We start from the raw sequence: 144,179 nt of genomic DNA on the forward strand, positions 1-144,179 counted from the left end.
TGTAAAGGTGATGTGTACCACATAGTGCCCCATCACACATGACATGTGTCAATACACATCGATTGTGCAACAAGATCAGATGCCCAGTTCTATATCACTGCCTGCCACACCTAGGACCTGCACATGACAAGAACTTGATAGACATCCTTGTTTGAACCGTACCCCTACATCCCTACATCCCTGCTGTGTGCGTGCCTCTTATCACTATTGTAATGGTGCCATACGTGAGTGTGTGAAACACACCGTACCCTTGCATTCACAACAGCATGTGAAACGCACCGTGTGAAACACACCGTACCCCTGCATTCACTACAGCGTGTGAAACGCACCATGTGAAACGCACCATGCCCCTACATTCACTCCAGCGTGTGAAATGCACCGTACCCCTACATTCACTACAGCGTGTGAAACACACCGTGTGAAATGCACGGTACCCCTGCATTCACTACAGCATGTGAAATGCACCGTACCCCTACATTCCGTGCGTGTGTGCGCATCGTCTCACTATTGCAATCGTGCCATACGCGAGTGCACCGTACCCCTAGATTCCGTGCGTGTGTGTGCATCATCTCATTATTGCAATTGTGCATACGCGAGTGCACCGTACCTCTACATTCCGGGCGTGTGTGCACATCGTCTCACTATTGTAATCGTGCCATACCCGAGCGCATCGTACTCTTATGTTACAGGCGTGTGTGCATCGTCTCACTATTGTAATCGTGCCATACGCGAGCGCACCGTACCCCTACTTTCCGTGCGTGTGTGTGCATCGTCTCACTATTGCAATTGTGCCATTCGCGAGCGCACCGTACCCCTACTTTCCGTGCATGTGCGCATCGTCTCACTATTGCAATTGCGCCATACGCGAGCGCATCGTACCCCTAAATTCCGGGCGTGTGCGCATCATCTCACTATTGTAATCATGCCATACGGGAGCACACATATCCCCTACTTTCTGTGCGTGTGTGCGCATCGTCTCACTATTGTAATCGTGCCATACACACACTGTACACATGTGTAGATATCAAAAAAAGTTATGGGACAGCTAGGGGATGAAAATTAGGCCCTGAATGTATCCTGGTTTCCATGGATACTGAGATTTGAATGTGTGCTACAGGTGTCCTGCAAAAGTCAGTTGGGCAAAAATATACAATGTTGCAAAATGATTGTGGACCTGGAGCTCAAATTTTAAACAATGTAAATGTGTGTCAGAGTTGTATGTTTAAAGGGATGGATGAAACGTATGATGCGAACTAATCTGACCTATCACTCTGTACTCCTCGAGCCGAAAGCCCATCAGCAGCACTGGTTTAAGGCTGCATGAAGCCCTGGGCGAGCACTTGCCTGCACAAAATTGGAGTGGACCACACTGCTGCTGTCTCTGCAACCTCTGGCACTTCATGGCTCGTACTATGGAGAGGGCAACAGCCTTCAGTGAGGAGGAAAATCAGGCCCTGCTGGATGCCCTTCTACCACAGTACAGCAAGCTGTATGGGAGACCAGAGGAGCAGGTGACTGCTGACTGCACTACCTTTGAGTGTGCACCTGTTGTATGAGTGTCTCAAAAGGCATTGTGTATTGGTGAGACAGACATGCAATGTGGTTGTGAGTGAGTCCCGGGGGTGTAAATGGTGGTGTCCCTCATGCAGAGCATGATGTAGTTCATGTGTATTCACTCTTCACTTGCATTGTGCTTACTGTGACCTTCACTGCATAGTGAATGACACTTTCAGCCATGCCAGACCTTGGTGGCTTTATTCTCAAATGTCCTGAGGTGGAACAGTGTTCCCCCAGGGGTGACAGGTGTCTGTACTCACAGGTGTTTATGACTTGAGGGGACCTGTGGTGAGATAGTCCAAATGATGTGTTTGACCTCATGGACATTGAAGTGTGTGAATGTTCCTTGCCATCTGGGTGAGTGTGTATGTGATATGTTGCACCACTGCTGCATGGCGTATGCAGCAGCTCTGCCATCTGATGTGACAAGTAACCAGTGCTGTGTGCCTGACTTGCAAAGCTAGCATGACACCTGTAACACCCCATTGTCAAATGGCACATGTGCAAATTGAGGGTTGTATCCGCTGTTGTCAGTGACAGGCGAGTGATCTGTGCCAGGGTGTGTCTGTCTGGTCTGCGGAGGGTTCCTAAGTTGAGTGGGATATGTGACTGCTTGGCACGTGCTGTCCCAAACCCTGCAATTGCATGTGTTGCCCAGTGTGTGCCATGATATGTGAGTCTGTTGCACCAGTTACGCCATCTGTTGCCTTTCAATGTCATGTAGTGCATTGGGGCTTTCCCACAGGCCTAGTTCACATGGACAATGATGCAAGTCCTGTCACCATCCTATGCCCTGTTCACATTATCAATGGTGTGCAAGTGTGTGTGTCTGGGACATGGAGCAGGTGTAGTGATTTTGTTTCACTTGGTCTTCCTGACAGGTAACTGCCCACGAGAAGGGGGAAATATGGTTGAAGATTGTCAGGGCAGTTAGGTCTGGGGGTGCCATCGCCGGCAGCTGCTCAACATCCAAGGTGTCAACTAAGAATGAGCAACCCAATATACCCTTGAGGGCTTGGGCGATAGGTATGAAAGGGTAATTGTGCCGTCAAGGGTTTTTGTTAAACTGTTGAATATTCAGAATTATATATTATTTTGTGGTCCTAAACATTTGACACCACTGATGCACAATTTGTGTCAGACAAAGTTTTTAGACAAATAGAGCTAATACCAGACGGTAATAAAAAGAGAGAGCAATAGCAGGGTGTATGGAAAAGTTCTGTTTGTTTTAATTATTCACAAAACAAGAATAAAATATACATGGGTATACCATTTGTTGCAAAAGCTACAATAGGAAAAATATCAATAAAACAGCCTATTTGCAGCAATTGTTGTAGCTTATCCACCTATTTACAGATTCTATCATTACAAGCGGTGGAACAAGCGCAGTCGACGTTTCGGTCTCTAGACTTGCGTTATGGAGACCATCCTCAGGACAAACAAATCAAATCATGAATACCCTTTCTTATAGATTAATGAAGATCATGCAGTTTAAATGGGCCTCAAATTCAAGTAGATGGTAGCGCTGAGTGCAATCATCTGTAAAGACAGGAATCGACTGATTTTATCTCTCCCAATCGTTTAAATATACAGAGAACTGAAGTACAGACTAGATGTACATGTTTATCAGCAGTGCCACCTCTAAAGTTACACAGGGAGAGATACTTGTTAAAAGTTGTTCGAGTTTTGAAAAGTGTTACTATGATGAATTGTGTAAAGGCCACTTGTGTGCCTGCATGATAGTTGTCTCACAAGGTAGTGCACACAAAACAACATTTCCAATTTTTTGAAAGAAACAGGCAGCTTTTGAACTCCATATACATGTCCCCACAGTGGTCTTGAGGTCTTGAAACTCCTTGGTTGTCAATTGTACAAACTAATTAGTGTCAAGACATCCAGACCTCCGTTGGACCATGTATTTGGCAAATCTGCAATGCCATTTGTTTCTAACAGTGTTTTATCTTAAATGGTGCCAGCTGTGTGAAAGAATGTGTAAATCTTTTTTGTGTGCATTTCATTGTGAGATATCTTTCAGGCAGGCACATACGTGTTGTCTTCACAAGATGGCGGATTACCATATTCAAACTCCACCCTCCAAATCAAAAGCCAACTCCACCCTCCAACTTCACCCTCCAAATCAAAAGCCAACTCCACCCTTCAACTCCACCCTCCAAATCAAAATCCTACATACAAATCCAAATCCACCATCTAACTCTACCCTCCAAATCCACCCCCAACTCCACCCTCCATCTCCACCCTCCAACTCCACCCTCCAAGTCTGCTGCTCTCTTCCACCTCACCTCCTTCTCTAACTCCCTGTTCTCTTATCTTCTCCTGTGCTGATCTGATGCTCTCTTCCACGCACCTCCTTCTCTAATTCCCTGTTCTCTTCTATTCTCCTGTGCCGATCTGCTGTTCTCTTCCACCCGCCTCCTTCTTTAACTACCTGTTCTCTTCTCCTGTGCTGATCTGCTGCTCTCTTCCACCCCACCTCCTTCTTTAACTCCGTGTTTGCTTCTCCTGTGCTGATCTGCTGTTTCTTCCACCCACCTCCTTCTTTAACTACCTGTTCTCTTCTCCTGTGCTTATCTGCTGCTCTCTTCCACCCCACCTCCTTCTTTAACTCCCTGTTTTCTTTTCCTGTTCTGATCTGCTGTTCTCTTCCACCCACCTCCTTCTTTAACTCCCTGTTCTCTTTTCCCTTTGCTGTTCGGCTGCTCTCTTCCTCCCAGCCTCCTTCTTTAACTCCCTGTTCATTTCTCCTGTGCTGATCTGCTCCTCTCTTCCACCCGCCTCCTTCTTTAACTCCCTGTTCTCTTCTCCTGTGATAATACTTAAGCTATCTTCCATCTGCCTCCTTATCTAACTCCCTTTTCTCTTCTCCTGTGCTGATCTGCTGTTCTTTCAACCGCCTCCTTCTCTAACTTCCTTTTCTTTTTTCCTGTGCTAAACTGCTGTTCTCTTTCACCCCGCCCCCTTATCTTACTCACTGTTCTCTTCTCCTGTGCTAATATGTTGTTCTCTTCCACCCGCTTCCTTCCTTCCTTAACTCCCTGTTCTCTTCTCATGTGCTGACCTGCTCCTCTTTTCCACCCACCTCCTTATTTAACTACATGTTCTCTTCTCCTGTGGTGATCTGCTGCTCTCTTCTACCCCGCCTCTTTCTTTAACTCCATGTTCTCTTCTTTTACTGTGCTGATCTGCTGCTCTCTTCCACCCCGCATCCTTATTTAACTTCATGTTTTCTTCTCCTGTGCTGATCTACTGCTCTCTAAAACCCGCCTCCTTCTTTAACTCCATGTTCTCTTCTCCTGTGCTGATCTGCTGCTCTCTTCCACCCGTTTCCTTATTTAACTCCATATTCTCTTCACCTGAGCTGATCCACTGCTCCCTTCCACCGCCTACTTCTCTGACTCCCTGTTCTCTTCTCTTCTCCTGTGCTGATCTGCTGCTCTCTTCCACCCGCCTCCTTCTTTAACTCCCTGTTCTGTTCTCCCATCCTGATCTGCTGCTCTCTTCCACCCACCCCCTTCTCCAAAACCCTGTTATCTTCCCCTGTGCTGATCTGCTGTTCCCTTCCACAGCCTACTTCTCTAACTCCCTGTTCTCTTCTCTACTCCTGTGCTGATCTGCTGCTCTCTTCCACCCGCCTCCTTGTTTAACTCCCTGTTCTGTTCTCCCATCCTGATCTGTTGCTCTCTTCCACCCCGCCCCTTCTCCAAAACCCTGTTCTCTTCTCCCGTACTGATCTGCTGTTCCCTTCCACCGCCTACTTCTCTAACTCCCTGTTCTATTCTCCTGTGCTGATCTGCTGATCTCTTCAACACGCATCCTTCTTTAACTCCCTGTTCTCTTATAATATGCTGATCTGAGGCTCTCTTCCACATACATCCTTCTGTAACCGCACACTCACATACATACAACCATGCACGCACACACATACAACACACATAAACCACACACACACAACCACACACATCTATCCATCGTACTCACTCTATCGCCCTCACTCTATCTATCGCCCTCACTCTATCTATCGCCCTCACTCCATCTATCGCCCTCACTCCATCTATTGCCCTCACTCCATTTATTTATTTATTTATTTTTAAGATTTGTAGAGCGCAACAAATACCACGTGTGGTGTCTCGGCGCTGAGTTAGCCGAAAAAAGAAAAAAAAAGGCGGCACTCCCTGTAAGTTATTGAGTAAATAGCCATGTCTTCAGTTTCTTTCTGAAAATCATCAAAGATGGACTGCTTTTTATGTGGGTAGGCAAAGAGTTCCAGAGTTTAGATGCGGCCACAAGGAAGCGTCTGTCTCCCCATGTGACCGTTCTCACCCGTTGAATACATAGAGCGGCAGAAGAGGCTGATCTTAAGACTCTGTTAGGGACATATCTACACAGAGATTCCCTGAAAAACTCAGGTCCCAGGCTGTTTAATGCTTTGTAGGTTATGCATAAAGCTTTAAATTTAGTTCTCTTTCTGATCGGGAGCCAATGAAGTTGGTGTATAATAGGGGAAATGGAAGCAAACCTTGGGGTTTTGGTCAAAAATCATGCGGCTGCGTTCTGTACCATTTGTAGTTTGTTGAAAACCTGCTCCTGGGCATTCAACAGAAGCCCATTACAGTAGTCCACCTTGGACAACACCAAGGAGGACATGAGGGTTTTTCCAGCCGACAGAGGAAGGAATGGTAACAACTTTTTTACCTTACAAAGCGTAAAAAAGAATGAAGATACCACCGCGTTGGTGTGACTGGTAAAGTTTAACTTGTTATCAAACAACACTCCCAGATTTCTGACCTTCGGAACCGGGATAGGTGGATTACCCATCTCCGAAGGCCACCAAGTTGGAGATCAAGATGGCTGTAGATCTCCAAACACCATTACCTCAGTCTTATCAGTGTTTAGTTTTAGGCAGTTCCTATCCATCCATTGACTAATTGCTCTCATGTCTGACTGGAAGTTAGCTGCGACCTCACTCCCGTTTTTTTTCACTGCCAGCACCAGTTGAGTGTCGTCTGCATACGAAGTCACTCCTATCCCAAAGGTTTTAATGACCCTCGCCAAGTCCGACACATAGATGTTAAAGAGTGTCGGAATTAGCGAGGATCCCTGGGGGACTCCGCAGGGCAACATAAAGGTCGGAGAATAGAACCTTCCAATCTTTACCAAATGCTCCCTGTTCGACAGAAAGGAAGCCAGGAGTTCGACAGCTTTGCCCTGTATGCCCATGGCGGTGACACATTCGATCAGAGTGTTATGATCGACCATGTCAAAGGCCGCTGAGAGACCCAGCAGAATCAGGACTGCCGTGCCACCCTGGTCCATGATCTGTCTGATCTCCTCAGAGGCCTTTATAAGCGCTGTCTCCGTGCCATGGCCTCCTCTGAACCCAAACTGGGTGTTGTCAAGCATGTTGTTCTGGTCAATGTAGCTCGCTAGCTGTTTATTTATTACCTTTTTAAGTATTTTAGCAGGGAAAGGCAACGCTGCTATCGGACAATAGCTTTTTAGTTCTGAGGTATCAAGAGTAGGTTTCTTCAAAAGTGGCTTTATTATAGCTGATTTCCAGCTTTGAGGGTAGTTCCCTGATTTACAGGTAGTATTGAAAATATTTCCCAATATTGGGGCCACCACGTCGGCGGATAATTTTATAATGGCCGGTGGACAGGGGTCCAGAGGAGAACCTGAAATGGTGGCTTTGATGAGATCCTTTATTTCTAGCAGGGATGGAGGGTTAAATTCAACCAAAGAGGGAGTAGTGGGTGATATGTTGTTCAGTGAGCTCGAGGGTTCCACTTCTGTAATGTTATTGAATTTGTCAAAGATTTCTGTGACCTTGGTCCTAAAAAAATCAGCCATTTTGTTACAGAATTCTTGATTCGTATCTATGGTTGTGGGAGTTGGAGTGTTTGATAGTGTTGCCACTACCTGGTATAGTTGTTTGCTGGAGTTCTGGGCCAACTCTATTTGTTCGCAGAAGTATCTGCTTTTTTCCGTTCTTAATGTCTTTCGATAGCCTGACCATGCTAGTTTATATCTTTCTTTATCATTGTTGTCATAGCTGACTCGCCAGCGTCTTTCAAGGTTGCGGCATTTCTGCCTCTCCAGTCTTAAAGATTCTGAGAACCAAGGGGCCGATGGTGTTACGCGATTCAGGCACAGTTTCTTTAAGGGCGCTACTTGGTTAATAGTGTCTGTGAGCCATTGATTGTAGTTATTGACTGCTAGATGAGAATCTGACACTATAGGTGGTTTGTTGTTTTCAAGCTTCTCAACTAAAGCTTTGGTATTTATGTTTTTCCAGTCCCTACATAGCCTATGATTACTTTTAGCCGTCTGTAAATTTTTGTGTTGTTTAACGGGGATGTAGAAGACCACTACTGCATGGTCTGACCACACAACTGGGACAACCGTGGGGGGATGATATCTGGATTGCTCGTAAATAGGCCACCCTTGTGGAATCACTGGATATAGCCCCTTCCAGCTCTCTTTCTGATTTTCCACCTTTGTCTCTGGAGGGGTTGAATCTTCTTTTAGATAAGACCAAATCCTCCTCCCCACTTGACCCACTGCCTCTTAAAAAGCTAAAGGAGTGTAGGAACAGTCTCCTTCCCCCTCTACTTGAGGTGATGAATAAGGCAATTGCCCAAGGCACTTTTCCATTAGTTTGGAAGAAGGCCATTGTGAAGCCGCTTCTCAAGAAGCCCTCACTTGACCCAGGTCAATTGAAAAATTTTAGACCCATTTCCTTGCTCCCTGCACCTGCTAAAATCTTAGAAGCACACTTGAATCGCCACCTATCTTCCTTCCTCGAAGCTTCAGAGTACCTGGACATTACCCAGCATGGATTCCGAAAACATCACAGCACAGAATCTGCCCTCACCTATGTTGTCGATAACATCCGACGCAAGGTTGATGCTGGACAAACAACTGTTCTGGTGCTATTGGACCTCACGGCCGCATTCGACACCTTGTCTCCTGCCATCTTAACATCTCGGCTTAGGGAGGCAGGTGTCTCTGGTCCAGCCCTGAGTCTCCTCAACTCCTTTCTCCTAGATAGGGAACAGAGAGTGATGCTCGGCAACCACCTCTCCCCAGCAAAGTCTTTGCAATGTGGGGTACCACAGGGGTCGGCATTAAGTCCGACCCTATTCAACATCTACGTGGCCCCCCTTGCTAGACTTGTGAGATCGCTGGGGATGGAGGTGGTATCATACGCCGACGACACCCAGATCATGATTTCACTCACCCGGTCCACTGTCATAACATCTGCCTCCTGCTTCAGGACCTGTATGCAACATGTTGCAGATTGGATGGTTACCAACTCCCTGAAGCTAAATGGCGACAAGACTGAGGTTCTGGTTTTTGGGAAGGACCAAGATATCTGGTCGAGTGAGTGGTGGCCTTCCTCTCTTGGAACTTGCCCCACTCCCTCACAATCCGCCAAAAATCTGGGTGTGGTGTTTGATACATCACTCTCGATGTCTCTACAGGTGAGTCGGACTGTCGCGACCTGCTGGGGCGTGATCAGGACACTCAACAAAATTCGCAGCTACCTGTCCCCTCAAGCACGCAAGCAGATTGCAGTCGCCCTTGTTGGTTCCAGGTTAGACTACTGCAACTCTCTCTACATGGAAACCAACAAGGGCCTCATACATCGACTGCAAGTAGTGCAGAACGCTGCTGCACGCTTTGTCCTGGATCTTCCCAGGTCTTCCTCTGCTACTGCTGCGAGGAGAGACCTTCACTGGCTGCCTATCCAGCACAGAATTTATTTTAAAATTCTGTGTCTGACCTATAGAGCTCTCGAGGACGGACCCAAAGACGCTATCAGCTCCCTACTTACTCGCTATCACCCTCCAAGGTGTCTGCGCTCCTCGGTACAACTTCAACTTGTCATCCCTCGCTTTAAGCTCACCAGATGGGGAGCCAGGGCCTTCTCCGTCGTTGCCCCACAGCTTTGGAACATCCTGCCGATGGAGATGAAGACGCTACCTTCTCTGGTGTTGTTTAAAAAGGCCCTAAAAACATGGTGCTTCTCTAGAGCCTATACAGGTTGAGTTGCAGAGTTCTTTGTTATGAGCTGGATTTGGAATTAGGCGCCTTGATGCCCACTGGGCTAAGTCTGCGCACGATAAGATCCCTTTATTATTATTATTATCAAGAATGTGGCCTGCTCTATGCGTGGCTGAGGTGACTAGCTGATTTAGCCCAGCTGTCTTAAAATCATCAATGAGAATTGATGTATCTTTATCTGCTGTGTTTTCCAAATGAAAATTAAAATCTCTGAGTACTGTAAAATCTGGGGCTACTAATGCCAATTCCTGTAGCGTGCTTATCGATTGGAGAAAAGGCGCTCTGGCTGCCGGGGGGCGGTATAGCAGAATACCGTTAAACGTTTGAATAGGGGATGGAGTGATAGCAAAGCCTAATACTTCTGCAGAAATGTTGTCTGGTATTACTGTTTTCAATGCTAGCTCTAGCCGTATGATTATAGCGAGGCCACCCCCCTTTTTTCCTTTCCTTTTTTCCATCTATCTATTGCCCTCAATCCAACTATCTATCACCCTCACTCCATCTATCTATCGCCCTCACTCTATCTATCTATCGCCCTCACTCTATCTATCGCAAAACAACAGCAAAACTCAGGGGCACCACAGCATCAATTATTTAAAAAAAAATAACATTGTTATTTGTAAAATCAATACTTCTAAGTCACGTAAATACAAAACATGTTGCATTAAAAATGCTATAGGTATCACATTGTCAAAAAATAAAAGTATTAGCATTGTAAATGACAAAGCTATTAATTTCGCAATTTAAAAAAAACCCCATAAATAACAAATTTGTCGTTATCATCATACTTCATTCGACAATTCATACTTCATTCGACAATTAAGTAAACCGGCGCCCAGAAACCGGCGTGCTAAACGCTAGTCAGCGCCTCGGCCGATCGACAGGCCACGCCCACATCGGAGGCCACGCCCACCGCCCACAGCTTAAAAGAGACGCTGCTCACAGCCTCTCCACCTTGACAAAACGCTGCTCCTGAGGCGGAAAGCCGGGAGAGCGCACCGTTTTTAAAAATTGATCTTTGTGATTCTTGTGCTTTTTAAAATTGAAATTTCACTCACCCAAGCCTCTCTCACTTCAAGCGGCCCCTCCGCTGCCCAGAAACCGGCGTGCTAAACGCTAGCCAGCGCCTCGGCCGATCGACAGGCCACGCCCACATCGGAGGCCACGCCCACCGCCCATCTACCCATCAACCTATAAGTATGTGCCTCCCCTGGAAGCGCAGCGGACGCGCCGATTGAGCGCCGATTGCGCCCCGAAGGTGCGCATAAGGCAAGCCCGTCTGCGCCCGTCCGCGACCGACCGGGACCAGGGGCCATATCCCCTACAGGTTCCAGTACACCTGAGGCAGTCATCATTCGCTACAATCGTAGCGATTTACTAGCCCTGCGTAAACCTATCGAAACAACAAACTGCATCCAAACCGGCCCAGGTCTATCCTACGGACCCATCTCATGCCGTTCATGTCAATGGACCAGTTTGGGTCAACTTTCAACGGATCCTCACATAATCCCTACTAACCCCCAGCATGAACTAAAATGTCTATATTTTAACGCCAGATCACTACCCAAGCATGCATAAGACATATGGGACATCTTAACCTCAAAAACGCCAGATTTGGTTTTTGTCACCGAAACGTGGCTATCCGATGCCAGTGCCCCAGACCTAGCCAACGCCCTCCCCCCCAATTATAAAATAACAACACAACACAGACAAAGCAAGAAAAAAGGAGGCGGAGTCGCCGTGATTTTCAGGGACCACCTAACTTGTCTAACGGATACAATTAATGCGGATCCCGAACATGAGCTACTACCATTTAAAATTCTCGCTGAGAATTATGTTATGCTAGCGGGCGCAGTTGTCTATAATCCACCAGGACAACAAATCAACCTCAGCGCTAAACTCCTGAATCAAGTACTCCCTCTGTGCCTAAAGCACAAAAACTACATGATCATTGGAGACTTTAATGTCCATTACGAAAACCCCAATGCCCCTGGAGTCGCACAGCTCAAATACGACATGGAAATCCTCCAACTGAAACAATTGGCCGATGGCCCTACGCACATAGCAGGGCACACCCTGGATCTCCTTTTTACGAACATCGAGTCGACCACCCTTAAGGAAACTCTCCCTCTGTCATGGTCAGACCATTTCATGCTCTCATTCTCACTTGAACTTCCCGGCAAACCCGTTAAGACCAGATCCACCCCCCTCACCTCCAATAGAGCCTGGAGACTAATCAAAGACTCCAACTTCAAAAACCATTTTCATGAGACAGATGTCTCCCTACCAGACAATGAACCTATCGGTAATAATGTCATCCGGCTAGAAACCAGAATCCGCCAAACATTGGACAAAATAGCACCCTTGCGAGAAGTTAGGAAAAAAACAGCCATTAACGAAAAATGGTACACCCCCACCCTCAAGAGCCTTAAAAGGGAATGCCAAAAAACAGAACACCAATGGAGACAAGCGAAAGACCCTACAACCAGAGCCAACTATACTGCCAAAAGGAAACAATATATCCTTGCCATCCGAGAGGCAAAAAAGCATTTTTTGTGCAACGAATTAACGAAAACCACAACTCTGCAAAAGAGTTATTTAAAATCGTGAAAGAGCTCAGCAATCCATCCTGCACTTCGCAAATCCTCACCCCTTCAACAGAAGCATGCGAACGGATTAGCACCTTCTTCTCTGAAAAAATTAATATTCAACCTTCACTCCCTCCCATCCCATCTCCCCTTATGATAACTTTGACGTACGCCCATCTACATCCGACAATGACAACGATCGCCTAGACTTGGGCAACTCCCCTCGCCTATCCAACTTCCAACCACTCTCCGAAGAAGAAGTGTTAACAGTCCTTAGAGCAATAAAATCCGGCTCTCCTGCAGACCCCTGCCCGCACTTTGTATTCTCTGAAATTGAACCGACTCTATGCCCACTCATTACCAAACTTTTCAACCAGTCCCTCGCCTCCGCGTCCTTTCCAGATTGCTGGAAACACGCATCTGTAACCCCCCTCCTGAAGAAAGCTGGTTCCGATATTCTCAACCCTGAGAACTATAGGCCAATTTCACAACTCCCCTACCTCTCCGAAGCATTGGAGAAAATGGTTAACTCACAGTTATCCAAATATTTGGAGGACAACTCGCTTCTGGACCCCACCCAAACCGGATTCAGATCCAACAACAGCACCGAGGCTACGTTGCTGGCAGTGTCGGACAGTGTCAGATGCATCACCAACCAAGGGGGCTCGGTGGCTCTGATACTGTTAGACCTGTCGGCAGCGTTCGACACGGTGTCGCACAAATGCCTACTGAACATTCTCCGGAGCAAAGGAATACAAGACACAGCGTTGCAATGGATTGAATCCTTCCTGAGCAACCGCACCCAAGCAGTGCACATGGGCCAATTCCATTCAGAACCCCGTCCCATTGGCTGTGGAGTCCCACAAGGGGCTTCCCTAAGCCCCACTCTCTTTAATGCCTATGTATCATCTCTGGCCGACATCGGAAGAAAGTGGGGCATCGGCATCTGCTCATATGCCGACGACACGCAGCTGATGGTGACCATGGACCAAAGATCGGAAAGATTAGAAACAACTAAAAATAAACTCCACAGCTGCCTCTCCGAAATGGCGGATTGGATGCGTAACCACTGCCTTAAGCTCAATGCCGGAAAATCCGAAATTCTATTGTTCGGAGGAGCCAAACTATCGTGGAACGATTCATGGTGGCCACCGTCACTGGGAACAGCCCCCACCCCGAAACAATATGCCAGAAACCTAGGCATTATGATGGATGACGCACTATCTATGAAAGATCATGTGCGCACACTTTGGGGTAAGGGATTTGCAATCCTGAAACTCCTCGCTAAGATCTTCACCTGGATCCCACTCGACTGTCGTCGTACGATTACCCAGGCCCTCCTAGTCAGCCGCCTGGATTATGGCAATGCTCTATTCGTAGGAATGAACGAGCAGCTGTTCTCCCGCCTACAGGTTCTGCAAAACCAGGCTGCCAAACTGGTATGCAACAAAGGCAAACGAGACTCGGCATCAGCATGTCTAAAACAACTCCATTGGCTGCCGATGCGCCAGCGTGCCACATTCAAACTACTTTGTCATGCGCACAAAGCCCTCCACAAAACAGGCCCTACAATCCTGCAAGGGAAAATTGAATTTTATATTCCAAACAGGAACTTAAGATCCACTAACTCAGCCCTAGCAAAACCTAAGCGTATCTATAAAACAAGGACAGGAAGACGAGCCTTCTCTCACCTGGCGGCCAAACGATGGAATGAATTACCGATGGATCTGAGACATACTGTAAACCTTCTTTCATTCCGGCAAAAACTCAAAACACACCTCTTCCCCAAAAACTAACCCCTCCCGCATAAACCTCAGCAGTCCCTTCTCTTTTAGCGCCTTGATATCCCTTGGGATGAATGCTGCGCTCTACAAATACCAGAAATAAATAAATAATAAATTAAGTCATAAAAGCATTTAATAAAACATTCATTATTTACAAATCAATTTGCATAAAATAGCATCGCAAATAACATTAATACAAATATTTTTAAAATGGAATTAAACTTTCAATTGACTACCATCGAATATACATATTTACATAAAAACCTTAAAATCACGAAGTTATAAATTTAAAATCAACTAATCTATTTTATGATAATCAAAAATTCATTATCTAGGTATCCTCGCATTCAGCTTTGCTAGGCCAGGGAAGTCAAGAGGGGCGCTATTATCTTTACTGGATTACTGCTTTGATCGAATGACCTAAGTCCATTTCAAGAACTTTGCAACAGCTATAGCAATAGGTGGACTCGAATCTGTACATAAGCTTCTCAATGCCTCCCTATATCTACGAGTTCCAATCAGTTGACATATAGTTTTGACCCACTTTTGGCGAGGTGCAGCATAAAGGGGACAGAAAAACAAGATATGACTTTCAGATTCTTGCTGGTCCCTGCACCACGGGCATTTATCATCACCAGTTATTCCAACCCATTTAGCTGTAAATACCTTAATAGGGAGGGTTCCTACCCTAAATTGAAAATAGAGCTTACGGTCAATTGGATTCTCTATGGCGTCCCAATACAATTCCAACATTGGTCGTGCCTTAAATTCGAGGAATCTACCTATGAGATGAGTTGAGAGACCTTTCATGCATGTTATAGAATTAATCATCTTCCAGTATCTGGCTTTCAAAATCTCCTTAGAGGGAAAAACTGCATTTGCGGGATTGTCCCACAATTCTCTCATTCCCAATCTCACTAGCAGGGATCTAATTTCCTTCAGCCAGGTTATTTTTTGAAAGGAATCCTTTTCCATAATATCTTTTAGGCCCTGAGTGTAATGCACAAGTTCCTCGGTAGTCCATATTATGCACCAATACAATAATGGGCGTAAAGTAGCCAAATCTTTAACTGCTTCTCTCCCGAGGTCCCACAACAGTGGTATTAATGGAGTACTTTGTGGGACGCCTACAGCTTTTCTCAAAAACTCATTTTCCGCCATTGTTAAACTTTTTAAGTTTTTGAACCCCCATAGTTCTCATCCATAAAGGACTGAACTTAACACCGTTGTCCCATATATTTCAAGAAATTGGCTTATCGGCTTGGTTGTTGTCTTCTTAAACAATTTTAGGCGAAGTCCAGACTGATGCTGGTACTTTAATATGGCCAAATCAAGTTGGCTACTCCAGCGCATGTCCCTCTGCAGGGTCACTCCCAAATAAGTGAATGCATCTACCTGCTCTAATGGGCAATTATCCGTATATATACCTCCTCTGAATATTTTATAAGACTTAAATGGTTTACGATCATTAAGGGACATAAACTTTGTTTTAGTGGTATCTATCTCTAATCCGTGCGAGCGACAGAAATCTCCGAACCGCCAGAGTGCTTGCTGAAGGCCACTCGGGGTCTTGGAGACTATTAGAGTGTCGTCCGCAAACATAGGAATTGGGATACGATTACCTGCCATCACAGTGGCGTCAGTGGGGGCCAAGGAGAGATAGTCCGCCACTCCATTCACAAAGAGTGAGAACAGGGTAGGCGCCATTATGCATCCCTGCCGCACTCCTCGCTCGACTGGGAAGGTTTCCGTAACCTCTCCCCTTTGCCCCCACCGGACCCGAGCGAAATTGTCCTCGTGTAGGCGCATAACCAAAGTCAGCAACTCTGGGCCCATCCCCAACCCCTCCAAGACTCTCCAAAGTTTTTGGCGCGGCACTAGATCAAAGGCTGCCCTCAGATCGACGAACACTGCATACAGTGTCCCTTTCCCCAAAACCACCGTCCTCCAATATAGGATAGCAAACCGAAAAAGACTTGATCAATCGTGCTTGTTTGGGGCGAAAACCGGCCTGGAGAGGGCTCAAGATGGTATTGTCCTCCATCCAAGTCCGTATTTTCCCCAAAACAAGACAGCACATAATTTTTTGGATACAGTCTATAAGGCTAATGGGCCTATAGTTGCCAGCTAAAGACTTATCCCCTTTTTTGTACACAGGTACAATTTATGCTCCTTTCCAGGAGCGGGGCACAGCCAACCCTTGTGCGATAGCATTCGCTCAGTATACAATATATTGTCGCCAACGTTGCTTATCATTTAAAAACACGTCGGCTGGAACGCAATCCATACCCGGGGCTCGTCCCTCGGTTACAGAATCAAGCGCCCTATCTACGTCCCCTATGGTAAAAGCGGCATCTTATAGAGCGTAAAAGTGGGTATACCTTCACTTTCATCACTGCTACTACAAGCATATTATGGCCCAAAATATTTTATCCATGCCTCTTTAGCAACATAATTCTGCGGGCAATCTGGGCCCCCTTCCCTGTCCCATTTGAAAATGTCCCAAAGGGATTTTTTATTTTTGGTCGCACACGCCTCTGTCAGATCCCGCCATGTACCCTCTTCCCAGGCTTTTTTTGCGCTAGGCAGTATTTTCCTGTAAGATCTTCGTGCTGCTCTTACTTTATTAGAGTCCCTAGTTTTAAGTGTTAAACCCACTTCAGTGCGTGCTTGCCTGCAGGCAACATTATACCAACTCTCTGGTTTTTCCTTTGTTTATTCCTAGCTGGGCCAGATATACAAAAGTATTTTCTGAGCTGGGCAAATAAATTATCATGGGTTTCCAAAAAGGAATGATGTATTTCCCCCTCAATCACACCAGACCCCAGAATTTTGAATGCCCTGTCTACTTCACTCTTAATGGCAGTCAAGGCATCGGGGGTTCTTGATTACATTACACCACTTAAGGTGGCATTCATCATTTGTTAATGCAATTTCTGGACCCAATGTGCCCTTGGTTGCTACTCCACCTTCATCTAGTCCAAGTTTAAACACTGAGGTCGGGGGATTATGGTCCCTCTCTATACGGGTTATTACCTCCATGTCCATAAGTGAATGCCACATTTTTAGGTGGACGAACGGATAATCTATACGACTAGATCTTAAGCCATTGTTGTAAGTTCTTGCACCCTTCCTATCTAACGGTGTTCGGCCGTTAGCTGCCCTCAACTGGTTCCCCGGACATAGCCCTTTCAGTTGTAGAGCAGATTCTGTCCATCTATTTATGGGTTCCAACTCAAGTTCAGGCATCCCCCATCTGGAGTCTTCCTCCTCCGTTAGGCTCAAGTCGTCATTCCCTAGCGGCTCAAATGTTGTATTAAAATCTCCTGCTATCAGGGGCAGCATATTACTTGGTAGGTCCTCAACTAGGACTTCTAAAGCTGTTATTACTTCAGATCTTTTCCCACCAGGTAAGCCCCTAGCATAAACATTGAATATAACAATATTCTGGGTGGAGGAAAGGGTACGGCACACTGCAAGAATATCACAGTTCAGGACAGGAAAAGGCTGAATTTTGTAATTTAAATTTTGTTTAACTCAAATCACCAGTCCTCCTACAGTGCGACTCTTATGTCTTTTTTACAGAAGGGACATAGAAATTAAGATAGCCCCGCTTAAATACTGGCTCAACGGTGCAGGTCTCTTGAAAGAGACAGATGTCAAACTTGTCAACGAAACCTGCCCAGTCTGAAGAGGTCATTTTTGACCCCATTCCAGCCAGATTCCATGGTATCAATGATGTCACGCTTGGTTTGTTGGAAAGATTGGCAATATACTCTGCCCCCTCAATAGGAGGATCTTGACGGGGCAATGTATTAGATGCAGAGATGTAGCCCTGGGAGGGGAGGAGATGGATGCCCAAGGTGGGTGGGGTCCTGCAGAAATGCCCCTTATCTCATTAGGAGACATTGGGATGGTCCCAAAAACTCAGCTGCCTGCTAACACTAAAAAGTACAGGCAGTGGGTGACCATCAATGGCCATAGAGTGGAGGCTCTTAGAAACACCGGAGCCAGTGTGACAGCTGTCAAGTGTCACTTGGTGTCTGAAGAGCAGGTGGGCCCCAATGCATTCTTCCCAGTTGTTGCTGCTGACAACACAGAGAGCCATTGCAAAGTGGCTCAAGTTCCCTTTGAGTGGGGGGGTCTCTGGTACTCTTCAAGCAGCTGTGAGGCCAGCCATGTCTGTTGATTGTTTGTTAGGCAATGATTTGGAAATCTCCCCTTGGGCTAAGGTGTAGAAGAAGGCTCATTTAGACATGTTGGGTCTGCCTGAGTGGACGTGTGTGACCACTCAGTCTATGGCAGTCAAGGGTGTTCAAGAGATCCTGGAGCCTGAAAGTATGGCCCTGGAACCTGCCTTAAAGAGAAGAAGTAGGCGGCGCAGGAAACCAGCCCCCATTGTTCCCACGGTCCAGGAGGAGGCAAACCTTGAGGGGGATGCCCTGGAACTTACAGGGGAGCAAGTTTCTGAACTGGGGAACCTACCTGAGCTGACCCATTGGCAGCAAGAAGGGGGCCCCTCCAGGGAGGAATTTTGTACAGAGGAAAAGAAGTGCCCTTCTCTTGAGGGTTTAAGGCAACAGGCCACAAACCAGGCAGCAGGTGATCAGTCTGAATCACATTGGATCTACTGGGAGAAGGGCCTCCTGTATAGCGAGCCTAAGGTTGCTGAGCCTGGGTCAGCCCGTGTGCTGGTGGTACCCCAGTGCTTCATAGCCTTCCTACTGGGGTTGGCTCATGACGTACCTTTAACTGGACATCTGGAACAGAAAAAGACCTTTGAAATGCTTGTCTCTCACTTTTATTGGCCCCAGATGCTGAAGAGGTCCGATACTCATTGCAGGACTTGTCAAACTTGCCAGGCAAGTGGAAAAGTGGAAAGAAGCACAAGGATCCTCTCCAACCTTTCCCTGTAGTCAGTACCCCCTTTGAACAGGTGGGCATTGACATTGTGGGGCCACTGGACCAAAAGACAGCCATAGGCAACAGGTTTATCCTGGTCTTGGTGAACCATGCAAGCCGGTATCCGGAAGCCATCCCGCTCAGGGCAGTGACAGCCCCTGTGGTGGGACGTGCAATGATGAGGATTTTCTCCCATGTCAAGTTCCTCAGAGAGGTGGTGTCTGACTGAGGTACAAACTTCATTTCCAGTTATATGATGTCTCTGTGGTGGAAGGAGTGTGGTGTTACCTATAAGTTCACCACTCCTTACCACTCACAAGGTAATGGGCTGGTTGAAAGATTCAACCAGACCCTTAAAGGCATGATCATGAGTCTTGAGGAACAGATGAGGCGTAAGTGGGAAGTCCTCTTGCCATCCCTTCTGTTTGCTTACCGTGAGGTGCCACAAAAGTCCCTAGGGTTCAGCCCCGTTGAACTGTTGTATGGACACCCGGCAAGAGGACCTTTGAGTCTGGTCACTGAAGGCTGGGAGCAATCTCCCAGGAAACCTCCCCAGGATGTATACATTTACATGCTGGCCTTCAGGAACCAGACTCGGTGATTCAGAGATCTCGCTCAGGCGAATCTGTAAGACAGCCAGGAATAGATGAAGCAGTGGTACGATCAGAATGCCACTCTGATTGAGCTTCATCCTGGACAGAAAATTTGGGTTGTGGCCGCTGTGGAGCCTTGTGCACTCCAGGTCAGGTGGGCCGGTCCATTTGAGGTGGTGGAGCACAAGAGTGATGTCATCTACCTGGTGAACTTGCGGTCTCCAAGGAACCCTTTGCGGGTCCTACATGTTAACCGTCTGAAGCCCCACTTAGAAAGGTCCAACGTGGACATGTTCCTAGCAACGGATGATAGAATGGATGAGGAGACCGAGCCTCTTCCTGACCTCCTGACTGCAACAGAGCAAGATGGGGCAGTGGATGGTGTCAGCCTCTCTGCCACACTGGGCCCTGATCAGCAGCAAGATTGTCACCAACTGTTGGGACATTTCTCTAATTTGTTTTCCTTGGTTCCTTGTGTCACTGAGTGATGCATTCATGTTGTGGGCACTGGGGACAGTCCTCCTGTGAAGCACAAGTCTTACAGAGTGACTGACAAGGTCAGGGCTTACATCAAGGAGGAAGTCTCTAAGAAGTTTGCTTTAGGGGTGATTGAGTCCTCAAACAGTCCTTGGGCCAGCCCAGTGGTTTTGGTCCTAAAGGCTGCCACGCCTGTGCGACACCTGAACTCCAGTTCTGTGTGGACTACCGAGGACTCAATTCATTCACCAGGACTGACTCGCTCCCCATCCCCAGAGCAGATGAGCTCATTAATCGGTTAGGGGCTGCAGGGTACCTAAGCATGTTTGATTTGACGTCTGGGTACTGGCAGATCGCCTTGACTGATGGGGCCAAAGAGAGGTCAGCATTCTCCATACCAGATGGGCACTACCATTTCAGGGTTATGCCCTTTGGGATGAAGAATGCCCCTGTCACCTTTCAGAGGTTGGTCAATCAGGTGTTGTCTGGACTGGAGGATTTCAGTGCCGCCTACCTGGGTGACATTGCAGTGTTCAGCGCCAGTTGGAACATCTGCGCCACCACTGGGAAGTGTTGATGGCACTGTGAAAGGCAGGCCTCACAATCAAGGCGAGTAAGTGCCAGATCAGTCGGGGTTCCGTGGTGTACTTGGGTCACCAGGTAGGGAGCGGCTAGGTGGCGCCCCTACAACCCAACATTGATACCATCCTGGCAGAGGAATGCCCAAAGACTCAGACACAGGTGAGAGCCTTTTTAGGACTCACGCGGTACTACAGGAGGTTTGTCAAGGTGTATGGCAACATTGTTGCACCCTTGACTGAGCTGACTTCTAGGAAGCAGCTCAAGAAAGTGAACTAGACTTACACCTGTTAGAAGGCTTTTGACACCCTAAGGACTGCCATGTGCACAGCACCTGTGCTTCAGGTGCCCAACTTCTCAAAACAATTTGTCGTTCAAACAGTCGCTTCAGAGCATGGTGTGGGGGCTGCTCTATCACAGAATAATGAAGAGGGTGTAGACCAACCTGTAGCCTTCATCAGTAGGAGGTTATTTCCACGGGAACAGAGGTGGAGTGTAATTGAGCATGAGGCATTTGCTGTGGTCCAGGCTCTGAAGAAGTTGACACCATACTTGTTTGGGACTCACTTCCTGGTTCAGACCGACCACAGGCCCCTCAGATGGCTAATGCAGATGAGGGGTGAGAACCCAAAGTTGTTGAGGTGGTCCATTTCCCTACAGGGTATGGACTTTACGGTGGAACACTGCCCTGGTACAGAACACACCAACGCTGATGGTCTGTCCAGATTTTTCAACCTTAGTGAAGAAAACTCCCAATGGGAAGAGTAGTTCCCCCACATTTCAGCTGCGGGGGCCAAGTGTTAGACCTGGCATCATTGGCGTGAGTCCCCCTTTCATTTTTGTCAGATTGCCTCCTGTTTCTGATATGCTTCTGCTGGTTATATGCTTTGGGCACTATGCCACTGCTTTTCAGTGTCACAGTGCAAGTGCTCCCTATGTTGAATTGACGTACTAATTAATAAGCGTGGGCGCAAAATCAGTTCCGCTTACGGATTTTACGGATTTTTGTCAATTTTGCGATCTGCGAATCTCGCGAAGTTGCCGAAAATTCGCTCGCGGGCGTACTTTTTTTTTTTGCAGCATCTTCGTGGATAATGCAGGCAGGATTCATTCTGGCACGATGCGCCTGTCACAAAAACCTCAACACGATCAGGAAGCACTTACAGATAATAATAAAGCAGGTGCCCGATGGGTGGTCAGTAAACGGTACGGTAAAAATGCACTCAAGGGCACAGCACTTGTGTTCAAGACGAGAGGTTCACTGAAGGGTGAGGTACAGCTATGCACTCAAGTGCGTGCAGCAAAGAGTACAAGGAGTCAATACCATTTCAGGGTGGAATACAGCAGTGCACTCAAGTGCACAGATCTAGTATGCAAGGAGTGAGGAGCATTGAGAAGGGTGAGGTACAGCAGTGAACTCACGTGCATGCACACAGGGCAGGAGGATCACGTACAGAAATGTACTGAAACCATACATACAGGGGACGCTACGGTATATGGTGGAATCACACAGGGAGAGAAGGGATCGCAATCACATACATTGGCTTACATTACAGTGTTCACGAAAGAACATTACTCAGAGAAGCGCCATGTATTGTATTGTGACAGGTGGATGGCGCTGTACACAGCCACCCGGAGGGGGTGGCTTCTGCAGAAGCCACGCAGAGCAAGGCGGCTAGCAGCATGCCCAGGGAGGCTGGTGGCATGCTGAAGACCAGGAGCCTTGACGATGATTCCTCCTTCCACCCCAACCACCCAGCAAACCTTCCCTTTGCTGAGCAAGACCAGCAGTAAGTTACTGCACTGCTGGCCCGGGTGGTTAGGGGGGCAATAAAAAAAACACACACACAAGCAACAACAGCACTACTTAATACTACGTATGCACGTGAATGTTGGAGACCAGCATGCAAGTTGGGGGGTTAGAGGGCACACAAGGCAATGATGGAGCAATAAGGGAGGATGGTGAGACAATGGCACGCAGACAGTTTGCACTAAGTAAGAGATGGTGCCAAGCGATGTCAAAACAGAAACGGAGCCGGTCTGGTGGCAGAGTAGGAGGGGTGATAACATGAGCTAAGGGAGAAGTGCAGGAGGATGGCAGAAGTAGGCGACGGCACATTGGTCAGGGGTAGACAAGTTCAAGGTGATGGCTTTGCGGGCGTGATGTGACAAAAAGGCTGACTGATGCCAGTTGTCAGCTGGTGGGGCTGGCATTGTTTGCAAAGGCAGTCGATGGCACACTGGTGGGCGAGGGTGGATGGGTACAAGATGATGGTTTTGGAAAGGTGATGTCACAAGAAGTGATGGCACACTAATGAAGGTGGCAGCTCCGGTGTTGTTGGCAAAGGCAGATGATGGCACATTGGCGGGGGCAGATAGCTACAAAAAGATGGCTTTGGAGAGGTGATTGGCATACTAAAAAAGGTGGCAGGTGGTGGCTGTGGGGACATGTAGTAGGAGATGCCACAGAAGAGCATGACGTGATGACAGACTGGATGTCAGGTGATGGCACAGGTGTATGTGGTGGTAAGGCGTGTGTGTAGTTACTGGCAGCAGGCAGTAGCCCCGGGTTGGGCACTGTGGCCAGGGGATCCCCAGCAGCGGACGGGGGAGCCCGTGCTCCACACACTGCTACAGTGCTTCTCTCTACGGTCCCGGGCTCAAGGCCCATAGAGCTCCTGCGGCCCCCACTCCCCAGAACCTCTGGGGCCATGCTTCTCCCCCTCACACTCAGCCATTGCACCTGCACGGCTCCCGGCCCTGCCGCCACCCACCATGCTCGGGGCACGAGTACAGCCAGTGCAGCAACTTATCAACTACGCAGTGACAAATTCTCAGGGTGAGGACCCACCAAACATGTCCATGCCGGGGGCGTGGGCATCTGGCCCTGGCACAAGGGGGAGGCAAACTTGTGCTAGACCTCAGGCAACCTCAGTCCAGGGATGGGGGCGTCAACCTGCCACTGAGTCCTAACCTGTCGCCTCCAGGGGAGGGCAGCTGGCATCCTCTCAGGAGCAGTGCTCAGCGCTCCCCAAGGCCCCAGCAGACACCCTGCCAGACAGGAGGGGCAGTACCCGCCCCAGGGACAGCACCCCGGACCCTGCAGCCAGCACAGCTCATGCTCCAGCAGCCGCCCCATCCTGCAGGAGCCTCTCCACTGCCCCTGTGTGAGTTGGACTGGCTGAGGCGGCGGGCACTGCCTCCTCCGAGTAGGTGCCCGAGTTGAAGCTCAAATTCAGTCACGCATTACAATCAGCCCAAACAACTAGTGAGCGCGGTCGAGGCTAGGCAGGTGTGCTTCCTCCCCATATCTACCGCCTACAGTTAGATGTAATCCTTTATGGAGGACTTTTCATCCACGATTTTCTGGAGCGCAATACTGTGTACTTACTGTGACCAGGAGGCTGCTTCATTCTCATCTGATGCTCTGATCGGTCTCTGACCCTTTATAAACAAGAGGCATGTGAACTTGCATAGAAGCCCCGCCCATTTGGCTCCACACCACACGCACTAGGGTACACGTGTCACATTATTACAAATGGCAAAAAAATCAGCGAATTTGCGGACCGCGGATCTGCAAAATTTGCCCATACTTACTAATTAGTGATTCCATGATTGGGTTGTTTGATTTACTTGTCAGACCCTAGTACAGTGCACCATGTATGCTCAGGGCTTGAAAATCAAAAGCTGCTGGTGGGCTTGCAGCACTGGTTGTGCCACCCACAGAAGCAGCTTATAAAGTGTGTCTCAGGCCTGCCATTGCAAGGTCTGTGTGCAGTCTATGACTGCCATGTTGACTTGGGAAGTGCACCCACTTGCCAGTCCCAAAATGTTCCCTTTTCTTCATATCAGACCCCCTATGGTAGGCCCAAGGGCAGGGTGCATGTAAGTATAAGGTAGGACATGCCCTGGTTTGTGTAGCATGTCCTAATAGTGAATTACAGCCATTTTCGTTTTTCACTATTCAAAGGCCAGAATGGGCAGTTAGAATATTACATGTTATAATCTTAACTGACTCAGGGAACATGGTAACAATTCGACTTTAGTATGCAAGAACTCAGAATGATAAAATATATCTTCTAGTAAAGATGGTTTTAACATCTGTGCTTGAAAATACCACTTTTAGAAAGTAGGTATTTTCTTGTCTATCCAGGCCTGCCTCTGCTAGGTTGTATATTCCTGATCTGGAGTTTGAGTGAAAGGGCTGGGGGATTCCAACAGAAGGAATAAGTCAGCCCAGTGGTGAATAGGGAGATCGGCATCTAGATGGGAGGGAGGAGTTGCACCTGGGACCTGAAAAGGGCTGGGCCTTCCCTCCAAAATGCTGGCTCCACCCCCTGGGGTACGGCTGATGTCTCTGCCCTGCACTGTGAAAGAAGAGAAGGAATCATGTCAACAAATTACTCCAGGGTTGCGCTCCTGCTCCACAATGCCGGCTCCACCTCCTGTGGGGCGTATGATGTTTTGGCCCTGCACTGTGAAAGGAAAGAAGGAGTCCTGTAAACAGAGTGGTCAGGAACTGGTTTGTACCAGGAAAAGGCCCCTCTGCCTTCAGAGAACAAAGAAAAGCAGTATAAATATTAGGACTCAAGAATTTTAGATCACTTCTGGGAACAAGACTAACCTTTTGCCAAGGAGAAGAACCAAGGAAGCTGAAGGAGTTTGGACTGCCCCTCTACCAGTGTGCTGTTTGCTGGGTTGGCCTGCAGCGGTTTCTTTATTGCCAAGGAAAAGGAGAAGGAACTTTTTAAGGACATTCATCATCTTACAGAATATTCTCCAAGGGCTTGAATTTGTGCTTGCCTCCTGTTGAAGTCTCAGGGACAAAAGACTTAATCTCAAGCACCCCTCTGAATTTCCTTCCTGGGAATTCTAACTGCAGAAGCCTGCGTGTTGTTGGAAGCTGGAAGCGCGTCGCAACGAAAACAAGCGTGATGCTGCCGCAGCTGAGATCGTCGCATCACCAGAGAAGCGCGCCGACACTGCATCTCCCAGAAAGCATTTCTTCGTCAAAGCTGTCTGTTGTCGCATTACTGGAGAATCGTGACTCCATAGAGAGAGTTGCCATCGCATCACCAGAGAAGCGTGTTGCAGGGCCTGTCGCGGCTCCAAAGTGCAGAGTCGTTGCAAGGCTGCCAGGGCGTCTATGCATCATCGTCGTATCATCGCATCAAGGGCGCCATCTTCCAGCATCGCACCAGGATTGTCGCATCGCATCGAGGCACCATCTTGCGTATCGCAACTGGACTGCAAGCCAAGCGCCTACGCATCATCCCCACACCGGTAAGGATCACGATGCATCCTCTACTCTGCGCAAGCATTGAGGCACGACGCATCATCTCCCCCGGATCACGTAACCAACGCATCTCCACTTTTGCGAGTCTTTTGTTAATTTTGCGTTACACATCCAGGTACTTTGTTGAGAACTTTGTCGCATTTATCACCAACTTGAACTAGGTAACTTTTACCATCTTTAAGTCAATATTAAGTACAGTATTGTGGATTTTTGTCATTTGTGGCCTTGTGTTAAGTCTATATAAATAGTACTTATTTTTATAACACCTGTGTGGTGTCCATCTGTTGTGTTTTCACTGTATTACTGTCTATATTCAAAAATGCTTAACACACTGCCTCTGAGATAAGCCTGTCTGCTTGTGCCAAGCTACCAAGGGGGTGAGCAGGGGTTATCTAGGAGAGTAATCCCCTTATCCTGACTTAGAAGTAAGGGTATCTATTTGGACAAAGGTGAATACCATTGCCAACTAGAGACCCCTAGATCTAACAACCTGGAAGCAGAGGTTCTTGAGGGAGCCCTTCCGACTGCAGAGGGTCTTGGGAGTTGTAGTAACACCATGACGGATCATGGGACATGAAGTCACCGTGATCCCAATAAGACCAAACCAAAATGAAAACTGCAACAATTAACCGAAGCAGTAACACTCTGGATTTGGACGTAAAAAAGGGATTTGAAATAATTAAAAATGCACGCAAATGATCGCACACAATAAACCACCTAATGCACTCTAGCGGTACGTCAGGCTATCTGGGTGCCTAATAGGAAGGAAAGTCTGTTTAAAGGATCAAGACTGCAATAGGATAAACATAGCATGTCAAATTTAATGTACATACAATGACAGCCTATGGAACATACCATGTCTGGCGTGCCAGATGTGGTCAATATGAAATAGCATTGATAGGGGAAAATTATAATAGATATACAGAGTAGAATCCCGGGAGGTATTCAAGGAACACAGGTGCAGCAATCAGTATAATATTTGAGCTCTTCCGATTCTTTAGTCAAGAATATCTGCACTAAAGGAATGCAGCATAAAAGTCTTGGTTTAGAGAAGATGCTCATGTCAGTGATAACAAAGGGATACCATCGTTGAGTCCCACCCTGGACGTGCCCAACCTGAACACCCATTGTTGTTCCATGAGTAAACGCTTGAGTGTGATGTCAGGTGTGGTGGCGAAGAGATTTGGTTTGTCAATGACCGTCCAGGTCAGGGAGTCTGCCTGGTTTTGTAGTTCTGAGAAAAGTTTCAATAGTCTTGTGTTCTGTTTCCCAGACCTAACAGTGTTTTTATGTTCTTGTATCTGCTTCGTGCTACTGCTAGCAAAGATGGAGGACTGTATTTCTACACAAAAAAAGTGGATTTACTCAGGACCTCGCACTTATAACAAATACAATTATTATGTGTAATTTCAGCACGACTGTGCGTGAGCAGGTGTGAAACCTTTTGCTGCCTCTCCTTGGTTCATGCAGACTTCCTTTTAACCTGATGTGATATTGAAGACTGTTTTTTGGGGTTTCAATCTGATGCTGCATATTTAGTGCAATGAAACAATGAGGTGTCAGGTTTTAGGGTTGGGGCAGTCTGCTACCCAATTCCAATGGTTTCAAAGTTTGTCATCCTCTTTTTGCTGTGCTGTCATCTATTGTACTACAAATATCATCTAATAAATTCAAATGTTAACAAAATATCCTCTTTTTAATTTGAAAGAGTATTTGTCATATTTTTTAAATGTCACTTGCTAATTCATTTCATGTGGTGCATTCTAAAGAATTGTATCTGCCTCATCCCTCCTGTCGTGACCTGGGCACAAGGGCACTAGGACACTAGGACCCTGTACTCAACTGGTGGGGAGGGGATGAGAACCGGACACCACTTCCAGTCAGGGGAGTGGGGAGGAACTTATTACTGCGAGGGGAGGGAATTATACCAGATGTGGGACACGGAGCAGCGATCAAGAGTGTAGTGAGTAAAGAGTAAATATAAACCCTCATACCGGACTCCTGTATATCCTGTATATCCATCCAAAGAAGAACACAACAACACGAGTGCGGGATTAAGAGGACAACTCGTGTGCCACCAGGTCCCTCGTGTTCAAGAAACAGAGCCAGGAGCCCACCCTGGTCTCCCGGCGATAACAAAAAGGATCATCACTGCCATCTGCTGGAAAGAAGAAATGGAGTCAGGAGCCCATCCTGGTCTGAGTGGGGAGTTAGGAAAAAATGATGCAGGAGCCCTCCCCAGCCGCAGTAGACAAGTTGTAAGAGGCCCGGCCTGCCCTGAGCGGTGCACCCATCTGAGCGCATAGGCCTTGTGCGCAAGAAAAATCCAAAGAGGTGCACCCGGTATCCGATTCAAGCCGCCCGCAGCATTAAAGTAAACGTGCGGCATCTGATTCAAGCCACCCGCCGCATTTTAGTCAGCGCTCGTGCAAAAGAAACGAAGTCTCGCGTGAGGACGTGGCCATTTTGGGGCCAGACGGGAACAACCAATAAGCATCCATAAAGGACCCGCAGCCATCTTAGGGTCAGGCGAAGTCCCAAGAAGACCGGCAATTGCGCAAGACTTGGGCGGCCATCTTAGGATCAGGCATATTGAGCCATAAGCTGCTCGGGAGGCCTAGCGGCCATTTTTATCTCAGGCATTATTACGAAAATGGAAGAAAGACTTCAAATAAAAGGAATTAGAAGTAATTAAGAAAAAAATATATAAAAAGTAAAATGTACAGCAAAAGAAGGAAACAAAGCAGGAATAGAAGTAAATAAGACAGAAGCAAGAAGAACAGAAAAACTAAAGTGTCAAATCAATAAGTCAAATCAATTTGACTCCACAAATGACAAGAACGGCACACAAGCAGTATTCCAGAGGCCCCTTCCATTCAACTTATCTGAGCCACAGATAGGTATCAGATGGAAACAATAGATTTGCAAGTTCAAAAGATACATGCGCGCCACAGACGTCCCAGAGGCCAAACATAGAGATCTATTTTAAAACCTCATAGAGGATGAAGTGGAAGACTTGCTAGTAGCATTCCCTCAAGAAAAAAAGCAACATACATGGGACTGATCAAGTGCCTCACAGACAAGTTTGACCCACAAAGAAACATTGATTTCGAAAGATACACCTTCACCATCGCGTACCAACAAGCAGCGGAGTTCCTCGATGACTTTGTCACACAACTGCGAAAATTAGTCACGCACTGCGAATTCGGCTGTCTGACCATGGAGTTCCGCACACAAATTCTGTTGGAAAAAATTCTGACCATGGCCCAGGCAGAAACGAGACCAACCACGCACGCAAAGCAGATGGAAATGGGAAAGGAAAAAAGAAAAGAACAAGCTAACCGCCTGGTCGTAAGTTGCCGCATGACTGGAAGCAACCGGAAGAAAGAAAACACTGAGCATCCTGCCAAGAAAACCACATGAAAGAACGTGCTACAGATGGGGACTATAGTTTCCATTCATAGGCGCCTGCCCAGCAATGGGTCAGAGAAAATGCAACAGGGACAACCATTTTGCAAGAGCCTGCATGGGCGCACAATTCAAAAGAGAGAGAGTGCGACTCATAGGACCAAGAACAGCAACGAACAGATATGCCAGACACATGGAAACTGCAAATCGCAGTTCATCAGCTGAGTCAGACGGGGAGGCAGTACAAGAGAACGTGGAACGACTGTACCTGATGTCCGATGCCCCTGCGGAAGACAGAGAGAGCGAGAGCACATTCATCTATTGGAGAAACATCAAGTAAAGACAACGGTGACCATAGATATTGATGTGGGAAGACACAGCACACGATTCGTGCTGGACAGCGGTGCCACCTGTAAAAATGATGTGCGAATCAGAATACGAGAATATGAAAATAAAACCAACACTATCACCATCCACTGTTGATGTATTCACCTGGGGCTCGCAGAAACCAGTGATCAACATGGGAAAGTTCACAGAGACACTGATGTACAAAGATCGAACTAGCAAAGAAGAAATACATGTACTACGGGGCGACATCCCAGCACCATGTCTGCTGAGCCACGGCTCAGGTGATGGGTCTCTTCGCAATGACATACCACATGTCAGAAAAAAAGAACATCTTGCAAGGCTATCCAGCAATACTACAAGGACTGGGAAAACTAAAAGGAGGGCAAATAACACTGCACATCAATGAAGCAGTAAAACCTGTGGCTCAGCATCATCGATGAGTGCTGATACACCTGCAGCCACAGGTAGAAGAGGAAATACAAAGTCTGTTGAGCCAAGACATTATAGAGCCGGTGGACGGGCAGACCCCATTGATGTCACCAATAGTGGCAGTTGCAAAGAAGAACACATCCAAGGTATATGTGTAGACATGAGGATACCAAACACAGCAATTGAAAGGGAAAGACACCCTGGACCGCACCTAAATTATATGATCAGCTGCCTCACTGGTGCCTGCCGGTTTTCGAAGCTGGACCTGTGTAAAGGATACCATCAGCTGGAGCTTGACCCACAATCAAGGTAAATTACCACATTCTCCACATACATGGGTCTGTTTTGCTACAAACGACTGAGTTTCGGCATTTCATCAGCAGCCGAGATATTTCAGGAAACAATACGGCAGGTCATAAGGCCAGTAAAGAACAACCAAAATTACAGTGACGACATTCTGGTGTTTGGTCGCTCAGATGAGGAGCATGTGGGAAATATGTTCGCATCTGGAACAAGCAGGCCTAACACTAAATGAAGACAAGTGCGAAATAGGGAGAAATTAACTGGTATTCTTCTGACACATCTTCTTCAGAAAAGAAATGGGCCCGGACCACAGCAAGGTGGAGACGCTGGAAAAAGCGAGTCCTCCGGCAGACGTTGTAGAAGTGAGGTCATTTCTTGGGCTCGCCAGCTACTGTGCTTGATACATAAAAGTCTTTGCCTCAGTGAGCACACCACTCAGGGAACTAATGAAGCAGGTTCAAAAATTCATCTGGACGCAAAAATGTAACAAGGTGTTTGAGGCCATCAGACATGCGGCCTATTTCGATCCACTGCTATGTACAAAACTGATGGTGGACGTCAACCCGGTGGGACAAGGAGCGATTTTAGCACAACACATGCCAGGCAAAGATTCTCCAAGGAAGATCATGGGCTATTCAAGCAAAAGCCTGTCCAACATTGAGAGGGCATACTCGCAGCCAGAAAAAGAAAGCTTAGCAGTTGTATGGGCGTGTGAACACTATCACATGTTCATCTACGGAAAACCATTCACTATCGTCACAGATCATCAGGCCCTAGTGACAATCTATGGTAATCCAAATTAAAAAATACCGCCTCGCATCGAGCGATGGGGCATAAGACTGATGGACTATAACTTCAAGATTGTGCACAAACCGGGAAAAGAACACAACCTGGCGGATTACATGTCACAGCATCCCTTAACGCAGACATCTCAGGACACATCAATAGCGGAGGAATATCTAAACTTTGTGCTAAAACAAAACACTCTGGCTTCAATATTGATAGCAGAGCTTGAGCAAGAAACAGCGAGGGATGCCACGATTCAAACAGTAAAAATGATGACGAGACAGCAGAGATGGAGACATGTCAACAACAACAGCATCATGGTGGAAGGAGTCACAAAGGAGGAGGTGCTTGCGTTCAAAAAGTTCATTAGGAGACTGTGAACTGAATAGTAATGAGAGGAACAAGAATAAATATGCCAAGGGCCTTACGCCGACAAACTGTAAACTTGGCACACAAATCACACAGAGGCATGGTTGCTACAAAGAAGCTGGTACAGGAGAATGTGTGGTTCCCTGGTTAGGACAATATGGTGGAAGACATCATCATAAATTGTCACATCTGCCAAACGAGAGGGCTGCCAGCAAATCCTAAACCACTACAGATGTCTGAACTCCCACGGACAGTATGGACAGAACTTGCAGCAGACTTCTATGGACCTCTAGACATGGGCAACTATTTGCTCATGATCATTGACAAATACTCAAGATTTCCCATCATGCACCAAGTCTGGTCCACATCAGCAAGTGAGACACTGCCAATACTGGATGACATATTCGCAGCCTGGGGCTCCCCACAAACACTCAAATCAGATAATGGTCTGCCATTCTCACAGGAGGAGTTTTGAAAGTTTATGGACTACCTAGGCATTCACCTCCGAAAGATAACACCTCTGTGGCTATTGTAATTTAGCAGCGATTAGGTTAAACATTAGCAGAAGACATCTTGTAATTAGAGACTATCTTGTCCGTTGTGTGGAATCCATTTTGTATTTATGGCATCCGTTTTGTTTGCCATGTGCTCACCATGTGCTCTCTCCTACCTTCCTGTTAACTGCTCTTGAAATCTGCCTAGAGACTAGATATATTTAGCCTCTTCTGCTTCGCAAATGCTCTGTTGAGCTTACAGCTGTCCCCAACTTGTAACGGTCAGGATGTGTCCACTAGAATTAGCTAACTGTCAGCCCCTCCCACTTGTTGCCAGCACACTCTCTGTATGACCTTGTATGTATTTAAAACCAGCATTCTGTGATTGTACTGCCTTCATTTGAGCCCCTGTGTGGGTATTAAAGGACCAAGCTCCTTTCAGTCAGTGTGCTACTTCATGCATTACCGAAGGGTACTGTGTGAATGTAGTTCCACCTCATGAGGTTTAATATTCCAGTTTCTGTGCCAACTTCTTCCTATTGGTCTGAGGACTCTCTGCAAAGAAGGAAGAACCCCTAGCACTGGTTGGCCTTGCTGAGGCTCACCACCACATGGTCACAAGCAAATGGCATGGTGGGAAGATTCATGAGGAATATAAAAAAGGCTGTCCAAAGAGCAAAGCTGGCACAGATATCAATTGGACAGGCCCTTTGTCAAGTACTAAGAGATTATCAAAACACCCCTCACAGTTCCCCTGGACAATGCCCCGCCGAGCTGGTGCTAAGTAGAACAAGCAGGACCAGGCAAACACAGCTAGAAGCAACGGCGCCACCATAGCATGACAGCATTGCTTTCAGAGACCATGAGGCGAAGGAAAAAATGAAGGCGTATGCCGATGCCAGGAAACACGCAACTCCATCGCCCCTCAAGCAAGGGGATGCAGTGGTGGTGCGACAGCGGCAGCTGAGGAAATCGGACAGTCCATTTTCAAAGGAACCATTAACGGTGACACATGTGAAAGGGCCTATGATAACAGCGAAAGCCAGCCCTTACTGAATAACAAGATAAAGCCTTTACTTTAAGGGATTAAAGAGCATGGAGGAAGATGGAGGAGACATGGCCACAGGAGACACACGCACAGATGAGAGACAGTACGAGGAATGGCAGAAAGACAAGGGAGAGCCACATCCAAGAAGAAAATGCAACTAACCAAAAAGACTGATCGAAGAAATGTGATGATGGGAACAATGAAACGTCTTTTTCTATATCTATCTTCTCCCTCTTTTTGTCTCTGTTCTCTTTCTATCTTTCTTTCTATACCTCGATACCTCTCACCACTTTCTCTTGTCATTTTCCTGCAACAAAAAGGGAGATGTCGTGACCTGGGCACAAGGGCACTAGAACCTGGTGGGAAGGAGATGAGAACCGGACATCACTTCCGGTCAAGGGAGTGGGGAGGAACTTATTACTGCGAGGGAAGGGGATGAGACCAGATGTGGGACACGGAGCAGTGATCACGAGTGTAGCGAATAAAGAGGAAATATAAACCCTTATACCTGACTCCTGTGTATCCATCCAAAGAAGAACATGACACCTCCTTATGAATTTCCATTTTTGTATTGCTCTACCTCTCATGCAGCATGAATGCCAGGGTAAAGCTGCATCACAGAAGGACTAACATACAATGCAGAACCTGTTTAGTCAAACAAATGCTAATAAAGAAACAGGTGAGTACATGCCTGTTTGACCTAAATAGGAAATCAAGGTAACTCCTGCATGCATGGCCAGTTTCTTGGCAAACACACCCTTGGCTGCAGTGCACAGAGACGTTACATTACTGCACAGTTAGGAAATAAAGTAGAGGAACCATTGATCAGGACCTCATTTTTTCTCTCAGTCCTGGTCCACAGTACTGTAGAAGACCAGGGTTGGGAAATTCAGTAGCCAAACAAGGCAGAACTACCACCATTGTGATCCAATAGCCACTTGGAAAATGGGAATTAAGGGTTTCTGATGGTGATGCTGGTTGAGGCTCCGTTGTCGAAACCCATCAGTTTCTTTTCATCTAGAGTTTGCTCAGATTTGAGACTCATGCTCACTGTGCCATACAACTCAGACTGCACCCTGCTGACGAACGCCTCAAAACGACCTAAGTCAGTATGAAGTTGCTAGTGTCCTAGCTCAGTGGGCATCTCGTCTGGCATTTCAGGCTGAACTGTTCCTATTGAAGCAGACATCAGGGATGATTTGTATGTGGCCATTTCCTGACTAAGGTGGCATACTGGACATAAATCAATGTACTTGATTGTGTCCTGATTGATTACAAGTAGCGGCTGAGAATAATTCAAACAATTCACCCATTACTTTTATTTTTCTTTATATTTTTTATCCCAAGATTTAAAAAGTGGAAACACTGGCTCAGTGGGGCTGATGCAGAGCCAATTAATGGTTCCATCAAACATTATTGCGTGTTCCCATTCCATGAAACTCTAAATGAACAACTCATTTACAATCTTTACAGAAACTAGGCAAGAATATGTATTACAACAATAATAAGGTACTTAAACAATAACAAAATGCCTATTTAGCTATAAAATCCGAAGAGTCATCAACTGATAAGATCGTGGAAAAGTGGGAGGGTTTTACATATGTTGGCCATTGCTAGTTCCACAGGGTTGAGGAGATCAGTACATCTTAAGGCAAGCAGTTTGCCCTCAGTCAATGCTAATGTAATATCTAGAGAGTGCAGTTTCTCAATTTGAACACACCTCAGAAATGTCAGATTCCCTTGGTTCCCATGGTGTAATTTTCCTTTATCCAAAATAGGATGTTGTTTTATAGTGCCTCCCATTTTACTTTTGACATGCTATTAGAGGTATTCATAAGTATGATATTACTCTTATCACAAATTAGGTTTTTAATTAGGCCATGTTTCTGAATGGAAATTCCTTTTTCAATCTCACAGTTTGGTCACTCTAAGACCTAGTCTATATTTTTCCTCTGCCACATGTGTTGACTACTGAATCTGCCATATTCGCCTCACTATAAATCATGGTAATTTTCTCTTGTAAGCAAGTCGCTATTGATTAGGTTGAAGAGATTAACTGAATGCAAAAAGTTTGGACATTGACTTTGGAAAGGAATTTGCCTTGGGTTCCGATATTGCTGGGGTATATACTAACCAAAATTCTGGTCCCTTGTACATTTATTGGTCCTCATCAATTCCAAACTCTATGCTTGGAATTTTGGGAACTGACATGAGTTCATGGAAGCTATTATTGGATCTACTTCATTTCTTTAATTTTGACGTCTGCAATGACCACTAAATCATCATATGTCCATATAGATAAACTACTCAAGGAGGCCCTGGCCACATTCACACAATACAATCTACCTGTGGCATATTGCTGACTCTCCTGCATAACTGGAACGCCTACTAGATTAATATCTTGTGTACCACATTTCTACACTAGCTCCATCTTGAGTCACGCTAAATCAGAGGTCTTCAAACTTTTTGATGCTGAGACCCCCTTGTAAAACCTTTTTAGGCGTAAGGACCCCCTTCCGACAAAAGATTCTAGAAACTGGTACTCCTCCTCATAAACAACTATGGACAACCATAAATGCGCCTGTTAGACCTCGTCACATCCATCCATCCATCATTCATCCACCCACACTTCCACACATCCATCCATCCTTCATCCATCCACCCTTTCATCCTTCCATCCATACATCCATCCTTTACCTATCCACCCGTCCATCCATCCACCCATCATTCTTCCACCCACCTTTTCACACATCCATCCATCATTCATCCATGCAACCTTTTATCCATCCATCCATCCATCCATCCATCCATCCTTCATCCATCCAACCTTTCATTAATCCATCCACCCTTTCATTATTCCATCCATATATCCATCCACCCTTTCATCTATACATCCATCCTTCATCCACCCACCCATCCATCATTCATCCCCCACCTTTTCACATATCCATCCATGCATCCATCATTCATCCATGCAAACTTTTATCCATCCATGTACCATCCTTCATCCATCCATCCACACTTTCATCCTTCCATCCTTCCATCCATCCACCCTTACATCCATCCATTCACCCATCACTCATCCACCCACCTTTTCACAAATCCATCCATTATTCATCCATGCAACCTTTTATCCATCCATACATCCATCCCTCATCCATCTACCCTTTCATCCTTCCATCCACCCTTTCATCCATCCATCCTCCATCCACCCACCTTTTCACGCATCCATCCATCCACCCTTTCAACTTTACATCCATCCACTCATCATTCATCCACCCACCTTTTTCACACATCCGTCTACCCTTTCATCCTTCCTTCCATCCGTCCATCCATACAGCCATCCACCCTTTCATCCATCCATCCACCCATCATTCATTCACCCACCTTGTCTGTGCCTCTCTCATGGGGGGTCAGTATCTCTCTGCTTCATCTTCCTCTCTCATGGGAGGGCATCTCTGTGCCTCCCTGCTTGGGGGGGGGGGGGAGGGGGAGGGAGGGGATTGGCAGCCGGCTGTGAAAACATCTCACCGTGAAGAACAGACTCGCAGCCACATTTCTCCTGCACATGAGGGCTCGTGGGACTTGAACCAATGATATGATTGTAATGTCCTTCTGCTGTCCTTCTGCTGTTTACTGTGTATTTGTAAAGGGCTCTTATACCTACAGGTTAAACTAGCGCTATATAAAACGTTAAAAGTAAAAATAAACCCACAGCTAAGTCCATTGAACTCAAAGGGCTACAGCCTCCTCCCCCACCCCCCTACCCCCCCCAGCTCCTGTATGTCAGCCTGGCGGAAACAGCTTGGACACACACAAAGGCACACCAGAGTACTATCACAGGTCTTTAAAAGACCTTTACTTGTTAACGAGGCTTTGATGTTTTTCACACCTCGGTGTGAATTAGGCGGCCTCCGCCTTGAGCACCCTCGATCAGCCCGACGCCAGGAACTGCACTCTGGCAGAATCTGCGACCCCCTTCCCAGGACTCCACAACCCCCCTGGGGGTCGCGCCCCACAGATTGAAGACCTCTGCGCTAAATTCTTCCAGTAGTAAAATAAAGGGTGTAACACAGAGATGGAGCATGAATCAAAGGAGTACCATTTGATGAGAATCTCTGTATTATTAGCTCTCTCATATTTTGACACAATAGAGTTTGCATTTTTACCTCACAATTTTCCAAGTAGGAAATGTATTCTTCCAGGAAAGTTCTTTTGCTCCTGCTGCCAATCCTGCTCTCCTCTTTTCAACTTCACTTATGCATGTCGAGATTAAGGAGACACTCAAATTTAGGACTTCTGTTAAATTCAATGTTGTACTTTGTAAAACATATCCCAAGTTGTGCTCTCCTTGGTTTCTTAGTGTTCCAGTTGTTTAAATCTCCTATGCACTGGACCACTTGATGCCTCAGGGACAAAGTTGCAGCATTGGGTACAAATCTGTTTTGGGTCTATGTCCTATTATGTGGCGTTGATTAGGGTTTCATATCTCCTCACACTTCTGCTTTCTTCTCAAATCTTGCATTGTGATATTCTTAGCAACTACGGTCATCTTGTCCACAGGCTTAAGTTTTGGCTTGAGTTATATTCGTGAGTTGTATTCAGGAGGTGATTTTCAGGTGGACATCACCTTTTGAGTACCCTTGTCATCGAAGATGCAATCTTATATACCTCACAAGACAAGTTAAACTGGATGTCCCAAGGTATTGCTATATATTTTTTGCCATAGAACAATAAATACAATAATTACCAATGAGCTGGAGGATTTGTCATGCTGATCTCACGGAGAGTGGATCTCAAAGGCATTGCCAGATGGCAGCTGGAAGGGGTTTCAGCACTGAAGGGGAGCGCTTACGTAGCCTGATGACAACGATGATGATGAATATGTATGAATTGAATACTGATTACCATGGAGGAGGTCTGCTTCTGTAGTAAAAAGAGAGTAAAAGACCAAGCGTAGCAAATTAAAAAGGCTTTCAGGTGTAGAGGTAGAGCATTCCTATGTTTTTGTGCGAGAAAGGAAAAGACCCGACTACCCAAGCAGGTGTCATTGATTTGAAGAACAGTGGCCATAGAGGCCCCAAAAGAACACACTGTTTGTGATCCAGCACTGCTCCAAACCAAACCTCCAAACCATCACTATAAATCCTAGGAGCTATCACCCTTTACTCGTCGGTAGGGCCCATAACACGATGAGTCATTCAATCACGCAAATCACCTTGTTCCCAGGATCAGTGAAAAACCAGAGGATGTGACGCTGGACTTTTAGCGGAGTGTCATCTATTTAAACTAAATTTTATACACTATATACATCTGCAGTTATTACGTCTTACCGTGATTTTACCCTCAAGAAACATTAAACACTCCACTATTTGGTCAAAGGATCAGCTAGTAAAAGTTAACTAATGGACAACAAGGCCAGCTTAATTCTCCATTTATTTAATTTTTATTTAAAGATGTATTCTTCTAGCATGACCTATTTCATTTTACCTTAATTTGAACACCAATAAAACATTTAATTCACCTAAAGAAAAAGAAATTTAAATTGAAACAGTTAGCAGAATAGTTCAGAAAATAAGTAAAAACCATATTACCAATGTTATTCGCAATGGAATTCAGCATTAGCAAAGAATAGTTCCCAAATACAGCCTCTCTATTCTTTCTCGATGTTCACCCCCCATCAAGACTCCGTCCCTATCAAAAGTTAAAGTCAGGAAAATTTCAAAGTCTTGCACCATGGAAAAATCAATCCGTCCGACAGCATGTCAACGTGCGGAAAATAATTCAAAAGCAAGCTTACTTCTCTTCACTAAACGACCTCTTTTATACACACTTTCCCTAACTATCTATCTAAAATTTGAAACTTTTAGGGTCCTCGCTCGGTTTTCATTGGTTCATTCAAGGGGTGGATGACAATCACCTCATCTCCTCATTGTCCATATTTCCGCCAAGATATCATTATGTTCATCTGAAAGTTCTGATTGTTTAATATAATTTTTTTACACTCGTGTACTTTACCTCGTCACTTCACCAAATGTTCTCAAGCTCATAACTCAAACATCTCAATCTTGGCACCATCCTGCTTTTCAGGTCTCGCTGACCTTGACCCACGCTGCACAGGCACAGACTGCTTGCATATCTCTCAACCATAATCCCGCATGCGTAGAAAACCAATATTTCGGTGTCCCGCAAAGCTTCCATTTTAACTAGGCCGCATTGGCCATAACTGGAACTATTATAAAAACAAATACAATTAAATGTTAGATTTCGAAGTATAGCCCTTCTGTTTACCTCCCCCCATTCTAAGGTAACCCTGTTAGTTATTACCTAGCATTTAAGCTACATATACGCTTTGTTTTCTTACCATTCTCTCTCCTTTCCGCCACCATGATACATCTAGAAAGCTCACATGCATAGTTTTCATTAGATTATGCATTTCCGCACTATTTTAGTGAAACGACTTCACATAATTAATGGATTGAATTTGCAACACAAGCATATTAGTATCCCACGTGTATTTGTGTGTGTGCTTTCTATTCTACGTTCGTTAATTTTAAAACCATACGATTAATACATATTACAGTTATGGAAAGTCAACTTCACGAGGGGTATACACAAATTTTTGTTTTCACCCTCGTTCCATCATTTGGAAGCAGATTATGTAATGTCAGCACTAATTAAGGCAGCTCCACGATTAGGAAGAAGACCGTGGCAGATGAACTTAGATTTAAACTCAGCAGTTTTTCCTGTGGAAGCCATGGAATGGATTTACACGGAACAGAAATAGGACAGTGCGGAAAAAGCTTTAGTAACTGTCTAATGGCAAGGTTATGGATCATTTGGATATTCTGAATCAGACATTTTCAGAGACGCAAGTAAAATGCCTTATAGTGATCAAGCAAAGAGAGACTGATGGCTGAACCACAAATTTAAGGATATCAGGCAGTAGACGTGGAACAATTTTGCACCGAATTCATAAACTAACAGCAGGATGAAGGTAGAGCATTCATTTGGTTAATGGTGGAGAGGGGGGCATCAACAATGCAATGATGCTGAGGCAGTCTGAGGGAATAGGTGATAATCCCAACTATGAAGGCCACCACAGAGGGGATCAGATTGAAGAGGTGCCACCAAATAGCAGCACGCTGATCTTCTCTCAGTTCAATTTCTGTATGTTGTTCTTCATCCAAGCTGCAACAGTAGCAAGACGTGAGGCAGTTTGTAAAAGTTTAGGGATAGTCTGGTCTTCCAAAGAAACAGCTGTCTTTGTATTATTCATGTAGTAGATTAAAGATACGCTGTTGGCGCATATGAGTTTGGCTTGCAGGGTGAGGTATCTATTAAAAAGAGTAAGACTCATAAAACATCCCTTAGGTTTTGGAGACCATTAATAGAAAGAGAGAACAATACTCTGAATGCAGCGTTCAGTAAAAGAGGAAAACCAAGCAAGTACAAGGTCAAGGACATCAAGTGCATACAAAGAAGTAAACATATTAATGGGGAAATGGTTTTGAGCATGGCACTTATATCCACCAGGATCAGTGCCATGCTCCCTCACGTATTCAGCATCATCCTAGTACAGTCAGACATTACTAGAAGAGCCATCTCTGCTTGAGTCAGGCCAATACTCTTTCTATAAAAATAGATAGCTGATTATTCCCTTCCCTTTCAAACATTTAAGGAAACACCTTACATCCTTCATATCTAGTACTCCGCAAGGGGTAAAAAAGGACTAGTGACAATCCTCAGTTTCACTTGAAGGTGGCAATTTGACACTCACTGCTCCTAGCGAACGAACAGGGAAATCTACACTTTGCAGGCTTCTACTCACAGAGTCTCACCATCTCAGAGCCAGTACATACATGCATGGAGTCACCATTCATGGCTCCTACTGCCCCCACCAACTACACCCACCGCTGTCCTTCATATTCTGGACAAAGCGACCCAGAACCTATGACTGGAGCATTCCTGGAGCACCACCAGCAGTCATAGGCGTCACCAGGCGTCACCAGGCACCTTTCAGCAAAATAGATGTCCAAGGATTAGGATGAACAACAGCTGTGTGTCCGACGCTGTTGCTGCTGTCTGCCCTCTTTCTAGTTTCACAACCATCAGCCCTCTAAGTATGGGTATAAGTGATGTACGAGAACTGACCTTCGCAACAATATTGTGTGATTATTCTTATGAAGCGGCTGCAGGTCAGAAAAAGTTACATATACTCTAGTGAAAAAAATGTTAGAACTGTCATTTGCACAGAAGAAAAAAGAGGAAAGGAAATATGAGCTCTACTGCATCAATTAACCTACTAAATGTAACCTATGCATACATTTTTACCTCTATAACCACGACTTAGTTGGTGAATTTCTCAGACCATCACACTTGACAATTTGTCGAATTTGTAGTTACCCATAGACTTTCAAGAAACGACGTCCCACAGCTTCACACATTGGTACTTTTTACCTGACTGCATGCTGCCAGTGGCAGTCTTGATGCCTCATTGTTTGCATCCGAGGGTAGCCTTTTCATCTAGCTTCACGATGCGAGAGGGGGGGCCTGATGCCTAATTGCAGTTTCACAGCGGCAGCCTTGCACTTAGCTGCATGCTGTGATTTGTATGTGTTCTTCTGAGATATATTTGATGCTATTATATATGCTTCCAAATTTAGATTTGTCATCTTGAATTTCAGTTTTGTATCACAGCTTCAATGTGCATTTTATTTGTTTATATAGTCAATTATTTTTACCTTTATATGTGGTATAATAGGTTGGTTGTGCGTCGCTTGGAGTGCTTCGGGGAATCGTTGTTTTCTCAAGTTAAATGCTCCAAATTGAGCCATTAGGTTTTTTTTATAATGATCGTGGCACCTGCGTAGGAGCCTTGAGCAAGAAAATTGTCATTGCATAAATGTCTTAGATATAAGTGAATGCAGCTTGCTTTTGTTTTGTTACACCCTTAATTTCTAATTCTTATTATTATAATTTTTTGCCTGCCAGTTTAAAGTTTTAAGAACCAGTATATGTTGCGTTCTTTCCTTTTCTTTTTAAGTTTATCTGCAGACAGCTTTAGCTGTTTAGCACACATCATATCGTTACAAAACATAACACATACCAAAGATGGAGAAAGGAACTTTAAGTAATTATTCTTCACCCATTGGCTTGTTTGGTTGGATCTCATTTAGGCACAGACTTCCTGGAGTGTCTGTCACGGTTCTGACATCAACTAAATGCATTTCATATTTGAGTATATTATCAGCAGTCCTTTCCTAGCTTCAATTGGAGATGAGTATGGTGTATCCTTGCTTTTTTTTCTTACAGTATGAATTATTTCTTTTATTTGTGCAAAGAAAGTTGCTTGTTAATATGGTGTGCTCCATGTTCTTAGCATTGTACGTGATGGTGCGTTGATATTTACACCTTAATCTTATAGAAAAGTCATTATAGATTTTTCTCCCTTGGTTATATAATCCTTTGTTCGTTGACTTGAAGCACTGTAAGGGAGAAGATTGCAGACCATAAACTTGAGTAACCCTCCATCCGGCTACCTGATAAACAGAATGCCTCCTGTGACCATTATTTTACCAAGTTTGTTGCTAGGTTCATCCCTCACTATTGACAGTAAAATACAAACAATAAGCCATTCTCTAGCTAACGGGAAGCACGATAACATGTCTGCAAATTAATAAACAGCACACCATGCATGGCTAAACACATTTTTAATTGAGCCCTGTAGTCAGGTCAAATTAACTTAAAGAAGAATATTTTAAGATTACATAATTTTACATACATGTATAAAGAAAACAAATGTTAAACATGGATACGCAAACATGATTACATAGATCAATTAATCAATCCAAATATGTTTATGCAGGGATTCCCAATATCTATAATAATCACATTCTGTCAGTTGATGTAAATATATCACACATGTTAATTAAATTGAGTCACACATATGAATATTTATATGTATAATTATAATGCATAAAGGTTGCAGCTTAAATTATGCTGCTCCAATCCGCCCTCTGATGGCTATGATGGCCATTACAGTATTACATGACTTATCTCATGAGACCCACTCGAAACCTTGATGTTTTCACATTTTACATCTAGTGTTTTCAGGATGTTTAATCTCATCATAAAACCTACATTGAATCTCTTCTAACTCTTCATCCCTTCTCCTCATTCCCCTTTTGTGTTGCTTTTCCCTTTTTGTTTTTATACACTAGTGACCCTTACAGATGACAAAAAAAACAGATTGCACAAATGACTATAAGAGATCTCGCCATGGTGGCTAGCATTCCGCTCCCTATTTTCCCAAACCACTTGCCTACAGCAGAAAACTCATTTCCAATCACCTTCCAAGCACCAGTAGCTTCCAACTCCTCCAAATCTTCCTTTAAATCTGCAAAGTTCTTAATGTTTTTCCTTATCTCCTCACTCTCGTCAGGAATATAGGTACAACATTGTTGGGCTTTCAACATCTTACAGACTCTGCTCTTCTTTATGAGAAGGATATTTAATGCAAGTCGTTTCTGCATCATCATAGACTTTATAGCTATAATTTCAGTGTTCATGGCCAGCAATGAATTTGCTATTTGTGTGTCTAGCTTATCAATTATGGTGGACAACTTTCTAATCTTCAGATCATTCAAAACCACTCCAGCAGAAGGAATCATTGCACCAAATATATCTCCCACTGTTTCAGAAGCACTATCGTTCCATTTCGGCCTTGCATATGACCCCCTACCCCGGTTCCTCCAGATGATCTACATGATAAATCTTCTGGAAGACTATAGCTACACAGCATTTGCCATACCAATGAAAAATATGCATGCTCTACACAAACATAATAGACTCCTGGAATAACAGTATGCTGTCCTTCCATAACTACAGGCCAATTACCTTCGTATTCAAAAAATGTATTCACAATGCCTCCCTACCATCCATTTAGTGTGAACGACAGATTTACTCCAAAGCAGACATCATGTTCCTTTAAGTTTCCAATCTAAGTTATGCAAGCAGAACTCTTGACTCTAAGGGGCTCATTACGATGTTGGGCGGAAAGCAGTTGCAATCTCCTCGACCGTATAGGAGCGCTTCCAACTGACTTAATTGGTTTACATTCTGACCGTCCAATTATGATGTTTGCGGTCAGAATGTAAAACATGTGGTAATTCCAAATCAGTTCCGACCGACTTCCAGAGTATTCCTGTTGGACGGTACCGGATTGTACAACCCTATGAACAGCGCTTCTGCCCTCGAGATCATTATGTCACTATGTGGCCTACGGTTGATAGCCGAGGGGGTACCTATGGGACTCCCTTCTAAAACCCTGCAGTATGTGCCCAGTACAATGGGGTGCCTGTGAAAGGTACAGGGCTTTCCACACACACACCATTTCCCCATAGGAGCTTGTGTTATGAACAGTTGTCAGGTATAACACGAGCTCCCTTCGGAAACAATGGGAATCGGACCTAACACTGTTCCTATGGGAGCATCGCAATCTGGCTGTCGGAGCATACAACCACAAGTCGGTGGGTCCCGATTCTGTGTTGGTGTCGGATGGAGGCTTTCCGTCCGACATTGTAATGAGCTCCTTAATGTTCTAATTCCTCTTTAGCCAACTTATTGTTGAACTTTTGGTCTTGACCTGTTCTCCATCTTGCATCCCTTTCTTCTGTCATCCACTGAATCCTAAAATCTCTTCTCAACTTCAGTTAAGGAGTAACTCAAATGATACATAGGAGCATAAGCACGATCTAGTCTTGTAAAGGGTTTAACAAACTTTCAGCTGTGCCCATTTCTTCAGCATTTCGATGGGGATTTAAGGGACTTTAGAAAGAACTAAATCATATTAAAAAAAATAATACTGATAAAGCCCCTTTAATTTAGAAGACTTAACAGACGACTACAAGTCATACCATATGTGAGAAGAATGTGGTGGTATGTAATCCCATCCACTGCTGAGGCAGACAACTGCATGCCAACATAGCAGTCATTAGCATCCATAGTATTAAGGTATTCATAAAGCAACTGAAAATAGAACTTTTGACAAAAAATCTCCCCTTTGCGAATCTAAATATAATCCTTTAAACTCATGTATGCAAACAACTGTCAGTGGGAACTGGCGCTGTAAAGGTAGCTTTAAGCCATGGTTTAGTTGATTTGGGAGGGATAGACAAATATAATCCTAAAAGTGAAAAAATTAACCCTTCAATAATAGCTATTAACACACCGACTAATATAAACCTATGTCTATTATGGTTATTAGTTTTCATAACTTCACTAAAATCAAACTGTTGATTAAAAAACAGCAGCAAACGGATTCTCTCTGTACGCTTCTACTTGTGCAAATGGCAAAGTCAAGTTCATGAATTGTATGATAAACTTATTTACAAAGTCTTTGTGAGTATTCCCTGACCCTGCTCGGTTTTCCTAAAAAATTACATCTTAACGCTTCTTCTGCAGCCTAGGGAATCTTCTTAAATCTTTTCAAGCAAAGTACAAATGTTTGCCTCTAATGAAAGTAGAGTTCAAAGTTCAGTTTAGAGATCATGCAAGCTGCAGCTCTGGTCAGTTTGGTCAATGGTAGAAGCAGCTCAAAAGGACGTTCAGTGACAAACTCAGGTTCATGGAGTTGTATCTGACTCCTCACTATTATCGTCCAAACAGCAAAATCCATAGTCATTGTAATTTGTCACAAAATGTGTCCACTCAGACATTGAGTAGCACCAACAAGGCGCTGGGCCTCTTTTTGATCTTCTTAGCATAATTTTTTTGTCTTCACTGCCACTCAGATCAGAATACTCATAATCCTCTGGGAGAGCATGAGGTACACATTCTGCAGCCAAACTCAGTCTCCCCCTCTTGCCTTCACTGCCAGTTGGCCCCAGCTCCCTCTTCGATTGTTGCACCACAAGGCCTTTAGTCATGATCCATGTGTGGCTTAATTTGCACTATAGGCCTAGACTCTCTTTCTAACTAGACCTTAGATGCCAATATATTAAGATCCCCCTCAGGGTCAGATGTTGCAGGTTCTCAGACTTCCACAAACTCTGAGGCTATTGTTTGTTCTCTATGCTTCACTTGGTCTCTTCTAAGTGCCCTTCAGTTGAAGTCAGCAGTTCAGGAAGAGACACTGTCTCATCATCAAGGGGACTATCTACTCTCCTAGTATGGGCAGTATGAACCCGACTGGGGCAACCCCTCATATAATGGCCGCATTTGTTAAAAGAATCATTTCGAAGGGATCTCTCCATCAAGGTTCCAGATCCATTTTCCAAACATGTTTCTATATCAAATCCCTGTCTCCAGGATTAAGGTCATGTCACTGCTCCTGGTGCAGGGGGGCAGTGGCAGCACCAACCTGGTGGGCCAGATCAGATATGCAATATCAAGCACCATATCATCTGTAATATTTACAAGTGCATTTGCTGGCTCTTCAGGCCATCTCATTGCCTGACTTAACAGAAGACTACAAGTCATACCATATGTGAGAAGAATGTGGTGGTATGTAATCCCATCCACTGCTGAGGCAGACAACTGCATGCCAACATAGCAGTCATTAGCATCCATAGTATTAAGGTATTCATAAAGCAACTGAAAATAGACCTTTGACGAAAAATCTCCCCTTTGCGAATCTAAATATAATCCTTTAAACTCATGTATGCAAACAACTGTCAGTGGGAACTGGCGCTGTAAAGGTAGCATTAAGCCATGGTTTAGTTGATTTGGGAGGGATAGACAAATATAATCCTAAAAGTGAAAAAATTAACCCTTCAAAAATAGCTATTAACACACCGACTAATATAAACCTATGTCTATTATGGTTATTAGTTTTCATAACTTCACTAAAATCAAACTGTTGATTAGAAAACAGCAGCAAACGGATTCTCTCTGTACGCTTCTACTTGTGCAAATGGCAAAGTCAAGTTCATGAATTGTATGATAAACTTATTTACAAAGTCTTTGTGAGTATTCCCTGACTCTGCTCGGTTTCCTAAAAAATTACATCTTAACGCTTCTTCTGCAGCCTAGGGAATCTTCTTAAATCTTTTTAAGCAAAGTACAAATGTTTGCCTCTAATGAAAGCAGAGTTCGAAGTTCAGTTTAGAGATCATGCAAGCTGCAGCTCTGGTCAGTTTGGTCAATGGTAGAAGCAGCTCAAAAGGACGTTCAGTGACAAACTCAGGTTCATGGAGTTGTAGCTGACTACTCACTATTATCGTCCAAACAGCAAAGTCCATAGTCATTGTAATTTGTCACAAAATGTGTCCACTCAGGCATTGAGTAGCACCAACAAGGCGCTGGGCCTCTTTTTGATCTTCTTAGCATAATTGTTTTGTCTTCACTGCCACTCAGATCAGAATACTCAGAATCCTCTGGGAGAGCATGAGGTACACATTCTGCAGCCAAACTCAGTCTCCCCCTCTTGCCTTCACTGCCAGTTGGCCCCAGCTCCCTCTTCGATTGTTGCACCACAAGGCCTTTAGTCATGATCCATGTGTGGCTTAATTTGCACTATAGGCCTAGACTCTCTTTCTAACTAGACCTTAGATGCCAATATATTAAGATCCCCCTCTGGCTCAGGGTCAGATGTTGCAGGTTCTCAGACTTCCACAAACTCTGAGGCTATTGTTTGTTCTCTATGCTTCACTTGGTCTCTTCTAAGAGCCCTTCAGTTGAAGTCAGCAGTTCAGGAAGAGACACTGTCTCATCATCAAGGGGACTATCTACTCTCCTAGTATGGGCAGTATGAACCCGACTGGGGCAACCCCTCATATAATGGCCGCATTTATTAAAAGAATCATTTCGAAGGGATCTCTCCATCAAGGTTCCAGATCCATTTTCCAAACATGTTTCTATATCAAATCCCGGTCTCCAGGATTAAGGTCATGTCACTGCTCCTGGTGCAGGGGGGCAGTGGCAGCACCAACCTGGTGGGCCAGATCAGATATGCAATATCAAGCACCATATCATCTGTAATATTTACAAGTGCATTTGCTGGCTCTGCAGGCCATCTCATTGCCTGACCCATGATGATTTCCTCCAATCAGGAATGCTGAGAAGGCTCAGCAACATCAAAGATAGAGCATCTGGCCATTTAAAATATGTCCACACACACACCTTAGCTAGCCTGGATTTCAGTGGGCCATTGACCTTCTACACAATTTCAGAACACTTAGGCCAATAAACATTTTGTTGTTCGCTACTTGTAAATCTCACACCTGATCTTGATAGGTGTGTTGGGACCCCCCAGCGCTCAGCAGCGCCTAGAATTTACTTCTGCCCCTTCCCTGCAGCTCCGGTCCCGCTCTCGGCTGAGTATTGACGCCGAGAGCGCTGGGCGCGGGTTTTGGCGGCCATCTTGGGTCGGGCTAGGTTAGTGAGGCCATCGACAGCGCTATAAAAACAGATGGTGATGGCTCCGCGCAGCGGACGCGATCAGCGGACGCGCCGGACCTGCGCCGGAGTCGTGCCAGAGTCCTGCCAGTCTGCGCCCGTCCGCGCACGACCGGGCTTAGGGCTTAGGGACTCTGGCACCTGTACTTGCTATACCTCAGCGGATCTCCTAGCACTGAAGTCCGACAGGTATACCCTATCTCCTACTATATGTGCCACTCTCAAGGAAAACCATATCTTGCACACTCCTAGCTGTAAGAACTTAAGCCGTCCAACCCCCTTAAAGCTAGCTACCCTCAACACCAGGTCATTGCAGAAACACCACTTGGAAATCTTCACCCTTTTACAGGATGAGACTATCGATATCCTGACACTCAATGAAACATGGTTGAGTGATGCCTCTTCCCCGGATATCATCGCCGCCCTTCCCAGTGGGTATGATATGATCTGGCATAATCGACCAGAGGGGGTCCGAGGTGGGGGTGTAGCAATGATTTTTAAAAGACAACTTATGGTAACCAAAATCTTAGCAGAGACCATAAATACCGTTGACCTACTAGGGACAAAAATTACCTCGAACAACTCCTGTCTTATTATCTTAACAGGATATTGCCCACCCCAAAGTACCCCCATGTTCAATGATCTCTTTATTCCCATTATATCAGATCTATGCACACGTTATAAAAACATCCTGGTAACGGGTGACTTTAATGTCCATTGGGATAAAAGTGATCAAAATTCGTCCGCCCAGATATTACAGACCACCATGACCGCCCTTGGACTGACACAACTTGTGGAAGCTCCAACTCACATAAAAGGCCATATCTTAGATCTCATTTGGTCCTCGACACCAAAAGCGGTCATCACAAGTATTTCACCCTGTATTTGGTCGGATCACCACCTTATCTCGTACGACTTACCGCAAAATATCTACCAGGCCAAATTACCGTTAAAAACAAAAAAAGTGCGCCAATGGAAGAAAGTGAATTCTGAGACCCTAGCCAAAGTCCTGCCCAAATACAAACAGAATTTTACTACCCCTTCTGATAGTACCGACCTAGACTCAAAGTATGATATGATAATAACCACTCTTAGGCAATCAATCGATGAGCTAGCTCCTGAAAAAACACAAAAAGTAAAAGGTGCAGAGAAAGGAGCCCCCTGGTTCACCGAAGGTTTACGTGAACAAAAAAGAAAGCTTCGCTACCTCGAAAGATGCTGGAGGAAATCCAAAATGGATACCGACAGGGAATCATATAGAACATCGTTCCAATTATACAAAAAGCTTATTATATCAGCCAAGAAGGATTATTATGAGACACGCATTAATAATGCTACCAACATTCAGAGAGAGACCTTCCAAATCCTGAAAGAGCTGAGTAAGAAGGAGGAAAAGGCAGATATCCTGATTGACTGCGATACCTTTCAAGGTTATTTCCTCGAAAAAGTAGCGACCATCTTGTCTGATATCAAGAAGGATAACCCAGTCTCCCACACCGAACAACCGCCTCTTCCATACTCTTCAATCCCTGTCTTTACCAGCTTCCCCGAAATTGATTCCACCATACTGAGACAACTTGCAGTATCCACCAAATCAGGCTCCCCCGCTGATCCCTGCCCGCCTGACATCCTTCGGCTAGCAATACCGATTCTAGAAGACCAAATCTTAGATCTTTTAAACACCTCATTAGCCACTGGAACATTACCATCTACCTTCAAAGAGGCACGCGTCAGACCCCTGATAAAAAAGCCTGGAGCCGATCCAACTAGCCTGAAGAACTACAGGCCAATCTCCCAGCTGCCATTTCTGTCAAAGGTACTAGAACAGCATGTACTAAAATCTCTATCATCCCTCCTGGAATCTCACCACCTCCTCCAGGAGCGGCAAGCTGGTTTTCGTGCCCACCATAGCACAGAACTAGTAATGCTGTCGGTACTGGATGAGCTAAGATGCATGGCTGACGGTAAAAAGCCAAGCACCCTGATATTACTAGATCTTTCAGCGGCGTTTGATACCGTCAGCCATGCACTGCTCCTGGACAGACTGGCTAGGTTTGGGATAGGAGAGCAAGCCCTCAAATGGTTAACAGCTTTCTTGACAGGAAGGACGCAGAAGATCCAGTTGGCAGTCCAGGTCTCAGACGTGGGCATGTTAGCCTGTGGAGTCCCGCAGGGATCAGCACTCTCTCCGCTCTTATTTAACCTGTACCTACAACCATTGATAGAGTCCCTGGCAAGCATGAATTGTAAAGTTTTTAACTATGCCGACGATACGCAGCTGTTGCTGAATATCGATAATACACCACCGGCTCAGTCCTCGGCCCAAGACATACTACGATTTACAGTGAATTGGATGTCGTCCAATTTGCTGAAAATCAATCCAGATAAAACGGAAGTGCTCGTAGTCTCAACCGCTACTTCCCCCTGGAATGATTTGTTTTGGCCACAAGAACTAGGACCTACCCCAAAACCGTGCCCCAGTGTCAAGAGTCTTGGGATGAAAATTGACCAGGAACTCTCGATGGTCAACCAAGTATCCGCTGTAGTTGGTTCCTGTACCAACCTGATCAGGCAACTACGTAAACTCGCCCCCCTGCTCTCGAGAAACATGCTGCGAACCATTGTCTCAGCCACTATAGTGTCTAGAATAGACTATGGCAACGCGCTGTACCTCGGCCTTCCAAAAAACTCCATCAACCGTCTTCAGGTTATCCGGAACGACGCAGCACGCTTGATCTTTGGACTGCCAAGGAGGACTCATGCCTCCCCCCTGCTCTATAGGCTACATTGGCTGCCTTTAGCGCAGAGAGTTGAATTTAAGAGCATGTGTATCTGCCACAAAGCAATCCACGGACAGGCGCCAGCCTACATAAAAGAAAGGCTCGAGATATACGAACCTAAGCGCGCCCTGCGATCGTCCGGATCTTTTCTGCTATCCTGTCCACGTTTCAAGTTAACAACAAAAGGAGGCAGATCTTTTTCAGTTCAGGCTCCTACCATCTGGAATAAGTTACCGGAGGCGCTTCGCAGAGAACGTAATCTTCTCCATTTTAGGAAGTCCCTGAAAACCTTACTCTTCAAAGACGCATTCCCATCTCAATAGTCGGCTACCAGATCAGACACCTCTATACTCTTATTTCATCTTTGTTGCTGTACTTGGTCAGTAGCGCTTTGAGACCTGTCGGTGAGTTGGCGCGATACAAAACACAGGTACAAATTACAAATTACAAATTACAATAACTATATTGCTGGCTCCGTTCCACTTGTAATACTGCACAAAACATTCTCAGGTCTTCATTGTTGAAATTTGTACTTTAGTCTGACATCAGTGAAGTCGGGAAACCAAAACTAGAAACAGATCCCACAACAAAATCTAAGCAGAAGGAAGACTGTCATTTCTCCTGGGTGGATAAGCTTCAACCCAGCTTGAAAAAACACACACAATCGCCAGGACGCATGTCAGCCCATTGCACACAGGCATTTTGATGAAGTCTAGCTGCATCCTGTTGAATGGAGCTCCCCTTTTTTCTTATATGGCTCAATGTCACTGGGGTTCTTTTTCCAAAATCCATTTGCTGACACACAATGCATCAGTGACATAATCCTTCAGCCATCAATCTGAACCGGGGATTAAAGCAATTCTGTTAAAATAAGCTAACCATGGCATCCCTCTCAGCATGTGCTGGACCATGAAAATGCTTAGCAAATAGAGACAATAAGCTATCCAACAACACAGATTTTACATCTGATGAAACTTATATGCCATCATTTCTCTTAACACAACCCTCTCTGAACCCAACCCTGCTTGTCTGCCTCCGGTGCTTCCTCCTGTAACCTTTTCACTTCTTCCCAAGTAACAACTAAAGGTTTCAATTGGTCAAATTTTCAGATTCATTCACATATTCTCCATTAAATGTTCAGGACCTGTGAGCACCATATCGAGCAATCTCATTACATAATTGTATCTGCTACTGTGTGCCGTACACTTTACAACTGCAATTTCGGTAGGCAGCTACAATGCCTTAACACAATCTCATGACATGATCCCCTTTATGGATGGGTGATCTAGATGGCGTCATAAATACCCTCTAGGAGCATAACTGTCCAAATTCATAAGCCACAAAAAAGCCATACTGGCTGTCAGTAAAATTAGTCGCCTTTAGCTGATCAGACACAGAGCAAGCTCTAATATGAGCAAACAGTTCAGACACTTGTGCAGAGGTCATCCATTGGAACAAGGAGGATTTCCACTAGCCCCGCAACTGTGGAACCTGCGTAAGCAGTCATTAGGGTTCCCCCATCATCTCTTCAGCAAGACCCATCCACAAACAGTATGTAGCAAGACTCTGCCAGTGGCTCACCTTGGTCTTGGGTTGGTGCTTAGTTTCGTGACATCCAGACAGTCATGCTCTATTTCCCCATCATCATTTTCATTTTCTGGCAATGGAAGCAAAGTAACAGTGTTCAGGGAAGCACACCTCTTTATTGTAATGTTTTCGGTCGCACGTATAATCTGCTCCTGTTTAGTCAATCAGCTGTTTGTCAAGTGTTGAGTGCATGTGCATGTAAGCAATATCTCAATCAAATGCAGCACCATGAGTGTAAGAGGGTGTCCCATGACAATACTTTCACACCTTTCTATTCTGTCAGTACAGCTTTCAAGGCACCAGGCAGTCCTACAGCATAGAGTAGCATAAAATAAGTCAAAGTTCTCCATGCATCTCCAAGCATCTGTGTAAGCACTAACAGAGCCCAGTCCTCCCCCTCACAGCAGAAAAACCTAAATGTTTTTTGTAGTCAGGCATTCCCAGTGCTGAGCATGACAGAGACTTTTTCTGAGCTTGAGTAAGGCAGTCAAGGAATGACAATCCCATGGTATCGGCTCTAACACATCCTTGTGTGTCAGCCTTTGTTAAGGCTTGGCCACTACGGAAAATGTGTGTATCCACTGTCAACAGTAGCACACCATTCCCAGCAACATACGGACTTCTCTTTCATTTTCAGAATTGCCAAGATACTTTCTTTTATCACCTTCCTCACTCCCTTCTCAATGTGATCTTCGAGATATAGATCTTCTCTCTGACAATACTACAACCAACTCAGGGACACGTACATCCATTTTCAGCTAAGTGGTTCAACAATACAATTGTGTCTTCTTTACAGGCTTCCTGGGTGTCTGTTACCACTAACAGGTCGTCGATATACTGAACAAGGACAGGGATGCAGGGTATTTCAGGGGAGTTAAGGGTCTTTCAAGGATTGGATTAAAAATTAAAGGGCTCTCTGTATACCCCTACGGACTCTGCACCAAGCCAAAACACAGCTCTGGGACCAGAAGGTGAAAATATATGACTGTCCTCATGCAGAGTACAGAGAAGAAAGCCTGGCATAAATCGATCACAGTAAACCATTAAGCCTCATGTGTTTCAGTTTCACACCTGGATTTGGTTCTACAGAACAACAAGGAAGCACAATGTTACATATTTTCTCATGTTCTGGACAATGCAGTACTTACCGCTATGTTTCTGCACGCCCATAATGGGGAAGTTACATGGACTCCGGTATTAACTCCTTCAAAATGCCTTGTTGTATCATCGACTCAATCACTGGGGTAATCCCAGCTGTCGTTTCAGGCGTGAAATTGAACTAAGGAGTTAGAGGGTATTCAGCATTTGGCTTGACATTTATGCAGACAAGCTCAGCTCCTTTTATGAGACATGTGTCCTTTCCTGAAAAGTCAGGCTTCACTGTATCTTTAAGATGCGCTGAAAATCATCAATCATCCTCAAAGGGTATAATCCAAAGTCTGTCCCTTGACTTGCCAATGTAAAATCAACATCTTTGTTATGGGTCTGAAACTCCACACCTGCAATAAATGGTTCTATTCAACCTGCACAGCAAATCAATTTCTAAAAGATTTGCAGAGCTACAATAACACACTACAAACTGATATCTTTCTTCAAAGACCTTATTTTGACAGGCATCTCTTGTGTTACAGAGGTTGTCATCTGTTTATTCTCAACACCTACAACTTGGATTTGTTTTTTGAGAGGGGTAGGTTTGGAACCTCTGCTGTCCTAACAGTGGAACAGGAAGCACCTGTGTCAATCAAGAATGACAAGGTGTGGCCATTCACCTCACCTTCCACAAATGGACTACTCTGTTCTACCTCTAATACTGAGCCAAGTAAGCAATCTTTCTCCCTCTTCAGGTACTGTCATCGAGACAGGCCTGAACAATAGCCCTCAAGTGAATAAAACATAGCAAATTGATGAAACAGGTTTTGTTTTTTAAAGGAATTGTGATTAAAATTTGGAACATGGTGAGTATTAAATCTAAGATTATTTATAATATGCAGAAGCATAGGGGCTTGAGGGACCTACATCACTGGAGCTTGTGGCATATTAGGACCTTGCATCCTTGGCATGTTCTGTGGCTGTAAGTGGGTTGCCAATCTTAGTCTGAACAACCCCTGAATTATGAACACTATTCTTGTTCAATTCCCTATTGGGCTTAATTTTAGACCTGCCATCTTTGGTGTGGTTTCGCCAGTCTTTTTGCCACTTACTCCTGTATTTTTGATGTTGCGCTGGTTTAGCTGGTTTGGGTACTCTGGGCACTTTTCAACAAAGAAGGTTATGCTGTTCCTCATTGATAAAGTGTATAGGTAAGTGTAAGAATCAGGGAGGTCGGGACCAACTCAGCCTTCGCATGGGGTTCTGGAGTTGGGAATCCTTTTATTGGATTAAAATGCCCTCACACACCCTTTCAGGTGTCATGCTTCATCATCTGGGCTTGCTACTCATTGGGTTGGCGGCGCAATACCCAACGGGCTCCATATAGTCGGAGCACTTTATCTGAGATCTTTTTGCAATAGCCGTATGGTGAAGTGGGGGTGAGAGGCCAGAACTATGTAGATGTAGAATTTTAGGGAAGTGATTTAAAATAGGGTTCAGAGTACCAAGAAAGACTAACTTTATTCTGGGGGGCTCCTGCCCTAAATAAAAACATGCAATAAGGCTCCCGCCCAAGTATAAGGCCTTGGGTGGGAGTGTACTTATTGGTCAGTGAAGGTCAACATGTTTCTCACTTTAAGTGTATTCTACCTGCGATTCATCAGGACCAAAGTGGTGAGACTATCTACACTTGAAGTGTGGTGACATGGAATTATCCCCACATCAATCAATCTACTTATTTGTAAAACTGTGAAGGACCTGGATCTACCTTTATGTGGACACAACATATGACATTATTCAGGCTGATATGGTACATGTTAAAAACAGGTATAATCGTGATGATCCTACTGCAATTTTTTCAGGTGGATCAATGACCTGAACGCATACCTTAATTTCACCACCACTGTATCTCCCAATCAGATTGCATTCCTGGAGCTGACAAAACTTGAAAGAGGGCGTCTGAGGACTACCATGCATAGGAAGAGCACTGATTAAATAGCCTTCTGCTATTTAGCAGCCACCACCCTACAGCACTAAAAGAGAACTTGCCCTTTGTTTTAATCTTTCCTCAAGGTGCTGAAAACTAGTAGATGTTGCATTGCCCGTTAAACACTTTGACCCCGCATATAGGCTGTATGGTGTGGCAGAGACATTGGAGAACTCTTTACCGTCATGGGAAATCTGCTTTGACACACAATCAACGCGCATCCCTTGTATAATTTAATGACCTAAAATGCATTCACCCGATCCACTAAGTGCCGAAAAGCAGTTGACGCCGCAAAACTTTGCAAGCACTTTGACAGAGCACACAGTCTGCCCGGGGCGCTGGAGGAATTAAAGCCCTGTTTACCATCTTGGGGGAACCTGCTTATACATACAAACTGTGCATACCGCAGAATAGGTTACTTTACGCCCCACTTCCCTAGACAATATACCGCATTGTTTGACGATCCACGTTGTTCTGTGTATAGCGTGCTGTACCACTTGCGGTTAGCCTACACCTACTTTGCGGCGATTTCACCCCCCCATACACCCGGAGTGAAGTTAACCTGTCTTTATGGCAACACCGACTGATACAGCCAACTTGGTAGGCGTTGGAGCACACATGATGACACCTTCATTTCTCATGATACCCATAGCCCTATGAGCATCACCGCAAAACCCAACACCTCATGGCCATCACCTAAGGGCCGCTCCTTAAGCATTGATAGCAACTGCTATGATTGTAGATCGATACCTGCATGGAGGGCACCTGGAGCAGTTGTAGAGCTTAGCAAATACTGGGCAGACTTGGATACTGGGATCATTTTTACTAACAAATGGATGCAACATTACACATGGCTAACAAAAGGGCACCAAAGGACAATGATTGCAATAGTAATGTATTACTATGTGAATGAGCACAAGCCATGAGAAGGAAATTCTGTACCAACATTACTGCATCAAAGGACAAAGATTACAAAAATAGTAGATGTATAACAATGTGAATGAGCGCGAGCTAAGAGAACGTAACTCTGTGCACATTAAGTGATGATGACAACTGCCTTGTGTTTATGCTTCCCTCCTTTTAGTCAGTCTGAGCAATGCCTTTTGTGTGACCTACCGGGTACTGTAGAAGCCTGGTTACTCTACAGAATTGGGTCTCCCTTTGAAGAACTGCTGCTGTGACACTGAAGTGCCACAAGGGCAATAGTTCACAATATCTCACTGAGTACACTCACTGCATGTTACTGTTTTAAACGTTTTTAGAGTCCTCAACGCAACTGCATTCACCATGCACCACTATGGATAAGAAGTCAGGATCACCATAAGATTGATTATCCCTTTTTTAATATGTACCATATCAGCCTGAATGATGTCATATATTGTCTCCCCATACAGGTAGATCCAGGTCCTTCACAGATTTACAAATAAGTAGAATGGTTGATATGAGGATAACTCCATGGCACCACACTTCAAGTGTAGATAGTCTCACCACTTAGGTGAGGGAAACCACAATCTCTACCTTGTGGAGCACCATTTTCACCCTGCATCATAGGTCCTCTTTGTTTATACACATAACCTTGCACACTACCCGCGAATCCTGTATAGTACTGATTCTGACTTCCCCTTTGTGATGTCTTCATCTGTGCCAGTGTAATTGTTTCCTTTAAACTCTTCAGTTTCATGTCCAATTCATCACTGCAATATTTTGCAGACCTCAAAATCTCATAAACTGACGTATTTGGCCCAGAGATTAAATGCTGCTGGATCCTCAAACTAATCTCAGGCCTCAATCATGTCAAAACTGAGACACAAAACCTCCCATATTCTTGGTTTCAGGATTTTTATTCCCACTATGTTGCATAAACACAATCTCTTATAAAAAAACATGGACAGTTCATTTATGCTCTTGAGTTGTTGGGTCAATCTTAACTCAATAAATATTCATTTGCCAGCACTTTTCCTTTCAAAAAGGTGGTCGGTCACCTGTTGGTACTGTTGGTACTGTTTTGCTTCATTAAGAGTTACTGGGCATGGGATATTGGGTATGTACATGGATGTAACCTCCACCTGGCACTTCCCTCCACTCTCCTCTTCACATAACGAAGAAGGACATGGCTCCTCTTTACTCCCTGTGGTAGATACAAACTTCAACTTCTTCTGGTCTTTCCTTTCAGTGCACATGCCTTCCCACTCATTTAACTAACTCTACTTACGTATACTACAAATCAGTTCCTTAATTTGTAACTTCATCTCTGATATCCTCATACTGGTTAGATCACTTTCATCAAAACATACGCAATAACTCTTCTGTAAGGATTTTGTCCTATTAAAACTATATCGTACACTTGGGGTAATTCAGACTTTTTATCATGAGATTGTCCTGCACGCCTGGTAAAATCGCTGCACATGTATAGATGTCTGTTTTCTTGGTAAGTATCTAAGAGGAGAAGGTCCAGATTTCGTAATATCATTTTATCCAATTATAATTTGGCCGCAATTTGTTTGTGCACTTCTATATAGTGCAAACTTAACCCAAAGGTATTGGAGCAATGTCCTTGAGCGTCAGTTACTTTAGACAAGGACACATTCCTTTTTTGGTAGGCACCAGTGGATTAAGGGATATGCCCAGAATCATAGGATGCTGAGCTGACGCAGAGTCTCAAACCAAACACAAACTTGGCAGCTCTGGTACTTACGCCACTTCCTCTCCCCAGCCACCTCCACTGAAGTCTCCATCCCTGGACACTGGACTAGCCTGCTCAATTACTAGCTCTCACACACGACGGAACCCATTGAAAAATCAGATCAAATCGTACAATTCTTGTGAATTAACAATGTTTTGGATTCCAGAGGCATTGGATGTCACCTCTCTTCTGGGGCTACTGCTTGAAACACACTGGATCAGTTCCACATGGAGATGCAAGAATTTTGTGATATCAGGGTAGGTTCTTCTATGGGAGTGAGTCCTGTCTTATTCATCGCTGATGGTGCAGAAACAACATAAAATTAAGCTATCCTAGTCAAGACCAAACAGTCCTTCCATTCCCTCCTATCCTGGGCAGCAGGAACAGGGTTGGTTGAAGGAACAAGTAATTAGGAACACATTTAATTAGTGGACATAAACTGACATCAGACAGTAATGACTGTATCTAAACAATGTGCATGGTACAAAAATATATGTTTTTTTTTTTTAGATTTCTTTATGATTTAAAAAGCAAACATTTTTTGTCTCCTATATATATGTGATAATCAGTCTACATAAATGGAATGCTGTACAGATTTGTTCATTTCAGTTTTCAGTACATTGCATAACAATTCATTGTATGGAGACTATGTTTTGGATACTGATCAAACTATTCATTTCAATCTACAAACATGGCTAAAGGTAACTTACCTTTAGCCATGTTTTTAGATGAATTGTTATGCAATGTACTGCAAACTGAAATGAACAAATCTGTACAGCATTCCATATATGTAGACTGATTATCACATATATATAGGAGACAAACAATGTTTGCTTTTTAAATCATAAAGAAATCTAAAAAAAAAAACAAATAAATAAATTAAAAAAATAATAATAATAAAAAATATATAGTTTTGTACCATGCACATTGTTTCGACACAGTCATTACTGTCTGATGTCAGTTTATGTCCACTAATTAAATTTGTTCCTAATTACTTGTTCCTTCAACCGATTTGTGTATCCCGAATTAGGAACCATAGTCGGGGGTACCCCCTCCTTTTTTTGAATACAGCAGGAACAGGGTTGACATATTTTTTCCAGGAGGGACCATCAAGGCATGTTTCGTGACCTAAGCAACTCAGGTTTATATACAGGAATTGCAGGACCAATAGTAACAGGGACAGTTATTGTATCAGGCGTATTCAGAACAGGAGAGTTCACACAGGAACGAATCCCCAAAGTCTCCCTCATAGTGATCTGATTTACTTTCAAGGGGGCTGTGTAACTCTCCCCAATTTTCTACCTCTGACAACACTACCCATCCTTTCAGATGGGACCACATTATAAGGTGGTAGATGGGTTGACAACAGCATATTCAAAAGGTCATCACAAGAATCACTAACACAACCTTTGCCTGAGTCGTCCGTATTCTCAATTTTGTACTGTTTTTTCCTCTACTACACTTTCTGATGTTCCTTGTTCGTCAATGCAGGATATAGTTTGGTTCTCACAAATATTTCGGCTCAAACTTTTTATTGTTCTGCATCCCACTTAGCTTCCACACAGCTTTGTATTGCCCTCCTAAATTGCCCTCAGTTCCTTTCTTTTTCTTCAGAATGGGTCACATGTTCCCAAGCATTAAGCACCTCATACTGTGCAGGTTTAAGGGGTACCTTCATATTATACAATACTTTAATACAATACTGTAATGAAGAGTGAGCAATCTTCTTCTTTGTACCAATGCAATTTATTCCACAAGAGCGTAATCCCTTCCTCAAGTAATGCCAGGCACAGCCATGATAAACTGTCTCCCACAGAACGTCCAAGAATCTCAAGCCCACATAAGCTCACCAAGCGTGTGAGCATCAAGTATGTCTTGAGACCAAATAACAAATACAATACATCTTCTCTTCTTATAACAATAAACAAAGTACATAAAAGCAAAGAGCCCCCATACCATTTCCCTTTAACAAGAATGTGCAAAGCACTTTGGAGGAAGAGACACATAGCAAAAGAAATGGTACTTTTGACCGATGCAAAAAAAAGGGACCATAAGCATTATAAACTGTGCAATATGCACAAAAATACTCCTGAATGTAGCTAGGCCGATTCTTCACTCTTACCCCACTCTTTTCAAACAATTAATGCGCAAGTGCTGTTTCAAAAGATACCCGGACTTTAGATGAACCAGTCGCAGACTCCAAACCACCGACCATCATTAACACCCAGATCAGTCTCGCTTTTAGTACCTCTTTGGTACAATGCCACCCGTGTAAAGTTCTATGTCTGTTCATTTTCTATCTTGACCCAATTACCACCCAGGGCCATCTCTTTGAAAGGTCCTCTGAACTTTGTCAAAGCACTACTTGCACATCCAGGTCGTACTTTGACCCAATCCCCACCTAGATGAATCTGTTCCTCTGTGTGTCTTGTTTGCTACCGTTACTTGGTTGCTTAGTCATCCCTCCCAGAATCCATGAAGATACCAATTTCGTACCTACTTTCTTGCCCTGCATAATTTCAAAAGAGGACAAACCTCCACAGCTGGAATTCACCATTGTCCGATAGGACCACAACATATCTTTAACAGCATTTTTAACTGACAGCCCAGCACTAGCTGCTAATTGCATGGTCCCTTCACCAATTTTTTCAATCTTTCCACTAATCCATTTCCTTGGGGATTATACAGAGAGGCTTACGCATGTCTAATCCCCAAGGATTCAAGGAAATCCTTCATCTCCTTTTAAACGAGCTGGGTTCCGTTGTCTGTAACTAATATGGAGGGTATCCCCGCCCTCCTAAAAACTTCACTAAGCATCTGAATAGTGTGTGTAGTGGAAATGTTTCTCATAAAAAACACGTCCAACCACTTGGATCTAGCATCAACCAAAACTGCTGCAAACTTTTCATTCTCGGGAAGCATAGCAAATGACCCAATAAAATTGAGACACACCTTTTCACACACACACTTTGCTTCAGTCACATGCTGCTCTTTCGGCACCCATCCCAAAACAACGATTAACCAGTTCTCTGACCACTTTCACGCCTCACACATCTCAGCCCATTCTTTGACCTGACTGTCCATGAATGGCCACCAGTACTTTTTATGTACTCTCTCAAGGGTCATGGTTTGCCCAAAATGACCTTCATTTGCCAAATTAATCAGTTTCATTCTGACAGCAGAAGGTGGCACAAATATATCCCTTCTTAGCACACATGATCATCATGTGGAGCCAATTAATCTATTACTTTTATGAACGGCCTCAACCCGTCTGGTACAGCACCCCTCAAACCTTTTGTGATTAACTATCTTACTGCTGTAAGTGTGGTGTCTTGTTCCATGGCAGATATCCATTCTTTTTCAGAAATGGTACCCAAGGACTCTTCCATGACATTGTCTAAACTTACCACCACTTTCTCGGTTTCCAGTTCCTTAGTTACAGCTGTTTTGTCAGACAACCTGGGCAGGCATTCCGCTACATTATTTCTCCACCCAGGCACATACTCTAATTTACAGTTATTCTCTTGTACTCCCAACTACTAACCTTGCTAATCTTCTTGAACAATTTTTAGCAACATCTGCACTCATGACCTTAAGTAAAGGCTTGTGATCTGTTCTCACAAGAAACGCTGTGCCTCACAAACATACTTTGAAATAGTTCAATGCCCACACAACAGCCAATGCCTAACGCTGTATAACAGAGTTGTTTGGTTCCATTCCAGACAATGAGCGCAAAGCAAATGCCACTGTTCACTCCCTTTTACCATGCGCTTGTACGAGGACCGCTCCAATTCCCACAGCGCTTGTGTCCATGGTAACTATAGTCTTAAAACCCTAGGCAAAACGGGGATAGAACCACTGCACCAGCTACATAATTTCTGACTATATCAAATGACTTCTACTGTACATCACTCCAAACACATTTTCGCCCCTTCCTTAGTAACTCCTTTAGTGGCGCCATCTTATGTGCAAAATCCCTGACAAATATGGAATAATATTCCGCTTGACCCATTATGGACCTAAGGGAGTCTCTGTCTTGTGGAATTTGGGAATTCACATTAGCACTTACAAGACTAGTTTTCGGCTTCACTCCCTCACCAGTAATGAGATGCCCTAAATACTCCACCTCTTTGACCAGAAACTTACATTTCTCCTTGTGAAGAGTAATTCTGGCTCACCCAATATGTGGTAGGACCTCATCCAGGATTTTGTTATGCTCACTGACATCATCCGCAAAGTCAGAAACAATAATATGTCATCTTGAAAGACAACCACTTTATCCATCCCAGCAAGAACCATGGTCATAAGTCTTTGAAAAACGCTAGTTGCTGAACATAACCCGAAGGGTAAAGGTGTAAACTGAAAGGTTCCTTCAGCTGTAATACATGAAGTAAGATATTTAGATTTGGGGTTCAATGTGACTTGGTGGTATGCGCTCCTCAAATCAATCTTTAAGAAGTATTTTCCCCTTGAAATCATTAACACCAACTCATTAATGTTGGGTAATGGGGAGTTGTCAGTCACCACACACTCATTCAGACACCTCAAATCAATACAGAATCTAAACGACCCATCCGGTTTCTTGGTAATGACCACAGGAGATAACCATCCCGTAGCCTCAACTACTTCTATGACACCATCGTCCAAGATTTGTTGAATGATTTCTTTGACCTTTGATCTAGCAGCTAAAGGGCCCTTCCTGGCAGTATGTTTAGCTGGCAACACATTTTTAAAAATCTTTATATCATGGATGTGATCCTTGGCCACCCCTAATCAATCGGTAAGCACTCTACCATGGCGAGACAGCATCTCAATCACAGCCAGAAGATCTTCTGCACTTGGGTTCACAATAACATTAAGGTCATATTGATGTGACCATCCCAAGATGGGTGGGCCATCGACAGTGACATAAACCTTTCCTTAGGTTTTTTCCCTTCAAACTGAATTTGTGCAGACATGTGCCCCAGCACAGCTATATCAGAATCCTGGTAACCCTTAAGTATAACATCAGATGCAACTGATTTCCATTCAGGCCATGTAAGCTGAAACAAATCACAGGGAACAACGGTGTACAATTATCCTGTGTCAACCATTAACAAGACATCTTTGTTATTGATCAAGAATTTTGCTTTGGGATGCACTCTGCTCTTTCGATCATACAGACTGCTAACATTGATCATGTTCTCAACCATTCCCTCTTGTACCACTAGGACTTTGATCTCAGACTCGTCCTCCTCAACAACCAATACCTTTTATGCCCACCCCTTTGCACATACATGCCAAATGACCCTTCTTTCCACATTTAAGGCAGTCCTTATTTATAGAGAGGTAAGGTTTTGAGTCCGCCAGATGGTAATTACTGCCACACCTGTAACACTTGTGAGATAATGTTTTTGCTTGCCCCAAAGGTGTGTTCTTTGTAAAATTACTTTTTTTGCCAAAACCACTTTTCAAGTTTTTGTTTTTCACTGCTTTGACTAGTTCCAGCTCCTCTGATATTACAGCTATCTCAGATGATTTATTTTAGTTAATGTTTTTTAGATCTTGCCTGAGCCAGCACATGCGCTGCTCTGGCAAGACATTTAGTGAGTGGGTTTTCAAAAGTCTTACGGGGTGGAATAGAGCGCGCGGTTACGCGCACAATGACGAGCAGAGGCCCCATATGGCTTTCCTCTTTCGTCATGGTGCGTGCACATCGCACACCACTCGCCAGCCTTCTTGCACTTTTCCCATTGGATGCGTGCGCGCTCACCACTCGCATCCTTCGCTCGCGATTACTTTCACTTTCCCAGTTCATTTATTAAGCTCACTTGTCCGAGCTCTTTCCAATTCCTAAATAATGGTACTTGCAGTTCTATTTTTATCCTCAGCTAGCTTTTCAGGGTTGCGAGACAATGTCATATTCTCATTGTTTTATAATTCACTAGCTCTTTGATTTATCGTGGCCTTCGTTCTGCCATTTTATATACAAGACTCAATTCCCCAAGTTGCACTAGGTTTGCTCTGTTTTTCTCTGATCGACCCCCATAGCTTGTTCAAGCTGTCTGCGTGAGCAAGGTAACCGAGCTAGGCCTTGGGTACTTGATTTTATCGGCTCACAGGTTGAGCCAGTGTTCCTCAGCAGGATCCACTTCCCAGCCTGGCTTTAGACGTGCTCGCTCCTAGTTACTGCAGCCTAACACTGGACCCTCCCTCCCCCGAAGCGTTTAGGATTCCGGCTGCATCCCCGGTCGGTCATGCCCAGTGTTGCATGCGCAGGCTTTCCGTGAATGGTTGCCTCTGTTTTTTCTCCCACGATGATACGTTCCTTCTTGGAAGAGGCATCAGAGGAGCTCTATAGATTCATTTAAGAAGGCTGCTACCAAACTCCATCTTGCCTTCAGCTCGGGTGCATGGCAGTCACAGCGCAGCTGCTGCTTATACCAAATATTAATCACTCCGTATCGCCCCACAGTGTTCTACATGCTCTGGGGAAACTTGGCAGAAGCTAAGGCGGAACTTCAGGGTCATTTTTAAAACAGTTAATTCCATTTCATCAGTGCAATAAGGAAGAGTCTACGTGTTGCCGTATGTGCCTTCCACAGTGTGGAGTGGTGTGGCTCACTGGTTAGAGGCGGCAGACCCGGAAGCAGAGCACGGCCCGGGACCAGGGTTCAATTCCCGACGCAGCAGGGTTGTGGACCAGGGTCAACGGACTCAATAATTCTCGCCTCGGTGCCTACTCTAACCAGGGATCACACTCGGCAACTCTGGGCATTAGCTTGCCTCATCTCTACAACGGCCCCCCCACAGACGCTGGGGATGCCTGGTTTCACCTTGGAGATACCCAGAAGGGACCGTCTCACAGGGAAAGCCAGGACGTGTTCCCCAGTGGTCTTCAGCGCCAGGACACCCCGAGATGGGGTAACAGTGCGCTTTACAAGTATCATCATTACAGGACCATAGGGTCCATGCGTTTGGCTAGTCCTTTAAATAGATTCAAGACCGTAGTCCAACTACAGTGTTTACTATTCAGTCAGCACTGAACCACACATGTTCTTTCTTTCTAATAAGCAAGATTTTTTCTGAGATGTTTAGATTTAATTATGTGAAGTACATGATAATAATACATTGCTTAAATAAAATTATTACAATTCAGGCAAAATTGAGACCATACTTGCATTGTTGTAGTAAAGTGATAAACTCCTCATAATTATTTTTTGTGTACAATGCAAGGATTTACATACTAATCAATTCTAACAATCATAGAGCAGAAAAGGAGGATAAATATGTAATTTTATTGGCCATGCAACAGTTGGTGTTATGGCACCAAAGATATTGTGCTGCATAACTAAATACTTATAAGGTCCCAAAAGTGAGACCTATTGGCTATGCCAATGCTTGTTAATTTTTGCATACAATTTCCCTACTCCTCCAAAACATTTGCAATTGCAATGGCATCCTTCAAAGTGTGGTCCTAGACACCCACAATTTCTCTTGCATTTTCCTATTGTTGCTTTGCACAATTAACTGGTCTCTTATCATTTCTTCAGTATTTAACTCAAATTTGGATTTAGCTGAGAGTTCCCTTAAGCGTGCTGCAAAGTCATCTATAGTTTCCCCAGACCATTGTGGTTGTGTTTAAAATGTATGGCGACGTATTACCACATTGATCTGTTTAGTAAATCTGGTCTGTAATCGCAGCACAGCTTCCTTATACACATCCTCCACCTCATCACCTGCATCGTTTCTAGCTGGCGATAAATGTTTAAAGAAATGCTGGCCTTCCTTGTCCAAACATCCCAATAAATGCTTTCTTTCTAACTGCTGAAAATCTGACCCCATCTAAGTCTGTCATATAATTTTCAAAGAAGGTTCCCTGCCATCATGAGGAAGGGAGTTGGCATAACAATAGACCTATTAACACTCATATTGCTATAATAGTATGTCAACTATGACAAAATCAGAGAGTATATAAGGAGGAAATAATAAGTAAATAAGTACATTTACCAAAAACAATACTTCATGCTAATCAAAACAAATGATAATGTTTTTGTCTGTGACAAGTGTGCGTGTCACTGAAAATAAGTAAAGTGGCACACTGTTACCAATTTAGAACTTAATAGTGAGCCTATCACTGAAGTATTGAAGGTAGCATGGTTAAATCAGCCTCCAGACACTGACCAAAGCCACAGAAAATTGACATGCTCCCCAAGGTATGAGTGTCACGAGCTGAATGAGTATAGTGGCCCGCTTAATAGTGAGTGTGCCACTGAAATTTGTGGATGGTAGCATCATTACATTCAATGACACAAATCGCTGGAAACTGACATGCTTTGCAAAGTGTGCATGTCACTGGTTTTTCGTAAAGAAACATTTCCCTCATCTTGCAGCGGTTGTCACACCAGGTTCAGGTTTCCAGAGGCAGGGTTTGAGCTGGAAATTAGGCAGAAGAGGCGTGGTTCAAAGCTCAGCTGCGTACTGAAACGGGGGCCAACACTAATTGTCTATGCGCTGCGACAAAATACAATCGAGGCTCAGGTTCAGGTTCAGTTAGTCTTTATTCGATATATTTCAATCATAAAAGACACAACAGCAAGTGTCACTAAAACAATAAATAACATCATAAGAGTTCACCTACTCATAAACGTTAATATCACATTATCGAATATTCCTAGCAATTGAGAATAACAATGAAGTAAAAACTAAGTATTATTATAGAATAAATAATTAAAAAACAATTTTAAAAACAATAGAATATACATCCCAGCTTCAAGTTTTGCTGTCTCAAGGCCCAGAACCAGCTTAAACATGTCACCATAGCAATAACTATGTCTGGGCGAGTGAATGATACCAATATACGAAACGCTGTCATGCATGATCTACTGCTAAGATTAGAAAACAGTGGCCTTAGCCACCTACAGTGAGGACCCTTGTATGCAGGACAGACAAAGAGTACATGAGAAATCAACTCCTCCTTTAAATTACACGAAGGAAAGACAGTGTCCGAGAGATTATTCCATTTTGCAGTAAAGGATCTTATAGGGAGAGTGCCAACTCTGAATTGGTGATAGAGTTTCCTATCACCAGGAATAGTAATCAAATTCCAATAATCCTCCCATTCCGTCATAAGCTTATGTTCCATAAACAGGCCTGTGAGCGAAGTACTATCTACTAATGACAGGGTCTTCCTAGTAATCATAGCCCTGTAAAGTTATTTGTACTCTTTTTTACTGGGAAATGGATTCCCAGTCGGATCTTCCCACAGGGAGCGGAGCCCCATATCAGTCAGATTACTCTTAACCCTCTATGACCATTTGCTTCTAGAGAGCTGGGCAGTTTGTCTGATATGCATAAGGGCATTGGCGTATAATGCCCGTTCTGGTGTAGCCCATAACCACCTCCAATAAGCTAAAAGACTAAATCCTGCCACTTCATCAATGGATACACAACCTCAATCTAGCAATAAAGGCTTGATAGGGGTAGACTGATGCAGAGAGTAAGCATGAGCGAATTTTGCGGATCTCGCGTTCGCGAATTTTGCGGATTTGCGGATTCGCAATCCGCAAAATCCGCGAATTCCCGCAAATTTGCGGATTTTTTTTTTTTTGTGTTCGCCCGTGTTTCTGCCAGTTCGCGAGGGTTTTGTACACTTTCGCAAATTGCGAACTTACCTGTCGGGTCGCAAGTTTCGCGAACTTGTTGTTTCTACGTGTCCAGCCTGTTTGGGACACTCTTCTTCATCACTGCCACTCTCTGTCACCACTGCCACTCTCTGACTACTCATGCCACCCTCTGGCCCACCCATGCCACCCTCTGTTTCATCACCACACCCTCTGGTTGTCCAGTGTACATTATTTTCGGCAAAGCAAAGCACACCTTCCCTGCCTCAAGTGACCTGAATTAATTTGGGGCTGATTAATGTGTCACCGAATATTTTTTTAGCTGGCACCTGCTTCCTTAGTGCGCCCTGATTAGTGATCTTTTGCACTTGCTAAGTGCTTTCATTGTTGCAAAATTAGTTACAACACCTGCCCTGCCCCAACTGACAATAATGAATTAGGGGCTGATTAATGGATTTTAACTTCCAGCCTGGCTCCTGCTTGTCTCCCTTAGCTGTAATTCAGGGCCTTTGTGGCATATGTGTAACTATTCTGAGGTTCAGAGCAGGGTCACATAATAGTTTCAACTGGCAACTGAACTCTGGAGGGGCCCCTCAGGAAGCACTACAGGAAATGGCTACTAATGATGAGCCTGAACTTTTGAACCTGGTAAGTAGTTACTTTCAGTTTTGCTAAGATCGTATTTCTGCAATTTTGCACTTATTCGCGGGGCGCGAACTCACGCGAACAGTGCGAGCAGTGCGAGCAAAATCGGCTGCTCGCGGATTTGCGGATTTTGCGGGAGATTCGCGAATCTCGCGGATTGCGGATTTCCCGAAAATCCGCAAAATCCGCGAGCGGAACGGATTTTCCGCCCATGCCTAGCAGAGAGGTCAATAGTCTCAGGAATTTATTTTGTGCAGATCCAAGGGAAGTTAAGTTTTCATACCCCCATAATTCTGCACCATAAATAATGGAGGCTCTAACCTTCCCATTATAAATCGATAAAGCAGGCCCTACCGGTTTGGTACTAGAAAGTTTATATTCTTTGAGTAGGGCTCCTGCTAACTGATTATGCCTGAGTACTAGGACATCTAACTGTGGGGTCCAATTCATCCTCCTTCCCATAGTCACGCCTAAATAGGTAAAGGTATCCGTCTGCTCCAATAGCGCATCATTCATTACAACTCTGCTTCTAAAATGTTTATACTTATGCAGCACCATGTATTTGGATTTATCAGCATTTACTAAGAGTCATGGTCGTTGCAAAACTTTATAAATCTATCAAGGGCACGTTGCAGACCAGACTGGGTTTTGGATAAAATTAAAGTATCATCTTCAAACATTAGCAGAGGAACCCTTAAACCAGCAAGAGTTGGTGCATCTGTGGGAAAATTAGAATAATATGTAATGACCTTATTAATAAATAGGGAGAATAGGGTGGGTGCAAGGACACATCCTTGCCGCACTCCTTTGTTAACGGGGAAACGATCTGTAAGATGGCCCCACTCTCCCCATCTAACTTGGGTGTAGTTCTCCTCGTGCAAACTGATAACAAAGCTTAAAATTTCTTGGGGCATCCCGGCCTCCTTTAAAACATCCCACAGCTTCTGCCGAGGGACCAAGTCGAATGCTGATTTCAAATCAACAAACGCTGCATAAAGAGTACCCCCCGCAGTGACAACTGTACTCCAATATATACTAGCATAAATCTGAAGGCTTGGTCAATAGTACTGACGTAGGGACGAAAACCCGCTTTGTAGGGTGAAAGTACATCTTGATCCAGAATCCAATCATTCATTCTACCTAGGATCAATCTAGCAACTATTTTCTGAAGAGTATCAATTAGACTTATAGGTCTATAGTTGCATGGATTGGCACGGTCACCTTTTATATATGGGGATTATTTACGCCCTGCGCCAGGTATCTGATAACTGCACACCCCTAGCTAGAGCATTTAATAAGCAGTAAATATAGTAAGTCCAATTCCTCTTATTATGTTTAAAAATGTCAGCCGGGATACAATCCGGGCCCGGAGCCCGCCCTGAAGGAACCCGTTCCAGGACTCATTCTATCTCCCCTTTATCAAAGGTTAAAACTCTCTCAGTAATCACCTCCAGATATGAGGCTTGACCCCACATAGAGGAGGCGAATTGATCCTGGAAGTGTTCCACCCACAATTCGGGAGATACATTATTCGCTGGAACACAGCTGTGCGCTCCACTACCCCATTTTACCAGTTGCCAAAAAGATATCCAATTTTTCCTATTACTGGCATTTAACAAAGATTTCCGCCTATCCTCATCAAATTCCTTCTTTGCCTCAGATTGAGCTTTTTTATAATTAGTCCTTGCTATTTTCACTTCTTGGGAGTTTCCATCCCTGATGGTCTTCTTTAGTGCTCGAAAGCAGATTTACATGACTCATTGTACCAGTTTGCCGTTTTTTTTATAATATGGCCCTGAGCTTTGATATTTCTTATAAGTAACATTTTTAGTTTACCAAACAGGTCTTCATGGACTTTCTTAGGGGCAGTTGTACCAATATCCGATGAATCTAGCATACCCATTAGTATTATAGCTTCCTCTACCATGGAGTTAATCTGTGCAGCCGAGGCTTCATCTTCAGAGACTTTTTCCCATTTCAAACGACGGCAATCTTGGGACAGAAGCACTTCTCCTACCGCTGTGTCCATTACTGGCCCTACATTGACTAAATCGTTCCCATCGATAGACAGTATCAGCGGGTCATGGTCACTCTCAGTTCATTGATGGATCCGCATTTTGCCCAGTCTAGGCCATAGCTCTAAGCTAATAAGGATATAATCAATTCTACTGCCTCTGAAGCCACTGGAGAAGGTATTAATACCTTCCATGTCAGACGGAGTTCTCCCATTTACCGCCCTTAACCCCATCCCAAGGGACATGCTTTTTAGTTGTAAGGGCGCTTTTGTCCATTTAATGACCGGCGGCAGCATTAGGAAGGTATCCCCCAGCTCTGATCTTCCTCATCAGAGAGGCTATGATCTTTGGGACCCAACGGCTCAAACGTACAATTGAAATCACCAGCAATAACCATGGACTTTGGAGTACCCATGTCATTGAGAATATTCTCCAGGTGGGCAATCGTTGGTGGAGCTTTCCCTCCTGGGATTCCTCTCGCATATATGTTAAAAAGAATAAATTAATCTCTCCCTCAAATAGCACTTTATTAGCAAGGATGTCTGGGCTATCAATTTGTAATTCTTTTGCTTGGAACACAGTCTGTTGCTTAATCAAGATAATCAATCCCCCAGTAGCTCTCCCCTTTCTATTAGGAATTGCCACTTTGGCAAAGGCTAGGTAACCTGGGCGGTGAATCGTCTCAACTGACCATGTCTCTTGGAGGGCAATAAAGTCGTGCCCCTCAGTAAAATCTACCTAGTCATTAGACAGAGTCTTTGTCAAGAGACCAGCTATATTCCAGGATATCATGGAGAGTTGAGGAGGAATGGTGCCCGGAGGTAAGGCTATAGATAATACTGGATCTGAGCCCACCGGTGTCATTGTTCCAGATTGCTGGGAGCCCATTTCCATGTTTAATGAAGAGGTAGAAGGTCTATCATGGGGTATATCAAGTTTGGTGGAAGTCAGAGGCAGTCAATCACACTGATCAAAACCAGAAAGTGAGGTATATCTGTTTGATATAGGGACCTCTAAATGTCTAGATACATGATTCTGAGGAACCAGGATGTGCCTGCCCGCCCTGTTAGAACTCTAGCCAGACAGTGGGTAGGGCCCTGGTTTATAAAAAAACCCTAGTGGTAACACAAATACCTTTCCATATTTCTGCCATCCACCCGCCTAAATTATCCAGTAAATATCTAGGCATATATGCATTGTTAAAATTAACAATTGCACATTCACTTCCACCTTCTTTCCTTGAGTTACCAATCCAGGGGGTACGTCTAACCATGATCATGTGCCTATTCAGAACCCCCTCCCAAATCCCAACGTCCTTTAGGTTATTGGTAAGCCAATACAGAGCTTTTGACATCAGTTGTTCAGTGGTTTCAGTCTGCATTTCCCATTGCAGTGGCACATTCACTAAAACAACCACTAAGGGGGCAGCTGCCGAGGGTAAATGAAGGGTCGCTGATCCAGAGTGCACAACATTATGCTCCTATCTCCTGAATGTTGGGAGGATGTAGGTGGAATTGATTCCCTTGGTTAGGTATCGCCATTTAAAGCCTTAGGTGACGCTATTCTGATATCTGCCCTAGCATCGGCAAGGGGGCTCATAGTCATTTGGGAAAACTCACTCGACAGATTTCCTGTTGGTACGTTACCAGTCTCCTTAGGAATTAAGTCCTGCTGGACTGCTGCTTCTGGACTTGTAGACGGCTCTGGGGCAGATAGATGCAGAGTTTGCCGATTTAGACACTTATGTTAAGCTGTAACCTTAGGTTTGGCTGCAACCTGGACTGGCACTGGCACTGGGTTTGCTGAATGAGTAGTCGAGGTCCCCAATATTGTGCAAAGATTAGCGTGTGGTGCATCTTCCTGCACGCTCGCATTGTCTCCTTGCGTCAATGTACGTAACGCCCAGTCGATGCCTTTCTCCTTAGTGACCTCCAACAGCTCTGCCAGTTTGCAAGAATCATCCCTTGTGGCTAGGGCGTCCTCCCCCTTGCGCGCCCGTCTAGGAGGCATTCTGCACTTAAATGAGATAGAAAAGTATTAGTCCTCATTCGACTCCCCTGTTGTCTCTTTCAACCATGGGACCTGAGGCTCCCCTCCATCAACTGCCCACCCTACTACATTCCAAAGCTCACCTTCACAACACATATATATACCCATGCCCAAGTGCCGTCGCTAGCCACCCCCTCATGGCCGTACAATTCATTCTAATGTCCTTGGTCCCTATTGGCTGCCCTACAACGCGGCGCAGTCATAACTCCCCTTGTGTTGCACCCTAGCTTTTTTTGATTCCCTTGCACACGTTTTATTGTTGTGGTTCTGACTACCCTGCTCCTGCCACTCTCTGCTGCTCCACTGCACCAGCGCCCTGCCCTCCTACCTCATCTGTAGCAACCATTCCACCCCAACTCATTGGCTTTTCAAAATCGCCCTTTGCGCACGTGTTTTAACATCGATCTGATATTACCCCTTACCGCAATTTTACGGAAGCATTTGCAGATATCTACCAGGTGTAAAGATGAGCCCTAGGCCCTCATGCTGTTGTAATGACGTGACACTGACACTCAGTTAAGGGTAGTAAGAATGGCCACGAGCATGTGCGCTCGGCCTCTTTTTTAACCACGTCACCTGACACAGTGACGTTGTGGTGGGTGGGTGTACAGTGTAGTACAGAACATAGGAACACTAGAACGTGTCCATGCATGGATCACTACATCCTCCCAATTTTTAATAACAAAAACCCACAGTCAAAATTCAACCTGTGGGAAAAACACAGTGGTATATCCGGATGCAGTACAGTGTTCAACTTCTGCAGAGTCTCTTTATCTGTCACTACTTGAAATCACAGACGATGTTCAGTCTGCTGCGGGGAAAACTAGTTCACGGTAGCACCGGCCATGGGTGCTCAATGGATCCAGTCTGCTGACGACTCTTCCATGAAGTTGTCCTCACAGTCTTTTTTTGGCTTACTTCTGTGGCGACGGAGGCAGTTAGAGTTCTCGTAGTTCGCAGGTGGATGTTGTTCACTTTCCAGTCCTGCCTTTCCTTCACCTGTGGTCTGTGTCATACTTGGAAAAAGACGGATCTGTTGAAAAGCATCCCTCTCACCAGGATTGCCCCTCTCGAAGGTGCCACGGGATATCCTTGAGGCCCTCTTATTCAGATTTTCACTGGTCTGGGTGTACCGCATCATGTTGCTCCAACGCCGCCGTCAGTGGGGGTATGGAGGAGACGATGGGTCTCACCTCAGGGTCCGCAGCCTCATCCAGAGGGTAGCTGTTGGCTCTTGTCTTTGCTTGCGTTGTCATCGTCCTCCCCAGACCTTTGCGGAAGGGCGGCTGATGACCATCTCTTGTCGTGGGGACTTGCGTCCCAGGGGCCTCTGACCCTGGGTCACCACGGCTGGCATTGTCTAGTGTCCGTGTAACACCAGAAGTGGATGTCACAAATGGTCTCGCCTGCTCATCTCCACAGATCCTGGGTGTGCGGAAGCATCATGGATCAGCTGGTCTTACTACACCACGGGTGTTCTTCAGGACACGTGCTCCTCGTGATCCGGTGTCCGGGCACTTGTCGCCTTGCTTATCTTCTGGGTGTGAGTTGTCTTGCTACACTCCTCTCGCTTTTCTCTGTGGGGGCGATGTACCTCACTGACCTCTTCTTACTCTTAACAATGGCAACGTGCCACCTGAATTTATTCCTTTTCACTTTTGCAGTGGCAAACGTGTCACTTCGAACTCTGCTTCTGTTCTTCTGTCAGTGGCAGACATGCCACTCAGATCTCTCCTTTTCTCCTTTTCTTCTGGCAGTGGCAGACGTGCCACTTAGATCTCTCCTTTTCTTCTTTCCTTCTGGCAGTGGCAGACGTGCCACTCAGATATACTTCCTTCTGTTCTGGCAGTGGCAAACGTGCCACACAGATCACTTTATCCTTGTCTTCTTGCGGTGGCACACGTGCCACGCAGATCTCTTTACCCTTTTCGTCTTGCAGTGGCAAACGTGCCACGCAGATCTCGCCCGGGACCAGGGTTCGATTCCCGGCGCGGCAGGTTTCTGGACCAGGGTCAGCGGACTCGATAATTCTCTCGCCTCGGTGCCCACTCTGATCAGCGATCACACTCGGCAACTCTGGGCATTAGCTTGCCTCATCTTCACTAACGGCCTCACCAGACCGCCGGGGATGCCTGGTCTCACCCTGGAGATACCCATTAAGGGACCATCTCTCAGGGAAGCCAGGAAGGGTTTCGCAGCGGTCGAAGCGCCTTGGGACCCTACGGGTAAGTAGTGCGCTATATAAATGCCTATACATTTACATACATTTACATTTACATTTACCCTTTTCTTCTTTTCTGCTTCGCGACATAACTTGGACCGATATGGTTTCCTCTTGTCTGGCTAGGCTTCTCCATGCAGCGCGCGCACTCTGCATGTATCTCCCTGGTCTTGTCCTCGCTGGAGGACACTCTCTCCTTTTCCCACAGCATCCAGAGTTAGTGTTGCAAACCTTCATTCATGTGCATCTTCTCATGGGTGACGTTCGTGGGTCCACGTCCGTAGACCTCTTCGTAGTTGAATGTCCTGGACCACTTGCCGGTCCACTTCTGCCGATCGCTGGCAGGTTACCTTCAGTCCTCCTGACGGACCTCATGCTGCAACGATTCTTAGGGATCCCTGCATCGGTCCCCTCTTGTCGCGACCCCCTCGTGGGTCGGCTTTTTGGTGGGCGATCATCCTGCTGATCGGCTACTGGGATGCGTCACGTCGTGTGACCGTCCGTGATACCTGTCCTGCACGATGGTACTCCATGCGCTCTTCTTCCTCCTTGCGGTGGCGTCATGTCGCCACGTGGTCCGCGCACTTACTCTTCGGTGTTCTTGGATACCTGCTGTGCACATCCTCCAGTTCCTTGGGTGCGGCTTCTTCACTCTCCGGTGCTGATTTGTACCTTCGTAGAGCTTCTTCAGCGCAGTCACTCTTTCACCTGGTTGCGGTGGCGTCAAACAGCCACTGGGCGCGCATTTAGCACCTTTATTCGTCCGTGTCGTTGGGTACTTGGTGCTTCGGATCGTTGGCGGGAGCTGTTGATATTGCAGTGGGTACCTGTGGCCACAAGGTGTCACTGCTCTCTCCGTCCTTGATCATGCAGTCTTTCACTAGGAGTTCTTCCAGTGCTTCCTTGCTACCTGAGGCGCTAGTGCTTCTCCTTGCCTCACCGTCCTCATTGCGTTTCCTTTCTTCTCCATGTCGCGCTATAAGTGTCAGCCACAGACTCCTTGCTGGTGTGTGTCATCCCTGCGCCAGTCCTGCGCTGCTGGCGTGTTGATGCATAATGTCTCTTGATCCCCTCCGTCCTGGGGTGATAGTTGCAGTCGCCTCCTTCTTAAGTTGGTGGAGTGCTGGCTTGTCCATTCACTGATAGGTTTTTTTTTCTCTCATTGCCCGCCCCAACATTATTTGTAGGCTGCATCAGCTCTTCCTGCCCTGCACTACGCATGTTTTGGCACAACATTGTCTCCAAACTCCACAGCCCATGTCATTTGTATTGCTGCCATAGTCTTTATTGGATGGGCGCAATGATGCACTGTAACCACTAGATGGTAGCGTATGGTGAAATTTTGGCTCTCCTTTGCTGCTAGTGTTGTCCCCTGAAACCCCGACCGGTATCCTTGATTCTTCCTGCAATGACCTCCGACCTCAGGCAAGCACCTGGACAAAGAGAACCCCCGCGCCAGTTCCTGTCACGTGTATCCGGTTGCTGTGGCTGCCTACCGGCCTCACTCCTGGCAAGCCCTCACCTTCCTCTTCCGGGTCTCTTGACCCAGAAGGGATGATTCCTAGGCTGTTCCCCCTTTGCTGCACCTAACGGCACCACGCCTCCTAGGTGGGGGTGGCGCCCATCATTTCCTGTACTTCACTGTTTGTGCCACGTGCTTCTGGGGCAATCTCTTCTTCATTCAGTGATTCTGAATCATCTCTGCTGGGTTTGACGTGCAGAGCACTCATTTCTTGCAGCTGCCACCAGGATGCACTGTTTCAGCTTTGTTCTGGGGCCACCTTGTCTCCTGGACCAGGCTTTCCCTTCAGTCAGAGTACCTTGCGGCTTCTAGACTGCAGCGATTCAATAACATATGGTGTCCTAAAGAAAAGTGATGATTTGAAGTGTACATCCAGAAGAGGCAAGGTATAGGCCAGCTTTCATTTACACTCCTTCATTAAGATGTGTTGGCTGTTAGAGCGCAATATTTGAAATAATGCTTCGCTTGTTCCTTCACCAAATAATGCTAGTCTTCTAACAGGGGAACAAGTGCAACATTTGTATAATGCCACGCTTGTGTCTTCATTAAATGATGCAAAGATTGTCTCAACTGTTGATCTTGTCTATGTTCAAGGTAGCCGGAGCATGAGATGGAATGTGAAGAGCTTAAGAGGAAACGGGGAAAAAACGTTGGGCATGGTACAGCTTAGACTGATGTATTGAACGGACCTTCGCTTGCAGTGTAAAGATGCATACCTTTGAAACGTGTGATGTCTCGGTGGAATCTATTTCTGCACCTTCAAGGTTTTTTCTTACTCTGGCGACAAGGATGGGGTATAGCCCACTCACAACTTTGAGTGAAAGATTATCGACACAGCAAGGTGCATAGGGAGCAGCGGGCCAATGGAAAGGGCACGCTTGATGTGAAGGTTTGTTGACACACGCCTGGGGACACAGTAGAGGCTTGCTTGGCAATTGGTCTAAGCAGGCAATTAGTGTCAGCTGGCGATTGGTACCAACCATGTGGAACTCCAATGGAATTGGGCAAATGGCTGTCAGCCAGATGGCAATTAGATTAGCCACACATACACAAACCAGGCGGCCCCTAATTTTGCAGTTTGGTTACACGGCAATCAGATTGGCTGTGTGCATCGTTATTGGATGAGCATGGAGCCTCGGAAATGTAAGTCCTGTGTGGCTGCATGTTAATTCCGATATAGTTGGGAAATGGCATTTGTGAGATCGCCAATTATATTGGACATCTGTGGCGCATTGCTGTATTGCGCATGTTGAGGTAATGGTGGCATGCTGCACTCCTGATGTCACAAAGTTCTGGATGGATGAACAGCTAGAGATCACATCAAGGTTGAAGTGAACTCTGTATTTCAGAACATCATGGGTTGTATGTTGTATGACAAGGATTCAGCACAGGCGCATCACCAAGTATGGTGATGCGCACACCTGCATGTAATGAATTACAACTGTGACTACTTTTGTTGTTTTACAAGATATTTATATATACTATGAGCATTATTATCGTGTAACAACTATACCTTGTAGATCTATTTGCAATTTGTCAGAGATTGCACCACCACCTTAATTTCTTGCTGTGCCTGTTGAACCACCTATGGACTGGAAAGCATGGGAGGTGGTATTTGAAGTGTAAGTTGAAGTTCTGGATGAGGATGATTGTGTACAGAGATCACACTAGCCCTGTTAAATCACTGCTTAGGGGATTTTGGTTTGAAGGGATGTAAGAGCCTACCTCTTTTAATTAATCCAGGCAATGTTGATGTTTACCAGTATGTTTCTAAGCTGATGTGCATGAGGTATCGAAAAAAACTTAACATTGGAAAGGAAAGGTTTCAATTCTACTCCAGAAAACAACAAGTGGATGAGTCCATATATGTCGTATTCCCCCCTCTCGGCTAGCTTGAATCCTGTCTTACCTTGCAAAAAGTCAAGTATTTTCCTTTCCTCAAAACTCCTTGTTTCTTCATGAATGTTACGTTTGTAATATGCAGTGGACTCCACTTCCTGTGAGCCTTTGCAAAGGGTATGCTGCCGTCAGGGAGAGAAGAAAGAGTCAGAAGCATAACCGCTTCTCAGCAGCGTTCCCGAATATTCTAGGCATCCAGGAAGGAGTTTGGACGCTTTGTTGACCTGCTTCTTGAGTATTCTGTGTAGGGGTCCGGTTAGGGTGTTGTGACACCACCTTTACTTTCTTTTGGCCAGGATTATCCGTTGAGCATGGTCATATTCACGCTGCCGGACGAACTTTGTTTGGTCCTATTTCCTCTACATTTCTACAATGCAGTGTACTCCCTGTTGGTGAACCACACATCTGTTGGCTCGTGTAGGTGGTAGGGATACCAGCATTTCTAGGTGCGATATTTACTTTTACATATTTGGCCTTTCAAGTGCCAGGACCAAGAAGAGGCATCACCAAGCACGATTATAACTTGAGAGCTTTTCGTGAAGGTGCATTTTCCTAAGTTCCATGGGCCTCATTTATGAAAAGTGACGCATCGCTGCGTGAAAACAGCGATTCGTCACTTTTCACTGCGCACTCCTTGCGACACCAATGATGCGTCATATTTAATGTATGATGCATCATGTCGCAAGGACTTACAGATACGTCAGTATTTCTGACGCATCTGTAAGCGCAAAAGTGACGCATTGCTGGAGTGTGTCACAAAAGTGACGCAACTCCAGCAATGCGTCCTTTCACATGGGGAAAGCCCCATGTGAAAGGGCTTGCGTCAGTCTTACGCCTGCTGTGAGGCAGGCGCAAGATTTTGACGCAACAGCATCCTAAAAGTGACGCAGTGAAATCTCATAGATTTCACTGCGCCACTAATATGAGGCTTTTTGCGGGGGAACGCCCCCCCTGCATACATTATACCTGAAGCAGGTATAATGTGGCACAGGGGTTTAAAAAGTGACGCATCTACCTAGATGCGTCACTTTTTAAATATGGCGCAACAAAGCGCATTTTGTACGCCGCTGGTGCGTCACAAAAAGTGAACCACCAGCGGCGCAAAACTGACACAAGGTCTCATAATTAAGGGCCAATGTTCTCTGTTTGTTTGTGCGTCATATTGTCCTTATTGTAATTTGGATATGTTCATTACACCACATGACGAATTTAAATGATGAAGGTGTATATAACACTTATAATAACCTTGTAGGTCTCGCTGAAAGTCAAGGGAGATGCAAATTGCGTTTATTTACTTTTGTGAATTATATGTATGATCATGTACTTTTCTCTATGTTCAGACACACACAATAGAAGGGAATGGTAGAACAGACATTGTCCCTATCTCTTACTACTCTGGGACACAAGGCCTAGGGATCATTGGGTAGGTTCGGATTATTCAAGGAAACATTATTGTGGGATATTAATATATGACTCAATAGTAGAGTTGCCTGATCCAAATAGAGGCATATGTTCTATGTGTTCCCCTGCATTATCATTAGTGTGCCCTTACGAGAAGGTTTATGGTTATGGTCCTATGCTGAGTAAATATGAACAACATCTTCCTTATGGGCTCATTTGAAAAGATCACCTTTTTTTCTCTTTACTGGTATTTAATGATTGCGTATTGTTTATCTCCATAGTAGGATATATATAAAACTGTTACTCATAGGATTATTGTTTACTGTCATTTTTGGTCTCCTACCCCTCTGCCCCTCCCTATCCTTCCCTCGCTCACTCACTTCACTGATCTGTGCTCTAATAGCATACAGACTTGAAGCTATCGAGAGGTGGACCATTTTTGAGCTTTGTTCCGGTCCAGCGGAGTTGGTGAAATGACAATAGAAGAGTACGTATCTACATTAAGAACATTAGCTTTAGCTTGAGACTTTGAGCATAAAACCTATTAACACGTTCTTAGGAACCAGATTTTAATGAGAACCAATAACCCAAAAATTCTAAAAATATTATGGCCAAGTACTGATTTGTAAGGGTGGGAGGAATTTGCGTAGTCATGCTCCACAAAGCTCTGCGAAACGGTGAAAAATCTCCGCAAGCACACAAAAGTTCAGCGAACACGCAGAATTGCTTGTTCCGCCCGTTCGCAATGCTTTTTTCCTGTTCGCGAATGCTGTTTGCGTGCTCAGGGAGAAATATCTTGCAAACATACATTTTGAAAGCGGGAACAAGCAACAAATTCCACGAAGCCGTGGATCGCAAAAGTTTTGCCAATTACGCGTTCTCTGTGGATCCCATAATTACCCAAATTCCATGAGCGGAATGTAATTTACTGCCCAGGCCTACTGATTTGTCTTTTAATGCAGCGATTGATATTACTAAAGCCATTGAACATTCTGAGAAATTTGTACAGGGGATTAGAGGTAGTCTAGATAATGATAAAAATGTGGTGATGAGAAATAGTGGGGACAAATTCAAATTATCAACTTTGCAAAAAAAGATTTGAAGAAGTGGCAGGATTATGTTGCAGGTGTGGTAGTGGATCGCATTTAGGCAACTACATATATTGTCCACCTGCAGTTAAAGTGTGTTCCAAATTTAATAAGAAAGGGCACTTTATTAGAGTGGGGAGAGCTAAGACAAGGAAAGGGAACCTTATACAAAATATTGATGACAGGGTAACAGATGATGACAATAATAATCAGGATCCCAATACCATTTTAAGTATAAATGAAGTAAAAGTGAACAGGGAATTACTGTCTTGCACTATCTCCGTATTTGGGGAAAATGTCACGCTTCGAGTAGACTCTTGTGCGCAGTACACCATTATTGGTCAAGGAGAGGTCAGCCAACAAAATTTTACTGCTACCAGATGTGCCGTCCAGTGAGTATACAGGACATAAAAATGGTTTGTTGGTTTATTTCTTGGCAGATCTTGGGGTCTCTGGAAGCTGTACCCATGGGAAAGTGTGTTGTAAGGAATGGGCAGTCGCTCTTGGATTGGCTACCCATCAAAAGGAAATGGGGATTAGCTTAGATCCCAGGACAAATCCCCCTGTTTACATTATTGACAATACAGAAAACTCTTGCAAGGAGAAAAATGTCAGCAACTTTAGGTATTTGTAGAAAAATTGAAAAAAAAATGTTTCAGCTTTTTTCAGTGATAAATTGGAGGAGTATTGGGTATTTAAACATTGCATTTAGCTAAGGGGGAATGCTGTAGCCACACAGTATAGGGTTTGGACTGTGCCCTTATCTTATAGATGAGAACTTAAAGACTAGTGGAAAGGTTTGTGTAAAGAAGGTATAATTGAACCTGTGGCATCCTCTCCTTCTGTATCACCTGTCATGATCGCAAGTAAGGCCTTGGGTGAAATGAGGTTATGTTTTGACTTGTGCAGTTCCAATAGGGCTATTTAGGTTAACTCTCATGAGATGGTCACAACACTAGCAGGATTGCAGGTATTTTCGACATTGGCAAGTGCTTACCACCATATACAAATACACAAAGTTTAGAAAATCTAAGGAGATTTTATCAAACTCTCAAAGTTTATACGTTATTTATAATAGAACATATGACAGCAAAAATTCTGCCAAGTGTATAATTACCAGATTTTTCACATTCAGATTGGTTTTCCATAATTTTTATTCACATCGTCTTCAAGTGTTTTGATAAAACAAGATAACTTATCCAAAAAAACAGCCCATGTGTTTCATCCCTATTCACATAGGACTTCTTCAGGGCTGTTAACCCCTCCCGTGCTCCCGTTGGCCGATGGCCGTCGCAAGCACTACCTGGCTGTTGCTGCGAACGGCCAACGGCCGACGCGGCCCGCCCACTCTTAAGAACGCCTGCACTGCAGCAAAATACCGCCACGGTAAACGCGTTAAACATAAAAACATACATACAGACAGTACATTAGAAAAACAATCAAACGAAGAACACTAACATGAACAAGATTACAAACTGGACAGAGTTGTTATTCACTTCAATAATTTATATACCATTGGTTAATGGTCACTCTTTCAGATAGTAAAACAAAATCAACACATGAATTCTCTGCACACAACAAGAAAGTTATTTTCCTAATATATATAATTCTTTTTTTACATAAAACAATTATCCTAAAAAATGCAATTGCAAACGCACATAAATCCTGATTGCTCAAGAGCACACATTATCCCTACACCCATCGCCACAGTACACCAGTGTAGATATACTGGTCCTATACGCTGAGCAGCATAGACAACCATGATTCTCCTTTTAGTCCTGTTCTTGTACTAAACATCTCCCTTAACTTAAGATTCATTCCTGTTCGACCTAACCAATGTGTTGCTGTCTTTTAGTCCAATGGTCATAAAGGGCAATGACATCATAGCTGTATCTCATGTTTCACAGTGAGTGACTCTATCAACCTCACCCTTATGGCATTAACTTGATCTTGGTAGTACTAAATTAAAAACAAAAATGAACACCTTCCTCATAACACAAAAAGATAGCAACTTACCGCCACTTAATATTGCGAAAAGTTCTATCTTCAAAAACCGAGTGTATGTTCGGCACTCTTTGGCAGCTGTTATATCCTAAATATGAGATCAAAGGGGATAGCCTTATATTCTATCCAATGGTCCAGCCAAACATAACTACAGTCTTAAATACAGCATTTATCGCCACCACCAAACTTCTTACCTTACATGTTTTTTCGGTGAGTTTAGCATATATTAGTCCAGCCAACAAAACAAACAATTTCATTTGTGGTGTCCTGTCCCCACCCGCACTGTCAACAAAACACAACCATATAGTTTTTTTTTGCCTTAAACCCTGGTAAAGTCTATGATGTGAATAAAAGTGTTGAATTGACAGACATGACTATTTCTGATGTTAAAAGTATACAATGTTTGCTTTCTCTTAATGATGACTGTGACATCCATGCATATTTAAATGAACTTCAGATACAACCAGACTTGTCTAGTGATAGCAAGTTAAGGCTAAGATCCAAATTTATTCCCCAGAGTACAAAATTCAGTGGGATAGAGCTGTTTAATAAACGTGTGATGCAGGACTTACACAAACTTGAGGACAACATGAGTCCATCTACTGCACAGGGAACAAATAAAAAAAACTTGACTAGAAGGGATTTCCAGGCACTGAATGGTTTAAAGCTTAACATGTCCCTCATAATCCGTGAAGCGGATAAAGGGGGCAACATGGTTGTGATTAAACATACGCAATATTATACAGAGATCACAAGACAACTTAATGATGCCTTGTGTTATGGAAAGGTTAATATTAATCTGAACCCAGGCATTAAGACTGAGATTAATGAAAGATTGACGCAGTGGCAGGAATCATGCCTCTTGACAGATCGGGAGTTCAAATATCTAAAGATAGAAAATCTAAGATTCCCTTGCCTGTACATGCTCCCAAAGATTCACAAAGTAGCGGAATTTCCTCCAGATCGCCCAATAATCTCGGGTATTGTGTCACCCACTGAACACATTTTGGAGTTTGTGGATGTGTATTTAAAACCCTTTGTGTTGAACTTGCCATCCAATGTGAGGAACACTTTGGATGTTCGTCAGAAATTTGAGGATGTGGTATGGAATCAGGACAACATGATGTTCATAACATTGGACGTAGAAAGCTTGTATACGTGCATAAAAAAGATCTTAGCTTAATGGCCTTAGACTCTTTTTTATTAACTAGAAAGTAGGGGTGGGCAGAGTTCTCTATTCTGCACACAGAATGTGCAGAGATTTGCCCTTGCGCTAAGAAGGCAGAGATTTAAGGCAAATCTCCGCACATTCGGGGGCGGAACGGAAGTTGGCCGCCGCCGCCTGCCTTCTGCCCGCCTCCTGCCCGCCTCCTGCCCACCTCAGGACTGCGCATGCACGGGAGCCTACGCATGCACAGTCCTGGCAAGGAATGCGCATGCGCAGGCTCCTACGCATGCACAGTTTCCAGATGAAGCTGCGATGGGGAAGGATGCGGCCGCAATAAGGTAAGTTTTATTTACATTTCATTTTAGGCTTTCAAATATAATTTCATAAGGCGGGTGGGAGGCGGGAGGCGGATCGGCGTCGCGTAATAGAAATATGCGGAGAGGCATGGAGATTGGTTCAATCTCCTGCCTCTCAGCGAAAGTCCATTAGGCGACTTCCGCCCACCCCTACTTGAAAGGCAAGCTTATATGAGTATGAGATGCTGAAAGAACTAGTTGACATCATTATGTCTTGTTTGAGGGAGAATGGTACCAACAATTGCAGGTACAGCCATGGGGTCCAGGTTTGCCCATTCTTATGCCAACCTTTTTATGGATTGGTTTAAAAAGAGGCATGCCTGGGCATGTGGTGCCTCCATATGGACACAGAATGTCCATTATTGGGGGCGTTTTATAGATGATATCATATTGATTTGGACAGGAACCCTAATTCAAATGGAAGAATACTTGGGTATCTAAACAACAATGATCTGAATGTTAAATTTACCATGAATTCCGACAGAATAAGAATATCCTTTCTGGATGTTGAACTGTACATAAAAGACAGCAGGATTCAGAGTACTCTCCATGGGCCTCATTTATGAAAAGTGACGCATCGCTGCGTGAAAACAGCGATTCGTCACTTTTCACTGCGCACTCCTTGCGACACCAATGATGCGTCATATTTAATGTATGATGCATCATGTCGCAAGGACTTACAGATACGTCAGTATTTCTGACGCATCTGTAAGCGCAAAAGTGACGCATTGCTGGAGTGTGTCACAAAAGTGACGCAACTCCAGCAATGCGTCCTTTCACATGGGGAAAGCCCCATGTGAAAGGGCTTGCGTCAGTCTTACGCCTGCTGTGAGGCAGGCGCAAGATTTTGACGCAACAGCATCCTAAAAGTGACGCAGTGAAATCTCATAGATTTCACTGCGCCACTAATATGAGGCTTTTTGCGGGGGAACGCCCCCCCTGCATACATTATACCTGAAGCAGGTATAATGTGGCACAGGGGTTTAAAAAGTGACGCATCTACCTAGATGCGTCACTTTTTAAATATGGCGCAACAAAGCGCATTTTGTACGCCGCTGGTGCGTCACAAAAAGTGAACCACCAGCGGCGCAAAACTGACACAAGGTCTCATAATTAAGGGCCAATGTTCTCTGTTTGTTTGTGCGTCATATTGTCCTTATTGTAATTTGGATATGTTCATTACACCACATGACGAATTTAAATGATGAAGGTGTATATAACACTTATAATAACCTTGTAGGTCTCGCTGAAAGTCAAGGGAGATGCAAATTGCGTTTATTTACTTTTGTGAATTATATGTATGATCATGTACTTTTCTCTATGTTCAGACACACACAATAGAAGGGAATGGTAGAACAGACATTGTCCCTATCTCTTACTACTCTGGGACACAAGGCCTAGGGATCATTGGGTAGGTTCGGATTATTCAAGGAAACATTATTGTGGGATATTAATATATGACTCAATAGTAGAGTTGCCTGATCCAAATAGAGGCATATGTTCTATGTGTTCCCCTGCATTATCATTAGTGTGCCCTTACGAGAAGGTTTATGGTTATGGTCCTATGCTGAGTAAATATGAACAACATCTTCCTTATGGGCTCATTTGAAAAGATCACCTTTTTTTCTCTTTACTGGTATTTAATGATTGCGTATTGTTTATCTCCATAGTAGGATATATATAAAACTGTTACTCATAGGATTATTGTTTACTGTCATTTTTGGTCTCCTACCCCTCTGCCCCTCCCTATCCTTCCCTCGCTCACTCACTTCACTGATCTGTGCTCTAATAGCATACAGACTTGAAGCTATCGAGAGGTGGACCATTTTTGAGCTTTGTTCCGGTCCAGCGGAGTTGGTGAAATGACAATAGAAGAGTACGTATCTACATTAAGAACATTAGCTTTAGCTTGAGACTTTGAGCATAAAACCTATTAACACGTTCTTAGGAACCAGATTTTAATGAGAACCAATAACCCAAAAATTCTAAAAATATTATGGCCAAGTACTGATTTGTAAGGGTGGGAGGAATTTGCGTAGTCATGCTCCACAAAGCTCTGCGAAACGGTGAAAAATCTCCGCAAGCACACAAAAGTTCAGCGAACACGCAGAATTGCTTGTTCCGCCCGTTCGCAATGCTTTTTTCCTGTTCGCGAATGCTGTTTGCGTGCTCAGGGAGAAATATCTTGCAAACATACATTTTGAAAGCGGGAACAAGCAACAAATTCCACGAAGCCGTGGATCGCAAAAGTTTTGCCAATTACGCGTTCTCTGTGGATCCCATAATTACCCAAATTCCATGAGCGGAATGTAATTTACTGCCCAGGCCTACTGATTTGTCTTTTAATGCAGCGATTGATATTACTAAAGCCATTGAACATTCTGAGAAATTTGTACAGGGGATTAGAGGTAGTCTAGATAATGATAAAAATGTGGTGATGAGAAATAGTGGGGACAAATTCAAATTATCAACTTTGCAAAAAAAGATTTGAAGAAGTGGCAGGATTATGTTGCAGGTGTGGTAGTGGATCGCATTTAGGCAACTACATATATTGTCCACCTGCAGTTAAAGTGTGTTCCAAATTTAATAAGAAAGGGCACTTTAATAGAGTGGGGAGAGCTAAGACAAGGAAAGGGAACCTTATACAAAATATTGATGACAGGGTAACAGATGATGACAATAATAATCAGGATCCCAATACCATTTTAAGTATAAATGAAGTAAAAGTGAACAGGGAATTACTGTCTTGCACTATCTCCGTATTTGGGGAAAATGTCACGCTTCGAGTAGACTCTTGTGCGCAGTACACCATTATTGGTCAAGGAGAGGTCAGCCAACAAAATTTTACTGCTACCAGATGTGCCGTCCAGTGAGTATACAGGACATAAAAATGGTTTGTTGGTTTATTTCTTGGCAGATCTTGGGGTCTCTGGAAGCTGTACCCATGGGAAAGTGTGTTGTAAGGAATGGGCAGTCGCTCTTGGATTGGCTACCCATCAAAAGGAAATGGGGATTAGCTTAGATCCCAGGACAAATCCCCCTGTTTACATTATTGACAATACAGAAAACTCTTGCAAGGAGAAAAATGTCAGCAACTTTAGGTATTTGTAGAAAAATTGAAAAAAAAATGTTTCAGCTTTTTTCAGTGATAAATTGGAGGAGTATTGGGTATTTAAACATTGCATTTAGCTAAGGGGGAATGCTGTAGCCACACAGTATAGGGTTTGGACTGTGCCCTTATCTTATAGATGAGAACTTAAAGACTAGTGGAAAGGTTTGTGTAAAGAAGGTATAATTGAACCTGTGGCATCCTCTCCTTCTGTATCACCTGTCATGATCGCAAGTAAGGCCTTGGGTGAAATGAGGTTATGTTTTGACTTGTGCAGTTCCAATAGGGCTATTTAGGTTAACTCTCATGAGATGGTCACAACACTAGCAGGATTGCAGGTATTTTCGACATTGGCAAGTGCTTACCACCATATACAAATACACAAAGTTTAGAAAATCTAAGGAGATTTTATCAAACTCTCAAAGTTTATACGTTATTTATAATAGAACATATGACAGCAAAAATTCTGCCAAGTGTATAATTACCAGATTTTTCACATTCAGATTGGTTTTCCATAATTTTTATTCACATCGTCTTCAAGTGTTTTGATAAAACAAGATAACTTATCCAAAAAAACAGCCCATGTGTTTCATCCCTATTCACATAGGACTTCTTCAGGGCTGTTAACCCCTCCCGTGCTCCCGTTGGCCGATGGCCGTCGCAAGCACTACCTGGCTGTTGCTGCGAACGGCCAACGGCCGACGCGGCCCGCCCACTCTTAAGAACGCCTGCACTGCAGCAAAATACCGCCACGGTAAACGCGTTAAACATAAAAACATACATACAGACAGTACATTAGAAAAACAATCAAACGAAGAACACTAACATGAACAAGATTACAAACTGGACAGAGTTGTTATTCACTTCAATAATTTATATACCATTGGTTAATGGTCACTCTTTCAGATAGTAAAACAAAATCAACACATGAATTCTCTGCACACAACAAGAAAGTTATTTTCCTAATATATATAATTCTTTTTTTACATAAAACAATTATCCTAAAAAATGCAATTGCAAACGCACATAAATCCTGATTGCTCAAGAGCACACATTATCCCTACACCCATCGCCACAGTACACCAGTGTAGATATACTGGTCCTATACGCTGAGCAGCATAGACAACCATGATTCTCCTTTTAGTCCTGTTCTTGTACTAAACATCTCCCTTAACTTAAGATTCATTCCTGTTCGACCTAACCAATGTGTTGCTGTCTTTTAGTCCAATGGTCATAAAGGGCAATGACATCATAGCTGTATCTCATGTTTCACAGTGAGTGACTCTATCAACCTCACCCTTATGGCATTAACTTGATCTTGGTAGTACTAAATTAAAAACAAAAATGAACACCTTCCTCATAACACAAAAAGATAGCAACTTACCGCCACTTAATATTGCGAAAAGTTCTATCTTCAAAAACCGAGTGTATGTTCGGCACTCTTTGGCAGCTGTTATATCCTAAATATGAGATCAAAGGGGATAGCCTTATATTCTATCCAATGGTCCAGCCAAACATAACTACAGTCTTAAATACAGCATTTATCGCCACCACCAAACTTCTTACCTTACATGTTTTTTCGGTGAGTTTAGCATATATTAGTCCAGCCAACAAAACAAACAATTTCATTTGTGGTGTCCTGTCCCCACCCGCACTGTCAACAAAACACAACCATATAGTTTTTTTTTGCCTTAAACCCTGGTAAAGTCTATGATGTGAATAAAAGTGTTGAATTGACAGACATGACTATTTCTGATGTTAAAAGTATACAATGTTTGCTTTCTCTTAATGATGACTGTGACATCCATGCATATTTAAATGAACTTCAGATACAACCAGACTTGTCTAGTGATAGCAAGTTAAGGCTAAGATCCAAATTTATTCCCCAGAGTACAAAATTCAGTGGGATAGAGCTGTTTAATAAACGTGTGATGCAGGACTTACACAAACTTGAGGACAACATGAGTCCATCTACTGCACAGGGAACAAATAAAAAAAACTTGACTAGAAGGGATTTCCAGGCACTGAATGGTTTAAAGCTTAACATGTCCCTCATAATCCGTGAAGCGGATAAAGGGGGCAACATGGTTGTGATTAAACATACGCAATATTATACAGAGATCACAAGACAACGTAATGATGCCTTGTGTTATGGAAAGGTTAATATTAATCTGAACCCAGGCATTAAGACTGAGATTAATGAAAGATTGACGCAGTGGCAGGAATCATGCCTCTTGACAGATCGGGAGTTCAAATATCTAAAGATAGAAAATCTAAGATTCCCTTGCCTGTACATGCTCCCAAAGATTCACAAAGTAGCGGAATTTCCTCCAGATCGCCCAATAATCTCGGGTATTGTGTCACCCACTGAACACATTTTGGAGTTTGTGGATGTGTATTTAAAACCCTTTGTGTTGAACTTGCCATCCAATGTGAGGAACACTTTGGATGTTCGTCAGAAATTTGAGGATGTGGTATGGAATCAGGACAACATGATGTTCATAACATTGGACGTAGAAAGCTTGTATACGTGCATAAAAAAGATCTTAGCGTAATGGCCTTAGACTCTTTTTTATTAACTAGAAAGTAGGGGTGGGCAGAGTTCTCTATTCTGCACACAGAATGTGCAGAGATTTGCCCTTGCGCTAAGAAGGCAGAGATTTAAGGCAAATCTCCGCACATTCGGGGGCGGAACGGAAGTTGGCCGCCGCCGCCTGCCTTCTGCCCGCCTCCTGCCCGCCTCCTGCCCACCTCAGGACTGCGCATGCACGGGAGCCTACGCATGCACAGTCCTGGCAAGGAATGCGCATGCGCAGGCTCCTACGCATGCACAGTTTCCAGATGAAGCTGCGATGGGGAAGGATGCGGCCGCAATAAGGTAAGTTTTATTTACATTTCATTTTAGGCTTTCAAATATAATTTCATAAGGCGGGTGGGAGGCGGGAGGCGGATCGGCGTCGCGTAATAGAAATATGCGGAGAGGCATGGAGATTGGTTCAATCTCCTGCCTCTCAGCGAAAGTCCATTAGGCGACTTCCGCCCACCCCTACTTGAAAGGCAAGCTTATATGAGTATGAGATGCTGAAAGAACTAGTTGACATCATTATGTCTTGTTTGAGGGAGAATGGTACCAACAATTGCAGGTACAGCCATGGGGTCCAGGTTTGCCCATTCTTATGCCAACCTTTTTATGGATTGGTTTAAAAAGAGGCATGCCTGGGCATGTGGTGCCTCCATATGGACACAGAATGTCCATTATTGGGGGCGTTTTATAGATGATATCATATTGATTTGGACAGGAACCCTAATTCAAATGGAAGAATACTTGGGTATCTAAACAACAATGATCTGAATGTTAAATTTACCATGAATTCCGACAGAATAAGAATATCCTTTCTGGATGTTGAACTGTACATAAAAGACAGCAGGATTCAGAGTACTCTCTTTTGAAAGCCGACTGCTTGTTTTAGCATTTTAAAAGCAGACAGTGCACATCCCACTTGCACAATTAAAGCAATCCCTTCTTGAAAAATGCAGTGAGTAAAAAGAAACTGCAGTGAGGCAAGTGAGTGTGAGAAAAAATTGAATAGCCTCACCAGTAGGCTGTCCTCATGGGGATATGATGAAAGACTACTGAACAATGCTTGAAGGAAGGTCTCTAATACAAGTAGAGAGGACTTGTTGAAGATATAAACTTGTGACAAAAAAGTAAAGTCCCTAGCCTTAATAACCACCTATAATTAATCGAGCTCTCAGATATGGTGTGCTCTTAACAAACATTGGAGCTTGTTGGAGAGCACACCAGGTCTCAGGCATTTATGAGCAAGAAACCTAAAGTCACATACGGGAGAGGATGCAACATCAAAAATATAGTTAGCCCTAGTTATACACAAGAGGTAAAAGAAACTAACATGCTGAATTGGTTACCCTCAAAACCAAAGGGCTTCTATACTTGCAAAAATTGCAGCATGTGTCAGCTAGGCTTGAACAAGACCACTAAGTTCAGGTTTAACTCCAAGAAGGAATACACAATCAACAGCTTCATTAACTGTTGCACCACTTTTGTTGTGTATGCCGTCATTTGCACATCTGGAAAGACATATATTGGTAGCACCACTAGAGAATTGAGGTACAGGATTGCAGAACATTGGAGAGCGATTAAAAACAAGGACTCTTCCTATTTATTATTAGCCCATGTTTGTGACAGGAACAAGGAGTCACCTTTTGCATTTCATGGAATAGATGTAGTAAAAGCTAATGTAAGGGTAGGCAATAGAGAGCTAGAGCTGAGACCAACGGAATCCAAATCGATTTGGCATTTATGAATTGTTGAGTAAGGTCTGAATGTGGAACATGAATTCCACCCTTTCCTTTAGATCATGGTATGGAAATTATTAGAAAAGAATGGAGACATGAAACGTTGTTTGTGGTAAACATCAAACTAGGATAGAAGAGCGAGGTGGGTGATGCATCCTAGTTGTTTTTCCATGTTCCACTCATTTGTGCAGAATTTTCGAGGCAAGTGATTTGTCTTTTCTCTGGCGAGATTTGTACTTATATTTGGATTAGGCTTTGCAGCTTGCTGGTTGAATTTGGAGCAAGCACAACATTGAGGACATAAAGAATAGAACATGTTTATTCTTAATGAACAGTTTGCCTTGTGAGAAAACCCCCTGAGAGATTGAATGTTTCATTCATTTATTTGATTTGACAGAGTTAGAACCCTCTCGATTTGATAGAGTTAGAACCCTCTGGAAGTTGATCGATTTTTTAGTTTGAACTTGTCTTCACTTGTGTTTGTGGAATGGAATCATGCAAATAGGTATTGTGAGCAATAATTTGAATTTTGAACGAGATTGTCCATACAGATCAAAAAATTAGGCTTACAAATGGCAGTCATGTTTGAGAGGACTATCTTGTCCGCTCTCGCTTGCATGCAATGAATCTGAACCAACCATGGTTTCTATGGAACACGGAAATATTTCCCTGCTTTGAGCCGTGAGATTGATTAAAGTAGAAACAATATGTAAACAGATACTGTGAGTAATAGAAGTAATAGCATGTATTCAAGTAGGTTTGACCGAATGGATCAGAAACATGTTTAAAGATGGCTGGCATGTCCAAGAGGATCCTCCAGTCCCTTTTCACTTACATACAATGGCTTTTGACCAATCACATTATGGGGAGGGATTTTTAAAGAGCACAGGAACACTCATCAGGTTTGGACCGAAATACCGCTGATGGCTGATCCTTGAGAGGAACAGGTGAGATATTGGAATAGCCTGTTCTTTCACAGGGTGTTTGGGAACAGGGTTACAAGATGGGAGTCAGCTCTAGTGAACACACGGCACACCATGTGAGCTATAAGCGATACTTGCTGACAATGCTGAGTAAGGACACCCTGAGGTGATTTAAATATAATTGGGAGCCTGAGTGGAGTGCTAATAAATCAGAGTGTTCACATGACTCGAAAGTGTAGACAAGCCATGTGCAATTTTGTTTTATTGTTGTAGGAAATATTGGCTGGTAACATAGAATAATTGTTACACGGCTCAGCTAGAAGACTTTGGATAGCAGGATAAGGTTTTTTACGGAGATTGGCTTGTTGCTACAAGGCACAATGCGTATATTGTTAATCTCCAAATCATCTAAAGATGCTTGAAATCCACATGCGCAAGCAACCATGGTCAAAGCAATAAGCGTGGGGGTTCCTAATTCATGTAATAGCATATGGATATCCGCTGTAGTTTTCCGTGGGAATCTGATGTAGTATTACCATCCTAGGATAAATGCGGGTTGTGATGTCAATTTGAGTGGCTAGTTTCCTCCCCAGCTCTTTTTTTTGGAGTGAAGACGGAATGGATGGATAATCTTTTGTTGAATTCAATTACATGAACATGTTAGTGGCCATTGTGTCCGAAGAATGAGCACATTAGAGAACTCTGGATTTGAGCTTTTATGTAGATAGTAGTGACTTTGGCATGCTTTTTCGTTCAGGAGGCATTACACGCTTCTTTGAGCGCAGATGTGCGCAGGAATAGCTGTTCAAATTGAGGCCCGATGAAAAAGGACTTTAGAACTTATGAACTGCCTGGCTATTGAAATATAAAGAGAAGAGCACTTATAAATTGATTGTCTATTGTTGGAATAAGCTCATGTCATCATGTCATTAAGTGATGTAAGCTTAATATGGTTGTGTTTTGTTGACAGCGCGGGAGGGAATAGGACACCGCAAGGGTGTACTGTGGAGATGGGTGTAGGGAAAATGTGTGCTCTTGAGGAATTAGGAATTATATGCATATGCAATTTGCATTTTTTGGGATAATTGTTTTATGTAAACAAGTTTTGTAAGTATTAGGAAAATAACTTTATTGTTGTGTGTAGAGAATTCATGTCTTGTTTATGATTATCTATCTGAAAGAGTGACCATTAACCAATGGTATATAAATTATTGAATGGAATAACAACTCATTTCATTTTGTAATCTTGTTTATGTTAGTGTTCTTTGTTTGATTGTTTTTCTAATGTATTGTCAGTATGTATGTTTTTATGTTTAACAGCCCTGAAGAAGTCCCATGTGAATAGGGACAACACACATAGGATGTTTTTTCTTGGACATGTCATTCTGTTTTATCAAAAACTTGAAGACTATATGAATAAAAATGATGGAAAACCAATCTGATTGTGAAAAAATCTGATTATTATATACTTGGTAGAAGTTTTTGCTGTCATATGTTCTACTAAAAATAACGTATAAACTTTGAGCGTTTAAAAGAATCTCTTTAGATTTTCTAAACTTTGTGCTCCTCAAACTGTGTATTTGTATGTATTGATTAAAGTGGGTTTTTTCGGCTGACCCAAAAAGTGTGCGTAACTCAGACACTTGGGACAGACAGTGTACAGGTGAAATTTAGACCATACCTGTTTTGCTGTTGTGATAGTAAGTGTTTACCACCAGGTCAAGCTTGAGGATGAGTCAAAAACGTTAAGAGCATTCATTACAGTGGAAGATTTGCTTGGATAATGCTGTATGCCTTTTGGTCTGGCAAGTGCTCTATCTGTTTTCTAGAGATTATTGAAGGAAACGTTAGAAGGCATAACTGGTGCAATTGCCTTTTAGGATGATATTTTTGTTTTTGTGCAGAATGCAGAAGATCATGATGACAATTTGAAGAATGTTTTGTCCGTTTTATCAGCCAAAGGACTCACTTTAAGATTAGAGAAATGCAAACTTAGTTTAGAAAACAAGAGGATCGGGGATCAAGCCAGAATGCAGTCTGGTGGAAAATATCACAAAGGGTCTGAATCCTTTATGCAAAGAACAGTTAATTGCATTGCTTGGGTTAACTGACTTTTACGCAAAATTAATTCTGAACTATGATACCAAGGTCGACCCTTTCAGGTGCCTATCCCCTCAAAAAATTTAGTTTGAGTGGAGTGTTATTATGACTTCAGCTTTCATTGAATTGGAACGTTTAGTAGCTGAAGCACCTTGTATTAAGCCATTTGTGGTTAGGAAGGAGTGTGTTGTTGTGGTTGATGCAAGTAACTGTGGATTTGGAGGAGTACTAATGCAAAAGGATAAGGGAAAAAGAGCATTGCATGAAGCAAAGAGACATTACTCTAATTGAGAAGAAGTTTTAGTGGTGTGCGTTTGGAGTTTTAGAACTTTCTTGTGGTGTACCAGATTCACAGTAAAAATTGACCACAAACCATTAGTGTACATGATGTAACCTGGAGGTGGTTGCACAATGACTGCAAGACTGGCTAGACTTGCGTCTAGATTGCATTCCTGTATAGAATAGAGTATGTGACAGGAAAGAACGGTGTACATGCTGACTGCAAGTTGAGGAGGGTCCCATTGGCGAAGATATGGATGAATGTGAAGTGGCTTTCACATTGCATTATATTAACTTAATTGGTTTTTGAACATCCTGTGGTTCAAGAAGCCAGGTGGGGTGAAGAGATGGAAAAGGATCGCAGATTGAATCATGAGATCAATTTTATCAGAAAGGGTCGGACTGACGAACAGCAGGTTCAAGGGAGTTAATAGGGTTCTTCAAAGTACGTGAAGAATTGGCTATTGAAACTGGAAATATGGTATCAGGCGATAAATTCATATCACCTTTTACCCCCAGGATGGCTGTCATTCATAGTGCTCATGAAGGACATATGGGAATTGTGAGCTCTAGGAGATGGGTTAGGGAAAGCTTTTGGTGGTCTGGTATAAATTTTATGGTGGAACATCAAGTGAGAGTATGTTGTGAATGTGCTTTTAGTGGCAAGTCTGCCAAATCACTCATTATAGATTCCGAACCTGTTGAGTTTCAAGAGGGACCTTGGAGAAAATTAGGACTGGATATAATTAGTCCATTTGCAATTTTGCCCAGACAAATAGCCTTTGGCATAGTCATGGTTGACTATTATTCCAAATGGCCTGAAATTAAAATGGTGAGGGAAGTTATAGCAGAAAGTGTTGTAGAGTTTCTAGACGAGGTGTTCTTTAGGGAAGGAATACCCCAAGAGGTTGTATCTGACAATGGGCCTCCGTTTGTTAGCAAAAATATCTAAAATTATCTAGAAAGATGTGATATTGTGCACAAAAAGATTTCAAATGGCCAAGTGGGAAGGTTCAATAGCGTGGTAAAGAAAGCTATTCAGTTGTCTGCTAAGGGAGGTTTGGACATGAGGAAGGCATTGCAGTCTATGTTAATTGATTAAGAATGTCTCAGAATTATGTGAGATCTGTGATGAACGCTGAATTGCTAGGATGTTCAAGCAAGACTTTCCACGATATTGCAGCATAAATTTGCAAATTTTACAGCGCAAAAATGAAAATTTTGCGGCACTAAAATGGAAAATATGTTGCACTTGATTTTTCTCATAAGCATTCCTTTTCAGCTTTAAATCAATGGAAACTGTTATAGCACTTTGAAACAGGCATGTTTAAATTGTTTGAGAGTGTTTACTATCTTCACATTTTGTATTGCCAGAGCATTACTTATCGCAAGACCAGATTTCGGGTCCCAGCTTGTTTGAAAAGCTATCATCAAACGTGAATGGCTAGTTTCATCTACAGTAGGACTTTTTTTTGGGTCTAATGCAGTAGCTGTAGAATGGGAAGCACAATCACATAAAGATTGCCAGATCTTTTTTGAAGCATTAACATTATAGACTTCTGTAGGCTATTGGCGATGGGCACCCCTAATGCCCTTATCTGCCAAATGTGCATACTTCCTTTGTTGGTAAAATGAATGATTGACAACTGTGACTGCTCTTCATGGAATTCTGCAAATTTTTGCAACTATTTGTGTTACATTTATGGGAGTTCCAGTTATAAGAATTGCATGAAATGATTTAACTAACGTATCAAAAAATAAATCATGAAAGCAGTGTGCCATGTGAGTGCTTTGTAGTTTAACAAGTTAAGCGTTCGCTGCTGACATCTGATGATACATGTAGGTCAGATATTCTTACAATATCGGTGTTAATTCAGCTTAAGTACTTTCAAGGTAGATGAATTGAATACCATTAAATCTAGTGCTGGTACTGCAATTTTACAACCTTTAAAAGAGCAAAAGTACTTTGTTTAAATTACAGGTTTATTTTCAATGATCTGACAATGACTATTTGTAGTGGACACTTATACGATTTGTTATATAAGCGATCAAAATGGCTTTTTAAAATGTGGGTAATTAATAACTTGCTAATTATTTTTAGCTTATGCATGATTGTTGCAGTTCTTTCTACTTTATTTTAAAATGGTTCAGAAGGGTTTTCAAACTTGACGAATTGTTCAACAACAGCACAGACATCTCTCGAAATAGAACAGTTTCTTCCAAGGTGTTGTAGAATTGTTTACGTGTATTCACAAAATCCTTACAGAAGTGAGAGTACAGGATATTTTTTCCTCCACTCCACGACGGATTGGTAATTTCCATATGCTCCGAAGCATAATGGGGACAGAAATTGCCTTGCTTTAATCTGGCAAGACCAATATAGTTACTAAAAAATACCGTCACTATGAATAAATTCAGTGACAGCCAAAGAAAACAAAACACAAACAAGCATTTGCAATGCAATCGGTCTCGCCTTTGGGACCTTATATGTATTTAGCTGTGCAGCACATTAGCCTGGGTGCTGTAACATCTGCTGTTCTTTAACATGGAGGGATACCATAAACTTCAATGCAAGTGACAAATACAGGCAGCCTTACAAAAGGAGGTAGGCCAAAGTAGGCATGAAAAGGAGTGTGGTGGACAGAAAACCTTAAGTGGGAAGGTAAAGTGCTGAGACACAGAAGGAGGGAATTGGTTTACTGAACTAAAAGAGAGTGCTGGAATTCCAGATATCTATAGCAAAAGGGACCACTCAGATTTATTTTCTTTAGCCTACACCAATACCATCAATTGGCCCAAGCAGTCATTAGTTTACCCCAGTCACAACACCTTTTAATTTACTCAGCTATCTTTTAAAGTACCCTAACATCTCCCTTCAGCCCCAGCACCTTTGACTGAACCCCGCTAAGGAGCCCCTGATCCTCTAATTCAGCCCTACCTAAAACTCTCGACCTACACTAAGTTGCATGACATGCGGCAGCATTTTTTATCTCTCAGCTTTCCCGTAAGCTAAAAGTAATTTTAATTATGCAGAATGTAAATGCAGAATTACTCTTCTCATGTAATACTGCATAATCTTGCAGAATGTTTTTGTAACTCCTCAATCTTACTTTACATTTAATTAAACCCCTAAATCACAATTTATGAGGTAGAAATTACAAATGTCAGCAAATTGTGCCACATTCTATGTGCCATATATGACAAATAACCAAATATTAGGACCTTTATGCCACCCTCCGCTAAATCAACAGTAGATTGAAAAATAGTATGTGTTTTGTGCTTCAGAAACCTATATCAAGCATGGCCCATGCCAAGGACGGCTGGCTTGGTGCATTTGTGCATTTTCACAACCATAGACGTACTCAGTCTCTGTGTTTAATACACCAGCAGGACACAACAATTGCTAGTGCATTGTTTACCAACCAGATTAAGGTCTTGATTTTGAGCTAGGTGTGAGAGATTACCTAGTTTCCCAAATTGAGAGTAAGCCCATTCTGTTAGAAGTTGGGTGGACCGCCATGTACCCCCGCTGGCTTTGCTTCGGAAGCCCTACACTGAAGGCTTGATGGAGCTTCGGTCATTAATGTAAATGTATCAAACTGTTTTAGAGTGGACCCTGGTGGCCTTGAACTGAAAAAAAATCCAAACACTCTGTGAAAAAACACCCATAGCATCAGGGCCATTTATATTTTGTTTTTCAAAATTATTCCAGCTTTATTGTTGAAAAACAAAAAGGTTTGGTGAGCGACTATCTAATACAGGGTTCTCCAATGTCAGTACTTAAGGGCCGGAACCATGCCCACATTTTAAGATAACTACATTTTTCTAAATAAGGATATGCTAAAGATCTGGCATGGAACTGGCCCTCCAGGACTGACTTTGGAGAACTCTGATCTAACACATGGACGCTGCAGGCTAAACTTCCCTTGCCTTCACAGGAGCCACCATGGCAGCAGCTCCTGTGAAGGCACAGAGATCAGTGCAGGGCTGGTGGTTAACCCACATTATGGTGGGTAGTAGTCCATCAGACTGGAGGATGTAATGTCCTTAGCCACCCTTGCCGGTAACAGGCCATAAGAGTTGTCAATATGAACACTTTAGCATGACCACACTCACTCATGCATGGAAACACGGCAACTGAAAAAGGAAAAAAAGCTGTGATTTATCCATGACTGCGAATATAATAGGTATTGCATCACGTTGCTATGTGTGACCCCAACAGGCCAAAAAAATTATTCCATGGATGCCTACAATATGCCAGGAATTACTTCAGTATTCCAGGGCCAGCATTTTGCCCGTTTTGGACACCATCATCCCATACAGGTCAAAGCTAGGTATACATATAAAATCACACATCTGAATGGACAGGGCTGAGGTTCCGTGACGATTTGAACCCGTGTTTTCAACATTGTCGTAAACTCATAATTCATGTACCAGTGAACCGCAAATGATCCATTTGGTATATCCTGGTGTTTTCGCTATGCTACGAGCAAGAGCACTCCTGCTATAACCACATTTCTGATACACCTATGGCATCCATTTTAGAATACGGCATCCATCTTGTATTCTTGCCCTCACATAGTCAATGGACACACAGTGACCTCTGATCAATTCATTACACTTAAGGACACGTAGGCTTTAGCCGGCGATTCACCTTGCCAGTGACACGTGCACCTTAGGACAGAAACGCTGTGCCCGCATGACTCGGCAAAAGCTGCCTCCTCTGCCTGAGGCCAGCCCTGCTATACTGGTTCTCGTGTTCGTTGGCCTGATCATGATTAGGCGGCCGAAGCTGGTAGCCTTGCCCATTTACGACCCACAAACATCTCTTATCCTGTTTTTCTATTTTCTACACCTGGCTCTGCTCCTTTCCTTCTGGGCCTTTATTAGGGGGAGGTAACGAAATTTACGATGAGGCGGTCCGGCTCTTGAATGAAAAGATGACATGGGATTATGATCGAACAGTGAGAACCCCTCGTTTGTAATGTTTTGACATCAGATATTGTTGACGATTCCTGTGCAACGCCAAATATTTATTGTTTAGGACATAAAGGTTAAGAAACGCACTAGTATGTGGAGAATGTTGCCCCCAGCTAAAAAAACTGTATTTAAGGAGCAACCCACTTTGTGCAAATCGAACAGGCTCCTAGAATCTGCCCGTGTGTAGTTTCTGTGACTTCTGTGTCCCTGCAGTAATAAACCTTTGGTCTTTGACGCCACCATCGAGAAGCCTGTGTTTCTGTTTATTTGTGCACCGAGACAGGTAGAACTCAGGGGTCTTCGGGTGTTGTCCCTGACACCTCTGGACCTTAATAAAAAGTCCAGAACTCCAATTGGCGCCCAACTTGGGGCGACGTCATTCGGTACCGGTCCAAAAGCCTGAAGAGTTCGAGAAGCTTTGTGTGAAGATTTCAGAGGGAGGCGCCTCACTTTATCGATCCCGACATATCGCAAAAGTGGCCCGACGTTCTCTTCCACGAGGGTTCCCGTTCGGACGGCTGCAGTGGTCCGCTGCCTTGACTGTCGCCCTGTCTTGGACCCGAGGTGCAGACCTTAGTACGGCGAGACGTGACGGGTTTCTCCTTGGTGACGTCTTCAGTGCCTCAGTTAAATATTAAGTGGCTGCTCGTTGTTTGGTTACTTCGTAAGGATTTGCTCCTGTTTGGATAATCCTTTTTGGTTTGGTTTGGTCTCGTAAGATTATCACTGGTTGTTCTAGTTACGATCATTTTTTTTGGTTTGGTTTGGGTATCGATACATTAGTTCGCTTTGGTAGGCCTAAGTTCTTAGTTCAAGTGCGCACCTTTGTTTGTGTTTGTTCTGTGTTCCGGTTTGTAAAATGGTAAGTCGGAAAAACTGTATGTTGTCATGTTTTGGTTGCAACAGGGATTCCCGGTTGGAGGACTCGTGTCTTGTTCCTCCGATTGGAACTCCTCTTTATGATCTTTATTGCAAGTACGGTGTGGGTCCTATATCTTATAATGAGGTATGGATCCGTTACACGGAGAAAGATGGTGTCCTTAGTTGGCCACTACATGGTAGTTTTGAACCCGAAATTCTCGATAATTTAGAAATAAAATTGTTTAAGAAGAAAGCCCGGCCGACAATGTTTGATTCTTTCCGTTGTTGGCGAAAAGAATCAAAACAGAGAGAGACTAAAATGTTGAAGAAAGAGCAAAAAGAGCAAGAGTTGACTTTAGAACAGTCTGCCAAGCAGCTGCAACTCAATGAATCTGAGGAAGCGATAGAGGTAGCCAATAGAGAGCGTAACTTAGCGATAGACAAATGCTACCCTGCCTTGCCATCGTTTACAGCTAAGACAGTAGAGGACCCTGAGAAGCACCCTTTGTTGTCTTACTTGCTGAGGTCACCTCCACCATATGCACAGGGTGCTACAGCTCCGCCTTTGCCGAATGTTTTGTTACCGGTTGCTGGGCAGCCTGGTATACCTGCTCCTGCTCCCCTGAATCAAGCTCCTGCACTCCCTGTGATTTATAATATTCCTCCGGCACCCCCTCTTCCAGGGTTGCCAGCTCCTCTGCCTGTGCCTGTACCACTAATACCTGCTGTTTCGCAAGCTACCTTGCCTGCTACCCCTACTGTTGCTGTTTCTTCCGTCCCAACTACTACTCTACTTCAAACTTCTGCAAGCTATGTGACTCCGCTTTCTGTTCTTCGGAGAATCACTGATTCTGTCTCTAATATTCTATCCCCCTTTTACAAAACTCTGATTAGGAGTCCTGCCTCTGAATCTGTTCAGAGACGTAGTCAGCTTCCTAGTATTGAAGAACGAGGAATATTAGATTCCACTGCCCTTAGGTGGATTTCGAAAGTTGGAAGGTATAATGTACAAGATGTATTAGATACATTTATGCAATGGAATGAACCAACACAGCGCTATGTGTTTGACGTTATGTGTTCCCTTTTACGTGAAGAGTGGGAGGAGAACGATTCTGAACAAATTCCGGATTAATTAATTCATGTTCAGCAAAAATTTGCTGCAGGTATGATAGTTGGTCAGGAGATAAAAGAAGCAATGGAACTGATTTTAGATTTTAGGTCTGATCCTTCCCTCCGTTCCCCAAGAGAATTAGAGAAACGTAGCACAAAACAAGGTCGCCAATATCCTATGAGAGAAGTTCCGCCAATATGGCGCAAAGCTATACAAGCTGATGCCGTCAATGGTATTGCAGCCGCTCCGGCCCAATTCCAGAGAGTGTGGATACACATTCTGTGGAAACGAGCTGAAGTGTTAACAGTAAAACAGGCCTTGCCAGATCCGCGTAAAAATCCCGCTGGATATTACAAAGAGCTGGCCCAGACGGTTGAAGCTTGCGTAATGAATTTAGCGGACATTGACATGCTATTTGGCAATGTAGTACCGCAACCAATTTGGGCTAAAATTCGCAAAGAAAATCATCCAGTTGCCCTAGGTGGTGATTGGCCAGCTATAATAGCGGCAGATGGCCAACAAATTGGTGGTTCTAAACCAGAACTTCTGATTGCTAATTTGCCTGGTAGAATAATCGATTTAATGAAAACTCTAATGCCAGCATTGCGCATTAACTGGGACAAATTGTCCGCATGTAGGCAGAAGAAGGACGAAAGCGTCTCCGACTTTTTCACTAGATTTGAAGAAACTTTCGTGGATCACAGTGGTCAGGATATGAGCACGGAAGGAGGCCAGAGATTATTTGTTGATAATTTGTGCACAATCTGTTACCAGAGCTTAGTAATAAATTTAAAGATTCTGAAAGTGCGTGGGCTGTCTCTACGACTGCGCAAATACTTGCAACTGCCCAGTACTATGAAAATAGGGATAAAGAAGAGAAAGAAAAGTCAGATAAGAAAACAAAAGATTTAAAAACTAAAGTCCTTTTGCAGCAAGCATATCCGCCTCGCACGAATCAGACAAACTCACAGCAAGGGTCATACCAGAGGACCGACTATGGTTCTCAGAGACCGCAATACCAATGGAATCAGTGTGCTTACTGCAAAAAGGAAGGTCATTATAAGAATGAGTGTCCAGTACTAGCACAAAATAATGCTGCTGCAGCTCAAAGAGGTCGTGGTGGTTCTACGCAAAATTCTAGAGGTCGAGGACGAGGTGCTATGCCTCCACAAACGAATGATCGCCCTTCTAATTATTTTTATCAGCGAAACGGACAATCTGCACAACCAACTAGATCTCAACAGTATCATGTTGAGGATTACTGTGAAGTTAGTGATTAATTTCAGCAAAATGAGTACTAGGACAGCCATGGACAAAGAGAGGGAGTAGTATCAGTTCCAGTAGATCAGAGTGGGCCCTATGTCGCAGTAGCCACATCAGGTGTAGTCGAACCGTTTCTGTTGGATACTGGTGCAGCAAAAAGTTCTATCATACATGCGAAACTCCCTGGCGCACCTTTGTCCGGCTTAACAAATGTTTCAGTAGGTTTTTCAGGCGCCCTTGTTCACAACCCTGTTTCTGGTCCTTTGTCTATTTCTGTTGGGCCTCGTCAATTGAAAGCACCCCTGATTTTGACGACTGGTTGTAATGAAAATCTGCTTGGTTTAGACTTGTTAAAACGCCTATATGCGGCACTGTACTGTTCTCCGTCAGGAGTACAGCTTACATTGGGTAAGAGAATCATCTCCCCGATGTACTTGTCAATGGATGCACTCCCACTGGAGCTGCGTTCTCTCCCTGATACTCTTTGGGCGACTGGTCCTAACGATGTAGGTCTCTTGAAAATCCCACCATATGTAGTAACTTTGAAAGCAAATGTCAAATTTCCACGAATCCCACAATACAAGATCTCGAATGAAGGTGAACGTGCGCTCTTATTGATAGTGCAAGATTTGATCAAGAAAGACGTAATAGAGGAAACTAGAGGAAATGTCTGTAACAGCCCTGTACTGCCAATTCTAAAACGCACTGATCCTTCAAAACCTCCTGTCTATAGATTTGTAATTGACCTTAGAGAGGTTAACAAAATTGTGATTCCACAGTTTCCTGTGGTTCCAGACATTACTGCTTTGTTAACGTTGATTCCTGCTACAGCCACATGGTTCTCAGTTATCGACTTAAAGAATGCCTTTTTCAGCATTCCGATAGCCGAAGAAAGCAGAGATATTTTCGGCTTCTCTCTAGGAGGCCGAAGCTTCAGGTTTAAACGTGCTCCACAAGGCTATTGTGAAAGCCCATCCATCTACAGTCAGGCATTAAAAAGTCAGTTAGATTCTTTTGTACTTCCTCCTGGTTCTGCTTTAGTGCAATATGTCGATGATCTTCTAGTGGCTGCCGATGACAAGGAAACTTGCAAAGCAGCTACAATTGGCTTATTGCATCATTTGTCTGACTTAAATCACAAGGTGTCACCTTCCAAAATGCAATATTGTTGTCAAGAAGTGACCTACCTAGGTCATCTCTTGTCAAATGAGGGAAGAAGGTTGACCCCAGAGAGAATAAAAGCAATTACGCAGATGAATGTTCCTAGCACACAGAGAGAAGTGCGTGCGTTTTTAGGTATTACCTCATACTGCAGGCAATGGATCCCAAATTTTTCTCTTTTGGCAAAACCATTAGTGGCCTTGACTGGAAAAGGTGTTCCGAGTCCGGTGCCATGGTCTGCCGAATGTCAGCAAAGTTTCTCTGAGTTACGAAATGCACTGTGTTCAGCTCCGGTGTTGGGTACACCCGACTACAGTAAGCCATTTACACTTTATGTTCACGAGAGAGAAGGTTGCGCGTTGAGTGTTCTGACGCAACGATTTGGTGATAAACAACGCCCTTGTGCGTATTTTTCATCAACATTAGACCCGGTAGCCAGAGCGTTGCCTAGCTGCTTGAGAGCTACAGCAGCAGCTGCAGCGTCCGTTCGACAATCTGCTGATTTGGTCATGAACAACATGCTAGTGGTCATGGTTCCACATGCCGTGGATACACTCATGAACCGAACAAAGACACAGCACCTTACCAGTGCTAGATTATCAGGCTATGAGCTGACACTGCTAGCAAGTCATATTCAGATTAAAAGATGCAATGTATTGAATCCAGCAACATTGTTGCCGACTAGTCAGGAGTCGAGGGATTCTGAACCACATGACTGTTGTTTCAGAACTGAAGAGGAGACAAAAGGACGAATTGATCTTAAAGACACTCCATTGTCAGATCCAGATGGCACGTTGTATGTTGACGGGTCTTGTTTTAAATTGGAGAATGGTGATGTAACAGCTGCCTATGCAGTAACGACTTTGAGTACGATTGTGGAGACTGCAAGAGTGAGTCAGAATTCTGCCCAAGCTGCAGAATTAATTGCATTGACTAGAGCGTGTGTTTTAGCTAAGGGAAAGAGAGTGAATGTGTTCACAGATAGTCAGTACGCGTTCGGTGTAGCGCATAGTTTTGGTCGATTGTGGAAGGAAAGAGGTTTTATTACGTCCTATGGGACTAAGATCCAGCATGGTCAGCTAGTCAATGACTTGTTGGAATCTCTGACCTTACCAATGGAAGTTGCGATTGTAAAGTGCAGTGCTCATCGAGCAATCACGGATGATGTTGGTCGTGGAAATGCCTTTGCTGATGAGACAGCTAAACAGACAGCTAGGAATACGATGAGTGGAATGTATGTTGCAACGTCTGCAAGATGGGTGGCTGAATCAGGAATGTGTGAGGACACAGTGGAAAGTGTGAAAGCAATTCAGAATGAAGCGACTGAAGAGGAGAAGCTTGCATGGAGAGAGAATACGGGTAAATTGGACTCGAGTGGATGTTGGATTGATTTGTCGGAACAGCAGCGTTGGATGTTGCCTGATGCGTATGTGCTTGCGGTGGTAACGATGGCGCATGGAGCAGCGCACATCAGTTCTAAAGGGATTTGTAAGATGTTGGCTCCAGTCTGGAAGAATGATGGAATTGGTAAGTGTGCAGAAAGAGTGGTGAAAAATTGCATGATATGCCTGATGCATAATCCTGGCAAGGGAATCCCCACACCCGCTGGCCACTTCGCTCCTCCTTCTTGCCCCTTCGAAGTGATTCAGTTGGATTTCATTCACATGGACCGATGTAACAACCTTAAATACGTCCTAGTGGTAGTCTGCACTTTTTCAAAGTGGATCGAAGCATATCCACTAAAAGATAATACTGCCATGTCCACTGCCAAAATCCTTCTAAAAGAATATTTCCCCAGGTATGGTATGCCACGGATTGTATGGTCAGATAATGGGAGTGAATTCGTAGGGAAAGTTATGCAGAGTGTGTGTGCAGATTTGGGAATAAAGCAAAAGTTCCACAGTGCGAACCACCCCCAGTCAGCAGGTTTAGTTGAAGGGTACAATGGCACCCTTAAGCTAAAACTGGCCAAGATACAAGCCTCCACGGGCTTGTCCTGGCCAGATGCACTACCTTTGGCCCTGTTATCCACAAGAGCGACTGTGCATTCCCGAGTAGGGCTTAGTCCCTATGAGATTGTGTTCGGTCGCCCCGCTAATGTTTGGGGGGTACCAAGACCTAGGGAGTTTAAACAGCTGGAATACCCAATGCTAATTGATTACCTTTTTGACTTGACTGCTAAATTGAGTCACATTCACCAACAGGTTTTCGATGCATTGCCTAAGCCTCCGGAAAGTCCAGGTCATCAGCTGAAACCCGGCGACTACATTGTCATCAGGAACTTTGGGCGGACCAGGAACCTTCAACCCAAGTTCGTTGGCCCGTTTCAAGTACTGTTGGCTACAAGGACTGCTGTACGTGTGGCTGGAAGGAAAAACTGGGTCCACGCGACTCATACTAAGCATGTACCCCTTCCACTCCCTTATGATAATTGGGTTAAACAAGGAATTGGTGCCTCTGACACAGAACCGGTCCCCAGATATGTTCCTTTCAGCGATGCAGAACTGATAACTGATCTACCGAACTCTGACTCCCCTTCTGAAGCTGCTCCTTTGATCACTGAACAGAACACTGCATCAAACGAACATTTGTCCTCTGCGAACTCGAACATTGTTACTCCTGCTGAAAACAGACTATTTCCGGATCAAACTACTCCAGGAAAATTGAGATACAACCTACGTTCCCATTCTAAGGACAAATAAAGCAGGAAACTGCATTTTTTCATATTTGATCCGTCACATTACCTCCAGCCAGGAAGCTTGCTATTCATATTTTGTATTTCTTTGTTTGTTTCTGTTGTTTCTGTTACCTTGCCGTCTGGGTCGCCGTAGGGTCGTGGCTTTGTGCCTAGTTGAATCTGCGGGGGCCAGACACAAGGTCGGTCTTTCTGTTAGTTCTGGGAACTCCCAGGGCTGATAGAGGCATTTTCAACTACGTACATATCATCAGTGGTCGCGAGCGGTTGTAGAAGATGGAGCTTCCTGGGCTGCACCGATAGAATGTAATTTATGTTTGCAGAAGTAGATTATACAAAATTCTTCATAACAAATGTTTTCTGATGCAATGTGCAATTACGTTTTTGATTGTTTTAATAACGTTGGTGGGTGGACTCGTCTTTGGTATCCATTTAATTTGTTCACCGATAACAACTACAGTACCTCCCCTTGATCTTGTTTCTCCTACTACTGTTTCTTTTCATTCCTTTCATCCGTTCCCCGAACATGAGCAAGCTCGACGCTCAGAATTCATAAATAACACTTTTGTACAGCTCTTGCATCAACACCAACTGGTAGTCAACACAACAGACTGCTGGGTATGTGGTTTGATATCACACTATGGATAAAGGCATTCCCAACCTGGTCTTGCCTTTTAGCTATAATGGATCATGTCGGGCCTTCCAAACTGTATTTGTCTATGCTCTCGAGACCTGTCCCCCGCGTCCTCCACGTTCCGCTAAATATAACTCCGTTAATAAAGCCTTGATAAAGGGAATAACTGACATGGTTAAAGATGTCAATAACTCCCCAATTATCCCTAGAGTTGAACTTCGAGTTTATCTGAGTTGGAATTCTACAGAGTATAGCATTAGTTTGGGTGAAAGCAAGCGTAAGAGCTCCACTCCAGTCTGGGTCGTACCTCACCGAGGTCAATTCTGCTTGCAAGGTAATGGGAGAAATCCAAGAGCTCGGCTAGGGAAGAGTGACTGTGTTGAAACTTACGTGTATTAGTCAAACTCTTCCCCTGCCTTCTTAACTGCTAAGGGTACCTACTTCATCTGTCGAGATAGGGCATATACATGGTTGCCTGCTGACTTTTCAGGTTCATGCTATATTGCTCGACTGTTGCCTTCGACATACACTGCTTCCCCAGATTATCACAAGACCAGAGTAGTAAGAGGAGTTTTCAGCAAGGAAGTCACAGCTGGTCAGGAAGCCGGAGACTTCTTCAAAGGTTTCCTTCCGTTCTGGGGGCCTATGGCCAATAGTAGAAATCTACGTCAGCTAACACGGGTAGTTGAGTCTACTATTACAGAAACTGCTGGTGCCCTTAGTAATTTAACAGCTGAGCTTCAGGCGGATAGTCTCATGACGTTACAGAATCGTATGGTTCTTGATGTAATACTTGCAGAACGAGGTGGGGTATGCAGAATGATCCAATCGAGCTGCTGTGTTTTTATCCCCAATAATGCGCCGACCGTATACGAACGAAGCGATCTCTAAGCTACACAAGATTTCCGACTCTATTCATGTAGACAAGGGAAATTGGTCATTAATGGAATGGCTTTGGACATTACTATCAGCGTGGGGATGGAAGGTTCTGATGGTCGTTGGTATTATCTTAGTATTCCTATTCTCGTGCTGCCTTATTATCCAATGTGGTCCTGCTTTGTGTAGCCTCTGTGCTGCAACCTGTTTTAGAAAACCACCTGTGTTTGGAGACAAGGTGTGAGAAAGGATGATGCTGCAACAACATATCACTGACCTAATGAACATCGAGATAGACTCTGACATAGACTGAGTAATTGCCTATGTAAGGGCAAAAGGAGGGTGTGAGGTTCCGTGACGATTTGAACCCGTGTTTTCAACATTGTCGTAAACTCATAATTCTGGTACCAGTGAACCGCAAAGGACCCATTTAGTATATCCTGGTGTTTTCGCTATGCTACGAGCAAGAGCACTCCTGCTATAACCACATTTCTGATACACCTATGGCATCCATTTTAGAATACGGCATCCATCTTGTATTCTTGCCCTCACATAGTCAATGGAAACACAGTGACCTCTGATCAATTCATTACACTTAAGGACACGTAGGCTTTAGCCGGCGATTCACCTTGCCAGTGACACGTGCACCTTAGGACAGAAACGCTGTGGCCGCATGACTCGGCAAAAGCTGCCTCCTCTGCCTGAGGCCAGCCCTGCTATACTGGTTCTCGTGTTCGTTGGCCTGATCATGATTAGGCGGCCGAAGCTGGTAGCCTTGCCCATTTACGACCCACAAACATCTCTTATCCTGTTTTTCTATCTTCTACACCTGGCTCTGCTCCTTTCCTTCTGGGCCTTTATTAGGGGGAGGTAACAAAATTTACGATGAGGCGGTCCGGCTCTTGAATGAAAAGATGACATGGGATTATGATCGAACAGTGAGAACCCCTCGTTTGTAATGTTTTGACATCAGATATTGTTGACGATTCCTGTGCAACGCCAAATATTTATTGTTTAGGACATAAAGGTTAAGAAACGCACTAGTATGTGGAGAATGTTGCCCCCAGCTGAAAAAACTGTATTTAAGGAGCAACCCACTTTGTGCAAATCGAACAGGCTCCTAGAATCTGCCCGTGTGTAGTTTCTGTGACTTCTGTGTCCCTGCAGTAATAATCCTTTGGTCTTTGACGCCACCATCGAGAAGCCCGTGTTTCTGTTTATTTGTGCACCGAGACAGGTAGAACTCAGGGGTCTTCGGGTGTTGTCCCTGACACCTCTGGACCTTAATAAAAAGTCCAGAACTCCAGGGCACACAGGCATCCATGCACACAAGTAAATGCCTATGCACACAAGCACCCCAAGAGCACCAAACCTTTGTTTTCATACTGACCTTGCCATAGAGATCTGCAGTGAGAGCCACTTTCAATGTCTCATCTCTCCCATGTGATGGTCTGCGTGACTCAGAGTTCTGGTTCCACCCAGCATGGCAAGCCTTTCATCCCATTAAGAGTATGATTACCAGCACAGAGTCTCATTGGAATCCCTGTGCTGTAAGTTACACAAAAGCATAACGTATGTATTGTAAAGACACAATACTCAGGAAGCAGGATAAAAGGAGTTTATTAGCCCAACAGGGAGGCAAGTCATCCACATCAAGGACCTGGAGAACAACTGACAGGCACAAGGAATTCCAGGGTGACATGGCCACATTCTCTAGGAAGAATGTACATATTTAAAGGCATAGATACAACACATCTCCCTTATAATAATGAAAATAAAAATAAAGAGGAAACAAAAGAAAAAGGAAAAAAAACAGTAAACAGAAAACCAGAAAAGAAGGAAAAATTAACCAGAATGGTAATCTTGAAGATACAAAGGTGGTCTCCTAACAAGAGTTTTTTTTTTTTTTTTAAACGGAAATCTTGACTACAGGAAGATCTTCATAGCGCTGGGTTCATAATCACCTGCTGGGCTCATCGTCGCCAGTATTGTAAAGACACAATACTCAGGAAGCAGGATAAAAGGAGTTTATTAGCCCAACAGGGAGGCAAGTCATCCACATCAAGGACCTGGAGAACAACTGACAGGCACAAGCAATTCCAGGGTGACATGGCCACATTCTCTAGGAAGAATGTACATATTTAAAGGCATAGATACAACAGTATGTTTGGCCATTGGGTTGACATACAGTGTTGTGTTATAAAGGTGAAGGCTGTGCTTCCAGAAAGTGCTCAGTGCTCTAAACAGTACATAAACTGTCTCTGATGAGCGACTTATGGACCGCCAGTCCGAATAACACATAAAACCTATACCTTTTGAAAATGAAAACAGTACAGTAACAGAGATAGTGGCCGACGGCCTGAGCAGCAAACTTCAGCATTAGGGAATAAGGTGTTATATTTTGGCATTGAATTAGCATCCAGTGATTCCGGGCAAGTTGCTTAAGTTCCCTTTTCCTATAACAAAATTAAAGGTGTCCTTGCTTGTGTCATGTAACTGGTGCTCAGTTAAAGCCTCCAGAACTGTCTTTCGGGTCATGTTTGTGCTGAGTAAAATAATGTTATTGACTTAACAACGACGAAAAGTCCAAGTTATCCAAGCCTCCACAGAACGGTTAATGCTGACCCAGCAGGCAACAACAGTAGTAAAATAATCTTTCAGCAAATACTAAGCAAGAAGAAATGAAATAAAAAAATGAAGCAAACAGCATGGGGTCATTCTAATACGTACTGTATGAAGTTCCTGTCAGTTGCACAACTCGTTCTGGTGATCAGCTGCTGCAGGGGAGGAGGGGAGGGTGGCAGGTTGGTGCCCGGCACAGCTGCTTATCACCGTGGCATCTGCGGCTGTAGAGGTGATCCGGAAAAGGCTAAGCCCGGCCACTGATGAAGACACAGTCTCCTTAACCCGGCAGCAGGGATGGGAGGAGCGTTAATTAGGTAGCCTGTTGTTGGTGGTGGGAGGGGAATTAGATGCAGCTTCACATACAATTAAAGCGCAGCACTTGTAAAATGAATGGACACTGCGCTGAGTTAAAGTTGAGCCATATAAAGGGTACTATACACACGTTCCTGCGCACGTTTGGGTGCGGCACTGCAGCAGGCTTCTCTTTGTGCGCAGGAACATGTGTATAGTATCTGCTGGGCACCTGCGTAATATAGCCATGTAGACAGGTCAGGCAAAAAATAGTGCCAGCTCACCAAGCCAATCCCAGGAGAAAACTAGCATTTACAAATGCAATAGGACTCGTATTTACGCGAGACCTATTGCATTGTAAACAAAATTGTGGGCATCTAAAAACATATAAACAGGAGTGGGGGGTAGAGGGGAGGCAGGGGAACAAACGAGTTTTTAAAGTAAAGGGGCTGATAGCCGTGGAGAGAGAAAAATAACAACATGGCTGTCAGGAGGAGGGACTAATAAGCTGAAAACCAATGAGAAGGCAAGATTTACAACTTAAGCCAATGAAAAAGATGCTCTGAAAGTGATTGGAGCTTCCCCCTACTATACTGTATACTGCATGCCTCGCAAAGCGAACAGTGCGTTGCACTGCAAAGAAATGCGAGACCTAAAAAGAGTGATCAGAGGGATCTTGAGAGAGCTGCCTTCCTATAGTAATCGCTTCACTGACTGATGTCTGAAACAAGAAGCTTTAGAATTCATTCTACTTACTATTCTCGGTTGGCAGCCTTTCAAATGTGCCTGCTGCATCCAGCTGTTATAATCTGTCCACTTCTCAGGAGGACGATGACCTTGCCGCCATAAATTGCTGCTGTCTCCAATAGGCTTCTACCTCAAGATTTTGTTTTGAACTCTTCTGGGGGAGTCAGGAGTCTGCTGCTCTTTGCAGAGCTGAAGAGCCAGGAGGCTGGCTGGGCCATGAGTGAACATGGCTTGGTGGAAGCAGACATGATGATGATGCATCTACCCCCCCAAACCCTACAGCAAATATACAGAATTAGAGTGGAATCATAACATGACTGAGGACCTGTAAGCAGGCTCCTACCAGCAATGGTTCGAGCAAGAGGCACATGTGGGGCTAAAGAGGTGAGGCTCTGGGACACCATCAGGACTCAAAAACGCAGACAGGTCTGACTGCCTGGGTGGCCCCAAAGGCATGAAACTTATCACGAACATGGCAAGATAAAGAAAAATGCTGCTGCTCCCCTGTATTTGTGTCTACCTGCCTGCTGATTGGATTAATCGCCTTCCTATGTGCACGGTCAAAGGGGTTGAACAGCCTCCTATCGGAAAACAAGGCAAGACATCACCCAGATTCATGATCCATGAGCAGTGGTGCCACCTCCGCCACGCAAGGGAGCATCACCCCTCTGCTTTTTAACAGTGTAAAAAAAGGTAAAATTAAATGATAATAATTCGATTTTATTATCATATTATTTTTCCCTGCTGAGGCAGTTTTGTGGGCCATGGTGCTCTGCTCACAGAGGAGCAGGGAGATGTGGTGGGCACTCTGTAAGTATGCATGACTGTTTGGCGGCCGTCTTGGGCTGGCCAAACAGTCATGCACACTTAGCATGTTCTGGTTGGAGAACATGCACAGGTCCATAGTCCCTGTCTGAGTGTCGAACCACAATGCTCAGACCAATCATGAAGCTGTTAAAATTAGCATCATGATTGGTTTGGGGGAGCCTGTGTGATTCCTGCTTTCATTCCTGCCGGACAGACAGAGGTGATGTAAGAGGGACTCAGTTGTGAGGTAAGTTCATTTTTATTTTTCTACACACCCATCACTCCCCTCCCTCCCCCCCCGCTGGCCACCCCTGATCCCAGCCAGCCACTACTCTCCATGAGTGCCAAAGGCAAAGTCACATTTCACTGACATGAGACCCATAGCCACAGCGCATGTATCCCTGACCTGTCTGCTTGCAGAAGCCATGCTTGTGTGTGAGCAAGTTTGGCATAGCCTAATTCTACTCCCTAAACCTCACTGCATTTTCTGATGGACGGCTGCATGTGTGTGTGCACAGCCAATAATAACAGTGAGCATGTCTGCCTGAAGACCTTTTTGTTCGCAGCCAAAAACATAAATATTACATTAATCGCACTCGCCAGCTGATTTTGCTATTATTTTGCAAATCGCGAAATGCTGGGGGGTCTGGCAAGCCAAGCACTAACCTGGTTCTCTGGTGCTTGAGAAATAGGAGGAATGGAGGTGCTGAACTGTCTGAAGTGGATTTCAGGTAAATCTGGAGGATTGTGGATACAAACCTAAAATGTAAAACACATTAGAAAAAAGTAAAGGTTCCCCTAGTAAGTAAGGTGTCCATATTGGGGATATTGTCCATCTCCAAAAACAGAAAAATGTGGGCAAGGGATTAGCATATTAGTCTTATCCCATACATGTCACTGAACTATTCAGGAATGCAGTGTGCATGAAAGAAGGGAGTGTGTGGACTCAGAACCGGTTTTCATTGTTCAAGGGAGGAGTTTCCAGATGTGGCAATACGGAAGACTTGAGAAGTGATTCTAAATGTGGGTGAGAATGGCTGTAGAGAAGACACAGCCTGGAACGAACTTCCCACTACTAATGAGTGTGTTGATCCTACTGGCGCATCTTCTAGTAAGAATGGATGTTTGGATTAAGGGAGGAGTGGTAGTATACTCAAAGGGCCCACCAAATTCCAGGATTATGTATTGAAGTAGATTAAGTTTCTTTATGCATTACTTAGGTGAGGAAAACAATTATAATAAACTTTCCTTTGAAGGGTAGGATGTGTTGGATGTTAGAGCATGTGCAAGAGTGCAACAATTGTATAATGCCGCGCTCGTGCCATCACCAAATAATGCTAGTCTTGTAACAAGTCAACAAGCACAACATTTGTATAATGCCAGCTCATGTCTTCATTAAATGATGCAAAGATTTTCTCAACTGTAACAACACACCTTGTTGGTGTTGTTTATCTTCAAGGTAGCGGAAGCGTGGGATGGAATGTGAAGAGAGATTAAGAGAGAAAGGGAAAAATCATGGGCATGGTACTGCTTGGACTGATGCATTGAACGGACCTTCTTCGCTAGGAGAATAAACGCATACCTTTCTAAATTGGGAACATATTTTCAATACCTTAATTCTTCTGTAGCGTCAATTTTTGATGTTACAGCAGCCTTTTTTTTATCACCTTATTTACAAACTGTCACTAACTGCAGTTAGCCGCACTTTTCCAGCGTGAACGTGAATTTTCAAGGTCGCCCCTTCTGATAGCAGAACTTAACGAAAATGAGATGCAAGGTAGGCATTCCTGTGAAAAAACTGCTGCTAACCAAACTTTACGATATTTACAATGAAATTCCAGTACGTTGATAACTCCCCAAACCTGCCACTAAGTTCAGTTAGAGTCCATTTTTTACAACCAGAAAATAGCTGGTCTTAAAATTGGGTCCACATATAAGATGTTTTGGTGCTGGACAGCGCTGCAAGGGATATTATACTATAGTATACTATCCCATACTGTATTGGATGAATTGAAGATCATATCTGAGCCTGGTCAACAAATCGATATATTCAATAAATGTGCAGCACATTATGGTTCACAAGAAGGACAGAAAATAATCCAGTTTCAAATAATAAAGGTTTATTAAAGATTAAAATGTTTACAGAAGACAAAAAATACAGATTAGTATCACTTAATGATCACAATGCGTATGCTCGATTATTATGTAATTCGAAGTTAAATCAAAAATATTTATATTCGAGGATGAATTAGCATGCCTCAAAGGGAAGGGCGGGGAAAAGTCAGCTCTCTCATTAAGAGAGTACTCTAAATGTCCTACTCCGCTCTACTCTAAGCTTCATCAAAAGCCAATCTAAATCACTCCGCTTATTCTGACTCCAATCTACATCATACCAGTTTAAATCACATAATTCTAACATTGCCACACCTACACACTGTTCCCATAAAATGATCAGACCAAGTTAAAGATAAATTATACAATTATGTGTGTTATAGCTTCTCAGGGCCTTCCACAGTACAACTTCTCTCAGTCTCCTTCAAACTTACATTATCTTTAATAGATTGAGACATAGAGACCAGCCTGTACTCTGCTACTCATTAAAGCATTCCATGATTATCAAGAGAAAAGAAAATATGTTACAAGGGAAAGAAAGGCATTCACATTTGACAAAACAATGATGGCAACCCATGTTTGCCATTTTCAAAGCAGGCTTCCTTAGCTATTGTCAATCTAAATGTAATGCACATGTTTTCTCTACAAATGACATTTGTGTTTTCATATGTTAATATCCTGTTCAGGGAAACCTTTTAATATATGAAATAAAAGTTAACCAGGGGTGTGCCCATGGCCAACTGAACTGCACGTTGAGCCGAGCCACTATTCAATCTTTCTATTTTTAATCCATTCTATGTTTTTACCACTAATGTTGTTTGCTTGTAATAAAATCACATGCAATAATAATCTGCTTTCGAATTACATACCTGAATCGAATAAAAGAGTCTTGTACAAAAAATTCAATGCACTGGCAGATAGGTTGTATGACGGAACTCCAAAAGCACTTAGCTTGCACGCCTTTACAATGCAGTCAGTAGCCGGTGTGCAACGTTACCACATCATTATTTTAGCACACAAGTCGTTACAACGGCTTGCTTCAGGTGTGCTAGACATTGGAATAGTATAAAAGTACTATTCCATCTCCAGTCTATTCAACAGTAGGGAAAGTGTTGGACTTAAAAATCCTACAGCAGTCCAACAAGGAACGCCTTCAGCAAATCGTTGTAATGTCTTATGTGGTAAAGTAATGCGTGGTAACGCCACATGCAGGGTACTGACTTTGTTGTAAAGGTTGGTTGTTACAAAGACTGCAGGATAAAAATGTTTCCCGGCAGGAACAGCTGAGCATGCAATAAATCTAAAAAGAAATAATATCAGTATCACACAATAGGCTTAGTACAACAACTCAACGTGAATAAAAAAGAGTAACCAATCGATTCTCCCCATCCCCAATACTTCTTGAAACATGAAACCCTTTGCACTGGGCTAATGAACAATCATGGATTAGAAACAGGTGAGTGAACACTCCTCTCATGTAGTCACTTTCACAAATTCTTGGAGTTCTTGACCATCAAGTGGCATGGAAGCATTTCTGCTCCTTTCACTGCCTGCAGCTAGCAGTGATGCTTCAATGTTATAGCTGATTTAGTGGCATAGTGACTGCAACTTCAGTCCAGTGACATAATTCATAGACAGCTGCAGCAGCTTGCAATGTCCAAGTTGCATTCACATAATCACACCCTTGCCTCTGTGCAGTAAGATCTTATGTTGGGAGGCATTTCACAGTAGAGCAGAGAACATAAAGGCCACTCCATCACCCAAGACAGAGAACCCCCCAAGAGAGGGGTTATTGGGAGGGGCTGTTTCTGTGAAGGATGCAGAGGTAAGGTGATGACGGCCATGTGGCCACTACATCATATACCTAATGTGCATGTGCAAAAGGAATTTTTTCAATCCCCTTTCAGTATTGTAGTGAGAAGCCCACCACCCTCTCCTGGTACAGTACATGAGGGGTAGGCATGGTTGAAGTTGCTGTGTGTATTTTGTTTTGACAGATGTCTCTGGTTCTGATAGATGTCTCTGGTGGTAGATGGAAATCAGGAGCACAGAACAAGGTGGGGGAGAGATGGGAAGGTAAGACGTTGAGGAGTTTGGAGAATGACACAATAGAAAGACATGATTGAAGATGGAATTGGGGAGTGTTATTATCAAAATGTAGGTATAGGCGTTCTCAGTACGTATGTTAAAGTGGGGAATGTTAATTAGTGCCCTTGCACCATCTGACGTTTGACACATCTAAGGTACTTTGTGGTAAAAAGAATGCATCCATTAATTTCTATGGACTAAACTTGCTTAATCTTTTAAAAGTGATATTTTAACTTGTGTATGTTGGATTTTTGTAATTTTGTTGCCATTTTATCCACATAAATAGTGGCTAGTTTTATAAACTATTGTGAGCTCTTTTTGTAGTGTTTTTACTGTGTTACTTACTGTGTGTTTATGTACAAATGCTTTACACATTGCCTCTGAGAAAAGCCTGACTGCTCGTGCTAAGCTACCAAGGGGGTGAGCAGGGGTTTTCTTAGCAGGGTGACTGCCTTACCCTGAATAAAGTGTGGGTCCCGGCTTGGACAGGGTGAAACCACTGACAACTAGAGAGCCCATTTCTAACAGATGGGTTTCAAGAATGATGTCAGTAATATTAGGTTATTGGAGTATGAGCTAAACCAAAGGAAATTATGAGCTTTGCTTGCTTCCAATAAAGCAGCTTTTTCTACATAAAGCTGTGTGAGGAGTGGTTTCACTGTCAAAGCATCTCATCCAGCATGCCAATCCTTAGAAACTGCAATGCATCATAGTACCGCACACCAGGAAGTTTGAACACAAAGAAGCACACTCTTTTATGACCTTTAATGATTCAAAGTCAGCAGTGTGATTTGCAGGAGCACTTCCTTTAAAATTACTAATTTCTTACAGTACTAACAAGCATGTCATTCCATCCGTGTTGCCATCATGGAATACAATAATCAATGTAGACATAATGACTACATCTGGAAGCTATTCTTTTTTGTTAGAAGCAAAGGTCTTTTATGGGTTCCTATCACCACAGCCTAATTGCAGCAGCTGACTTCCTTTTGGCAGCTGAGTGCTGGATTGCTGCTACTTTCTGCTGTATGACTTAAGACTCTCCTTACTTTTTCACTCCTTCATATGTCCAGGTGTGTTAAGGAAGTCGTTTTTGGTAACCAAGATTTATATTTTTCATATATTTTTATAACTGAACCACTGCTCCCAGTACAACTTCGTCTGCTTTAGCTCAGCAGCCATATGGAGTAACCCCAGACCCCCTGATCAAGAGGTTCATGGGACATTGAGCTGATAGGCAAATGTTTTTGAAGGCAGTTTACTTGCTCTGGGAGTCTGTAAGAAGCACATTTTCTTTCATTATCATCATGTATCATGGCTTCTTAAATTAATTGCTAAACAAGATACCAGGTAGTGCAAGAGACTGGTGCAGAAATCAGTTTAATCAACAGACTTTATGTTGTGGTATCAGGTATTATGCTTATTCCAGTAAAAGCCTCACTGGGAGCTATATTACAGAAAAGGCCCCAGGGATCGAAAAGGGCATGTGCACTTGATTTGTGCACCCCATGTCACTTTCATATTACAGACGGGCCCCAAACGCTGTGCAGCCCATCTTTAATCTTGATAGCACTGCCATACGCGTAACACCAGCACTATTGTGAGAGGGCGTTCTCTCATTTACATGGGGGAGTGTCCCCATGCACATGAGGGTGTTATTAATGGGTTTTTTGGTTGGCTAGGGCATACGCCTAAGCCATACAGAAACCACCACATTAGTCAGGGCTAGGGAGTTACATGCTGAAGATAACCCCTGCTCACCCCCTTGGTAGATTGGCAGAGCAGTCAGGCTTCGCCCAGAGGCAATGTGTAAAACGTTTATGCAACACACTCACACCGCAGCGACACACTAGGCACACCACAAAATAAACTCCACACAAGGTTATATAAAAATAGCCTTTGTATTATCCATAAAACACCCTAGAACACCATCACATATGTACACTGTGCCACCAGGCACTTCTCATGACTTCACAGGTATTATATACACCAATAGGCCAGTCGGGCCACTGTCATAACATTGCATACATCACAAGGCCAATCAGGCCATGGTCATGACCATTACAGTTGGGGATACCCAATAACTATTGGTAGGATTGCCCTTAGCATAAGACATTATGCATAATCACACTTGGTAGTGCACCATTATAAACATTTGCAGCAGGTCACATACCATTACCAATGTACACATGGGCGCCCCTTCCTGATAAGAGTCTGGTATGAGCACCAGCTACACATCCGAATTTGTGGGCACCATGTGAGGCACTTAGAGGAGTCAGGAACACTTTACAACATCAAGAGTGCACCTGTGCTCTTATCCCCCAGCATCTAGGGGTCGGGGGCCTCTGTTGAGGTTCTGCCCCGACAGGCATTCCCACACAAATATGCAGCACCGGACCACAAGCAGCATTCCCCTCAAGACCATGTGGGGATTTGGTGCTGCTAAAAAGAAACTGTTCCTCCCAGTCGGACCAGCCCCGCAGGGGTCTTTGCAGCAGCCCTATGCTCGCCGGGGGAAGGAGCAGGACTCCGCTTGGCCCACTCCCCCCTCATTCTAAGCCCTACCCAGATAACCGTAACAGCTCCCTGCAAGGTGGGAGTAGGACCTGGAGTGGAGTCTTTGGCAGTTTCACTCTTGAGGGCGTTCCTGTCCACAGTCAGGCTTCGCCTCCTGCTTGGTTTGTGGGTGCTTCACGGGCTTCCGGCAGGGCGGCCTCTCCTCCCACGTCTCCAGGGAATCCCTGGCCAGGATTCCATGTTGATTCTGTGCTTCCTTGCAGTCCGGGGACACATAGCAGAACCCTGGCTGCTGAACCAAACATCTGGAAACAGAGGAGCATGCAGCGCTGCCCCTTCCCCTGATGTAGGGAAAAAATCACACTTCAGTTCTCTCTCTGGGCTTCTCTGGCCCAATTCCCTCCCAAGGCGCCAGAGGTAAGGCACTCACCACCCGCTGGATTCAGAGGGCAACAAACAATAAAGAGCTCAGCCTGTCTCCCACCTGAAGACACAAACAGGGAGCAGGCAGCCCTCTTCCTCAGAAATCCACAAAGGTAGAGCTGGGCACAGGCAGGCCAGCAAGCAGGGCCTCCCAATAGCGGGCAGCCCTTCCAGCAACCTAGGAGGCAGCAGTTGAGTCCCACAGCAGTTCCTCCTTGCAGAGTGCTCTTCAGATCCAAGTAAGTTCCAAAAGTTCACCTGGCATGTAGTCACAGCCCCAGTACTTATACCAGTAGGTGTCTTTGTCCTCCCCTCACCAAGCTCAAACCAAAGCAGTTCTGGGGGACACTTTGCAAGTGCACAACACTACCCATTGTAAGTGCAAGGCTTGGCCCCAGATACACCACAGGGGGGCAGAGCCATATTTGTGGAAGGCTGACACAGCCCTATTCAGGTGCAGGTGCTACTCCTCCCAACAATCCAAATGCAGACTAGGCCTATTCAGCCCAGCGCTGACTCATCCAGACTGTCTGGAGCCACTGCTCCTCCACAGCCCCTGTCACTCCAAGGCCAGACAGTCAATACACAATAGCCGGTCACACATAAATGCCCACTTTCTAAATGTTTCAAAAAAAGAGGGGTAAGGCCCACAAGACAGAAACCAGGAAGGGCCATATATAATAAGTACAACGAAGGGGGGACCTGGTATCCTAATTAATTCAAATGATTTATTTATTACAACAACCACACTATATTCTTTTGAGTGATTGGGTTATTTATGTAACCTTTCTCTTGAAACATTTATCTTTTTAATATAAGGACTTCACATCCTTTCAGTTAAGAACATATCAAAAACATTTATATATTTACAAACATTCATATATGTTCACAACATTTACCACAATATAAATTACAAACATTTATCACAAACATAAATATAACACTAGACCAATGTATCATTTATAGTCTAATCCACACAAATTATTTTCTTTGTGACTGAAGAATCCAAATCAATTCTCAGAACTGGGAACACAATATCATTTAGTGTCCTTCAGTATGAATTCTATATTAGCCTTATTGCATATTATTATAATTGCCGACATGTTTCTAGCCACAAGGGTTCTCAAGGGGCTCTCATCAGGGCTTCTTACTTATAACACATTGGTGCAATTTACAAAACAAAATACAAATATCACTCTTTCTGTTCCTTCACCTTTATTCTATTTACTTCTGTCCCACAATTGTAGCATCACTGCTTTGGCTGCTGTCTGGATTTAGGATGGGACCACCTGTCATGGACCTATTTAAACAAAAGTCTAATTAGACTTCCTATATTTGTTGGACCTACTAAGTGTTTGTATGATGCTTTATTGCACCTACCTCAACTTATTGGTGGCAGCTTTGAACACAGGTTTATAGACCTTAATTATTGCTTTGTTTGTCAACCCCATTTTCACGGTATATTCACATCCACACTTCCTTATTTTCGGCTTCTCCTTTGTGGAGCGATAATCTTTATTGTCCTATCTTCCTTTCTCTATGATGAAAAAATAACACTAGTCTTTAAACCAATGGTTGTATTTAAACGCGTTTGTATTACATCTTTAACTTTTTTAATAAAAAGAAAAAGAAAAGAATGCCGGAGTACCTCATCGGCACTTCGTAGTCGTGTCGCTCCAACCCAATCTACAGCAAATTACTGTTACCACACATGTCTGTTTTAAATACAAAAAACAGACGAAGTCAGTTTAATGCTTCTCGCAACTCTCATCTACAAACTATTTTCCTCATCTGACCTTACTGTCATTCTACACGGATCTTCTCTTCTCAACGCGGCTGCGTTTGCGGACAGCAGAGGCACTTCCCAGTATAACTTCTTGTTTATACCAGAAATTAACTGGGGTTTCTGGGAAATGTAGTATACATTTTTTTATTTCAGTCCTATGATTATAACTTTATTACATTTCGGCACTTGTCTTTCAACGCTACCGCGTTTATGAGCAGCTAGGATACTTCAAAGTTGAGCATCCTATTCATACAGAAAATAACATAACATTTGAAGACAATTAACATTACAACATTATTTCACCAGTTTCATTCTAATGGTTTTAGATTTCTTACACTTACGTCTAGACCCTCCTCTAGACGGCACTACATTTACAAGATGCAGGGGCAATTCAAAATTGAGTATATTAAATTAAGATTTATTTTTACTGTCGCTTCTGGGAAATGTAGTCTACCAAGTTTCACATTTTATTCAATTAATTGTGGGGATCTTACACTCATGACAACTCAGACATTTCATTAAGCCCTGTGAGGACACTGTTTAACTTCAATATTAAATACGCTTATTTTGCACAAAAGCACTGAATCTACATCTAACATTCTCTTGGATAGATTAAGTGACACCAACACGGTCCACTTGAATTCTCTTTCTGTGTGTCTTTCAAACCTTTGGGATGAAAGCTACTGTGGTGCAAAATTCTATTTTTGGCTGTCTTTTCTGATGTAATGACACTGTAAGTACATGTTCCCTAGGTGAAACCTCCACGTCCAAACTCAGCGGAACCATACCACAGGCACCATATTTTAGATAACTTTCATGGGTGGATACATTCTAGACATCAATCAATCAATCAATCAAAGACATTTATAGAGAGCACTACTTACTCGTAGGGTCTCAAGGCGCTTGGGGGGGGGGGGGGGGTGCCGTTACTGCTCGAACAGCCAGGTCTTGAGCTTCTTCCTGAAGGAGAGGTGGTCTTGGGTCAGGCGCAGGTCGGGAGGGAGGGAGTTCCAGGTCTTGGCGGCCAGGTAGGAGAAGGACCTTTCTCCTGTTGTCGCTCTTCGGATGCGGGGGACGGCGGCGAGGGCGTGGCTAGCTGAACGGAGGTGGCGTTTGGGAGCGTAGAAGTTGATTCGGTTGTTGAGGTAGCTCGGGCCTTGATCGTGTAGGGCTTTGTGTGCGTGGGTGAGGAGACGGAAGGTGATTCTTTTGTTGACGGGGAGCCAATGCAGGTCTTTCAGATGTCCGGAGATGTGGCTGTTTCGTGGGATGTCGAGGATGAGTCTGGCTGAGGCGTTCTGGATCCGCTGGAGTCTCTTCTGGAGCTTGGCGGTGGTTCCGGCGTAGAGGGTGTTGCCGTAGTCCAGTCGGCTGGTGACGAGGGCCTGGGTGACCGTCTTCCTGGTCTCGGTGGGGATCCACCAGAAGATCTTCCGTAGCATGCGCAGGATGTTGAAGGACGATGAGGAGACGGCGTTGACTTGTCTGGTCATGGAGAGGGAGGAGTCCAGGATGAAGCCCAGGTTGCGTGCGTGGTCCGTCGGTTTGGGTGCGGTGCCCAGGGCGGGGGGCCACCAGGAGTCGTCCCAGGCGGAGGGCGAGGAGCCCAGGATGAGGACCTCCGTCTTGTCTGAGTTCAGTTTCAGGCGGCTGGTCGTCATCCACTCGGCTACATCTTTCATCCCTTCGTGCAGGTTGGCTCTGGCGGCGGCGGGGTCGTTGGTCAGGGAGAGGATCAGCTGGGTGTCGTCGGCGTAGGAGATTATGTTGAGGTTGTGTTGGCGTGCGATGGCCGCGAGGGGGCTCATGTAGACGTTGAAGAGGGTGGGGCTCAGCGAGGATCCTTGAGGGACGCCGCAGATGACTTTGGTGGCCTCTGACTTGTACGGTGGTAGGCGGACTCTCGGTGTTCTTCCGTTGAGGAAGGAGATGATCCATTCCAGTGCCTTCTCCTGGATTCCGACGTTGCTGAGGCGCTGCACTAGGGTGCGGTGGCAGACAGTGTCGAATGCCGCGGAAAGGTCTAGGAGGATGAGGGCCGCTGTTTCTCCGTTGTCCATCAGGGCTCGGATGTCGTCGGTGGCAGCGATGAGGGCGGTCTCGGTGCTGTGGTTGGCTCGGAAGCCAGACTGTGAGCAGTTGAGGGATCCATTCGTCTCAAGGAAGGCGGCCAGCTGTTTGTTGACGGTCTTCTCGATGACTTTGGCTGGAAACGGGAGGAGCGAGATGGGGCGGTAATTCTTGAGTTCGGTGGGGTCCGCTGTAGGTTTCTTGAGTAGAGCGCTGAGTTCGGCGTGTTTCCAGCTCTCCGGGAAGGTGGCGGTGTCGAAGGAGGTGTTGATAATGTCCCGCAGGTGGGGTGCGATGACAGCGTCGGCCTTGTTGAAGGCGTGGTGAGGGCAGGGGTCGGTCGGAGATCCGGAGTAGATGGAGTTCATCATGCGGACGGTGTCTTCGGTGCTGATCGGTGTCCAGGCGTGGAGGGTGGTGGTGGGCGGCGTTGCTGCGGTCGTGGCGTGCGTCGGTTGAATGCTGAAGCTGTTGTGTATGTCCACGATCTTGCTGTGGAAGTAGGAGGCGAGGGAGTTGCAGAGGTCTTGCGATGGGGTGATGTCGTTGTTTCCGGCGTTGGGGTTGGAGAGCTCTTTCACGATGTTGAAGAGTTCCTTGCAGTTGTGTGCGTTGTTGTCCAGCCGGTCCTTGAATGCAGTTTTCTTGGTGGCGCGGATCAGTTGGTGGTGCTTCCGGGTGGCAAGCTTGAGGGTGGTCATGTTGTCCGGTGTTGGTTCCCTTCTCCAGACTTTCTCGAGGGCTCAGCAGTTCTTCCTGGAGCTCTTGAGTTCGTCGGTGAACCATGGGGCTTTCTTGCTGCCGGGTCTGCTGGGCGGGGTCCTCAGAGGGGCGAGTTCGTCCGCGCAGTTGCTGATCCACTTCGTGAGGTTGTCGGCGGCCTGGCTGGGGTTCGCTGAGCTGGCAGGAGGGTGCTGGCTCAGGGAAGCGGCGAGCTGGTCGGCTGTGATCTTGTTCCAGCTTCTTCGGGCAACCTGTTGCTGGTGGTGGTGGATCGTCGTTCTTCTGAAGGTGAAGTGGACGCAGCTGTGGTCCGTCCAGTGGAGTCCTGTGGCGTGGCTGAAGGCGATGTCTTTGCTGGATGAGAAGACGGCGTTGAGTGTGTGTCCGGCGAGGTGGGTGGGGGTGGACACCAGCTGCTTGAGTCCGAGGTTGGCGAGGTTGTCGAGCAGGGTGATGGTGTTGCGGTCGCTGTTGTTCTCCAGGTGGAAGTTGAGGTCCCCCAGGAGGATGTAGTCAGCGGAGGGGAGGGCATGCGGGCTGATGAAGTCGGCGATGTCCTCGCTGAATTGTGTGCGTGGTCCCGGGGGTTGGTAGATCAGGGTGCCTCTAAGGGTGGTCTTCAGGTCGGTGTGGATCTGGAAGTGCAGGTGTTCGGCGGTGGTCAGGGTGTCGTTGGTGTTGGTCGTGATGCGGATGGTGTCCCTGTGGATGATGGCGATGCCTCCTCCCATCTGGTTGGCGGTGCGGTCCCTCCGGGTGATCTTGTAGCCCTCTGGGATGGCGATGGCGAAGTCGGGCGCTGAAGAGTCGTTCATCCAGGTTTCTGTGAGGAAGGCAACGTCAGGGGCTGTGGTGTCGAGGAGGTTCCAGAGTTCGATGGCGTGTCTGTGGACGGAGCGGGTGTTGAGCAGGATGCACTTGAGGTGGTTGCTGCTGGTGTTCGGCTTGGCGGGTGCTGGTGCGGGGCAGGTCCGGATGCAGGTGAACTTGCAGGCGTGGCAGCTGAAGGGTCCGTGGGTGCGTCTCGGGGTTGCTCGGTAGCATCCTGGGATTCGGCCGGTGTTGAGTGCGTTGAGGGTGGCGGCGGTGTACGTCAGGCGGGTGGGTAGGGGTCCTCGAGGGCCAGGGGTCCTGGCACTGGGCGCGGTCCAGGCGCGGACGGGCGCAGACGGGCTTACCTTTGGCGCGCCTTCGGCGCACAATCGGCGCGCCCGCTGCGCGTGACCGCTGCGCGTTCGCACGGCCGCCATATATGGCGAAGTGCGAGGGGGGGCGGAGCAGCTGGGAGGCGGGAGCGGGGAGGGTACAGAAGGAAAAAAGGGGCGGGGTTAGCGGCGGTGGCGGGAAGCGGGGAGCGGGGAGGGAAGAGACGATGGGCAACAATACAGGCAAACAGGCACTACAAAAATGAAAAATCAACACAATGCAAAATATAACAAGACTGTAAAACAGGGGAACAGGGCAAGAAGCGGCGCCCAGGAGCCTGCAGGACAGGAGAGCACGGACCACTCCGCTCGGAGGCAGGGGGCGTGGTCACGCGGCGGCAACCGGGGCAGCGAGGCAGTCAGGCGGGGAGGCACACGCAGCAGCTGGTGGCCGTGCGGCGCGGGGGTGTCCTAGACTAGGTCACACTCACCTGCGTCGCACGGCCGCCATATATGGCCAAGTGCGAGGGGGGGCGGAGCAGCTGGGAGGCGGGAGCGGGGAGGGTACAGAAGGAAAAAAGGGGCGGGGTTAGCGGCGGTGGCGGGAAGCGGGGAGCGGGGAGGGAAGAGACGATGGGCAACAATACAGGCAAACAGGCACTACAAAAATGAAATATCAACACAATGCAAAATATAACAAGACAGTAAAACAGGGGCACAGGGCAAGAAGCGGCGCCCAGGAGCCTGCAGGACAGGCGAGCACGGACCACGCCGCTCGGAGGCAGGGGGCGTGGTCACGCGGCGGCAACCGGGGCAGCGAGGCAGTCAGGCGGGGAGGCACACGCAGCAGCTGGTGGCCGTGCGGCGCGGGGGTGTCCTAGACTAGGTCACACTCACCTGCGTCGCACGACCGCCATATATGGCCAAGTGCGAGGGGGGGCGGAGCAGCTGGGAGGCGGGAGCGGGGAGGGTACAGAAGGAAAAAAGGGGCGGGGTTAGCGGCGGTGGTGGGAAGCGGGGAGCGGGGAGGGAAGAGACGATGGGCAACAATACAGGCAAACAGGCACTACAAAAATGAAAAATCAACACAATGCAAAATATAACAAGACAGTAAAACAGGGGGACATCAAGACATAAAATTCAGTCTAACCAAAAGTAAGACCAGTCTGACATTTTTGGATGTGGAGGTTTCACATAGGAACATGTACTTACAGTTTAGATACATCAGAAAGAGACAGACAAAAATAAAATGTTGCACCACAATAATTCACATCCCAAAGGTTTCAAAGACAACCTTCCATATAGCCAGCATCTACGAATCCGTAGGGATTGTTCAATTAAAAGCAACTTTGAACACTATGCTGGCAACTTCTGTGAGCAGATGAAAGAAAGAGTGTATCCTAATAAAGGGGCTCATTAGGATGGCGGACGGAAGTGCGTCCGCAGCCCTGGAGTATGCGGAACAAGCCTTTTCTGTGTCCGCCTGCCGCGGTCACTCCGTCCGCCATATCAGGATAGGAATGAGTGTCAAAATTCCGTCCGCGACTGAAGAGCACGCACCGCCGCCCAACTACACCCAACCACGCGGCGGACGTAACCAATCCAGAGACTTCGCCGTACGGACTGACGTCTTCGACCGTCCTCCAAATCAAGATGGCGGAAAATACACATAAAAGCGCTGCGGAAAAACAACCTGCCTGAACACTGCGGATGCCCCACTGCGAAGATACCATACATAGCTGAGATACCCACCACGAGCTGCTCGCCGACATGGACCCAGCACTACACGCTTACCCGATACTCTTCGCGATCCACCACGTCCTAGTCTTGGCCCACTATCGAGGACAACGCAGGTACGCTACAAACCATTCGCTGTCTGGAGGGGTGTACCTGCAAGGGTCGTGACGTTGGGAGGGGGAGTGTCGTGTATCTGAACCCACTAATTTGAAGCAAATACAAATACACACCTGTATCACACACGCAGGAATGACTCCGAAAAACCACAACACATGATTGACTTGCTTTATTACACATAATCGGGGTATAAGCACAGTGTATGCTTGAGCATGGGCATTGTGGCCACCACAGCTGGTACATCAGAGGCAGCACATGAGGTCAGACAGCAGTATCACAACAGCAACAGGGCATAGTCGACACCAGAGCAGGTACATCAGATGCAGTACATGAGAGGGGCTAAGTGCATCAACAGTCCATTGCACTGAACAGGTACATCAGAGGCAGCACATGAGAGGGCAGACTGCAGTATCACAACAGCAACAGGGCATTGTGGCCAACAGAGCAGGTACATCAGAGGCAGCACATGAGAGGGGCTAAGTGCATCAACAGTCCATTGCACTGAACAGGTACATCAGAGGCAGCACATGAGAGGGCAGACTGCAGTATCACAACAGCAACAGGGCATTGTGGCCAACAGAGCAGGTACATCAGAGGCAGCACATGAGAGGGGCTAAGTGCATCAACAGTCCATTGCACTGAACAGGTACATCAGAGGCAGCACATGAGAGGGCAGACTGCAGTATCACAACAGCAACAGGGCATAGTTGACACCAGAGCAGGTACATCAGATGCAGTACATGAGAGGGGCTAAGTGCATCAACAGTCCATTGCACTGAACAGGTACATCAGAGGCAGCACATGAGAGGGCAGACTGCAGTATCAGAACAGCAACAGGGCATTGTGGCCAACAGAGCAGGTACATCAGATGCAGTACATTAGAGGGGCTAACTGCATCACCAGTCCATTGCACTGAACAGGTACATCAGAGGCAGCACATGAGAGGGCAGACTGCAGTATCACAACAGCAACAGGGCATTGTGGCCAACAGAGCAGGTACATCAGATGCAGTACATGAGAGGGGCTAAGTGCATCAACAGTCCATTGCACTGAACAGGTACATCAGAGGCAGCACATGAGAGGGGCTAAGTGCATCAACAGTCCATTGCACTGAACAGATACATCAGAAGCAGCACATGAGAGGGCAGACTGCAGTATCACAACAGCAACAGGGCATAGTCGACACCAGAGCAGGTACATCAGAGGCAGCACATGAGAGGGCAGACTGCAGTATCAGAACAGCAACAGGGCATTGTGGCCAACAGAGCAGGTACATCAGAGGCAGCACATGAGAGGGGCTAAGTGCATCAACAGTCCATTGCACTGAACAGGTACATCAGAGGCAGCACATGAGAGGGTAGACTGCAGTATCACAACAGGAACAGGGCATAGTCGACACCAGAGCAGGTACATCAGATGCAGTACATGAGAGGGGCTAAGGGCATCAACAGTCCATTGCACTGAACAGGTACATCAGAGGCAGCACATGAGAGGGCAGACTGCAGTATCAGAACAGCAACAGGGCAGTGTGGCCAACAGAGCAGGTACATCAGAGGCAGTACATGAGAGGGGCTAAGTGCATCAACAGTCCATTGAACTGAACAGGTACACCAGAGGCAGCACATGAGAGGGCCTAAGTGCATCAACAGTCCATTGCACTGAACAGGTACATCAGAGGCAGCACATGAGAGGGCAGACTGCAATATCACAACAGCAACAGGGCATAGTCGACACCAGAGCAGGTACATCAGATGCTGTACATGAGAGGGGCTAAGTGCATCAACAGTCCATTACACTGAACAGGTACATCAGAGGCAGCACATGAGAGGGACTAAGTGCATCAACAGTCCATTGCACTGAACAGGTACATCAGAGGCAGCACATAAGAGGGCAGACAGCAGTATCATAACAGCAACAGGGCATTGTGGCCAACCGAGCAGGTACATCAGAGGCAGCACATGAGAGGGCAGACTGCAGTATCAGAACAGCAACAGGGCATTGTGGCCAACAGAGCAGGTACATCAGAGGCAGCACATGAGAGGGGCTAAGTGCATCAACAGTCCATTGCACTGAACAGGTACATCAGAGGCAGCACAAGTATGTGTTCCAAGCAACCCGTCCCAAGGACCACAACAGTGCAAGTCTGTTTACAATGGACAATGTACACACCATGTGCAATGAAATGTGAGTGAAGTGAACAGCACCTCACATCACACTATCAGGTGGATTGCGTGAACTACCTGCCTCGGACAGACTGCCAGCACCAGAAACTGGAGTGTGAGACACAGCCACAGCTCGAGTGACTGACACATGAGCCACAGACCCAGACACACTGCCAGCACCACAAACAGGAGTGTGAGACACAGCCACAGCTCGAGTGACTGACACATGGGCCACAGACCCAGACATACTGCCAGAACCAGAAACAGGAGTGTGAGACACAGCCACAGATGTAGTGACTGACACGTGAGCCACAGACCCAGACACACTGCCAGCACCTGATACAGGAGTGTGAGACACAGCCACAGCTCGAGTGACTGACACATGCGCCACAGACCCAGACACACTGCCAGCACCAGAAACAGGAGTGTGAGACACAGCCACAGCTCGAGTGACTGACACATGCTCCACAGACCCAGACACACTGCCAGCACCTGATACAGGAGTGTGAGACACAGCCACAGCTCGAGTGACTGACACATGGGCCATAGACCCAGACACACTGCCAGCACCAGAAACAGGAGAGGGCACAACTGAGACAGTGCTACTACATGATACATGACAGCAAACAACAGACACAGTGCCACTATCTGACACATGCGAGTCAACTGCACCTGCGCCACTGGGACCACTGAAATGATGAGCCACAGGGCTGTATGGGCCAGGAGGCAGGGTGGCTCTGGGAGCAGGGGATAGTTGCACTTGAGCGACATTGGGGCGGGCATGTGTCAATGGTGTGTGTCTACGTCTCTTAGGGATATGTAAGTGCACCCTGGACAGGACAGGACTGGCAAGTGGTTCGGACTGAAATGAAATATCACCCACCATAGGTGGAGCATCTGCTGCCGGGGGTCTGCTCTCTGGGGACGTGCTGGAGCCTGCTTGTCGTTTGCTGTGTGGCTGCCTTCTGGCCTCTGCAACATGTGTCATGGGGGATGCTACGACAGGGTCCACCTTCCTCTGCTCCTGACGGGCCCTGATGGGAGTGGAGGTAAGGGGTGACTCTACCGCGGAGACATCTGTATTCCGTTCCCTCAACAAGATCAGCCTCAGTGCAGCCAGGGGTGATGTATGCCTGTCCTTGATAGCGCCAGTGTCAATGGGAGAAGCCTTGTCCCTTGGATGTTCCTTTTCCGTAGGAGGAATGTTGTCTCTGGACTTTCCCTGTTCCCTGGATGGTGCCCTGTTCCTGGCAGCAGACTTGCCGTCTGTGGTGTACCTGTCTCCAGAACACACCTTCTCCCTGTGTGTGTCCCTGCCCTTGGGGGTGTCCCTGCTCTTTAGAGGTGCCTTTGTATTTTGACTGTCCTTGTCCGTGCCCTTGGGAGTGGCTCCTTCCTTAGTAGTGTCTCTGCCCTTGGGAGTGGCTCCTTCCTTAGTAGTGTCCCTGCCCTTGGGAGTGGCTCCTTCCTTAGTAGTGTCCCTGCCCTTGGGAGTGGCTCCTTCCTTAGTAGTGTCTCTGTCCTTGTGAGTGTCCCTGCTCTTTTGAGGTGCCTTTGTCTTTTGACTGTCCTTGTCCCTGCCCTTGGGAGTGGCTCCTTCCTTAGTAGTGTCCCTGTCCTTGTGAGTGTCCCTGCTCTTTTGAGGTGCCTTTGTCTTTTGACTGTCCTTGTCCCTGCCCTTGGGAGTGGCTCCTTCCTTAGTGGTGTCCCTGTCCTTGTGAGTGTCCCTGCTCTCTTGAGGTGCCTTTGTCTTCTGACTGTCCTTGTCCAAGGGAGTGTCCATGGACCTGGGAGTATCCCTTGCCTTGGGAGTACCTTTTGTGTGTGATGCCTGTGTAGCATGTGAAGGCATTTCCCCCAACACCACTTGTGTATCCTGTGAGTAAACTTCAGTGTATCTGACGTTGTCTTTGTGAACCGATTTAGCTGACCTAGGGGATGGTGTCTGTGCCCTCCGTGCCCTGACGTGCTGTCTGACGCTGCTTCTAGTGCAATAACCTGTATTTGAACAGCCCGGCCCAGGACCGCCGTGCCGGCCATGTCAACCACCGCCGTGCCAGGCCCCGTCCACTACCGCAGTGCCAGGCCTGGCCGAGGACCTCCGTGCCGGCCATGTCAACCACCGCCGTGCCAGGCCCCGTCCACTACCGCCGTGCAGGCCATGTCAACCACCGCCGTGCCAGGCCCCATCCACTACCGCAGTGCAAGGCCCGGCCCAGGACTGCCGTGCCGGCCATGTCAACCACCGCCGTGCCAGGCCCCGTCCACTACCGCAGTGCCAGGCCCGGCCGAGGACCTCCGTGCCGGCCATGTCAACCACCGCCGTGCCAGGCCCCGTCCACTACCGCCGTGCAGGCCATGTCAACCACTGCCGTGCCAGGCCCCGTCCACTACCGTAGTGCCAGGCCCGGCCCAGGACCGCCGTGACGCCCATGTCAACCACCGCCGTGCCAGGCCCCGTCCACTACTGCCGTGCAGGCCATGTCAACCACCGCCGGGCCAGGCCCCGTCCACTACGGCAGTGCCAGGCCCAGCCCAGGACCGCCGTGCCGCCCATGTCAACCACCGCCGTGCCAGGCCCCGTCCACTACCGCCATGCAGGCCATGTCAACCACTGCCGTGCCAGGCCCGGTCAACTACCGCCGTGCCAGGCCCGGTCCACTACCACAGTGCCAGGCCCGGCCCAGGACCGCCGTGCCGGCCCTGTCAACCACCGCCGTGCCAGGCCCCGTCCACTACCGCAGTGCCAGGCCCGGCCGAGGACCGCCGTGCTGGCCATATCAACCACCGCCGTGCCAGGCCCCGTCCACTACCGCCGTGCAGGCCATGTCAACCACCGCCGTGCCAGGCCCCGTCCACTACCGCAGTGCCAGGCCCGGCCCAGGACCGCCGTGCCGCCCATGTCAACCACCGCCGTGCCAGGCCCCGTCCACTACCGCCATGCAGGCCATGTCAAGCACCACCGTGCCAGGCCCGGTCCACTACCACAGTGCCAGGCCTGGCCCAGGACCGCTGTGCCGGCCATGTCAACCACCGCCGTGGCAGGCCCTGTCCACAACCGCCGTGCAGGCCATGTCAACGTTGGTGGTTGACATGGCCGGCACGCCGGTCCTGGGCCAGGCCTGGCACTGCAGTAGTGGACGGGGCCTGGCACGGCGGTGGTTGACATGGCCGGCACGCCGGTCCTGGGCCGGGCTGAGCCGGCCGGTGTACAGTGGATGATGCAATGTGACTGTAAGGGGGGTCATGAACTGCCATGTCCATTGACATCAGCTAAAGGATGTGTTGGCCTGCACCTCCCCCGCCGAATACGTGCCCCGCCATGGTGGCGCCAGTGATTGTACATTGTTGCAATAGAGGCATCCGTGCCGGAGGCTTGCGCATGTGGTTGCCGATGTGTGACCGTGACGGTCCGTGCACATGCAGACAATGGGAAGAGGGAACGCAGCCCGCCTATGCCCATTCGTCAACAGTGGAAGCAGTGCGCCGCCATGGCGGCGCCAATGATTGTATATTTGCAGACGATGCCCTGTGGTGTATTGTCTGCAGTTGCGTTCTGACGGTTGTGTGAGTGATTGCGTGACTTCATATGTCATGCTCTATTCCATGTGTGTCCATACTATGCCCATCGGTGTGCACACAATGTGCAACACATGTGCATGTCGACGTCGGGTATGTCCCTACACACATTTCTAGTTCTTCACATCTACACAGTACATCCCCGGCTGTATCGCCACATTCTGAATCTGTAGTCAGTGTGTGGTTGCATTGCACATGTTGAGACACATCAAGTTGCTAGTGGCTGCACATTGTTGCTACGGCACTCCATGTTGTAGTGACAATCAGAGATGTCGCACATATGACAATTGTCCACAACATTTTACTTGTTGGTAGAGTTTGTTGACATGTGACTGAGTTGCACAGCCATGCGTTGTTTGTGAATTGACTTCCATTCCATCTACTCCCACACAGGAGGGCTCCAAATGTCCATCACCCATACACTGTGCTGGAGAATATGGTTGATGAGGAGGTGATCAGGAAATTCCGGCTTGATCGACGTAGATTGATGGAGCTTGTAAAACTGTTGTCTCCTCACCTGCAGCCACGAAGAACCTATCCAGGTTCCCTTACACCCACAGCAAAGGTGATGGCGGCACTACACTTCTTTGCAACTGGCACCTTTCAGTACACAGTTGGACATGCCGGGGGGATGTCACAGTCCATGTTTAGCATGGTACTTCGGGATGTTCTGAAAGCCATGATGCTGTACAAGGATGACTACATCCATTTCCCACAGCCGGCAGAGTTGGCAGCGGTCAAAGCAGACTTCTATGCACTGGGTCAGATACCACACGTAGTGGGTTACATTGATAGCACACATATCGCTCTCATTCCACCACGGGCACGTGAGCAGGTGTATAGGAATCGGAAGCACTTCCATTCCCTCAACGTGCAGGTGGTGTGCCAGGCCGACAACATCATATCCCATGTGTGTGCAAGATTTCCAGGCTCTGCACATGACTCCCACATCATGCGGAGCAGCATTGTCCCCCAACTGATGGCAAATCTGCGTCCAGCACATGCGTGGCTTGTTGGTGAGTATGCTGTGGGGGGACAGGAGGGATATCTGTGTGGCATGGGGTGCCCACCAATTCTGGTAGTGATATTTCTGTCTCTCTCTTCCCCCAACATAGGCGACTCGGCTTATCCAACTACAGCGGGTGAAATGCGATACAATGATGCCCATGGAAGGACACGTAGAGTGGTTGAACGTACTTTTGGACTGCTGAAGTCTAGGTTTCGGTGCCTGGATAAGACCGGAGGGGCCCTGCCTTACTCACCAGGCAAAGTATGCAGGATTGTGATTGCCTGCTGCATGCTCCACAACCTGGCTGTGCGCAATAACATAGAACTGCTCTTGGACCCTGAAGAACAACAAGTTCCTCGCCCTCCCAACCCACCCATGTCAACTGATGAGGATAGTGGTTAAGAGGAAGGTGTGGACCAGAGGCGCCAGCTCATTGATCGCTACTTCCCTTGAATGTGAGTGAGCACCTCTTGTGCTGGTTGTGTATGCCTTATGTATGTTTGCTGGTGTTGTGTGGTTGTGGTGTGCATCATCTGTGTGTTCTGCTATGTGATGTTTGCATGTGTGTGTGTTTATTTATTTGGAAATGCAAGTCTCCATGATGTGTGTCCTCTCATCCAATCATTTTGTGATGAGTGTGGTTTGTGGAATGTTGCACTGCAGTGTGTTGTGATGGGTGTGATTCTGTTTCCTGACGTGTCTTTGCTGTCTCTGTTTTTTCCTAGGTCACTCCCGCTGCGGCATGATTATGTACGACTTGGATCCCTGCACCTGGTAATGTCTGTTTCTGATACAATCATGTGAATAAACATGGAGGCAACACATCATTGAGTGATTAAGTGGTATTTATTTACAGGTTGTGCATTGGTGCTGGTGCATATTTACAAATAAGTGTGGGGTGGGGGAGTGTGAGTTGAAGGTAATGGCAGATGAAATGTCCGTGCTGACACCACATTGGGTGGTGTCTGACTAGTCCAGCAGACCTGTGCCAATGATTGGCTATGTGGGACTGGATAGTTTGCTGGGTGAATGGCTGGCTCAGGCAGTGTCTCAGTCATTGACGGCCCCTCTTGGGGCGTGTGGATGGAGCATCCCCACTGCTCTCCCCCACTTCCAGCCTCGGACGGCCCCTCCGTCTTGGAGGCGGGACGGAGTCAGCTGGGGGGGCAGGTTGCTCAGGTGCCACATCCGTCGCCAGGGGCGCAGGTGGCGGTGGCGGTGGTGTTGCTGCCGTGGCGTTGGTTGAGGGGGGGGTGGGGGTGGTGGTGTTGCGGGCTACCCATTCCCTCCACATTGTTGTCTGCTAGGCCATGATGTCAACTATTTGCCCAAGGCGGCTGTCAATGGCCCGCAACATGTTGGTGTTGTCCACTGAGTCCTGGTGGGCACGATCTGCCTGTGCCTGGCCACGCTCGTAGTTAGCTTAGACCCTGGCTAGGGCTTCCAGTGACTGTGCCACAGGATGGGGTGGGTGTCCTTCCTCTGCACGACGTTGCGTAGAACTCCTGCCTGGCTGATGTTGCCTCGGCTCTCTCGTTTGATGCCCACTCTCCCTGAGTGGCTGGGATGGCGCAGGCCCTGTGTCGTGCGGTGGTTTAGGCAGGGTGGCAAAGGCAGGAGTGGTGGTACTGGTGGTGGTGGAGGTGGTGGTGGTGGTGGCTGTGCAGATCACTGTGGCCGGTGTAGCAGGAATTGCACAGGCGGTAGTAGTTAGGGCTGGAATTTCCTGGGAGCCGGATGGCCCTGGCAGCTTGCTTGGGCCCGCACCATCCTCCGCACCGGAGCTGGCTGTGGCATCGTCCCCAGAGAGTCCTGTGTGAGGCGAGTCTTGAGGCCGGATGGTGGTTCCACCAGTGAGATTACGATCACCTGGAGGAAAAGATTGTGCAGATCAGTACTGTGGACATTACGTGTTCATTTGAAATTGATGACATTTCAGTGTCCAGTCGCACACACCCCACCCACCACCACTGCCCTCCCTGTGGACATGGGGGCCTGTTGGGAGTTGTACTACTGACCTCTCACACACCCCACCCACCTCCACCGCCCTCCCTGTGGACATGGGGGCCTGTTGGGAGTTGTACTAGTGACCTCTCACACACCCCACCCACCACCACCGCCCTCCCTGTGGACATGGGGGCCTGTTGGGAGTTGTAGTGCCATCCTCTCACACACCCCACCCACCACCACCGCCCTCCCTGTGGACATGGGGGCCTGTTGGGAGTTGTAGTGCCATCCTCTCACACACCCCACCCACCACCACCGCCCTCCCTGTGGATATGGGGGCCTGTTGGGAGTTGTAGTGCCATCCTATCACACACCCCACCCACCACCACCGCCCTCCCGGTGGACATGGGGGCCTGTTGGGAGTTGTAGTGCCATCCTCTCACACACCACACCCACCACCAACGCCCTCCCTGTAGACATGGGGGCCTGTTGGGAGTTGTACTAGTGACCTCTCACATACCCCTCCCACCACCACCGCCCTCCCTGTGGACATGGGGGCCTGTTGTGAGTTGTAGTGCTATCCTCTCACACACCCCACCCACCACCACCGCCCTCCCTGAGGACATGGGGGCCTGTTGGGAGTTGTAGTGCCATCCTCTCACACACCCCACCCACCACCACCGCCCTCCCTGTGGACATGGGGGCCTGTTGGGAGTTGTACTAGTGACCTCTCACACACCCCATCCACCACCACCGCCCTCCCTGTGGACATGGGGGCCTGTTGGGAGTTGTAGTGCCATCCTCTCACACACCCCACCCACCACCACCGCCCTCCCTGTGGACATGGGGGCCTGTTGGGAGTTGTAGTGCTATCCTCTCACACACCCCACCCACCACCACCACCCTCCCTGTGGACAAGGGGGCCTGTTGGGAGTTGTAGTGCCATCCTCTCACACACCCCACCCACCACCACCGCCCTCCCTGTGGACATGGGGGCCTGTTGGGAGTTGTAGTGCCATCCTCTCACACACCCCACCCACCACCACCGCTCTCCCTGTGGACATGGGGGCCTGTTGGGAGTTGTAGTGCCATCCTCTCACACACCCCACCCACCACCACCGCCCTCCCTGTGGACATGGGGGCCTGTTGGGAGTTGTACTAGTGACCTCTCACACACCCCACCCACCACCACCGCCCTCCCTGTGGACATGGGGGCCTGTTGGGAGTTGTAGTGCTATCCTCTCACACACCCCACCCACCACCACCGCCCTCCCTGTGGACATGGGGGCCTGTTGGAGTGGTTTACACGTTGGTGAGTATGTGGACTGCATGCATGGGTTGGGGCCTGGGAGATGTGTCTTCTGAGTTGTGTGAGGCACACCATGTCGTTGTGCTCGTGGTGCTTGGTTTGTACTTACCAGCCTCTTCTCCTTCCTCAATTCCTTCAAGGGTCTCTGGGTGCAGTATGCCCAGCACCTTTTCCTCCCAATCGGTGTAGGGTAAGGGCTCCGGGGGTTTTCCGCCGCCAGTGTGATGTGCCCGGAGATGGTTTTTGGCTCGGATTCCTTTCACCCTGGTTTTAAGGTCATGCCACCGCCTCTGTATCTCCAGCTTTGTCCTCGGCACGGTCCCTGACGCACTCACCCTAGTAACTATCCTGTCCCACATGTGATTTTTTCTGGCCACGGTGGTCTGCTGGACTAGGGCCCCGAATAAGTGGGGTTCAACACGGATGATTTCATCCACCATTACCTTTAACTCTGTGTCCGTGAATTTAGGGTTCTTTTTGGGTGCCATGGTGTGTGGTGCTCAGGGTGTGGGTTTGAGTGAGTTGGGAGGTGCAGGTGTGTGTTGTGTAGGAATGGTGTGGTGGGTGTTTGTGTTGTGGGTGTGTTTGGGTGGTGGTTGTGTGTCTTCTATAGGTGTGTGCTGTAGGTAGTCTTGGGTCTCTTGCTAGCAGCTATGCTGTGATGCAAAGGATTTCGGTAGTGGGTGGGAGTACTTTTATAGTCTGTGTCTTGGTCCTGTCTCAATGGTTATTGGCAGTCAGGTGCTAGGTGGGTGTGTTGACTAGTGTGCATTATTTGGTACTTGGGGGTGGGTCATTGTGTCTTGTGATTGGTTTTGAAGTTTCAGGTGGGTGGTAGTTCTGTTTCCTGTGTTTGCTATTTACTTCCGTCGCACTTTTTGTCATTGGTTTGACGGTAGGGATGTTGTTCGTGTTGGCCTTCCTCTGTAATGCACGGTTTCTAGTTGCATTGTTACCGCAGCGGACGTGGATTGCGGTGCGTACCGGGGTACTGGCGGCGTTATCCTAATCGCGGACACGGAGCCTCCGCAGGTATAGCGGGAGATGTGGCTGTTCACGCGGTCATGTGCGTACGCGGAGGCCGGTGTTTCATCGATTGCATCCGCTTGCGGCGGTCTCAGGTGTACTCCAACCGCCGCGGACGGAGTTTGGTGTGCTCCGTCCGCCGCGATCGGAGTTTCGTTCAAATATTATCCTAATCGCTATGGCGGTTTATCCACGGAGCGGTCCGGAGTATCTTGCCACCTTCCTTGGCGGACGGAACACGTTTCTGTCCGCGATCCTAATCGACCCCAAAATGTTGAAACACGCTATGAAGTGTGCATGGTATACGCCTCGTGAAGGGTTGTTACACAAGAAAGAAAAACTACCTCTAGAGCGATTGGTGTGTGTTCCGACCTTTGGGCCAGACAGAAACAAATTTAGACAAATTGTGTTACGCAATTGGCACTTATTACAAAACTTGGAATGCCCGTTCCCACGGCCACTATTTGTGATAAAGAAAAGTAGAAGTATTGGTCAGGAGATTGTTTCAGTAGATATTTTTCAAAACCTAAAAAATAATCTGTGAGCACAGTTGCACATGAAACCCATAGAGGGTCACCACAAATGTGGAAACTGCACCGCTTATGACTCAATGATAAAGGGGACTGAGTTTGTGCATCAAGATATTAAATGCAAGCATCTTAAACGTAGTTTATCCTGTAGTTTGTCCTTGTAGAAAAATCTATATAGAGAAGACAAACCAGCAAATCAATCAAAGAATTAACCAGCACAGATAAAATATTAAAAAGAAAGTGATTACTGCCCCTATAGTAGACCACTGGTTATAATAACAGGGACCACCTGAATCCAAATAGAGTTCCTAGGACAGGGCAACAACACATTTAATAAAAATTCTTCCTAGGCAACCACTAACCTGTCGAAAGTCAGGTTTAACATGACCCTTTGATAAACATAAGCCTCAATATACTGACAAACAAAGAAATTATAAAAAAAACATTATATATATTTATTGGGTTGTTATACATAAACTGATGAGCGCAAAGTTCTAGTTGGTAAATACCATTGAAGATGGTCCTGAAGATAGGGTGGACCCTGATTATGAAGTGATCTGAAGACAAGGCACAGAGATTTGAAATGTATCCGTTGTCTCACCGGCAACCAGTGAAGTTTGCGAATTTCACTAGAGATGGGAGAGAATTTAGGAATGCCTGTGATCAGCCTGGCAGCTGTATTCTTCAGCAGCTGTAGCCTATGAAACAGACTCTCTTGGATGTTTAGATAGAGGCTGTTGCAATAGTCAAGTGACGAGTGCCGTGACCACCGTCTGCTGACTCTCCTTGGGCAAGAAAGGGAGAATTTTTTAGTGGTTCTGATGGTGAACATCGTAGATGAAACCACAGCTTTGATTTGTTTCCTCATGTCCAATCTGTCATCCAGATACACTCCATCCCACTAAAATAATTGATTTTTGACTCTTTCCTAACTTTATGCCAAGTTGTCGCGAGGCTGAGTAAGGTCTTTAGACGTATTTTTTTTAAAAATCTCGGGTCTCCAAATTTGTAAATGAAACCGTATTCTCCCCCTATTATGTCTTTTAACATTGCTGTATGCATCTTCCCTATCTCAGAGTCATCTGATGTTTTAAATAACCTTTTCCCACCTTTTAACAAAAACACCCAGGCATAATAGGATAGGTCTGGCAGCCTTAACCCCCCTTTCTCGTACCGTCGTCTAAGCTTTTTCCACGAAATTCGCCCCCCTTTGGAGGCCCAAATAAAATTAGATATTTTAGACTGTATTTTATTTAGCCTTTCATCCTTGAAAGTCAACGGAATATTCTGAAATAAGAACGTGAGTTTTGGGAGGTTTGTCATTTTAATGATGTTAACTCTCCCATAGATTGGTAGGGGCAGGTGGGACCCTCCTAACAATAATTTCCCTATCGCCTTATATATCTTTTGAAATTTGATTTCAGGAATTTGTTCGATTTTCTGGGTAATTTTAATAACCAGATATCTCATTTCTGATTTGACACAGCTCTCTTGTGTCATCATGTTCCGTGCCATGACCACTGTTTTTCCTTCATTAATTTCGTATCTCGAAATCCTTCCAAACCCTGCGGCCAGATCATAAACATTCGGTAGTGCTGTGCTGAGATTTGAGGTACATACTACCAGATCGTCCGCGTATAAATCCACTTTCTTCTCCCATTCCCTGGACTGAAAAGGAAGTATCTCCTCATGTTTACTGATTTTTTTTCTGCCAGGGGTTCAATATAAAAATGTAAATGTAATGGGGACAGTGGGCAGCCCTGCCTCGTCCCTCTAAAGATATTACATTTCTCAGTTAGTCTCCCATTGATCAGAATTTTTGCAGTCGGAGTGTTATAAATTTGTTTTACTGCCCTACAAAAATTTTCCCCTAAGTTAGATAGGCTCAATACTTCATGCAGATAAGACCAATTAACTCTGTCAAAAGCCTTAGTTGTGTCTACCGTAATGACCGCTAGTGGAAGTTTGTCTACTGAGGCTAAATCAATTGCACCTATTAGGCTATAGGTTAAATCTCTAAGACTTCTACCTCGCACAAACCCTTTCTGGTCTTCGTGAAGGAGTGCTCCCACCACCCCATTCATCCTCTCTGCTAATAACTTGGCAAAGATCTTGTAATCTGCGTTTAGCAGCAATATGGGTCAGTATGAATCACAGCAATCTGTTTTTTTATCAGATTTGAGAATTAAGGTCACTATGGCATCATTCCAAGAAGGGGGGATCTCTTCACCTGCATTGAAAATAGCTACAAAAAGTTAACTCAGGGAGGGCACCAAATACTGACTTAATGTTTTTTAAACTTCTAAGGGCAGACTGTCAGGTCCAGATGCCTTGCTGGATTTTCACGAATTTATGGCAGTTTCTATTTCTTGAACGGTTATTAAATTGTTAAGACCAACTTTCTGAGATTCAGATACTTTTTCTGGTAAATCCTGATCTAACTACTCAAGGACTTCCGACCTAGTTGTACATAAATCTTCTTTATAAACTTCTTCATAATATTTTAGCATGGTATCTTCAATACTGGTCCCTGCTATAATAGGACTCCTAGCCAACCCAAAATTAAGTTATTTTATGAAGTTCTTTGCCTGGTCACTCTTTGCCTTCCAGGCAAGTAATTTACCTCAGCCTTCCCCATAGTTAGAATGGGCCAACTTACTAGCTTTCCACCTTTCTTGAAGTCGCCTTTCTATAACTGATGACAGATCTGGTTTAAGAGTCTGAATCAAAGCCTTCCCAGCATCCTCTCCCACTTCATTTTGCAGAATTTTATATTCCAAGCTCTGATTTTTTTTCTCAATATTAAGAGTTCCTGCCCTGCGCTGTTTATTTTTGTAGGACTGGATTGATATAATCCTGCCCCTCAAAAAGGCTTTGTACGAGTCCCGAACAATTCCTGTTGGAGCACTACCTCGGTTATTAAGAAAAAACTCCTGGGACTCCGGACCAAGTTTCTTTATTACCTCGTTGTCAGTAAGTATGGACCGATCCATAGTCCACCTATGTTGTTTTACTGCAGTTGAGGGGACTAGTGTCAGTGAAACTGCGGAATGGTCGGACATATGCGCTTCTACATGGTTTACATTCTGAACCTGATCTTTTATATTGAGGTCCACTAAAAACAGGTCAATTCTGGACAGATGTCTATATTTTGTATTATTAAAGGTGAAGCTTTTTAAGGCTCCCTTCTTTTCTCGCCATATATCGCACCATCCAAAATTTCTTATTGTATTTTTTATCAGAGCCCTGGATTTATTATGCATTATATTTCTACTTTTGGTCGAGCGATCGAGATTGACATCTAACACCACATTAAAATCTCCTGCCAATTAATCGGGTCGGGGAAATTCAGCAATTCAGATAGTAATTTACTAAAAGGCACAGAGTCATCCAAGTTAGGCCCATAATAATTCGCTACAGTATAAGTTTGCCCCCCGAATTGAACTTTTGCAATTGCCCATCTTCCATTTTTATCCACCCTGGTTTCGGAAACCACCCACAGGGGATTAGTCTTCATCAGGATTGCCACCCCCTTATAGAGAGTTGTTGCTCTGAACATATCAAGTTCTGAACCCATTACCTACTCTTAAACAACTCCCTCATCTCATCCCCCATTAGATGTGTCTCCTGTAATAAAATGACTTGGGCCGGAGAATCTTTTAAGTATTGTAGGATCCTCTCACGCCTATGACATCCCCTCAATCCGTTAACATTTCACGATGGAAATTCTATTGATGGCTTCCGATTCACTGACATTCCTATCCATTTTTTTCTTCAATATCCATACTGCTTCCGGGAATTAGATCTTTTACGAGGACATTTTTTTGTTGTTTTTTCTCCCCTTGCTCCCACACCCGTGCTCTAAAAACTACCTGTGAAGCCCACCCTATCCCACCCCTTGGGAAACCCTCCTTTTTCTCTCTAATGGCCTAGGCTAAGGCCTAGAGAATCATGGTTTTGAGGAAATAGTGAAAAACACCTACCTAATTAACAACTAACATGGTAAAACATAGCTGAAAAACTTTCCACTAGGGAAACCTGTATCTTATTAGGAAAGAAAGAATCCTGTGTGCATGTGTACCTTATCAAACTCAATAATCACATCTATCCCCCTCTAACCAACTCCCGCTCCTGACATGGACCTTAAGAACCCTTCCGCCTCCTCAACCCTACGAAAGGTATGCATCTTGTTATTATGCATTACCCGTAAACTAGCTGGGAACTTAAGCTGCGCAGTAGCACCTAAGCTCTTGAAGGACTCAATCCACATTTCCCATTGCTTATTTGCTGTCATTTGCGAGATGTCTGATCGGATCTCAAAATTGATACCATCAACTGTCAGGGATCTCTGTTTGAACGCTTTAAGAAGTATTTCTTCTTTAAAACAGTAGGTATGAAACTTTAACTTTATTAGGATTCCTTCTGAAAGGGTCTCTATGGACCCTTTGAATATCCATACTAAGTTCTTCCTCTGACCATTTGAGTTGTAACCCTTCCTTAAACAGATGCATCAAGAATTTTTTTATATCCTCTCCTTTTGCTCCTTCTGCTACATTGAGGACCCGAAGATTACATCTTCTTT

This window comes from Lissotriton vulgaris, chromosome 7, assembly GCF_964263255.1.
Source record: "Lissotriton vulgaris chromosome 7, aLisVul1.2, whole genome shotgun sequence".
NCBI classification, from domain to species: domain Eukaryota; kingdom Metazoa; phylum Chordata; class Amphibia; order Caudata; family Salamandridae; genus Lissotriton; species Lissotriton vulgaris.